The sequence below is a fragment of the Bombina bombina genome, chromosome 9 (assembly GCF_027579735.1).
Source record: "Bombina bombina isolate aBomBom1 chromosome 9, aBomBom1.pri, whole genome shotgun sequence".
NCBI classification, from domain to species: Eukaryota; Metazoa; Chordata; class Amphibia; order Anura; family Bombinatoridae; genus Bombina; species Bombina bombina.
This window is the reverse complement of record NC_069507.1, coordinates 52756154-52900332: the sequence shown is the minus strand read 5'-3', so window position 1 is coordinate 52900332 and position 144179 is coordinate 52756154. Positions and strand designations below refer to the sequence as shown.

General features: G+C 37.5%; 3 protein-coding genes across 4 annotated transcripts in view; all 3 read left to right on the top strand.

Moving 5' to 3' along the window:
- Positions 1 to 13004: 13004 nt before the first annotated feature.
- On the top strand, positions 13005 to 15468 carry LOC128639514 (homeobox protein Mix.1). Its single transcript, XM_053691656.1, has 3 exons — positions 13005 to 13089; positions 13898 to 14082; positions 14867 to 15468. The coding sequence occupies exons 1-3, from the start codon at positions 13029 to 13031 to the stop codon at positions 15425 to 15427; spliced, it is 807 nt and encodes a 268-aa protein (XP_053547631.1). The 5' UTR covers positions 13005 to 13028; the 3' UTR covers positions 15428 to 15468.
- Positions 15469 to 25849: 10381 nt separating this feature from the next.
- BMS1 (BMS1 ribosome biogenesis factor) lies at positions 25850 to 74344 on the top strand. 2 transcript variants are annotated; one of them, XM_053692095.1, is made up of 23 exons: positions 25850 to 25963; positions 27626 to 27841; positions 29620 to 29810; positions 30412 to 30491; positions 32505 to 32693; positions 33163 to 33305; positions 34825 to 34946; positions 36132 to 36328; positions 37252 to 37391; positions 39662 to 40377; positions 40482 to 40580; positions 47564 to 47721; positions 48683 to 48764; positions 50171 to 50247; positions 50355 to 50531; positions 51006 to 51194; positions 52161 to 52341; positions 57140 to 57198; positions 58816 to 58938; positions 59561 to 59708; positions 59999 to 60174; positions 62398 to 62559; positions 71353 to 74344. In XM_053692095.1, the coding sequence occupies exons 2-23, from the start codon at positions 27669 to 27671 to the stop codon at positions 71575 to 71577; spliced, it is 3807 nt and encodes a 1268-aa protein (XP_053548070.1). In that variant the 5' UTR covers positions 25850 to 25963; positions 27626 to 27668; the 3' UTR covers positions 71578 to 74344. The 2 variants fall into 2 exon arrangements, with proteins under 2 accessions (XP_053548070.1, XP_053548069.1); XM_053692094.1 differs by having other exon boundaries at positions 25939 to 26063.
- Positions 74345 to 127853: 53509 nt separating this feature from the next.
- Positions 127854 to 144179, top strand: part of LOC128640395 (heparan-alpha-glucosaminide N-acetyltransferase-like) — a 623176-nt gene continuing 606850 nt past the window's right edge. The window contains exons 1-3 of the mRNA XM_053692886.1: positions 127854 to 127860; positions 127969 to 128063; positions 131650 to 131786. Of these exons, the coding sequence (XP_053548861.1) occupies positions 127854 to 127860; positions 127969 to 128063; positions 131650 to 131786 (239 nt within the window). The remainder of the gene's footprint in view (positions 127861 to 127968; positions 128064 to 131649; positions 131787 to 144179) is intronic.

Sequence of the window (144179 nt, the reverse complement as noted above, 5' to 3'; positions counted from 1 at the left end):
CGGAGTCAGCCACTGATCCACCTGTGCGTTCAGGGTGGACAGGAGTGCTGGTCCGGTGTGACTCTCTGCTTTCAGGCAAGTCAACCCCAATATGGCGTGACACTGCCGTATCCGGGATGTGGAATAGTACCTGGGGAGCTGGGGGGGGGTGCCGTTGATGTGGAGCCAGATGCAGCAGCAGAAGAGGACTCAGCTGAGGAGGTTATGGAAGAGGATGCAGTAGGAGGAGTAGAGGAGGTGGCAGCAGGCCTGCCTACAAGTCATGGCGGTGTCACCAACTCCTCTGCAGAGCCACGCATTCCATGCTTGGCAGCCATCAGCAGGTTTATCCAATGCGCAGTGTAGGTGATATACCTGCCCTGACCATGCTTTGCATACCAGGTATCAGTGGTCAGATGGACCCTTGAACCAACACTATGTGCCAGACATGCCATTACTTCCTTTTGCACAATCGAGTACAGGTTGGGGATTGCCTTTTGTGCAAAGAAATTTCAGCCGGGTACCTTCCACTGCGGTGTCCCAATAGCTACAAATTTTTTGAACACCTCAGACTCCACCAGCTTGTATGGTAAAAGCTGGCGGGCTAAGAGTTCAGACAAGCCAGCTGTCAGATGCCGGGCAAGGGGGTGACTTTGTGACATTGGCTTCTTACGCTGAAACATGTCCTTGACAGACACCTGACTGTGGGCAGGAACTGTTCAAGGCAAGACACGGAGTGGTGGATGGTTGAGAGGGGGCAAGGAGGACAGCAGTGGTTGACGTGGCTGAAGATGCTGGACGAGGAGGAGGATGGCGGTTTTGAGTTTGTGTGCTGCTTGTACTCATGTGTTGATCCCATAGGCGTTTGTGATGTGCGATCATGTGCCCTCGCAAAGCAGTTGTACCTAGGTGGGTGTTGGACTTCCCACGACTCAGTTTCTTTTGGCACAGGTTGCAAATGGCATCGCTGTTGTCAGAGGCAGACACACACAAAAAATGCCACACTGCTGAGCTCTGCAATGACGGCATTCTGGTGGTGGCAACAGCATGCGTTGATTGGCGTGCTGTCTGGCTGACCCCGGGTGCCGATGTATGCTGTCTGACTGTGCCACTAGTTCCTTGCGACGACCTCCCCCTGCTTCCAACTCGTCTCCTCCTCTCTGTCTCCCCATCTGAACTTTCCCCCTCTCCTTCTTCTCTTCTAGTGGGCACCCACGGATGCATCGTTATCATCAACCACTTCACTTGTATCTGACAACTCAGCAAAGGAAGCAGCAGCGGGTACAACATCATCATCATCACACCGTACGTCCATGTGTGTAATGCTGCCTGACTGAGACATATCCTTGTTATCTACATCCTCTGGCAATAATGGTTGCGCATCACTATCACTCATTTCTTGCAACTGATGTGTAAATAACTCCTCTGACAGATCAAGTGAAGCGGCTGTGGTGCTAGTGTTGGTGGTGATGGCAGGCGGGCGAGTGGTAACTTGAGAGGTGCCCGAAGATAAGCTGGAGGAGAATGGTGCGTCAAGGTTCCGAGCGGAAGCTGTAGAAGATTGGGTGTCCTGTGTTAGCCAGTCAACTATATCCTCAGAACTGTTCGAGTTCGGGGTACGTGACCTCTGAACACTGGGCATTATTCTAGGGCCAAAGGGAATCACAGCACCACAACCACGATGGCCCCTGCGGGGTGGCCTGCCTCTGCCTGTCATTTTTTTTTCGATTAGTGGTACTATGCGTGCAAGCTACTGTGACAACAGATATGAGTGGAACTGTGCACTGGCAGAAATTGGCAGAGTAGACACTGTAGGCCTGACACACACACTTGCAGACAACTAACTGCTATTCAATCTATTACAGTCAAAAAAATTTTTTTTTTTAAATGTACACTACTGTTACACCAGATATGAGTTTCACTGGGGTGACACTGTGCCCTGGCAGACAGGCACTGAAACGCACACGTGTGAAGGAAACTGATTACTATTATTTCACAGTCAAAAAAGTGTTTTTTTTTTTTAAATGTACACTACTGTTACACCAGATATGAGTTGCACTGGGGTGACACTGTGCCCTGGCAGGCAGGCACTGAAACGCACATGTGTGAAGGAAACTGGCTGCTATTATTTCACAGTCAAAAAAGTGTTGTTTTTTTTTAAATGTACACTACTGTTACACCAGATATGAGTTGCACTGGGGTGACACTGTGCCCTGGCAGGCAGGCACTGAAACGCACACGTGTGAAGGAAACTGACTGCTATTATTTCACAGTCAAAAAAGTGTTGTTTTTTTTAAATGTACACTACTGTTACACCAGATATGAGTTGCACTGGTGTGACACTGTGCCCTGGCGGGCCCTGAAATGCACACGTGTGAAGGAAACTGGCTGCTATTATTTCACAGTCAAAAAAGTGTTGTTGTTTTTTTTAAATGTACACTACTGTTACACCAGATATGAGTTGCACTGGGGTGACACTGTGCCCTGGCAGGCCCTGAAATGCACACGTGTGAAGGAAACTGGCTGCTATTATTTCACAGTCAAAAAAGTGTTGTTGTTTTTTAAATGTACACTACTGTTACACCAGATATGAGTTGCACTGGTGTGACACTGTGCCCTGGCAGGCCCTGAAATGCACACGTGTGAAGGAAACTGGCTGCTATTATTTCACAGTCAAAAAAGTGTTGTTTTTTTTTAAATGTACACTACTGTTACACCAGATATGAGTTGCACTGGGGTGACACTGTGCCCTGGCAGGCAGGCAGGCACTGAAACGCACACGTGTGAAGGAAACTGACTGCTATTATTTCACAGTCAAAAAAGTGTTGTTTTTTTAAATGTACACTACTGTTACACCAGATATGAGTGGTGGCACTGGACAAGTGGGCACAGTATACGCTGTGAGCCTGACACACATGCTGGCAGGCAGGCAACTGCAATTAGATTACACAGAAAAAAAAAAAAAAAAGCAAACTGATGTTCTAGCCCTAAAAAGGGGTGTTTGGGGTGCTGTCCTTACAGCAGAGATCAGATGAGTCCTTCAGGACTGTAGTGGACACTGAATACACTAGCCTAGATCTCGATTTCCCTATTAAATCAGCAGCAGCTACACTGTCCCTCCTCTCACTAAGAATGCAGCTTCCAAATGAATCTAAAATGGATACTGTCCAGGAGGTAGGAGGGTCATCACTAAATACCAATAGAACAAAACAAATTTGATGATAAAAGTACAATGGACAGTTGTTTAAAATCGCATGCCCTATCTGAATCATGAAAGTTTAAATTTGACTAGACTGTATATATATATATATATATATATATATATATATATATATATATATATATATATATATATATATATATATATATATATATATATATATATATATATATATATATATAGCTGTGTAGACATAGCCCAGTGGGATGTAGGACAGATAAGTAATAAAATATAAATTTTCCATTGTTCTTAACCTAGGTAGGCTCATATGCTAATTTCTAAGGTCTTGAATGCTGCCTCTTATCTCAGTGCATTTTGACAGTTTTTCACAGCTAGACAGTGCTAGTTCAAGTGTGCTACATAACATTATGCTCACTCCCATGGAGTTATTTATGAGTCAGCACTGAGTGGCTAAAATGCAAGTCTGTCAAAAGAACTGAAATAAGGGGCAGTCTGCAGAGGCTTAGATACAAGGTAATCAAGGAGATAAAAAGTATATTATTATAACTGTGTTGGTTGTGCAAAACTGGGGAATGGGTAATAAATGGATTATCTATCTTTTTAAACAATGAAAATCATGTAATAGACTGTCCCTTTAAGTATAAAACTTTCAGCTTAGGTAGGGATACCTAAAACCAGCTATTTCAAATGCTGAAATAAAGATAAAAGCAATATTTGTAAACAATTTAATACACTCAGTCAGGTAAAATGGATCATTGAAAACATTTTTAAGATTTGTGATAAAAAATATAAATGAATAGAAGTCTATGAAGAACGGCCAGTAGAGGGAGCTAAACACAGCACACTGAAGTTTTCTTCTGCCTCTGTGGAAATAAATTGCTGTTTTAATTTTCACCTAGTGTGCAACATGCATACAGTATATCATGTTACTATAATACCTCTGTCATTATCAGTTCTTCCCATTTGAAGTCATTAAAATGTAGTGAAAAGGGGACATTTGTTTAAATAGGAAACGCTCTAGCTGGGTATTATTTATAATTATGTAGGTTATTTTAACATTTGTTATTTGTTAGTGAAACAAATGCTAAAAGTAGTCGTTGTCTGTGGCATTCTGCTCATCTTACGGCCAGATTTATCAGAACAAAAGTGCAAATTTGGGTGTTGCACTTTTATTTTAATAAATACGGTGCCAAAATGAGACATTTTCAGCATTTGTTTCACTAATGAATAATAAACGCAGATATGATACACATATCTAGTTGTTTATTGTTACACTAGAAGAAAACGCAGTGATGTATTCAAGTCTTTTACTCCAAGGGGTAGATTTATTATAGTGTGAGCAGACGTGATACGATGTAGCATATCATGTCCGCTGCACATTGATAAATGCCGACATCATACGCTGTCGGCATTTATCATTGCACAAGCAGTTCACCAGAACTGCTTGTGCAATACCGCACCCTGCAGATTTGCGGCCACCGCTAGCAGGGGGTGTCAAGCAACCAGATCGTATTCGAACGGGTTGATTTCTGTCCGCCACCTCAGAGCAGGCGGACAAGTTATGGAGCAGCGGTCTTTAGACCGCTGCTTCATAACTTCTGTTTCCGGCAAGATGGAAAGAGCGCCGGAAACAAGGGGCATTAAGCCCCATTCGGAGCTTGATAATTCGGCCCCCAAGTCTCTACCTTTAAGTCTCAAGTGGAGTCTCAAGTCCTCGCAAGATACTTTCAAGTCAAGTCTCAAGTCTGCGAGCCAAATTTAACAGAGAAAAGGAGGTGGTTGTGGTGGGAAAACGAGGTAGTGGTGGGGTGTGTATGTGGGGGAGAATTATTAAAATCAAAGCTGGTATGGCAAATGTAAAGTACCACTTCTGTAATGTGACCAGTAGGTAAAAAGCAGTGAGATGGAAGCATTACTCAAAGAAGAAGAAAAAAGTTTTCCGTTCTGTAATGTTTTTTGGATGAATGCATTTTTTTATACAGGACCAAGTCCAGCAAGTCAGTCACTAGAAATATACAAGTCAGTGCGTCATTTATTGCGAGTCCAAGTCAAGTTATTGAAGCAACTTGAGTTTGAGCCAATCGAGTCGAGTCTACATCCCTTATGAAATGGTGTCACAATCTGGCAGTAACGTGTAGTGGTGGCATAAATATGTTAGGATTCAAATCTCCCTTATTTTTAAACCGATGCTCAGTGAAGGGGTTAGTTAGGTTATAGACCTTGGGAAGGAGATTTACATAGTAGTAGAAAAGTTTAGTACCCAGGTGAAAGTAGATGTTTCATGGTAAGCTAACTAAAAGCCCTTAAGTGAATATAACATTTAAAATTAAAATTTCAAGGTTCAGAAAGAACGTGCAATTAAAGGGACAGTCTACTCCAGAATTTGTTTAAAAAAATAGATTATCCCTTTATTACCCATTTCCCAGTTTTGCATAACCAACACAGTTACATTAACATACTTTTTACCTCAGTGATTACCTTGTACCTAAGCCTCTGCAGACTGTCCCCTTATTTCAGTTCTTTTGACAAACTTGCATTTTAGCCAATCAGTGCTGACTCATAAATAACTCCACAGAAGTAAGCAATGCTATCTATATGGCACACATGAACTAGTGCTGCATAGCTGTGAAAAACTGTCAAAATGCATTGATATAAGAGGCGCCCTTCAAGGGCTTAGACATTAGCATATGAGCCTACCTAGGTTTAGCTTTCAACAAAGAATACCAAGAGAACAAAGCAAATTTTATGCTACAAGTAAATTGGGAAGTTGTTTAAAATGACATGCCCTATCTAAGTCATGAAAGTTTAATTTTGACTAGACTATCCCTTTAAATAAAAATCTAGCTTACTTCTATCCTCACATTGAATATGTTCTCTTAAGAACCTTTGATGAAAAGCATATCTAAATAAACTGCCATGCAGCTTCTCAAATAATGTGCATGCTCCTAAGCCTGTGTTATGTCAGACTAGCGAATTAATCTGACTAGTGAACGGTAATGACGTTCTGTCCGCTGTCTGATAAAAAAATCCATACTGCGAATGCGCTGCTCATCTCATAGCATTCCAAATGGAACTACGTCACAGCCCATCAGAATAGTGAACGGCCGCGCACACTGGTAACATTTCTATTTCTATTTGTAAATATAACAGTAAACACACTACATGCTAACAGCTGTCACTTGTACAATTGGCATTGTGTGGTACAGATTAGTACACACTCTGTCCTGCATTGTTTTGTACCTATATAAAAACTTTCTACCTTTTGTAGAAGTCTTTCAAGATAGATATGTCCAATGCTTGTGGAGACCAGACAGTTGTGTTCAAAGAGGGACAAAAACTGCAGACTTCTACAAAAGGTACAAAACAATGCAGGACAGCGTGTGTACTAATCTGTACCACGCAATGCCAATTGTACATGTGACAGCTGTTAACAAACAGTGTGTGTACTGTTATATTTACAAACAATTAGAAATTAGAAATGTTGCAAGTGTGCGCAGCCGTTCCGTTCACTATTCTGATGGGCTGTGACGTAGTTGCATTTGGAATGCTATAAGATGAGCAGCGCATGTCTGATGAATTCGCTACAAAACCTGCTTAAGTTTTCTTTTCAACAAAGGATTAATATTTTATTGCATTCTCTGTCTCAGCCAATCATAAAAGCTTCATTTTGACTTTACTGTTAATTTAAAGTAAACACCTTGTAATCACAGGACATTTCTGTTGTAGAATAACATCTCATCAAAGTCTAAACATTTTTAAAACAGATTAACATCTTTTTTATATGCAAGAGCCAATCCTGGTTTGAGTCTGCAGACAACAAAGCTAGTCAGGGTCATAAGTTTAGTATAAAGTTAATTGTTTTGCAGCTGTTCAAGACAGTTAAGAACAGATGTGTAGCAAGGTTAGCATTGATAAGTCAGCAGGGAGCATTTCAAGTTCTGAGAATTAGAGAATCCTCAATTTTTGAGTACAATGTCCATTTAAAGGGACATGTTTATGATTATTTTTTTGCATATAAAAGGGGGTCATTTTAAATGTATTCCAGTTTTTTGAGAAATGGAAATGTACTTTTGCTTAAAGGGACACTGTACCCAATTTTTTTTCTTTCGTGATTCAGATAGAGCATGCAATTTTATGCAACTTTCTAATTTACTCCTATTATCAATTTTTCTGCGTTCACTTGCTATCTTTATTTGAAAAAGAAGTCATCTAAGCTGCTTTTTTGGTTTAGTACTCTGGACAGCACTTTTTTATTGGTGGATGAATTTATCCACCAATCAGCAAGAATAACCCAGGTTATTCACCAAAAATGGGCCGGCATCTAAACTTACATTCTTGCATTTCAAATAAAGATACCAAGAGAATGAAGAAAATGTTATAATAGGAGTAAATTAGAAAATTGCTTAAAATGGTAAGCTCTATCTGAATCACAAAAGAAAAAATTTGGGTTCAGTGTCCCTTTAAGGATCGTGTCACCAGAGCTGCAGGAGTTGTCCTCATTTGCTAATCAGAATGAGTTGTGCACAAACATGTATTTCCCTTTAGTTTAAAAATACGTTTAAAAATTTACTAATTTCTAAATGCAAGTAAATATTTTTCCTCTCTTTAAATATGATAGCATATTATAAGTTTAATGGTTTATTTTAAGTTTGGTCCATATGCATTATAGCCTTTCCACCTCGGCCATGTATTTCTGGACAACTAAATAGTGCTGTCCAGGTTCACTATTCTTGCGCTGTCCAGAGGCGCAATGCATGTTGCCCTCTGCACACCCTGCAACATGTGTAACTCATAAGTGTCCAGAAAAACATGGTGGAGATGGCCAAATTTGACCAATGCTTTATATTATCAAGTAGTGACAACAATGTGACAAGATGCCACATGCTAACAAATGTCCAGTAGAAATGTTTATGTATATGTGTGTGTGTATATATATATATATATATATATATATATATATATACAGGTGGCCCTCGATTTACAACGGTTCAATTTGCACCGTTTCAGAATAACAACCTTTTTTTCCAGTCATGTGACTGCTATTGAAAAGCATTGAGAAGCAGTGCATTGATTAAAAAAGCCAGTAGGTGGAGCTGTGGAGCTGTCTGCTTGTGTTGCAGAAATTATATGCAAGCCAAGCAAGCTGAAATTAATCAGTTTAACCTGACCTGAGCTATTGAGCAAATTTCAACGGAACAAGATCTTCCCGTCTATAAATCAGTCCAGATTGGAATGCATAGAAAGAACTGTTTGCAGAAAAAAAAGTCTGTGTTGTGTGATTATTTTATTAGGTTTATAATGCTGTTTAGCAAATGTTTTTGTTCATTTAACTTAGTTTAATTATATATTCTGTGTTGTGTGATTATTTTATTAGGTTTATAATGTTGTTTAGCATTTAAAGTCTTCATTTCAAAGCTTTAAAAATAATGTATTAGGTGTTACTTATGACAATTTTGAGAGGGGCCTGGAACCTATCTCCCTCACTTCCCATTGACTTAAATTATAAACTTGGTTTCAATTTACAACGGTTTCGATTTACAACCATTCCTTCTAGAACCTAACCCTGGCATAAACTGAGGGCTACCTGTATGTATATATATATATATATATATATATATATATATATATACATACATACATACATAAATACATGGATGGAAAAATATCACTACAGTTTACTAATCAGGGGTTAAAAGTTGCTTGCCCCGGAGGAAAAAAGTTACTAGTCCACTCAATATTGGATAGTCAAATTTTTAACTCATGTATATATATATATATATATATATATATATATATATATATATATATATATATATATGTATGTGTGTGTTTTAAAAACCAGGAAATATGTCTGGTAATTAATTAATACTTCACACTGTAGTGTCTATTTTAGATAGGAAGGCCAGGGATTCAGCCCTTTGTTTTTGGGGTGCTGAGAACTTAAATACCCCCTGTAGTTTCCAAGGCTTATTTGCAAGACATTATCTGTATATCACGTGATGATAAAGGATTCTGGACCAGACTAAGACAGAAAAAGAACTACTGTTTCAAGCAAATTACAAGAATATATTTATTTTTAATTAACTTTTCCAGTTAATGACTTGTTTTGTCCAGCCCTAAGGACTGGATTGCAAAAGATTATCTAATCAGTAAATAAATTACATTTATGAGCAATTCATTTAAATTAAACCTTATATGGGGTTAGTATGTGTGTTGCTGTAAATACATTTTTGTTTTTGGAAAGTGGTATGATTAGCTATTCAATGCTAATAATTAACTCATGAAGACTGTGGTACAAAGTACTGATTGAAATAACTATTGTGTTTGTTAAAAGCTTGGACTTCAAAATGCTGCAGATAGCTAGGTTGAAGAATTAGCTTTTTGGTTTCTTTTAGAGAGTGTGAGACAAGCACAACATTTACACAAAAGCAAGAGGTGTTTACTGCCTGTTTAAATATGATTGTAGCTTGTCATTTCTTTGTAATGTTATCCACAAAAGTGCAAAACTGCAACAACTCGTTACTGACTCTTTTAAAGTCTGTGAAATGTCTGACCTTGGAGGAAATCCTAGCTATATTCTAAGGGAAAGTAAGTTGGATGGACATTGTTTATTACTGACTCACACGCTCAGGTTGGTTCATGTTGGATTTGTCAGAAAATCAGTCATCTTGCTACAGCGGGTACAGAATCCACAATGCACCAACTTGTAACCAATTTTTCAAATCCAGACAACTTTTTAAAGTCACACACTCTTCACCTAATGACATGCAATAACAGCGGTATCAAGCTACATGTGTGATGATACTTTACAGATACAGGTATCAATTGTTATTAGGTCAGTTTGGCCAGTGAGAGACAATTAAAAACAATTATCAAATTGTAAACATAATATGCCAATGTAATACCGTTATTGAATTAAATAATATTAATAGAATTAGATTTAAAATAGTATAAAATGAAACTATAAATACAATTAATTGGACACAAAGGGCAATAATAAAGAATTGTAATGTGCATGAGCAATTTATTATTTCACTATTGCTTTCAGAAAAAAAATATATATATATATAAAGAAACTTGCACTCTCTGGTCTTTTTGAAACAATCTTTTACTGTGAAAAGTAACGTTTCGGGGACAAAGTATCCATCTTTTACTGTCAAAAGTGACGTTTTGGGGACAAAGTATCCCCTTCCTCAGGGAATACTTTGTCCCCGAAACGTCACTTTTCACAGTAAAATATTGTTTCAAAAAGACCAGAGAGTGCAAGTTTCTTGTTTGCTGTACTTTTACCACACTATCAACCTGGCAGCTGTTTGACTAAGTGAGAGTGCTCTCCTTTGCTACTATATATATATATATATAAATATAAAAGTGGTAGTAGGTCCAGTATGAGTATGCACAAAGGCAATTTCAAGCCTATATGTGAGTGCACGTCCGCCTGAGGGTCCTACAACTCCTCAAATATGTACATCCAAAGGAACAACGATGGAGTCAGCACTGTTACTTCAGTAAAATAAAATCTTTATTGTGACATAGAAGAACAGCAACGTTTCGTGTCCCACAGACCCTTAGTCAAGCATCACTAAGGGTGTGTGGGACCCGAAACGTTGCTGTTCTTCTATGTCACAATAAAGATTTTGTTTTATTGAAGAAACAGGGCTGATGCAATCTTTGTTCTTTTGGATATATATATAATATATATATATATATATATACCCCATCTCAAAGGAGTTAAACACATAGTTAAAAGACATGAAAGTCAAAATAAAATTTCATGGTTCAGGCAGATGCAGTTTTAAAGGGCTTTTCACAGTTTACTTATATTATCAAATTTGCATCACTCTCTTTGTATTCTTTGCTGAAAAGCATAATTAGGCACTACTGGGAGCTAGCTGAGCACATCAGGTGAGTCAATGATAAGAGGCATATATGTGCAGCTACCAATCAGCAGTAGTGCATTGCTGCCCCTGAGCCTACCTAGGTATGTTTTTTTTTTTTTTTTTTTTTAAACAAAGGACACTAAGAGTATACATATAATGATCCATAGGTAGTTTTTCAGCATAAACTACTTCAAGGGACATTAAACATTTGATATTGTAATATAAAATCTATAATTATGTAGTTAAAAAATGCAACATATTTTCATTATGTATTTTGTCAATTTTGTTGTAATATAAAATAGCTATTTTCTAAATTCCATTTAATGTGCATCATGTTGGAACCTAGGTTTTCTCTTATCCATCACTGTTGTCTCCATCAGGACAGATACAAAACAGGCAATAAAAGAGAGTGTGCAAACAAGTCTGTGTGGAAACCCTTTTAGATAGTTACTTTAACAATCTTACATTCTACACAGCTTTTTTTTTTTTTTTTTTTTTTTTTTAAACACTCCTATATTACCTGTTTCATATCTGCCCCTAATTGTCCTCAGCAAAAGGGATAAATAAGAGGAAAACCTAGGTTTCATCATGGCGGCCCCATTATTTTATTGAAACTAAATCTTAACACTTCTATCTTCAATATTTTAACAACTATTTGTTACACATTACACATTTTTCTCAGGCTAATCTCTGCTTTGAATATATCATATATGTCTATCGTATTTACTGTTTAAAGTCTGTTTAACCCCTTTTGTGATGGAATAATAGTGTTCACATCTTAATACACTATAGATACATAAATACATGCATATATACATAAATACATACATACATATATATATATATATATATATACATGCATATATATATATACATACATATATGCATACATACATACACACATACATATATATATATATATATATATACATATATGCATACATACACACATACATATATATATATATATATATATATATATATATATATATATATATATACACACACATACATAATTACATACATAAATACATGCATATATACATAAATACATACATACATATATATATATATACATACAAATATACATACATATATATATATATATATATATATATATATATACATACATATATCCATACATACATACACACATACATATATATATATATATATATATATATATATATATATATATATATATATATATATATATATATATATATACACACATACATAATTACATACATAAATACATGCATATATACATAAATACATACATACATACATATATATATATATATATATATATATATATATATATATATATATATATATATATATATATATATATATATACACACATATATAATTACATACATAAATACATGCATACATATATAATTTTGTCTGGTCTCTTACAAGTATTGTATCATTGTTTTACTTATATCAATTGCACCCCTTGATAGCACTACAAAATATGTTGGCGCTTTATAAATAAAGAATAATACATATATATAGTTTCAACAGAGTACACCCAGAGAAATGAGTATATTTGATAACAGAAGTAAATTTGTGTTTACATTGTACCCTCTGTCTGATTCATAATAGTTTAATGACTTCTATATCCCTTTAAACCATGCTCGTTACAAAGGAAATACATAGCTAAAACATAAAATCACATATTTTTCTTTCTGATTTCTGTTCTGTAAGACATGTTGATGTGTATTCGGAAGCTAATGACTGCAGCAAGGTGTGAAGTTTGCGTTTTAGAAGTCTCTCATCTTGTGTATTGAGTCATTCAGGACAAAGGAGAGCACTAGGAGATTGATGGAGCTGTCACATAGGCACATCTACCCAAACTCAAATCTCAACCAGCACCTGAGTAATGGACTCATTTCATTTTAGGTGTAATACATTTACATATTGGGGGCTGAATGTATAAAAGTGGATGTGGTCTTCTTTATCCCATTCTGTGGGAGACAATCATGGAGCTAACTTCTGGTTACAGTGTGGAGAGCAAGGAGATGGACAGAAACACATTTAAAGGTAAATATTCTGTTTATTGCTACTGAAGTGCTTTATCACCTTATTGGATGCAGTTATGCAACTCTGCTAGTCATAGGGTAAATGTTAAATGGAAGGGCATTTCTTTAAAGTTGTAACAATTTGTACAGTGGTTTTGTGAGCCTGAAATGCAATTCATAACACTATTGTGATCCAGGGTTTTTTGTTATATTTTATAAGGATTTGTGATTGATGCTAATTTGAACGTAAACATATCCTTTGCTAGACTTTTATTACCTAAGATATTTTTTGTTTCCTTTTTATGTATTAACATTAAATGTCTGTTGACACTACATACCTGTATTGTAAGTTCATTTGTGCAAAACAATGAATGTATTATTCATAATGCCCCAGTATTTCTATTGTAATCAGTAATGTATTTGGAAAATAAGATATTAGTATACATTCTGATTCTGTACATGATACATTGCCAACCTCTTTGCAAGAATGAGATCAATAGTTGCGCACACACACATATATATATATAGCATGATGCAGGTAATTACAAAATCTCTCTCTCTATGATTTCAGTGATGCTTAAACCCAGTGAGTGCATCTTTTCTGTGGATTTTATAAATATATATATATATATATATATATATATATATATATATATATATATATATATATATATATATATTCCACAAAAAGATGCACTCACTGGGTTTAAGCATCACTGAAATCCTTTAATATGACATTTTGGGGCGTTCTTTAACAGTGGATATATAAATATATAAAAATAAATAACATGATGCATATTAATAACAAAATGTCTGTTTCATTTTTACAGACAGTGAATGTTATCAGACAAAAAACAATATCACCAGCTCAGGGAAGGTTCGGAGGAAACGCACAGTCTATAATCAAGCCAATTTAGACATACTGCTTAAGACATTTGATAAAAACCCATATCCAGGCATCACAATAAGAGAAAAACTGTCCCAGCTTACAGGCTTACACGAGTCCCGGATCCAGGTGTGTATGATGCTATATCAATGAAAAACACATTTAGTGTAACTGAGGAAACATAGTTCTAAACTATTATTTTTTGAAAGGGATGTAAAGAGATGAGATAGCTTTCAAGCAGATAAATAAAATATTAAATAATGAATGGGGCATGCAAAAGACAATACTGAGGGAAATGTATCCATTATACTTCATGGTAAATAAAGTGAATAGACAAAATAGATGGGTTTATAAATCCTTATTTAAAGGAACATGGTAAATAAACATAATTAAAGCATATTACTTTTGCATTGCTTAAACACATAGCTACAACCCCACATGGGGTGCACAGCACATTGCAGCTACTGCAGCAGGATATAGCTGGTGTTTGGTGGTTATGTGCGTATGCAGATTCTGATTGGTTAACCAGTTGTGTCCTGCTCAGAAGCTGTAGTGTGTGCACTAAGAACATACTCTAACATTTAGTTTTTTTTTTTTGCTACCAAGAAACTTTAAGATCAAACTTTGCATTTCTGTAAAACTGTCACCCAGTCAGAAGCTATTACTATGTTACAATTGAAATAACAGAAGCTAGAAAGCCTATTCTAATGGGACAGCTCAGTTATGAGTCTCATCATTTGACAAACAGAGATGATTGTGAAACATTTGTTCAAAGTTAAGTGTGTAATTTCAATTTCTTTGTTTATTCTGCTATCTGGAAAAAAAACTTGGCAACACAAGACTGTGAGGTAACTTCTGTGAGATTTTTTTTCGTATTCACTAAAGATAAATAAATTATTATATTGTCTCCAAGGTCTGGTTTCAAAACAGAAGAGCCCGGAAGAGCAAAAAGCAGAAGGAGGAGGAAGAAAAAAAGTGTAACAACAAGGAAAACCTCCATCTTGTTTGTACTCCACAAACCAACCATACAGCACAGAGTACCAAGAAGTTCTACAGTATGGGACATTGTGAGCTCAGTTATAAAAGTTGCCCAGGTCTATTGTACTCTGATGTACATTTTTGCACAACCAGTGCCATGAGTTCCCGGCTAATTCAGGGCCGACCAAGCCCATTCCAAGCAGCCAATGTGGTACCATCAACAGGTCCAGAGAGGTCTTGCAACATCAGCTCACAAGAATATTCCTTTGCCCAGCCTGTGCCCCACCACCATCATATGCCCATTACAAGTTACTTAGGTCCAAATAACTCTGCCTACAGCCAAAACTACCATAAGCCAATGGAGTCTTCCCATAGCCTGATGCAAGAGTGCTCATTGGAGCAGATGTTGGATGAGTTACAGCCCTGTTGGATGGATGTAGATAACAATTACACTGGAGATAATGAGGACTTGTTTCATTTTCTACAACTGCAATAGCTATGATGTATTGGACTACTGTACTTTACCCTGCCCCATAGTATTAGCACAGCCTTTAAACCTCTGTTACTCTTGTATATTGTACATTTTTAAAATGATTTTAAATACGTTTTTATTATGTTTTGCACTAGAAGATATTACAAATAAATTTTTTTATTGTGAATATTTTGCCAATAAAATGTTACTTTTTGATAAAATTTTTACAGTTTCAGTCATTTTATAGAATTAATTACATTGTGAATGTGAAGCACATTTAGATATACATTTATTATAAATCTTATACTTAATAGTGTAGTTTTAACGAAGCGTCATTTTTTTTATATGCCTAATATACATCCACAATTAAGGAGTACATTAAAAATCCTCATATAAAATAACAAAACTGGGATTTGTTTGCACACAAAAAAAGCATGGTTTTCTATTCCAGTGGCATACCCCTTGAAATACTTTTGTTTATTTTAACTCCTTTGCTGTGGCCAATTAGATATAATAAAAAAGCTCTGACTCTGATTAATAATTGGGTACCAATTGTGAAAGATCAGGTAAAATGAATAATTAATGTACATTCCAAAATATTTTTAATGCATATAATATAATTTTATGTGAAATTAAATGTTAATTTTAAAGTGAGCCACCATTTAATATTTTTTTTAAACAAACTTTGTTGCTATATGTGACTGTATGTGAATAACAAAACAAAAACAACATGATGAAAAACAGAGGCTGAGAGCATCACCAGACATATGATGTGGGTAGCAGAGACAGGAAAATGCATAGCTGATGTGGATTAGTAATGTCAAGGTGTGATGAATGCAACAGAGGTATTAACATCTTAAAAAAAGATTAAATAGATCTTTAAATGTTCATACAACTCAAAATTACACAGAAATGCATTTTAGTTTAGAAAGTATTTCTGCAAAGCACAGAAATGTGAATTAGTAAAAGTGATTCTAGTAAAGTTATCACTATTTCAGTTTCTACTGCATGGAGCATATGTACATATGACACGTGCACTTACATTTAAACACTGTGCTCAGAGACTCTTGTACATCAATCATTTTTTAGAGACTCAGAGACATAAGACAGTATTAATAATCTATTTGAAGCAAAGATAAGCTTGAGAACCATATGCAGATGTACCATATTATATTACGTGTTTAAATGTTGTATATTAAAGGGACAGTCTACACCAGAATTGTTATTGTTTAAAAGGATAGATAATGCCGTTACTACCCATTCCACAACCAACATTGATATATTAAAGTGACAGTTAAGTCAAAAAAACTTGCATGATTCAGATAGAGCATGCAATTTTAAACAACTTTCCAATTTAGTTCTGTAATCAAATTTGCTTCATTCTCTTGGTGTCTTTTATTTAAGAGTAAAACTAGGTAGGCTCAGGAGTGACTGTGCACGTGTATTTAGTACTTTATGGCAGCAGTGTTTTGCAACATTATTTGTAGCTTTGTTATACAATGTTGCAAAACAGTGCTGCTATAAAGTACTAAAGACATGTGCACACTCCTGAGCCTACATAGTTTTACTCTTAGATAAAAGATACCAAGAGAACAAAGCAAATTTGATAACAGAAGTAAATTGGAAAGTTGTTTAAAATGGCATGCTCCATCTGAGTCAGGAAAGTTTCATTTTAACTTTACTGTCCCTTTAATATACTTTATAACATTTAATCCTCTAAATTTCTGCCTGTTTCTAAGCCACTAAAGACAGCCTCTTAACACATGCTTTTCTATTTGCTTTTCACAACAGGGGACTGCTAGTTCATGTGGTCCATATAGATAACATTGTGCTAACGCCCGTGAGTTGTGGCAGACACTGCACTAATTGGATAAAATGCAAGTCAATAGATAATAAATAAAAAGTCATGTGATCAGGGGGCTGCCAGAAAAGGCTTAGATACAAGGTAATCACACAGGTAAAAAGTATATTAAAGGGACAGTAAACCTTAAAAATAATGTTATATAATTCTGCACATAGTGCAGAATTATATAACATTATATTAGCTAAACTTTATAAAACATAATGTACCCTTTTAATTTTTTTAAAAAAACACTGTTTTACAGACCCGCTCTCTGTACTCTACTGAGCGGGTCTGTTATATTCACACAGAGCAGGAGCGAGCTGCACTTAGTCTTACGGCGCGGTCGGGCCAGGCTGTGACTATACAGTTGGCCCGATGCGCTGTGTGAATATAACAGACCCGCTCAGCAGAGTACAGAGAGCGGGTCTGTAAAACAGCGTTTTTTTAAAAAAATTAAAAGGGTACATTAGGTTTTATAAAGTTTGGCTAATATAATGTTATATAATTCTGCACTATGTGCAGAATTATATAACATTATTTTTAAAGTTTACTGACACTTTAATACAACTGTGTTGGTTATGCAAAACTGGAGAATGGGTAATAAAGGAATTATCTATCTTTTTAAACAATACCATTTTTGGAGTAGACTGTACCTTTAAGTGTTGATTCTGCAAAAACTAATGAGTGCTGCAATCTTGTTGTAACCAAGTTCTCCTTTGGTTTAAAGGACATTGTGGTCAACTTCTGCCTCACTGAGGAACCTTTAAAAGAGACAAAACTGAATTTTACTCACCAAATTTAAAGGAACATTAGAAAATAATTTCAAAATGGATTTCAAAATGTAATTCAGTTCTTGTTTTTTCCTGTTTCCTGTTCCTGAAACAACATAAAACTCAAACATCTTTTGCATGAAAACAATGTTACATTAAAGGGACAGTCAACCCAAAATGGCTTCTAATCATACCTATAGAGTTTAAAACGATTAATATTTTTAAATGTAGCCCAATTTTCAACAATATTGCGTTAGCATGTAAAAAGACTTACTATGTTTGTTTCTGTTGTTCAAAAATGTCCGCCTGCTCCCTCCCCTGTTGCGTCACAAGTCTTTGCTCGCATTCACTTTTCTATTCTACACTCTCCCGGCGTCTGCGCATGCGCAATGCGCCGATTTTCGTCAAGGGGGTACTTTTATAACCAGAACAGAAAGTAACCGCTCAGTACAGAGCATACACAAATGCCGGGAGCGTGTAGAATAGAAAAGTGAAGGCGAGCAAAGACTTGTGACGCAACAGGGGAGGGGCAGGCAGACATTTTTGAACAACAGAAACAAACATAGTAAGTATTTTTACATGCTAACGCAATATTGTTGAAAATTGGGCTACATTTAAAAATATTAATCGTTTTAAACTCTATAGGTATGATTTAGAAGCCATTTTGGGTTGACTGTCCCTTTAAAGCTGTTTATATTGTTTTTGAAATGAAAAGCAATGGTATTTTCTTAACACTGATCTATGGGATATCTCAATGGCTAAGATGGTCAATTCCTGTACTTCCATTAGGTGACAGTGACACAACCAGAAGCATACAGCTTTAATACATATTAAAACATTCTCTTTTATATGCAATGAATGAAAATATTTTAATCTCATTTAATTTTACACTACTGCATTAACTTGCAGCAATCATCTCAATTAGCATTAAAGGGACATTCCAGTCAAAATATATAAATATATATCCCTTTAATGATAGCTGTTTTATTTTAAATTACAAGGCATTGTCTTTAGATGTCTGTGTGTCACAGTATTATCAACAAATATGGAGAAGGAGTCCATAGTTGAACAGCCAAAAACCCCCCACAATATTATGGCTGTGAAATCTCTTTCCACAATCTTGTGGCTGTAAAGAATCAGATGGCAACCTCGTTAACGCTAAGATTTTATGTGTTTAGAATCTATATTATATGTAGGGTTGTCAGGTGTCAGTATTCAACTGGACAGTCCAGTATTTTAATAGGCAGTGCAGAAAAATAATCACAAAAATACTGGACACTTAAATGTAGGGTGACCATATTGCTTTTTTAAAAAGGGACACATATGAAAAATACATATGTCAGGGTTCTTATACAAAACATTTCTTTAAACAGCTCTAATAGCGGCCCTGACATATGTATTTTTCATATGTGTCCCTTTTTAAAGCGACAATATGGTCACCCTATTTAAATGTCTGGTTTTAATAAATTCTCTGAGAGTTAGCTAAATATAAAAGGCATCCTAAGCCTCAATGTATTGCAAATATGGAGCAGAAAGAAGCGAGAGGGGGGGGGGGGGTGAGGGGTCAAATCACTTTTGTTTACGTGTGTTACTTTAATCCGAAGAAGTAAAATAATTTATTTGTATGTTACTGGCAGCCGAGGGATCAAATGACTGCTGTGTTGTGATAAATATGCATGGAGGGATCAAGAGTGGAGAGGTAGAGCTTTTGGGGGGCATTGTTTGACCCCCACATACCATCTTGCCCAGTTACAGACAGATTAACCAGTATTTTTGAGGATCACAGCTGGCAACATGATTTATACATAGAAATTCAGTCTCTATGTAGATAGTATTTATACCATGTACATGTGTCTTCATTATAAAAAACATTGATTCTATATTAGTAGTAACACGTTTCACTTCTGGTTACAACTAGTGACAATTCTAGCTCTCTTTTTCCTATAATCTTACTTTTGATAAAGTTAGCATTTTACATTAACATCTGCACAATTTGTAACCACCTAATTTTGATTAAATTAGACAGGGAGGCATCCAGCATTAAATTCACCAAATTGGTCTTTGACAGGATGGTGATGTCTTAACTTAATTTCAAGCACATCTTGTCTACACTTTTGTTCAACTACACAACCTTGGAGACTGATACAGCTTCACCAGATATACTTGCCCGGGCATGTTTAAAAGCATTATAGTGATGTGCTCTTAACACAGACCCTCTTGTTTCTGCCACCCTGTAACTCCAAAGAAAGGAATTCACTAATATACTTTCTAAAGCATTACACTTCACTAAAACTACAAAATGTACATATTGGTACATAAAAAAATTAGATATAACCATCTGGGAACAGACTTCCTATGCCCTAAATATACAAATGTGTTCTATTATTATTATCCACCCCCCACACTGTATATAACTAATAAAGGAAACATATGTGTTACTTAGAACTTAATCCAGTTTTAGTTGTTTGTTAGATGAAGGAAAGTATATGCTGAATATTTAATAGCCCAGACATCTGTAATGAGATAGTAGTCAGTGAGTCTCATTGCAAGCTGGTTGTAGGCTTGTACAAACATGCCCTTCATATACCTAAAACCACAGTCAATTTATTAGGAAAGGTACAAAGGAGTAAAGAATTGTTTCTTATATCAGTGATATTTAAAGCTGTATTTATGGAAACCTGGAGCTCCTTTTTGGGGTGTATGATTCCTAAGGAATTGTTTAAAGGGGAAATAATATTGTTGCAGTGTAAGAGGTCATTTTAAAACACATAGGGGTCGAGCTTAATCCTTTAGAATCTAATGATTTTCCACAGACAAGTTATTTGAAAAGTTTTGTGATTGAGTGCATGCTTTTTTTAAACTTAATTGAAGAAAAATGTAAACATCTTGATTTTCTGATTATAGAAGTATGTGGAGTTTTTCTAATAAACTAGTAATCAATCTGTTAAAACGGATTCCTGTCTGGTTCAATTAGAGCTTTTTCCCCCCTACTCACCAGATGTATTTTAAATGGGCATAATACCCAAATTGTTTTCTTTCATGGTAGAGCATGCAATTTTATACAACTTTCTAATTTACTTCTATTATCATTGTTCTTCGTTCTCTTTGTATCTTTTGTCGAAAAGCAGGGAGGGATGATCAGGAACGGGCACTATATGGCAGCAGTTTTGAAAGAACGTTATCCATTTGCAAGAGCACTAGATGGTAGCTCTATTTCCTACCATATAGTGCTCCAGACATCTACCTATGTATCTCTTCAACAAAGAAAACCATGGGAACAAAACAAATTTTATAGTACAATTACATTGAAATTTTTTTTTATTATTATTGGATGCTCTGTTTGAATAACAAACTAAAATGTTAGGGTATTATATCCCTTTAATAAGCTTAAAGGGACACTGTAACCAAAAATTTTCTTTCGTGATTCAGATTGAGCATGTAATTTTAAGCAACTTTCTAATATACTCCTATTTTCAATTTTTCTTCGTTCTCTTGCTATCATTATTTGAAAAAGAAGGCATCTAAGCTTTTTTCGGTTTCAGTACTCTGGACAGCACTTTTTTATTGGTGGATGAATTTATCCACCAATCAGCAAGGACAACCCAGGTTGTTCACCAAAAATGGGCCGGCATCTAAACTTACATTCTTGCATTTCAAATAAAGATACCAAGAGAATGAAGACAATTTGATAATAGGAGTAAATTAGAAAGTTGCTTAAAATGTCATGCTCAATCTGAATCACGAAAGAAAAATTTTGGTTACAGTGTCCCTTTAAACTTATTGTTAGTTAGGCTAATGCAAAAACAACATGTCCCAACATTAGAGTACGTACTTTATTTGCATAACAATGATCATTAAAGGGATATTATACAGCTCTTGCTTTCAAGTAAAAAATATACTTGTCGTTTGCTGCCCAGAAAAGCCAAAAAGCAAATTCTGTAACTTAGATTTTCAAAACATTGCAAAATTGCATTAAGCAGCTATATGATTAATGGCAATTTAAAAACCTTGGTTACAGTAACGGCCTCTCTATGGAGTGCGGCCAAGCACTAACATTTACCCAAAAACATGGTGTTTAAAGTCCCTAAAGGACCTTGCATTACCTCAGCATTTTTTTTAAAAACTATAAAAAGTTTTCTATTGTGGCATTAGTTTGGGTAATGCTATCTAGTACTTTTAACTGTGTTATTGTATAATTAGGGTCAGGGCCAGCCTTAGCATTAGCAGCCTTAGCATTAGCAGGGCTCCAAGCAAAACAAATCCATGGTATCCGATCCCTCAGATCAGATGCCTTATTCCCCTCCATCTGTATGGGCCACCCCTGTCCCAACATTCAGTGTGTACTATAAAAAGAATAACACTATATATTACACCTAGGGTTTCCAAACTTTCCAGCTGTCCTTAAAAAAAAAAAAAAAAATACTGGACAGCCAGCAGATAACCAAAGGAGGGTTATGTAGCATGGTATGTCTTGTTGCAGAACAAAGGCACTTTATGGGTTACATGTACAAGGACGGTAACTTTAGTTAGAGAAAAATTCACATATATATGGTAAATATACACATGTACAGTGGCTATGTGTGTGTGTTTATATATATAAATATATACCAAATTTTCTAGGGGGTAGTAATTTTTTATATATCATTTACATACACATTTTATATATATATATATATATATATATTGAATATATTTTGTCAATCATTTGCTGTCACTTGCAACTTCACAATATATACCTCATGTTGAAGGGTCACCCTTGCTGGCTCCCAAATCTGGCAGGCTGTAAATCTATCCATTTAAGAATCCCCACTCACAGGCTCAGCACTCCAAATCCCTTGCAAGTTTTCTAAGCAGACACAGCACCCGCGCTAGACTAGAGCATCACGTGACTGTCATGATGTCACTCGCATCCAGCAATGTCAGAAGAGGAATGGCTACGCTTCCCTGTCACTCACATGGATTGGACCCAGGCTGAGAAGAAGAGCGCTGTGCGACACAGCTTTGAGTCCCAGCAACTAAAAATACCGGATATTTGAATGTCCGTTTTTAAAGAAAAAAGAAATTACTGGACAGAAAAAAGTAAATACCGGACGGTCCGGTCAATTACCGGACACCAGGCAACCCTAATTACACTGTCTAATACCATAAACACTTCTTCATAAACTAAATACAGGATAAACATTGCACCTTGTCATACTCTCACCCCTGATGAAAATGTGGGGCACCTTAAAGCGTGTGTCCTGGGGCAGGTTCACCTCCTACCCTTCTCAAAGGGCAGGCCTGATTAGGAGAAATGACTAGATATATGCATTTCGGATTTGGACAAATGCAGAAAATAAAAAAAATGTCAGAATTATTTGCATTTGTTTCAAGATGAAAAACAAATGGCAGCTGCTGATTGGTGGCTGCACATATATGCCTCTTGTCATTGGCTTACCAATGTGTTCAACTAGCTCCCAGTTGTGCATTGCTGCTCCTTCAACAAATGATACTAATAGAATGAATAAAAATTGTTAATAGAAGTAAATTGCAAAGATAAAAATGTATGCTCTATCTGAATCATGAAAGAAAAATGTTGGGTTCCATGCCCCTTTAACTTTATTTAAATTTAAAGGGACATAAAACCTAAAAAAATGTAACCAGATTTACAATTAATCATTTAAAACATTAGGATGCTTAATTTAATGTAATTAACTATTTTAATGTCTATTGCTCAAAAAATTCCTTTTTAGTTTTATTATTTGCACTCCCTCCATTTGGCTCATTATGCAAAGCCAACTAGGGATAGCTCTACATATAGCCCTCGGGAGCGCGCACCGCCATGTTTACTCCCATGTCTAATCACAGCGAGCTAGATTGTGCCATTCATATACATGTAGCGAGGTACTGTATGTATGTATATGCATTTGAATGGCATGATCAGACTTGCTGTGATAAGACAGTGAGTCTGTGATGTACTACTTGAAAAAACTGCTGATGGCTTCGCTTACAAGGTAAGTAGAGTATTAGCTGCCAAATTAGGTATTTATTAAAGCATATTCAAGCAAAAGGCTATCTTTATGTTACTTAATTCTGCAGTTACACAATTCTTTAATGTTAACTTTATTTTACAATTTGATACAGTTTGTTACAAGAAAATCATCTTCATTCACAGTCTAGCTGAAAACATTCAACAACTTTCTGCAAATCTGTGCATTCTATTTCTCTTTTAATGCAGTGGGGATAAAGACATTAAGCTGTCATATACATCAATAATAAATACCAGGGTACATATTAAATGTTAGATATTAAACACTAAATAAATGTTAGATAGAATTATACAATCACAGAAACGATTAGTCTGAGAATAACATGTAGATGTAGTTTTTTTTTAAAGTATCATTAGTTGTCAAATTGTGACAAAATAAGTGTAAAGTTAGTGTCTATAAAACAATGGGAGCTGCCATGTTGTATCTTAGGTTACTTTCTCTGCTGTGGCCAATTAGGGGCAGTTATAAATAGGTCACTAGAGTGTGCAGCCAATGGCTGTGTGGGATACAACAGTGTTCTGCACTTCCATTTTGTAACAGGAACTGAAATGCTCACAATTTCAGAATGGAATTACAGGAAAAGGTGACAAAATAAATAATGAACGTATATTGTAGAGGTTATATATATATATATATACAGAGGTTGGTGCACTCGTACTAACAGGTGTCCAGGTGCCAGGGTGCTGAATGCAGGTAGAGATATAGGTATTAGAAGACCACACTCACTGGGCTTAAAGGGACACTGAACCCAATTTTTTTTCTTTTGTGATTCAGATAGAGCATGACATTTTAAGCATTTTTCTAATTTACTACTATTATAAAATGTTCTTCATTCTCTTGCTATCTTTATTTGAAATGCAAGAATGTAAGTTTAGATGCCGGCCTATTTTTGGTGAACAACCTGGGTTGTTCTTGCTGATTGGTGGATAAATTCATCCACCAATAAAAAAGTGCTATCCAGAGTTCTGAACCCCAAAAAAGCTTAGATGCCTTCTTTTTCAAATAAAGATAGCAAGAGAACGAAGAAAAATTGATAATAGGAGTAAATTAGAAAATTGCTTAAAATTGCATGCTCTATCTGAATCACAAAATAAAAAAATTGGGTGCAGTGTTCCTTTAAGGAATAGCAATAGTAGCTTTTATTTATGTGACGTTTCGGTGACAGCTCCCCTTCGCCGTAGCAGAGTTTCCGACTCTGGTGCTAACGACAGCTAAGAGCCGTCGCTAGCACTCTCCCACCTTGAGGGAGATCTGAGGGCTCCTACCCGGCAATCGTGCCTGTATAGTAGCAGGCATCGCCGGGGCTTCACGTTTTGCGTGGTGACATCACTGAGCAACTTTATTAACAAAATGACAATGTTAAGTATAGGAAAAGGGGGCATGCTGCTTAGAAGCCAGCTACAGACCCCAAGACACACCATTGGAAAAGTAATAATAAAAAAATACCCTTAAAACAGCTTAGCACCCAGGTGGGAAAGTGCTTAGTACTCAAAGGATTAAGCTTGTACGTGTAAATAATAATGGAGAAAAAATGTTCTAAGGGAGCCTGTGAAACTGTAATAAAAAAAAAAAAAAAAAAAAAAAAAGACTAATTCAGCTGGTGCTACTGCGCATGTCTAAATTTAATACTCTAAGAAAAACATTTACAAAGTTATAGACGCACTAATGATGACCCTCAATGATTGACAATGGTTTTGTCCCGCCCATACTAATCTCTAGTCTCGTGATCTCAATTGTGTATCACTTGAATGCGCTCCTTCTTCTTTACCCTTACTCAAAGGTTCCATAGCTGCGGTGTTCCTTTACGGTGTTATCTAAACACAAACACACTTCCGGCGGAAGTGATAACCATGTGGATGCAGTGAATGGTGGAAGCTTGTATAGTGTGGATCGGAGACATTTGCCGGGATTAGAGGGTGTACGTGTCAATTTGCTATAACTCTAAATATAACTATTTATGGTATATTGCATATCGGTGGATAAATAATTGTCTGGTGCTGTGAACGGATTATTTGGAAGTATGTCTCAAACCCCCGTTGACATTACTTAGATGGCTGTTGATGTTTTCTCTGTTGACGTTCAGATCAGATAGTGCTTGAAAAGGGAAACATTTGCTGTCACCTATGTGGCATGTGAATAGCAGCAACCACACGTTGTAAAGGCATTTTTAAATTGAAATATGAAACTCCTACGTGTGCAGGACCTGCTGGTAGGCTAATGGCACATAAATGACTGTGTAAACACATATTTATAGCCAACTAGTATATTCAGACCCAGAGTGGCTTAATACATTTGGTGAGCCAATGATAAGGGGCATATATGTGCATAGTCACCAAGCACCAGTTAGCTCTTAGTAGCATTACTGCTCCTTAGGCTACTTAGCTTTGTGTTATAACAGAGGATACCAAGATAATTCAATCTTTCTGCTAATATAAGAGAATTAAAAAGTGTCTTAAAATTGCATGCACTATCTGAACTGTGAAAGTCTGTGTTTCATGTCTCTTTACTGCTGACTGACTTTCATGATTCAGATAGAGCAGGCAATTTTAAGCAACTTTCTAATTTACTCCTATTATAAATATTTCTTAATTCTCTTGCTATCTTTATTTGAAAAAGCAGGGTTCTAAGCTAAGAAGCCAGCCCATTTTTGGTTCAGGACACTGTTTAGCGCTTGCTGATTGGTGGGTACATTTATCCACCAATCAGCAAGGGCAACCCAGGTGCCGAACCAAAAATGGGCCGTCTCCTTAACTTAGATTCCTGCTTTTTCAAATAAAGATAGCAAAAGAACTTAGAAAAATTGATAAGAGTAAATTAGAAAGTTGCTTAAAATTGCTGCTCTATCTAAATCATGAAAGAAACAAATTGGGTTTATTATCCCTTTAACTGATAGGAGCTGAAAGATGAATCTCTTTGGCAAAGAACCAAAGCACATAGTCAAATCGCAGAAATTGATACATAAAATAATATACAATACAATGTGTTTAACAGCTTGAACATTATTTTTTTTTAATCTGTATGAATATTATGATAGCAAGATATATTTTTGAAATAAAATGTAAACTGATGGCAATATGGTATCTTTGGAGAAGTGCGATAATGGGATTTTTTCTTTTAATTTTTGATTACTAATTAGTCACATACCCATGTTTGTGAGCATTCAAGCAGTGCACTGTCAGCCTGTTTTTGAGAGTAACCTATCATTTTAGTCTTTGTTACGTACCTTTCAATATGCAATAATCTATTGCAAACACATGCAAAATTGTTTTGCTTCTTTGCACATATTCATCTTTTAGAACGCATTGGTATTGATCACTAATATGTATTTTTTGAGGTCATTCCATCATTGATTTGTCAAGAAACTTATCTGTCACTACAATCTTTGCTCTTTCATACAGATGGCCCAGATAAGGGGCACTAAATTTAATTGTTCTAACCAATTTGGGAATGTATTGTTTTATTTATGAATCCGACTATAAGCATATTGTTAGATATATGATCTGGTATAACACAAAGATCAGAATCACTGAAAATAATTAGTATTATGATATATAACCCTGAAATGCTTGTTTGCTATCAGACTGTTGCTGTGACCTGAACACACATACTGCTCCTTGATAATCATGGAGGAAAAAGAGCAGAAGAAACACAGAAAGAAAAACAGTGGGCCAAAAGCGAACAGGAAACTAAACAAACAGAAGGATGGTGGAGCTGGCACAGAAGAAGATGCAAGGAAAAGAAATCCTAAAGCATTTGCAGTGCAATCTGCAGTGCGAATGGCAAGGAACTTCCACAGGTGAGAACTTTTATATAAATCTGCAGAACAGAACTGTGGTTTAGCTGAACTGCAATAAACTCGATAGCAGCTATTTTATAGAAACCTCATCACTGTAGTTATAAGCCCAAGAATGAATTAAGTTGTGCTAAATAAAAAGATGTAAGGATAAGAAATATTGAGCCAAAAATGTGTTGTCAATTTTAAGGAATTGCCAATCTATAGTTAAAGGACCATAATAGTTTAAAAATGACATACTCCAATTTGTGTACTTCTACTGTGTGTTTAAAGGGCCATTATAGTCAATAAATGACCTGTTCTAATCTGTTAGCGCATGTCATTTTAAGACTATCAACCCTAGAATACTGTGTGTTTAACACCCCACAAAGGGGGTTAAACACATTAGAAATACCACTCCGGACTTGCAGAGCACTGCTGGTCCTGAGCTTAAAACACAGCTGATCCAATCAGCAGGGCTAGTTCCACATCTGAGTAGTGCGACTAGCGCTGTTAATTGGATCAGCATCGATTTACGCTCGGCCAGCAGTTCTCTGCGAGACCCAAATGGTATTTTTACTATGTGTTTAACCCCTTTATGGGGTTAAGCACATAGAAGTCTAGGGTCAATAGCTTTAAAATTACGTTCCCTAATGGATTAGAGCATGTCAAGCATGTCATTTTTAACTATTGTGGCCCATTAAGGTGCTTTGTCTGATATTTCAAGGCATCTCTAGAACGTTTCTGTGTAAATATATTTAACACTTGTATGATGTAATCTAGCAAAACCCATATTGTAACGCATAATACAGACAAATTGTTTTACAAATTAGGGTTAGAAACAATGTATAAGTATTGTATTAATGTTGTCAAAGTTGTTATTTAAAGTTAACAAGTCCAAATGTTTATGATTTAGATAGAACATGCAGTTTTAAGACCCTTTCCAATTTACTTACAGTATAAAATTTTGCACATTCTTTTTATATACACATACTAATTTATGATTGGCTGATGTCTGTCACATGGTACAGGGGGACGGAAAATGGGAGAAAAAACTAATTTGTCAGAAAAAAAATCTACTGCTTATTTAAAATTCATAGTAAGTGTCATTGCATTGTCTTTTTTACTATGCACTTGTTAAAGGGACATTCAACACTTAGTGTAACAGGTTTTAATATTGTAAATTAAGAAACGGAGGTCCGCCTACACTATACCCCTCCTCCCTTGCCGCCTTGCTTCTGTCCTAATCAGCGGCGCTAACTACTCTAATACCCGGTCAATATGGATGCCGAACTCCCCCCACTATTACGTAGCTGCCTTCTTCTTAAACTGATAAGCAAATCAGAATCCAGTCCTCGGACTGAAATTGCATACATACATACATACATACATACATACATACATACATACATACATACATATAGAAAATTTGCTTGGATATGTTACATGAAGTTTAGATTTTGGTCAGAGAGTGTAGTAAAAGTGCAGTTAATTCAATTTACCCTCCCCCTGTATTATGTCACAGCCATTAGCCAATCACAAAATTCTCACACTTTTGTACATGCTTAGTAGGAGCAGCTGAAGCCTCAGAGTGCATATAAAAAGAATAATAATAATGGAAGTATATTGGAAACTTTAGTTAAATTGTATCCTTTATCTGATTTGTAAAACTTTAATTTTGACTTTAGTGTCAAGACCATAACTTTTCTTTTGATGCCCTGTAATCTAGAGGGATGTCAATGTATTTTTAAGTCAGATTTAGGATGGAAGAGTCCATTTAATGATAATAATGTTCTCATTAGGACGCAGGATCTAAAGACCAAGAAACATCACATCCCAGTGGTAGATCGCACTCCCTTGGAGCCACCTCCTGTAGTAGTAGTTGTTGTGGGACCACCTAAGGTTGGAAAAAGCACCCTTATTCGCTGCCTGATTAAAAATTTCACTAAGCAGAAACTAAGTGAGATTCGGGGTCCTGTGACTATTGTATCAGGTAAGAGTTTATAAATTTACATTTACATCCAAAACATTTAAAACATGGTAGCTCTGCATTATTATTCTTGTTACAATCACAATTTTTAAAAGGTATTTTACAGTAAAAGGAGGCAAATAATTATGTATTGTAGTGTTTTATTTTCCTTAATTAAATGTGTAATCTTTATTTTAAAATATGTATTTTTTAAAAACAAGATTTAAAGGACATTTAATTATTTTTCTAAAGTCTCCTCGCTTTAATATTAAACTTTATGTAATTGGAAGCTAATTAATTTTTTTTGCTGCAAATACAACTAGTGATGTGCATTCGTAATTCATCCGTAAATAAATGGGGAAGATGGCGACCGCCAACGGCATTCGGCTCTTTTTTTGCAGCCGGATTTCTTCTTGTGTAAGTACAACACACTGTTTGTACAAATCCAGATCTTAGTGTGTTGCATTTTCACAAAAATAAATCAGTCTCCGAAAAGAGCAGAATTCTGTATGCAGCCGCCATCTTCCCTATTTTGTTTGCGGCCGAAAAGTACAAATGCACTTTCCTAAATACAACTATATGTGTGTTCATTTTTTTTTTTTTTTCTTCTCTCAAAACTTTCCAGGAAAAAAACGCCGTTTGACCATAATAGAATGTGGCAGTGACATTAACACCATGATAGACTTAGCAAAGGTTGCAGATTTGGTAAGAATGTTTTCTTACATGTCTGACTGCTTCACAAATATATAACTATCTGTTTGTATATATATTTTTTTTCTTAAATCCTGTTGATTGCTAACATGGTAAGAAGGCATAGTTTCTATAAATAACTAAATATTACAATGGTGGTATTTTGGAAATAGAGTGTAAAAGAGACAAGATAATGGCTTTGTTGTGTGTGCAATAGTTTAAGATATATCCACATAAAATATTTATATGAGAGCAGCAAGTAAAGTCTAAAGGGACATTATAAGCAATATAATTTGTTTAGAGCATGCAGTTTTGGCACTATTGATGCTCAGACTCTCTGTTTAACCTACACTAAGGTGTTAAACACATTACTAAAGTCCTGCTTGGGAGCTGCGGATACCTGCTGGTCCTGAGCAGGAATCCGCCTATGAGCTGCTTGGCAGTGGCAGTCACATGACACTTGCCAATCATCAGCTGTGTTCAGCTCCCCAGCTGTTTAACCCATTTTGTGTGTGCTCTACAAATAGGGCATGCAATTTTTACAATTTTAATGTTCCAAATAATTACTATCGGTTTTTTTTGAACTAGATAAAAATAAAATAAAAATAAATAGTAATACAAATATATGGATATGTCCATATATATTTCTCCAAATGGTCTTCTCAATTCTATAACTGTTTCCAACATCTCTAAATAGAGGAAGCAGAAAAAGACAAATATAGCGTAGTATGTTCTTATTTTCATTAAAGTAGATTTTTAGCCAAATTCTTACTCGCATGAGTCAGAGCAAACTGTTCTCTAAATTGCCAACAATTTGTTTGATTTCAGGCTCACACACTGCCCACTCCACTCAATCCTTCTTATCTGGGAAAGATCTACTTGGGAGTGTAGTGGTATTGATATTTTTTATTAAATGTATAACATTTTATATTAAAACATTCTTTATATAATATAAAACAGTGATGCTAGTATGACTACCATCCAGTTACTATCTATACACAGAGGGGCACAGCGAGTTTATATAACTACTGCAACGGTAACCATCTATACACAGAGGGGCACAGCGAGTTTATATAAACGACCGCAACGGTAACCATCTATACACAGAGGGGCACAGCGAGTTTATATAAACGACCGCAACGGTAACCATCTATACACAGAGGGGCACAGTGAGTTTATAGAACTACCGCAACGGTAACCATCTATACACAGAGGGGCACAGCGAGTTTATAGAACTACCGCAACGGTAACCATCTATACACAGAGGGGCACAGCGAGTTTATATAACTACTGCAACGGTAACCATCTATACACAGAGGGGCACAGCGAGTTTATAGAACTACCGCAACGGTAACCATCTATACACAGAGGGGCACAGCGAGTTTATAGAACTACCGCAACGGTAACCATCTATACACATAGGGGCACAGCGAGTTTATATAACTACTGCAACGGTAACCATCTATACACAGAGGGGCACAGCGAGTTTATATAACTACTGCAACGGTAACCATCTATACACAGAGGGGCACAGCGAGTTTATATAACTACTGCAACGGTAACCATCCTATACACAGAGGGGCACAGCGAGTTTATAGAACTACCGCAACGGTAACCATCTATACACAGAGGGGCACAGCGAGTTTATATAACTACTGCAACGGTAACCATCTATACACAGAGGGGCACAGCGAGTTTATATAACTACTGCAACGGTAACCATCTATACACAGAGGGGCACAGCGAGTTTATAGAACTACTGCAACGGTAACCATCTATACACAGAGGGGCACAGCAAGTTTATATAACTACTGCAACGGTAACCATCTATACACAGAGGGGCACAGCGAGTTTATATAACTACTGCAACGGTAACCATCTATACACAGAGGGGCACAGCGAGTTTATATAACTACTGCAACGGTAACCATCTATACACAGAGGGGCACAGCTCTAGAATTGTGGTTGTAGCATTGCAATGCACAAGAATTGATGCGTATGTCACCACCATTCTATCCTTTCTCCCAGGTGCTGATGCTGATTGACGCAAGTTTTGGGTTTGAGATGGAAACTTTCGAGTTTCTGAACATCTGTCAGGTGCACGGCTTCCCTAAGATAATGGGCGTCCTCACTCACCTGGACTCCTTCAAGAACAACAAGCAGTTGCGCAAAGTCAAGAAGAAGCTGAAGCATCGATTTTGGACTGAGGTTTACCAGGTAATTAGTAGCAGTTTGCTGTTAATGTCATATTGTTTTATTCCTGTGTTATAACCTATTTGACAGTATCTAGTTTAGATTATAGAGCTACCAAAGTCAAAATTAAACTTTTATGAGTCAGAGCAAGCAATTTTAAACCACTCTCCAATTGACTTTTATGATCATATGTACTTTGTTCTTTAGTTGTTCTTTGTTGAAGAGCATATCTTGATGGGCTCATGAACATGAGAACACCCTGCCCTCTAGTCCTCAACAATAAATAGCATTGTTAAAGAAATTGTTACAAACATTGCATGTGCACTCTACTGAACCCATCTAAATATGCTCTTCAACAAAGAATAGCAAGAAAACTGAATTAACTGATAATAGATGTCAGTTGGAAAGTTGTTTTAAAATTGCATGCTCTATCTGAATCATGAAAGTGACATTTTTGATTTTATGTCATTTTTCTCCCTCTTTTTTTCCATAGGGAGCCAAACTTTTCTACTTGTCTGGAATGGTCTATGCAGAGTATCAGAAACAAGAGATACGGAATTTGGGAAGGTTTATCTCTGTTATGAAGTTCCGACCCCTAGTCTGGCAGACGTCTCATCCCTATGTCCTGGCAGACAGGTGATGCTTGAACCTCTACTACTTAAAGGGGCATTAATCTACAAATCTATTTCACCATAAAATGTTAAAGGGACAGTCTACTTGTATTGTTTAAAAAGATAAAGCCTTTACTACCTATTCTCCAGGTTTGCAAAACCAACATTGCTATATTAATATATTTAATAACCTCTGTTTCTAAGCCCCAACAGGCTGCCCCTTTATCTCGGTGCTTTTTAAATCTTGCACATAAGCTAGACGGTGCTAGTTCAGGTGTGTCATAGATAACAACATTGTGCTTACTGCAGCAGAGAATGAAAATGGTTACGCACGAACCAGCACTTTAGTGAATTAGATACAAGTTATCACAGAGGTAAAAAACATATTAATTTAACTATGTTGGTTATGCAAAACTGGGGAATTGGGTAATTAAGGGATTATCTATCTTTTTAAACAATAACAATTTTCAAGTAGACGGTCGCTTTTAAATAATGGATAGAAAAAAAAAATCAATCTTTTCCATTGCCCCTAGAGTGGCTGGAGTGCATCCTTGTAGGATACAGAACAATTACCTGCAACATGCTGCACAGAGATTGCTTGATAATTTATATATGTCCCTATTTTGCCACAGCAAATAAAATAGGAAAAACATTTTCAAGAAGCAAACTGATGCAAGTTTTTTGCTAACAGAAGTTCAGCTTGAAATACATAAAGGGACAGTCAACACCAAAATTATTGTTGTTTAAAAAGATGGATAACGACTTTACGACCTATTCCCCAGTTTTACCCAACATTGTTAAAATAATATACTTCATAACCAGTGTTCCCTCTAAGGCCAGTTTTGTGTGCGGCCCAGCAGTGAAACAGTTAATAAGAGAACCATACCTTCCAGTCTGCATTGTGAAATGTTTGCTAATTGAAGGGTGTGGTTACTTGATTAACTGTTTCACTGCTGGGTCACACACAAAACTGGTCTTAGAGGGAACAGTGTTCATAACATTTAAACCTAAATGTCTGCCTATTTCTAAGCCGCTGCAGGCAGCCTCTTATCACATGCTCTTTATTAAACAAGTGTAACTGCATAGCAAGAGTAGTTTGGGGAAAAGGCTATAGAGTGTATATCTAATCAGCTTGGCTAATGAGCTCATTCACTGATTGAGCTATTTATTTGTAGCATGTTGCAGTGCTAGTGAAATGAATCATACTAAAGTATACTGTATGCACTTTAGTCTTGAAGTTGAATTGTGGCTTTAAATGTCCCTTTTAAAATAGCTTATTTTCTTTTCATTAAAATATTGTCATGATTTTACAAGTGACCAAAAGCTAAGCTATGTTTTAACTGTTATATTTTATTTGTATAAGTCAGGGGTAAGCCATTGGAAGCCCAAAGTTGCATTTGGCCCCCAGAGGTTTCTCATGAAACTTCCCCCACATATCCTCTGAGATAGCTAAGAAAATATAATTAATAACCCCAGGTTACCCATTTAAGGCTCAGCATCTCCTTATGTAAACATATTCATTGTATTTTTTTTGCCATTTTTAGAATGGAAGACCTGACAAATCCAGAAACTATCCGACTGGATCCTAAGTGTGATCGGAAGGTGTCTTTATATGGGTATCTGCGAGGCGCTTACCTGAAAAATAAGAGCGAGGTTCACATAGCAGGTGATAACTCCTACTGGGCGCACTTAAAGGGACACTGAACCCACATTTTTTTCTTTTATAATTCAGAAAGAGCATGCAACTTTCTAATTTACTCCTATTATCAATTTTCTTCGTTCTCTTGCTATCATTATTTGAAAAAGAAGGCATCTAAGCTTTTTTTTGATTTCAGTACTCTGGACAGCACTTTTTTATTGGTGGATGAATTTATCCACCAATCAGCAAGGACAACCCAGGTTGTTCACCAAAAATGGGCCGGCATCTAAACTTACATTTTTGCATTTCAAATAAAGATACCAAGAGAAGGAAGAAAATTTGATAATAGGAGTAAATTAGAAAGTTGCTTAAAATTTCATGCTCAATCTGAATCACGAAAGAAATTTTTTGGGTACAGTGTCCCTTTAAAGTGAAGGTTAAGTTATAGCCTTCATATTTCATTATTAAACTTCTATGCATATTAATTATCTAGTCGCTATATTTTTTTATTTTTATTATTTTATACAGTCTATTTTGCTTACCGTTCCCTTCTATTCTCCTCCCATTAGTTGTTTCCTGGTTTTTGATCCAGTGACGTATAGAGCGGTCCCACCCGCTCTATACGTGTCTAGCAGGCTCGTGCACGGTGACTATTCAAAACTGCGCATGCGTCATTCGTCCGCAATATAGTGTGACGTTTCTAGCACAAATTAAGTAACAAGATCTAGTGTGGGGTAAATCATTTAATGCCATTAAAGAAGCCGATTGTATAGCTGATTGTATACTGTTGCAGCTTGTCGTGGAACTGCAGTTACCTAACAGTGCTTAAATAATATTTTCAGTGCGCATGCGCGAAACGGGGCCACGCTCGCTTTCCCGATGTAAACAGAGAATACTGGCGCATGCGCATATTGTCACAGGAACTGCTGACGTCAATTGACGGCGTCAATTGGCTAGCAAAAAAACGTGGTCAGACTTTAACAACAAAAAAAAAAACGGGGTTGATTTACTGATAGCGAAATTACAAACAAAGAATTTATATATCTAAGGAACGATTTAGAAGTAAAAGTATTGATGAATGAAACTGCCATTTATTTTTTTAGATAAACACAACATTTCATTAGAGCTGATCAAAGTTAACCTTCACTTTAAGTTTGTGTTTCAGTGGAAAATAGCCTATCTGACTTTACTGATGGTTTTGTTTTTTTGCAGGTGTGGGGGATTTTGCCCTGAGTGAAGTCAGCTTTCTGTCTGACCCTTGCCCCCTACCTGACCATCAGAAGAAGCGATCCCTGAACGAAAAGGAGAAGACGATTTATGCCCCACTCTCGGGTGTAGGTGGAGTGGTATATGATAAAGATGCCGTTTACATTGATCTAGCGCCCCATCAAGTCCAGCAGGAGCAGCAGGTAAAGCGTGTTTTGTGGTACAGCATTACGATATTACAGATATATACATTTTGTATAATCTAGGCACATCATCAATCAACACATTACACATGGCTTTAAACTTAATGCATAAATACGATTGTAAACCACAACATGCAGCCATTGAAGTTGTTACTAAAGTTGCTGCAGTGATCACTTTCTGAATTCTCAAACATTTTGACAAAGAAATTAGTGACAATTCTTAAATAAAGTTTGTAGTAAATTGTTATATGCTTAAAGGGTCATAACCTTTTTTTTTATAAATAGTTTATCATGCATGTGAAAGAGAACCAGTTAGACACTGTGTTAGCAAGTAAAATGTTAAATTAGAGCAGTTTTTATTTTTATTTTAAAACTAACTGCATGTTTATTAAAAAATCATACTTGGAGGCATTAAACTCAAATTTTAATGGACTGTTAAATTATGCTTTATTTTTTTAAAAAATGTGATGCACGTTCATTCATTTTGCTGCAGAATGCAGGTCTCTGACATTTCTACATGCTTTATAGTGATTGGTTCATATGTGTTGGAGCTTCTTTTATATTTGCCTCTAATTGGTCACAGCAAATCAAGTAAGATAAACAGTCAAGAAGCTTTTCAAGGGGTGTGTCCTGTTCCTATCAAACAATGCATAGTTTACAATGAAATGATATTTATTTTGCATGTAGATTTTTTTGTAATGGTTTGAATTATTTTTTATGCATAAATACAAATAAAAATGTCAGTTTTATCTCCCTTTTTAAAGAACAATTTTTTTTTTTTTTAACAAACAACTTAAATAAAAAAAAAAAAAAAAGAAACAAACTGTAAAACACTTTTTTTAAATTCAAAGAAAAAATAAATTTGTTTTGTATCCTCTTAATAAAAGCTCTAATAACTAATTTATTTTATTTTCTATTTACAGAGAGCCAAGAAACCCTCTCATGAGCTCGTACAAAGCCTCATTTCTACCAATGTCACCATTGATTCAAAGATGTCTTCCAGCAAAATGTCATTGTTTACAGACTCCAAACCTTTGGGCATCTCAGATGTGGAAAAGAAAGAGTAAGAAATTATTTCAAATGTATATTAAACATCAAGATTTTGTATTGTACATGTAAAGGGACAGCAATTAAACATATTTACACAAAAAAAATCCATTAAAGCTATTTAAACTGAAAGTAACAGGAAATGTGCATATTATTTGCTCAGTAGTTTATTAGGGCACCACCCACAGCTCTGTTGGGGACAGTGACACATGTCCATGATCATGAAAATAAACTGGTTTTATTCAGCATGTGAACATTAAAAAAAAATGTGTAATATAGTTCAGTACTCTTTTTTTTTTTTTTTTTTTTTGGTGGGTAAATTTATGTGAAAGTTGTTTTGAACTGGTCTCCAATCAACACTTTAGCCACAAAAAAGTGTCATAGGGCTAGAGCGCTGATTTGATGAACAGTTCAAACCGTTTTAGTACTTACAATAAAACGGATTAATCTATAACCTAAAGTAATGTTAAACTTTACACTTTTTATTATCATATCCGGAATGGAAACAATATTTTATATGGAGTCTAATTCATCAGTTATAGCAAAGATGCACTATAACTTACTTTTTAATCTAGCTGTGCCATTCTAATACCCGCACTCTGCCCGCCCACTCTAAAAGTAATTTTTTTGCAAGCCAAAGGTTTGAACTGTTCGCCAAATCGGCGTTCTAGCCCTATGGCACTTTTTTTTGTAGCTAGAGCACTGATTTGGCGAATAATTATTTATAAATATATGTATAGCATAAGGACACTGTGGCCCACAGACATGCATGTGACATCATTTATACTGAGATTGCCCTGACGGAGCATAATGTATGTGGTGTTTCTACACATGCTCAGGAGCAGTTGAGGAACAGCACAAGGCATGTCCCTCCCTCTAACTCTGTAGTATTGTATCATAATAAAAAGAAAATGTCTAATATATGTTGCAGCATTTTCATTATTGCGCTAATTCCTGGCTTTAACTATGGGGTTGATCACAATGAGTTTTCTACATTTACCATTCAAATCTATATGGATTTTTGTAAATAAATCATTTAAAAATGTTTTTTTAAAGGATTGTTATTGACTCCTATGTGCTTAACCCCTGCAAGAGATGAAACGCATTTAAAATCAGCTCAGAAGGTAGAATGCACTACTGGGAGCTTAACACAGCTGGTCAGCCAATGACGAGCAGCATATGTGTGTAGCCACCAATCACCAGCTAGCTCCCAGTAGTGCATTGCTGCTACTGAACCTACCTAGGTATGCTTTTCAGCAAAGGATGCCAAGGGAGCATGGTGCATTTGATAAAAAGTAGTAAATTGAAAAGTCTCTTAAAACTACAGGCTCTCTGAATCATGAAAAAATTAAATTTTGACTTTCATGTTCCTTTAATATAAAGTATATAGTATTAAACTATCAGTAATAGGAATAAAACGGGTATATTAAGTGCTTATACACAGATAAGCTAACAGGAAGAGAGGTTTGTAAAAGTTGTACAGGTACAACCCCTTTATATAAACTGCTCGGAATATTTGTAAAATGGTGCAGTTTGGAGAGGGTATTTGGGACCAAGTGTAAACAACAATATCTTATGTCATTTAGGCTATATTTACATATCCTTATACAGCTTATAATGTAGCCTAGATGACGTTTTATAATTTTGTATACATAGTACCCTCACACAAAACCAAACCAAATATGCAGGCAGAAGATTGTGGCTTACTGGTGGGAAAAATTGCATTTTGTAAATTTATATATTATGAAAGTTTGGAATGTGGGGATTTTGTTCCTGTACTATGTAGTGAGACCATTTTATTTTAGATTTTCTGCTTTCAGAACTTTTTTGTTTTCTATGGAAATCGGACAAATTTGCTTGTTCATTCCAGTAAGTTTTCTGCAACTGAAAAGACTATATTTGTTTTATATATATATATATATATATATATATATTTTTTTTTAGAGGATTTTCCAGTGCTGAATAAAAGTCACATTTGCTTTCATATCTATTGGGATGTGTCCCTGCCCGCCAAAAGACCAGTGGAAATTTTCCTTACGCAATTGGGTCTCTAGTATTTTACATGTATTAGAACATGTTTAATTGCTGCACTTTATATGTATGATAGAAAATTATTTTTGTGATTAATATCTTTTTAATTTCTAATGAAGTAGATCAGAAAAAAGTTTTATTCAATATTTTTTTTCTGTCCTCCCCACCAGTTGCCCTTTTCTATTACGCTTTTCACTCTTACCCCATTTCCACTTCTGCTTTTGGCCTAATCTTACATTGTATTTACTGTTTTAGCTTTGTAATGCCTACAGAGGAAAAGGTCATTGACCCTAAGACTGGAAGAGTGAGACGCAAGGCGGTCTTCAACCAAGATCAGGGAATTGATGGTGAGTCTGGAGAGGATGATGACAGTGATGATGAAACTGATGATGATGTTGAGGATGCAGAAGAAGAGGATGATGATGATGACGAGGATGATAATGAAAATGACTCAGAAGAGGAGCTTAGACAAAATAGCAAAGAAAGTGAAGAGCAACATCTAGCCCCAAAGGCTTCTAAGCGACCAAAGATAGAGGAGACCAAATCTGCTTCAAAACCGGAGTTGCCAGCTTTTGCAGACAGTGATGATGACTTGGAACATGAGGATGATGAAGCAAAGGATGTTATTGATGAGGAAGCTGCTGATGATGATGATGAGGAAGCTGATGAGGAGGAGACATCCGACAGTGATGAGGAGGCAGATTTGAAACCAGAGCCATCAGCACCAAGGCAAGTCACTGGTAGGAAAACAACTCCAGCCCTTGACTCCGGGAACTGTACAGGGGAGGATGGGACTTCATCTGATTCTGCAGAAGATATGGACGAAAACGGGGAAGATTCTGCTGATAAGCAGAAGGCTGAGGATCAGGGAGATGGGGATACAACCGAAGAGGAGGATGGAGATGAGGAAGATTTGCTGAAGGAAGATGAGGATTTTGATGAAGGTGATGACCTCTCTGCTGACACAGTGGGTAAGTTATTCCTTAGGGACATCATGTGCCAGCGCTCCTGAGCTGTAATCCAAATTCATATTTCTGGTTTGTGTTAATAACCTCATATGGTGGTTCTTTCTCAGGTGCCTTGAAATGGAAAGAGGACCTGAAAAAGAAGGCAGCAGAGACCTTTTTCCGACAACAGTCTACCCCTAACCTCCGTAAGCTGGTATATGGCACAGGTGTGTACAGTGTGGCAGAGGTTGCTTACAACTTGATTTTCATTATAGACCATTGTTATGAAAAAAAAAACTAAGGTAAAGCACATTGGGCATTCAGAATCTGAATTTACAACAAAACATTTAAACTCGATAGTTTTTTTTTAAAATTCAAAACGTAGTCCCCTTTAGGTTTATTTTGTATTTGCAGACTCATACTATTGTAATGTAGCATTGTACAAAAACTTTCATGATTCAGTTAGAGCTTGCAGTTTTAAACAACTTTACAATGTACTTCTACTGTCAAATTTGTTTTATTCTCCTTGTATCCTTTAAGAGTAAACCTAGGTAGGTTGATCGGAGCCCAGAAGCATGGACGTTTCTTTAGCAGTCTATGGCAGCAGTGTTTGTAACTATGTATCACATTGCTATAAACAATTTTGCAAGCACTGCAGTCAGATGGCTAAAGTTACGTGCACGCTCCTGAGCTCACTTAGGATTACTCTTTAAGAAAGAATATGAAGAAAACGAAGCAAAATGTATCTGTCCAATACATTTAGGTTTTATTTTGACTTTACTGTCCCTTTTTATTGTGTTTTCAATGACTTGTTTATACCAGCAGTAGAGTATAAAATGTATGGGAAATTGTTAATTTAGTTTATTTTGTATATGAAATAGCTGTTTTTGTTCTTTGAAACCACAACCTGTGAAAATGGGCTGATCATGCAGGACATCAGACCTCCATATCTTACCTCTGTATATCACAGCCAAATACTTAAGTAAAGACAATTTTATTTTTTATTTGTTTTCTCTATCTCCTATCTTCTCTGGGAGTGTAATTTTTTCAGATGGCTATGTTTACATATCTTAACTATAGCCAATACGTTAGTATTGACAATTTTAGTATATTTGGGGGTATCACAGGCAAAAACAGTCAACAGTGCCAAAATAAAGGTAAAGGAACACTTTGTAAGCAATTTAATTTATCCGGCAGGTAAAATTGGTCATTGGGAACACATTAAAAGGGAGAAAATGTTACAGTACACTGTCCCTGTCCTTGTAATGTAAAATAATAATCTGTGGTTCCTGAGGCCATTCTAAGGCAAAGGGACTATATTTTGTAAAATAACTATTGCCAGTAATATAAATGTTTGTTTTTTATTGCAGCAACTGGTGGTTGTTAGGCCTGAATGCAATATTTTTGCTGCACCTCTTTATACTTAAAATCTCTGCCTTTGATATTGGGGGCATGATATTGCTGTCCGATACTAGACAGATTTAATACAGATATTTGTATGTCAATATTAAGTTTTGTGCCATAACGGTGTCATTGTTTTCTTTCATGTAATTAGCAAGAGTCCATGAGCTAGTGACGTATGGGATATACATTCCTACCAGGAGGGGCAAAGTTTCCCAAACCTCAAAATGCCTATAAATACACCCCTCACCACACCCACAATTCAGTTTTACAAACTTTGCCTCCTATGGAGGTGGTGAAGTAAGTTTGTGCTAGATTCTACGTTGATATGCGCTCCGCAGCAATTTGGAGCCCGGTTTTCCTCTCAGCGTGCAGTGAATGTCAGAGGGATGTGAGGAGAGTATTGCCTATTTTGAATACAGTGATCTCCTTCTACGGGGTCTATTTCATAGGTTCTCTGTTATCGGTCGTAGAGATTCATCTCTTACCTCCCTTTTCAGATCAACGATATACTCTTTTATATATATACCATTACCTCGGTTGATTTTCGTTTCAGTACTGGTTTGGCTTTCTACAAACATGTAGATGAGTGTCCTGGGGTAAGTAAATCTTATTTTCTGTGACACTCTAAGCTATGGTTGGGCACTTTGTTTATAAAGTTCTAAATATATGTATTCAAACATTTATTTGCCTTTACTCAGGATGTTCAACATTCCTTATTTTCAGACAGTCAGTTTCATATTTGGGATAATGCTTTGAATCATTCATTTTTTCTTACCTTAAAAAACTTGACTCTTTTTTCCCTGTGGGCTGTTAGGCTCGCGGGGGCTGAAAATGCTTCATTTTATTGCGTCATTCTTGGCGCGGACTTTTTTGGCGCAAAAAATCTTTTCTGTTTCCGGCGTCATACGTGTCGCCGGAAGTTGCGTCATTTTTTGACGTCTTTTTTGCGCCAAAAATGTCGGCGTTCCGGATGTGGCGTCATTTTTGGCGCCAAAAAGCTTTTAGGCGCCAAATAATGTGGGCGTCTTATTTGGCGCTAAAAAATATGGGCGTCGCTTTTGTCTCCACATTATTTCAGTCTCATTTTTTCTTTGCTTCTGGTTGCTAGAAGCTTGTTTATTGGCATTTTTTCCCATTCCTGAAACTGTCATTTAAGGAATTTGATCAATTTTGCTTTATATGTTGTTTTTTCTCTTACATATTGCAAGATGTCTCGCGTTGCATCCGAGTCAGAAGATACTTCAGGAAAATCGCTGTCTAGTGCTGGAACTACCAAAGCTAAGTGTATCTGCTGTAAACTTTTGGTAGCTATTCCTCCGGCTGTTGTTTGTATTAATTGTCATGACAAACTTGTTAATGCAGATAATATTTCCTTTAGTAATGTACCATTGCCTGTTGCAGTTCCTTCAACATCTAAGGTGCAGAATGTTCCTGATAACATAAGAGATTTTGTTTCTGAATCCATCAAGAAGGCTATGTCTGTTATTTCTCCTTCTAGTATACATAAAAAATCTTTTAAAACTTCTCTCTCTACAGATGAATTTTTAAATGAACATCATCATTCTGATTCTGATGACTCTTCTGGTTCAGAGGATTCTGTCTCAGAGATTGATGCTGATAAATCTTCATATTTATTTAAAATGGAATTTATTAGTTCTTTACTTAAAGAAGTATTAATTGCTAAACGTACTACTATTCCTACGTCAGATGGTACTTCGTTTAAGGATCCTTTAGATAGGAAAATTGAATCCTTTCTAAGAAAAGCTTATCTGTGTTCAGGTAATCTTCTTAGACCTGCTATATCATTGGCTGATGTTGCTGCAGCTTCAACTTTTTGGTTGGAAACTTTAGCGCAACAAGTAACAGATCATGATTCTCATAATATTATTATTCTTCTTCAACATGCTAATAATTTTATGTGATGCCATTTTTGATATTATCAGAGTTGATGTCAGGTTTATGTCTCTAGCTATTTTAGCTAGAAGAGCTTTATGGCTTAAAACTTGGAATGCTGATATGGCTTCTAAATCAACTCTACTTTCCATTTCTTTCCAGGGTAACAAATTATTTGGTTCTCAGTTGGATTCTATTATTTCAACTGTTACTGGTGGGAAAGGAACTTTTTTACCACAGGATAGAAAATCTAAGGGTAAAAACAGGGCTAATAATCGTTTTCGTTCCTTTCGTTTCAACAAAGAACAAAAGCCTGATCCTTCATCCTCAGGAGCAGTTTCAGTTTGGAAACCATCTCCAGTCTGGAATAAATCCAAGCCTTCTAGAAAGGCAAAGCCAGCTTCTAAGTCCACATGAAGGTGCGGCCCTCATTCCAGCTCAGCTGGTAGGGGGCAGGTTACGTTTTTTCTAAGAAATTTGGATCAATTCTGTTCACAATCTTTGGATTCAGAACATTGTTTCAGAAGGGTACAGAATTGGTTTCAAGATGAGACCTCCTGCAAAGAGATTTTTTCTTTCCCGTGTCCCAGTAAATCCAGTGAAAGCTCAAGCATTTCTGAATTGTGTTTCAGATCTAGAGTTGGCTGGAGTAATTATGCCAGTTCCAGTTCTGGAACAGGGGATGGGGTTTTATTCAAATCTCTTCATTGTACCAAAGAAGGAGAATTCCTTCAGACCAGTTCTGGATCTAAAAATATTGAATCGTTATGTAAGGATACCAACGTTCAAAATGGTAACTGTAAGGACTATCTTGCCTTTTGTTCAGCAAGGGCATTATATGTCCACAATAGATTTACAGGATGCATATCTGCATATTCCGATTCATCCAGATCATTATCAGTTCCTGAGATTCTCTTTTCTGGACAAGCATTACCAGTTTGTGGCTCTGCCGTTTGGCCTAGCTACAGCTCCAAGAATTTTTACAAAGGTTCTCGGTGCCCTTCTGTCTGTAATCAGAGAACAGGGTATTGTGGTATTTCCTTATTTGGACGATATCTTGGTACTTGCTCAGTCTTTACATTTAGCAGAATCTCATACGAATCGACTTGTGTTGTTTCTTCAAGATCATGGTTGGAGGATCAATTCACCAAAAAGTTCATTAATTCCTCAGACAAGGGTAACCTTTCTGGGTTTCCAGATAGATTCAGTGTCCATGACTCTGTCTTTAACAGACAAGAGACGTCTAAAATTGATTTCAGCTTGTCGAAACCTTCAGTCACAATCATTCCCTTCGGTAGCCTTATGCATGGAAATTCTAGGTCTTATGACTGCTGCATCGGACGCGATCCCCTTTGCTCGTTTTCACATGCGACCTCTTCAGCTCTGTATGCTGAATCAATGGTGCAAGGATTACACAAAGATATCTCAATATCTTTAAAACCGATTGTACGACACTCTCTAACGTGGTGGACAGATCACCATCGTTTAATTCAGGGGGCTTCTTTTGTGCTTCCGACCTGGACTGTAATTTCAACAGATGCAAGTCTCACAGGTTGGGGAGCTGTGTGGGGATCTCTGACGGCACAAGGAGTTTGGGAATCTCAGGAGGTGAGATTACCGATCAATATTTTGGAACTCCGTGCAATTTTCAGAGCTCTTCAGTCTTGGCCTCTTCTAAAGAGAGAATCGTTCATTTGTTTTCAGACAGACAATGTCACAACTGTGGCATACATCAATCATCAAGGAGGGACTCACAGTCCTCTGGCTATGAAAGAAGTATCTCGAATTTTGGTTTGGGCGGAATCCAGCTCCTGTCTAATCTCTGCGGTTCATATCCCAGGTATAGACAATTGGGAAGCGGATTATCTCAGTCGCCAAACGTTGCATCCGGGCGAATGGTCTCTTCACCCAGAGGTATTTCTTCAGATTGTTCAAATGTGGGAGCTTCCAGAGATAGATCTGATGGCGTCTCATCTAAACAAGAAACTTCCCAGGTATCTGTCCAGATCCCGGGATCCTCAGGCGGAAGCAGTGGATGCATTATCACTTCCTTGGAAGTATCATCCTGCCTATATCTTTCCGCCTCTAGTTCTTCTTCCAAGAGTAATCTCCAAGATTCTGAAGGAATGCTCGTTTGTTCTGCTGGTAGCTCCGGCATGGCCTCACAGGTTTTGGTATGCGGATCTTGTCCGGATGGCCTCTTGCCAACCGTGGACTCTTCCGCTACGACCAGACCTTCTGTCGCAAGGTCCTTTTTTTCCATCAGGATCTCAAATCCTTAAATTTAAAGGTATGGAGATTGAACGCTTGATTCTTGGTCAAAGAGGTTTCTCTGACTCTGTGATTAATACTATGTTACAGGCTCGTAAATCTGTATCCAGAGAGATATATTATAGAGTCTGGAAGACTTATATTTCTTGGTGTCTTTCTCATCATTTTTCTTGGCATTCTTTTAGAATTCCGAGAATTTTACAGTTTCTTCAGGATGGTTTAGATAAAGGTTTATCCGCAAGTTCTTTGAAAGGACAAATCTCTGCTCTTTCTGTTCTTTTTCACAGAAAGATTGCTAATCTTCCTGATATTCATTGTTTTGTACAAGCTTTGGTTCGTATAAAACCTGTCATTAAGTCAATTTCTCCTCCTTGGAGTTTGAATTTGGTTCTGGGGGCTCTTCAAGCTCCTCCGTTTGAACCTATGCATTCTTTGGACGTTAAATTACTTTCTTGGAAAGTTTTGTTCCTTTTGGCAATCTCTTCTGCCAGAAGAGTTTCTGAATTATCTGCTCTTTCTTGTGAGTCTCCTTTTCTGATTTTTCATCAGGATAAGGCGGTGTTGCGAACTTCTTTTGAATTTTTACCTAAAGTTGTGAATTCCAACAACATTAGTAGAAAAATTGTGGTTCCTTCATTATGTCCTAATCCTAAGAATTCTAAGGAGAAATCGTTGCATTCTTTGGATGTTGTTAGAGCCTTAAAATATTATGTTGAAGCTACTAAGTCTTTCCGAAAGACTTCTAGTTTATTTGTTATCTTTTCCGGTTCTAGAAAAGGCCAGAAAGCTTCTGCCATTTCTTTGGCATCTTGGTTGAAATCTTTAATTCACCTTGCCTATGTTGAGTCGGGTAAAACTCCGCCTCAAAGGATTACAGCTCATTCTACTAGGTCAGTTTCTACTTCCTGGGCGTTTAGGAATGAGGCTTCGGTTGATCAGATTTGCAAAGCAGCAACTTGTTCCTCTTTGCATACTTTTACTAAATTCTACCATTTTGATGTATTTTCTTCTTCTGAAGCAGTTTTTGGTAGAAAAGTACTTCAGGCAGCGGTTTCAGTTTGAATCTTCTGCTTATGTTTTTCATTAAACTTTATTTTGGGTGTGGATTATTTTCAGCAGGAATTGGCTGTCTTTATTTTATCCCTCCCTCTCTAGTGACTCTTACGTGGAAAGATCCACATCTTGGGTAATCATTATCCCATACGTCACTAGCTCATGGACTCTTGCTAATTACATGAAAGAAAACATAATTTATGTAAGAACTTACCTGATAAATTCATTTCTTTCATATTAGCAAGAGTCCATGAGGCCCGCCCTTTTTTTGTGGTGGTTATGATTTTTTTTGTATAAAGCACAATTATTCCAATTCCTTATTTTATATGCTTTCGCACTTTTTTCTTATCACCCCACTTCTTGGCTATTCGTTAAACTGAATTGTGGGTGTGGTGAGGGGTGTATTTATAGGCATTTTGAGGTTTGGGAAACTTTGCCCCTCCTGGTAGGAATGTATATCCCATACGTCACTAGCTCATGGACTCTTGCTAATATGAAAGAAATGAATTTATCAGGTAAGTTCTTACATAAATTATGTTTTTTGAGTCTCTGTGTGAACTGTTTTTTCATGGAACTGTGTTACTTACAGTGGCTGAAGAGGAGGAAGATAAATCTGAAGAAGCGTCAGAAGAACTTGGTGGTTTGTTTCATGTGAACCTTCCAGACAAGGAGTCCAAAAGGGCAGCTAATGCATTGGATTGCTCCAAATTTGTAGCTGAAAATCCCCAGGACTGGGATGTGGAAGAGGTATATGTGTGTTACATAAAAACATTTACTGACTGCAAATACAAGATGAATTGGATAAGCTATTGTTCTCTGTGTTGTTAATGAGAGTTATAGGAGCTGTGAATAGGAAGGGTTCACAACCAGGCTCATCTACATAACACAACTCGGGCTTGCCATGACTTATGGTTTAATTAAACGTGCTGCAAAATACTGTATTCCTCTAGCTCTGGTTACATGTATGTTTTAAAACTTTGGGGCAATCAGGTTTTTAGCACAAAAATAGCAATTCAAATTGTATGTATGTGTGTGTGTGTGTGTGTGTGTGTGTATATATATATATATATATATATATATATATATATATATATTTGTGTGTGTATATATACCTGCTACTTTACAATTTAAGATTATGTTCTGATTTTGCAATTTGTGTAAAAACTGTGTTCAGCTTCCACTACATAAGTCCCTTAACATGCTTGAATGGTTGTACCATATCACCTCCCTCCATTCTCTCTTGTAACACATAAATAATAAAGGGACATAAAACCCCTAATGTTTCTTTTATGATTTAAAAATAGCTTACAATTTTGAACAACTTATTGACTTCTATTATCAAATTCTTTTCATTCTCTTGGTATTTTTTGTTGAAAAGCAGGGACATAAGCTTAGTAACGTACGTGTCTTGAGCACTATATGGCAGCAATTTTGCAAGAAAGCTATTCATTTGCAAGGGCACTATTTGGCAGCACTATTCCCTGCCATGTAGTGCTACAGACACCTACCTAAGTTTCTTTTCAGCAAAGAATATCATGAGAACAAAGCAAATTTAATAAAGTAAATTGGAAACTTTTTTTTAAAATTGTGTGGTTTCATATCCCTTTAAGGTCATGCATTTTTTTTTTTCCTTGTAAGTTTTACTTTTGAGACTGGACCATGTTAGTAGCCATGATTCACTGCATCTCATTTGTGGTTTCCTTGACAGGTGATGAGCTGCATTCGTGATTGCTTTGTCACTGGAAATTGGGAAGCGGACAAGGATGCAGAGAAACTTCTGCAGGAAGATGGTAAGAGTTTCGCACTGAGGAGTGTAAAGTATATTTAGTAAACCTAATAATGCATCAATGCTGGTAACTGGATTTAATTCAAAGTCCAAATCTTTATTTTCACTACTGTAAAAGCTGTTTCATGCGAAGTGCAATTCTAGTGGGGGGACAGACCCATAATCTGTATCACTTCCTCAAAGATTGTTCAGTAAATTGTAGAGTCTTTATCAGTAAATATGCCAGATGTCCTCGTGTGGCTTTGCAGTTTAGGAAAACCGATATCCCTACGCTAAAAACGTTGTAGAAAGACCATAGTGCATAGACCCCTGGTTATGCTTTCTGTGCCACACCCAGCAACATATCATCACCCACTTGGCTCTTAAAATGACATTGTAGTCAAATTATTTTTTGTTAAATGTCCCCTTTTAGCTAAAACAGTGCTTTTTTTTTTTTTTTTTTTTTTTTTTTTCCTTTTTGTGAAAAATGCATTTTTCTGTACCGTTATTTTTTTTTTTTCCCTCTTTTAAACCAGGCTTGCAGAGGCTTGTTCCTATCCACCAATACAGCTGAGGGAGTTGTCCTTATTTGCCAATTAGCATTTGTAGGACGTGCACAACTGACACAGCTGTATTAGTTTTATATTTACATTGTATTAGGAATGCCCTGCCATGGGTCTTTATGAATTTATCTTATAGTTTAGCAGTTACCCCAATACTGAGCATTACAGGATTTTAATTTAAATTACTTAAAGCGACATTCCGGTCAAAATTTAAATGCACATAGATGAATTACATCTTTGAATAGAAACATATTTGAAATATACATGTATTGGCAAAAATTCTTCTAGTAAAAGTTATGACTGTTTTAGTGCTGGTGCACGGTGCATACTTAAATACACATTTGAAAGCGCTGTAGCTTTTATTAGAAGCATTTTTGCTAATACATGTGTGTTACAAAAATGCTTCTATTCAAAACTGAAATGCATCCATGTGGATTCCAACTTTGTCTGGAATGTCCCTTTAAAAATGTATTTATCATAAATTATTTCAAGCAAAAAAAAGTTTTTTTTCCATGCTACTCATTCTTTTTGTTACCTGAAGGCACTTTTATCACTGGAGTGCCCGCAAAAGAAATCTTAGTTCTATTTATGAAATGAAGAGAGACATATTTATTTAATTCTACACATACAGTCCCAATGAAAGTGATGCTACATACTTCAATTGTTCCAACACATAAATGAGATAATCAGTAAAAGTCTCTTTCTCTCTCTATCATCTCTATCTCTCTACTATCCCTATCTGTTTAAAAGGATATTTATTGATCAAAAATCTTCATGTGATCAGTTATTTTGCTAGAGATCTGTGTCGTTTTTAGACATTGACCATGATAAGGCAAGACAACACAACTTTTATGCTTTATGTCCACAGAGGAGGTTTATGGGGATTTTGAAGATTTGGAAACGGGAAAGGTTCACAAAGGAAAACCTGAATCCCAGGAGGAGGAGGTATTACTACCCTAAAACCGCATTACATGTTTGTCTATAAACAATAGCTCCTGAAGGGTTTACTGTGTAGCGCTCTAAGCATTAGCTACGTATTGTTAATTCTGCAGATGGAGAGTGAAGGTGAGGAAGAACAAACCGTTGTCAAAACAGAGGAAGATCAAAAGAAGAAGCGTCTGGAGAAGAAGCGGAAACTAAAGGAGAGATTTGACTTACAATATGATGACGGGGAGACTGATGCTACGTATTTTGATGACTTGAAGGAAGAGATGCAAAAGCAGGCTGAGGTTGGCATTGGCTGCTACATTTATCTCTAATTCCTCTGTATTTGTTATGGTTTGGCTGAGGCGTGAACCCTTTGCCCCCTGTGCAATGACTGGTTGTACCATGAAGGCTAATTTGAATTTGTATTCAGAGAAGGAATTGCCTTGTGTTAGGGCTGGGCTGGTTTGTTAGCCATATTATGTATTCTGGGTATTTTACAGTTACCAAAGAACTTGTGCATCAGTCATGACCCGCTGTCCTAAAGTAAAACTAATACCTGCCTTTTTAGGGTTTCCTTAGGATAGGAAAATTGATATACAGTAGTGTTTTTTTTTTTTGTATATGGGACAACTTGGCGGCACTATACAAATAAATGATAATAATAATAACAACTGTGCTACAGCGATTCCATCTTGATTTCCAGCTTAGTGAGTGCATCTGACATTTTCCTTGAATGTTTGTATGAATCTGTTTTTTATTTTTTCCCCACTTCTAAGCTGAACCGAGCTGAGTTTGAAGACCAAGAGGATGATGTCCGTGTGCAGTTTGAAGGTTTCCGGCCTGGCATGTACCTCCGCATTGAGATTGAAAGTGTCCCATGCGAGTTTGTGGTGAACTTTGACCCACATTATCCTATGATTCTCGGAGGACTTGGCAATGGAGAGGGGAATGTTGGATACATCCAGGTAAAAAAATAAATAAAAGTAAATATAACTAACTGGGCTGTGGTTCAGAATTCCAACAGTATAGACCCATACAGTGTCACAGAGAAAGCTGTGACATAAATAATGTGGTCAGTATCACAACCAACTAAACCATCTATGATCTATAGTGGACTGGAGAGAATCGTTCAACTGGGGAAGGATAGTGCTCAGTAGCCCTCCTAATGCGATTGTACCGACCTAGGGCATAGCCTCTTTTTGTCATAATATGCCATACACAAGAGAACTTTCCTGTAGCATATCAGTCTGACCCCATCCATAAGGACTGATGATCTATGACAGCAGGCTGTGGGTGTTTCAGAAGAAATTAAAAATGAACTAAAATATAGTTATGCAATGAAATAATCTTTATTAATTATACATGATAATTAAAGTAACTTAAGATGTAAAAACAAGTATGTTAGCAATAAAATGTATTATGTTAAAACGGGTACTTTTGTTATAACAGCTTGTGTATAATGATAGAAAGACTGCATCGTGGTAGCTTTTATCATATGAGACTAGTTAAACATTGACTGGGTTTAACATTGTCCCAGATGTTTTGTTTTTTATAGAATGCAAACTTTTGTATTACAATAAGTTATATAAATGAGAATCCGGATTAGGGAGACAAACAAGGAAGTGAGATAGAACAACGGCTGCTGAGACTGGTAGGGGAAGGAGAATAAAGATGAGATGTGTTGTGGCCCATTTAGGGACAGATATGAGTTCCTACAGTGATCTAGAAATACCTGTTTAGCATCCACGTGATTCTGATTCATGATTATATTTATTTAAAAAAAGTAATACTGCAAAGGCATTTTTTTACTACACAAGGCTAACTATTTTTGTATGGTTAATTTTGAGCTAAACATACCTTTTAATTGATAAATCATTATATTGATAAAGTAGGCATGCTTACATATAAATATACATGGAACCTTCCCGTAGATGCGTCTGAAGAAGCATCGCTGGCACAAGAGGATACTGAAGACTAGAGATCCTTTGATTTTCTCCCTGGGCTGGAGACGTTTCCAAACCATCCCCCTGTATTACATTGAGGACCACAATGGGCGACACAGGCTCCTAAAGTACACCCCGGAGCACATGCACTGTGGCGCTACCATATGGGGTAAGGGTCTTAGATACTGCGGGTTTAACGCATCTTTCTTAAAATACAGCAAAACATCCTGATTAATGGAAACTTGTTACTATTTTCTTTAACAATGAAGTAGGAGTTTATAAAACAAAATGGAGATTACCTTGAGATACAGCTTTTATTTGTGATAAAAACACAAAAAATAAAATGAGTTCAGATAGAACTTCACCACACTGAGTTATGCATATAAGGAAGTGGGAACTAGACGTTAAAATTATTTTCACATGACAAATATTAAAGGGACTGTGTACACTGATTTTTTTTTTGTGTTAAGAAATTCTACAGTCCTAACACATATGTTTCATCCTGATAACAAATGATAAAATATAAAATATTTCTCAGTATTTTAAACCATTTAAGCCAGTTGCATTCCCCCTGCTTACCAGAATTGAACGTTCGTCTCCCAGCTCCATGTTCACTCTCCCATTCAGCTGCGTGTCGCTTGTGTTGATTAATGCTCTACTCACGCTCCAGGGGAGGGGCAATGACATCACTGCTAGTGTAAAGAGCTGTGCCAGGCTGAATATAAGCCGTGCACAGCTGTTTGATTCAGAACTTCTTTACCTGTACTTTGGCAGCATCGTGTCACTGTAAGGGGGGGGGGGGGGCAGCACAGAACTGACAGGATTGTGTGACACACAAGGGAACAGACAAAGCACTGCCATTTGGCTTCATTATGTTCACAATCTACATTTTAATTTTATATTGTGCTTTCTGTGATCCAGATCTGGAGAATACCTTAATAGGCACTAGGGATAGACCAATTATCGGAGCGGATGATTATTAGGGCCAATATTTGGAATTTCTGAAATATTCGGTATCCGCCAGAAACTTACCGATTTATGCAGCAAATCAAAAGAAATTTAGCTCTGTGTACTTCAGGGAAACAATGTAGTTTTAAGTGACACAAATCATCTATAGCACATATAAGCTGGACATAGCATCTAATAATAAATAGCACTGATAACAGAGTCCAAGCCCAGGTGTTCCTGGGAGCTCAGTTACCAACTACCATACCCCTAATGGCAGGCCTGTAGATAGACTTGCATAAAGAAACTTATATGATTTGTGAAATGGAAAATGTGATCTTTTAAGTGGCACTTAAAGCTACATAGTTTCCCTGAAGTACACAGAGCTAAATTACTTTTGATTTGCTCATAGGGGTCAGCAATACATAAAATCAATCTGCTTTCTAATTGCTGTCAGAAATAGAACATTATTTAATGCATTCTGATAAATTTTACACATTTGAAAAACATTTCACTAAAACTGCTATATTTGACGATTTTTTTTATTTAAATATTTTATTTTCCTCTTTGATGGGCATAGAAAAAAATAATTAAAAAAATGATAGTTCAGGCACATCAATTAAATGTCCACAACAACAAACCTTGAGTAAAAAGCTATGCAGAATAGGAGACTATTATCACTATTCTCTAGCATTGGATAACAATGCTCCGACCATTAGGTGATGCTGTTACACATGTATAAAACTGTCCATAAGTGACATAATAAACTTATAGTCCACTCCTCAGTACCAGGGAAGGTATTTGCAATCCAGTAAATATATTAGCTTATTTAAAAATTAAAGCAAATAAATAAACCTAGCACTGATATTCCAGCATGTCATTTATTTCCCTGTCAAGTGGCAGTATATATATATATATATATATATATATATATATATATATATATATATATATATATATATATATATATATATATATATATATTTAAGTAGAATGTTACCATTCAGTGTCAGTGAGTGGAAACAGGCGTTACTCAAGTAAATGCGCTAGTCAGAGGTATGAAAATCTCATAGAGCAGCTATGAAGGTACAAATATTGTATGATAGACTAAGTCTATACAATATAGGAAAAATAGGAGTCAAAGGGTAAACAGCGCTTATGGAGATTCTTAAAAACTGAATAATATTAAAATCTCGGCAGTGTTGGTGGGTAAAGAAAACAAAAAAAAAAAAAAAAAAAAAAGGGAAGAGAAGTATATGAATATACGTATATATATTAGAGTCTTTGATAGGATATTGGAATCCTAGTGTAATGAAGGCGTAATAGATACCCTTACCAAAAGTTACCTCAATCCTATGAGGTAAGTTTGCCGCATTGGAGGATGTATCTAGTGGTTGAATGAATCCTGGATGTTCTGGTCTGTATAAAATCGCTGCCTCTTGGAGTAGAATGGGATGTGGGTCCCCTTTGTGCTGGTTTCTTTAGGAAACTTCCTGTATTTATTGCCTCTTGGAGCTTGGTTTTCTTGTCTTGGTATGAACTTTAGGATGTCAGAGCAGGTGACGTGGTTACAGGGTACTTATTTCTTTTTTCTTTTCTTATTTTTTCTTCATTTTCCTTAGAGTTGTGTCAGCAGATACAAAACTCACGTCTGTGGTACACAAAGATATTTCCTTCCTTCCTAGTACTGTGTGCATAAAATATTTCCAAGCACGCCACTCACAAATTTCCCTTTTCCGACTCCGAAAAGGGAAATTTGTGAGTGGCGTGCTTGGAAATATTTTATGCACACAGTACTAGGAAGGAAGGAAATATCTTTGTGTACCACAGACGTGAGTTTTGTATCTGCTGACACAACTCTAAGGAAAATGAAGAAAAAATAAGAAAAGAAAAAAGAAATAAGTACCCTGTAACCACGTCACCTGCTCTGACATCCTAAAGTTCATACCAAGACAAGAAAACCAAGCTCCAAGAGGCAATAAATACAGGAAGTTTCCTAAAGAAACCAGCACAAAGGGGACCCACATCCCATTCTACTCCAAGAGGCAGCGATTTTATACAGACCAGAACATCCAGGATTCATTCAACCACTAGATACATCCTCCAATGCGGCAAACTTACCTCATAGGATTGAGGTAACTTTTGGTAAGGGTATCTATTACGCCTTCATTACACTAGGATTCCAATATCCTATCAAAGACTCTAATATATATACGTATATTCATATACTTCTCTTCCCTTTTTTTTTTTTTTTTTTTTTTGTTTTCTTTACCCACCAACACTGCCGAGATTTTAATATTATTCAGTTTTTAAGAATCTCCATAAGCGCTGTTTACCCTTTGACTCCCATATATATATATATATATATATATATATATATATATATATATATATATATATATATATATATATATATATATATATATATATATATATATATTCTTTACTTTTAACCCTCATCTGTAAAGTGTACCAAGTGAACGTGTTTTTAGTGAAGTGGTAACAATATATGAAAAAAACATGCTGAAATTTATGGTTTCTGCACTATAATGTTTTTCTACTTAACTGGGAGTATTTAAGAAGTCATGTAGTGTCTAGCTTTGCAGTAGTGACTTAAATTAAATTTTATATCGGTGTGCAGTTTAAAAGGTATTTACACAATTTTTATATGTTTTGGGAAGCCATTTAATAAGTTAATTTTCAAGCACTTTATTTTTCCCAGTTGTTTACTTTTAATGTTTAAAATTTTAATAAGCATGTGAGTTTATACCAGATTAGTGTAGAAATTGTGTTGATTTTTCAAAACTTTAAATGTACAGAATATCAGCCCCTGTTATCAGTTATCGGCCTGAAAGATGGCCAATAATTGGTATCGGCCCTGAAAAAACGATATTGGTCTATCGGCACCATCAAGGAGCCAAGTATGTGATTGTGGGCACACTCTTAGAGGACTGGCACCTGCTCTTGTCATTAGTGTGCATTGCTCTTTTTATATGTAGGTGTCTCCTGGAGTTTAGCCTATTGAGTTTGATTGGAGGGGGGGCATGTCAGCATAGGATCTTTGCACAGCCCTTTTATGTGGATGTCCAAGTAATACACACCCAAAACATTGGCGCGAAATACTTTTATGTAAGATTATTATTATTACTATTTTATTATTTTCTGCAGAGCTCTGCTTGTATCAAGTCAGCAGCGATAGTCCCGCAACTCAGATCTATAACCAGCGCTGCTGATTGGATCAGCGGCTGTTTCTTCTCAGGACCAGCAATGCTCTGTGGCTGCCAATCTCTGTTTCTACTGTGTTTTTAACCCCTTTGTTAAACACAAACTAGTGCAGAGCCTAGAGTCTTAAAATGACATGCTGTAAAGAATTAGAACATGTAATTATGGTTAAGTATAATGCATGTTTGTGTACATCTGATTCCTAAGCGTCACTTTCAACCCTGAAAAGGCTAATTTTTTACACTAGCGCTGAAATCTAATTCACAGCTATATTTTTTTAGAAAGGAAATTTATTTTACAAGATCAATAATAAAAGGCATGATCAGTAATTAAATATAAGTTAAAGGAACATTAAAATAAAATGATTTAAAGCATACAATTTTAAACAACTTTTCAGTGAAATATTTATTTGGTTTCAATCTCTTGGTATTCTTTGTTTAAAGACATACCTAGGTATGCTCAGGAGCAACAATGTACTACTGAGAGCTAGTTGCTAGTTGGTGACTGCACATGTATGCCTCTTGTCATTGGCTCACCCAATGTTTTCAGCTAGCTCCCAGTAGTGCATTGCTGCTCCTTCAACAAAGGATAGCGAGAGAATGAAGCAAATAATTGTTTAAAATTGTATGTTCTATCTGAATCATGAGAAAAATGTTGGGGTTTTATTCACCTCTAAGAAAATTCTAAAATGTAAGAATAAATATTTTAATTTTTAAATTGGATAATATCTTCTGTTGCAATAGGAATTTATAGCATAAAATCGCCATGTACCTTGTTAAATAATTGCGTTTTATTTTCAGGTCCCATAACCCCTCAAGGAACCGGCTTCTTGGCAGTCCAGTCTGTCAGCACTACTACTGTGAGTAATGTGTTACATGTATTAGGGCCAAACAGAAAGTCATCCGTGTGATTAGTCTGTGTGTCTTTAAAGTGATTGTAAAGTTAAATGACTTAAAGCCCAGCATTTAAAAATACTCTTAGAAACATGGGCACTTTACAATTACACCTTTGTGTTACTGTAAACCTACCGTCTATCCTCCGCCCGCATCTCCTTCAGTATCTAGCAGATCGATGACGTTTCCGGTCTGATTGGAGGAAGCCGGAATCGTCATCGATATGCTAAATACTGAAGGAGATGCGGGCGGAGGATCGGCGGTTAGTTTACAGAAACAAAAAGGTAAGTATTTTGAAAAAGAAGCTTAATTGTAAAGTTTAATGACTTAAAGTGCCCATGTTTTAGAGTATTTTTAAATACTGGGCTTTAAGTTATTCAACTTTACAATCACTTTAATGACTAATTCATCACAGGATTATTCTACCCTTGTGCTGCTTTTGTTTATAAAGATGAAAGGGCAACTTATTCACCACATGTAGATCATTTTATATCTAATATCCATCATTCATTTATTATGACAGTAGGAATCTTTGTTTCTCGTCTTTTTATATGTCTCTGAAAAATAATACTCGCCCCTGAACCATCTCAGTGTTCTCCACAGAATCATTTCAAAGCCAGGTGGCAATATGAAGTAGCCCGGTGGGGCCGTTTAATACGATGCAATATTATAACATTTTCTGTCACTTATAAATGTTACTTAAAGTGATGGTAAATCCTAGTGTTTGTGAAACGCGGGGATTTACCAGTGTTACAAATAAAGGGGACTTTCAGTCATGAAGTATAAAAAACTTCATGCTCAAAGTACCTTTATTTGCCTGCGAGTTTATGCACTTTCATTCATTAAACTTTACAAAGACACTTATTTTGGTAAACATAACGTCGATCCTCAGCCTGCAGCTTCTGCTTTCTTTAGCAGATTGATGATGTATCTGGCTTCCTCCAGTCGTCGTGTGCCCCCTTTGGCCTCTAACTTGTGAGGCAAGCAACGATTGGAGGAAGCCGGATCGTCATCGATATGCTAATGAAAGCAGGAGCTGTGGGTGGAGGATTGGCATTATGTTTACCATAACACAAAGGTAAGTGTTTAAAAAAAATAAGCGTCTTTTTGTAAAGTTTAATGAATGCAAGTGCCCCTCTTTTTAAATTTTATTTTTAGATACTGGGCACTCATTCATTAAACTTTACAATCACTTTAATGACAAAAACACTAGGATTTACCATCACTTTAAGCTATCCAAAGCACAAACAAATTGCATAATTTAAAGTAAACTGATTTAAATAATAATTTTGAGCAACAAACATTGAAAACGTTTAATATTAGCTTAATATTGGCTTAAAGTTTAGCTGGGGCATCCTCTAAAAAAGTCTCTGGGGGCACACTACTTTGCATTTTATAGTGCACTTCCTTGTATTTAGGTGGCAGTCATAATTATAAATCTTTTCATCATTTGTTTCAGCAAATGTTTTTTTGTTTCTTTTACTCATTAAATCTTTGTCTCATATATTTACTCATGTGCTTAATTTAATATGTAGCAGTATATTACATTGAGTCATTTGTGTTACATTTGTACATTTCTGTAGGCTGACTTCAGAATAGCTGCAACTGGTGTTGTGCTAGACCTGGACAAATCCATCACTGTGGTAAAGAAGTTAAAGCTGATTGGATATCCTTGTAAGATCTACAAGAACACAGCCTTTATCAAGGTACAGAGATCATCAGCTGATAATACGTTATCTCTGTAAGATGAAAATCTGTACTTATTATACCGACTTAATATACTGATTGAGTAACTAAGATACTTGTCTAGGAAGGGGCTATTATGTACATTTATTTTCAACACACAGCACATGCACACATATTTGTATATTAGACATGTACAAGATGTATGTGTATTATGTATATCTATGCATGTGTACGTATTATATTTTAGGTTTTATTCTATTAATATATTATATGATATAATCCCAGGGAGCGACACATTTTATACAAAATGTAATAGCCAGCTGCACTTACTTTTTTCTTTCTGAGCCAGACGAGTGTTTTTGTGCATCGATATATTTGTACAATTAGTAGCCAGAGTAAAAATTGTGAATTACTTATAAACCTTACCTTGTATGTACTACTTTCAGACCTTGTAATAAAATTTGTATTGTTCAGGATTTTTTTCAAACCTGGTATCTTTTTAAAGTATGACCTATGAGATTTTACTGTATGATACCACTGATTAGGGTTAAACTTTGTATTCTGGTCTGTAGTTATGTGAGGGTCTCCTCCATCATCTCTTATCATATCCACTTTGCAATCTCATCTTCTGTGTCCTCTTAGGGGATGTTCAACTCAGCACTTGAAGTGGCCAAGTTTGAAGGAGCCTCTGTGCGCACAGTGAGTGGAATTCGGGGGCAGATTAAGAAGGCCCTGCGAACACCAGTAGGGGCGTTTAGGGGCACCTTTGAAGACAAGCTGCTAATGAGTGGTAGGTTGCCCGGCTGCTTTAGACAGCACAATAAACCTCTTAGGAGCTGTATCTTGTTTTTTTTAATATATATAATCTTGTCTTTTTCTCCTCCTCTCTTTCCCCCTCTCTTTGTCTCACTCTGTCACTTTTCTCTCTCGCATTCTTTCTTTTTCTGCCTCTCTTCTCTCTCACCCATACATTGTTATGGTTGTTGGTGTTGGTTAGTATTTGTTGTATAATACAAATGTTTTCTTTAAAAATACAGCCTTATAATACACCCATGTTGCATCCTTTGTATGTGATTGCAGATATAGTTTTCATGCGCACCTGGTTCCCAGTCACTGTGCCCACTTTCTATAACCCAGTCACCTCCCTATTAAAGCCAGTGGGGCAGAAAGATAGCTGGACTGGCTTGAAAACTGTAGGCCAGCTGCGACATGACCTGGGGATCCGAAACAAGCCGCAGAAGGATTCTCTGTACAAGGTATATATGTGAATCTGCTGCTAATATGATTCTTATCAGTCATTATCATTGTTTTTTGTTTATGATTAACTTAGATCTATTCTGAATGAGATGATAAATATGGTGCTGCACATATTAAATACAGTTGAGATTAAAGGGACACTCGGGTTAAATTAAATTTTCATGATCCAGATACAACATGTAATTTTAAACAACTTTCCAATTTACTTCTATTAAAAAAAAATGTGCACAGTCTTTTATATTTACAATTTTTGAATCACCAGATCCTACTGAGCATGTGCAAGAATTCACAGACTATACGTATATGCATTTGTGATTGGCTGATTGCTATCACATGGTACAAGGGGAGTGGAAATATACATAACTTTGAAATTTGTTATAAAAAAATCTACTACTCATTTGAAGTTCAGACTAAGTGCTATTGCATTGTCTTGTTATCTTGCATTTGTTGATTATGCAAATCTAATGTTTGTCTTTTGTTGGTATATTCACTTTATATATCAGCTATTAAGTGTTTGCATTCTAAAAGATCTGCACACAAAATAAATGTTTTAAAAGCATTTACAAGTGGCATTTTGTGAGCAAAATTTGCATTATTTTGCAGCTCTGGGACATCTTGAGTGTCTTTGCTTTGGCCAGTTAGGTTTTGCTAACAAAATGACACTTAGCTCCTCCAGATGACGCAGAGTGGGGGAGGTTTGGCTGTTGAAAACATTTGCAGCAAGCATTGTGTTACTGTTTTAATAAAGATTTAACATTTTGCTGATATGCTAATTTATTGTAAGACTACAGAAAAGCCTTGTAATAGCAAAGTGTTTCTTGTACCTTTAAGTGTAACCATCATAATTGGTCTTGCTTTTATATATAAATGACATGCTTAAAGGGACATTGTTCTGTATTTTTTTTCCCTTTAATGTGTTTCCAATGACTGGTTATACCAGCTGCAGAGTATAAGTAATTGTTTCTTTATTTTTGTATATGAAATATCTGTTTTTGTTACTTGAAAGTGATGTAGCATAACTGTAAAAAGCTGACAGGAGAATATCACCTGATCATCTCTATGTAAAAAAAGGAAGATATTTAACCTCACAATTTCCTCTTAGCGCATCAGAGTAAATGCTGTGTAAAAAGTTATACTCAGCTGCTCCCAGCTGCAGGTAAAAAAAAAAGAGGAAGAAATGAACAGCAGCCAATCGGCATCAACAGTGCTGAGGTCATGAACTCTTTTACTGTGATCTCATGAGATTTCACTTAACTTTCATGAGATTTCATAGTAAACTTCCTTAAACTGAATAGGGAAATAACATGAGTGTGCATGAAACTCGCTCCCTTGCCTGACATACTGATTTGCTGCTTAAAGTCTTTTACAATGGGATTTGGGACATTTTGAGGTAAAATATCTTTCTTTTTTACATAGAGATGTTCAGGTGATATTTTCGAGTCAGTTTTTTTACAGCTATGCTGCATCACTTTCAAGTGTTTCCATATTTGGGTATCATGGCCCTCTAAGTATAGAAACTATCAGTATAGATAGGGACACCACAGGAAAAATCAGCTACTTCAAATGCCGAAATAAATACATTACCTATTTGTAAACAATTTTAATACACTCCAACAGGTAAAATGTTTAATTGGAAACAAATTAAAGGGAAGCAAAATTTGTGGTACACTGTCTCTTTAAAGGACCATTATGGTGATTGCATCTCTAATCTATTAGAGCATGTAATTTAAAGACTATCGACCCTACACTGTGTGTTTAACTCCCGCAAAGGGGTTAACGCATAGTAGAAATACTTATAAGGACTTGCAGAGCACTGCTGGCCCTTAGCATAAAATGCCACTGGTCCAATCAGCAGTATTAGTTGCACAACCTAGCTGTGTACCTAGCGCTGCTGAATGGATCAGTGACATTTTCTGCTGTAGTCCTGAGCTGTATTTCTACTGTGTGGTTAACCTTTTTGTGGGTTTAAAACAAAGTAGTGTAGGGTCAATCGTCATTAAGTTACATTCTCTAATGGATTAGAGCATATGTCATTTTTTGACTATAATAGCCCTTTTAGTTCATCTTTCACATTTTTATGTTTGAAAAGAACAGTGTGGGGAAATGTTGAGGAATCAGAACTACATATGTATTGTTGTAAATGGACTGTTTGCATGGTGACAAGTACTTTCTTACTGCTTTGGCTGCTGTAGAATTGACTTTCTCCCTCTTTCCCGTTCCAGCCAATCGTAAGACAAGTGAGACATTTCAACCCACTCCACGTCCCCAAAGATCTGCAGAAAGCCTTGCCATTTAAGAGCAAGCAAAAAGTAATGGAAAAGAAGGGCAAATTGTCCCGGGACAAAATTCGTCCGGCTGTGATCCGTGAGCCTCACGAAAAAAAGGTAGTTATCATCAACCTATGTGTTACCTTTGAGTTCAAAGTCTCTTATGTTGGCTTCTCTAACAATGCAATTTGATTATTTAAACAAACCTTTGTTACTAATTTATGTTGAAGTGATAGGAACTATTTATATTTAAGGTGGAATATCTGCGTATTGTACATTTTGTCTCTGGGTTTAAAATGACTACTGGTTTTGTTTTAGGTTAGTCTTATTCTGAGTCTATATATTTTTCTTTGATTTTTAATTATTTAAAAAAATTATGTACATTTCCGCTTTAACTTTAAATAGGGTATATATTTAAATGTTTCAAATAATGTCAATAAGTCCCAGATATGGATGAATCTGTTTTGAAGGACCTGATCATTTCTAAGCAATGTTCTATAACTTATCATACTTGTTGCTACGGATACTATTTTATTTTTAAACAAAGGTATCCCCCATGAACTGTAAATTATCGCTACAGCTAAAGGGGCCTGTATTAAAGGGACACTCAGGTCAAATTAAATTAAAACAACTTTCCAATTTACTTCCATTAAAAAAAATGTGCACATTCTTTTATATTTACACTTTTTGAGTCACCAGCTCCTACTGAGCATGTGCAAGAATTAACTGACTATACGTATATGCATTTGTGATTGGCTGATTGCTATCACATGGTACAGGGGGAGTGGAAATATACATAACTTTGAAATTTGTTAGAAAAAAATCTACTATTCATTTGAAATTCAGAGTAAATGCTATTGTATTGTCTTGTTATCTTGCGTTTGTTGATTATGCAAATCTACTGTGTTTAATGGTCCTTTAATACAGTTAAATGGACATATTACATATTAAAGAGCAGCAACATATTTATTTTTTGTTAAAAGGGTTAAGTAAAAGCTGTTTCAATTCAAGGTGAAGCTGAAAGAAGTGTATGCTTATTCACAACAGAACCTATTTGGTACTCTACTGCTTACTGGCTGACAGGGACAACTCCCACAGCAAAAAAAAAACAAAAAACAAAAAAAACTTTATTCAGAACTTCCAAAAACTTACATGTTGGGCAGTGTCATGGTGACATGTAAATCTCATTACTTTTTATTAAGCAAGTTTATAAGACTTACTAACAAATATAGTGCAATATCCTTTTAAGTAGAGTTCTAAAAACCCAGCATATTATAATTGTCAAATTCTTTACCACTGGGTAAATGAGTAGGGGGTTACACACTCTGATTCATAGTGATAAAGAAATATAACAGATATATAAAACTGATTCTTCCCAAAAGCAAATACAAGAGGAGACAAGCCGTGCTCCATAGGATTTACATTCAAACGGTAAACAAATAGTTTATCACTCACTTATGAGATGATAAAAAAAGTTAACCAGTAAAACCCAGATCTCCTAATCATTGATATGGAACACATTTAGACAAAGGTATGTAAAGAACCGGAAGCACTATATGTTTGTTTTTCACCTTTGTGCGCATATGATAAACACGCTACATTCTCAAGCAGTATATGAGATATTGTATAAATGATCCTGTTTGCACTTTGAACAAAATAAATGCTGTTGAACAGTATATGAATATTTACATCCAACCAAATTACGGCGCATTTCATTGAGTATCACCATATGGAAAAGAAGTTATACCTGCACCTGAATAAGATTAAAACAATATAAAAAATAAACAGGTATACTTGCCTACCACTCCTCCCCAGTCATGGGCGTGCTGTCTTGTCACAGTGCGCCCAGTCACACCATTGAACTAAATGTAGTGTGCTCCTGTGATGGGTAAAGCAGCCTACATCTGCAGGAGTGCGCTACATTTAGTTCAGTGCTGGGAACGGACGAGCTGTGATTACACAGTGCACCCGGGAGGCACTTTTGAGAATTTTTTTTAGAAGAGGTTGGATCAGAGCGGAAGGTAAATATACCTTTGTGGGGGTTAAAAATTCTTTCACATCGATTAACTCATGGGGGCGGAGCCTGGCCACGCAGGTGAATGGCCGCTTGTGTGTGAAGCTCCGGCACCGGGACTACTCCTTTTGTGCACTAACTAAGGGTTACAGACCTCGACCAAAGATTTTTTTCATGCAAATTGTGGACAAGGATATGCCCAGCAAAGGTGGAGGTGACCGAAAGATCCGACATGGGCACTTGAGCAGATCCGTCACAACGCTAAAAGTCGTCACCGATACCTAAGGGCATCGCCATCTGGTAAGAACTGACACACTGACTACACCGGGACAATAAGCGCTGCTAAAGCCCAAACACCAGGCATACTAATTCTGACGGCCGTCAAACCTTGCGGCAGCTGCTTACTAAAACCGACAAAATTAAAGTTTCGCCGCCATTACGGCCTAGCTAAAAGGTGATACTGAAGTATTTGGAGCGGAGGCAGGCTCACTCACAATGGAGCGTTCAAGCCTCTTAATAACTGAAACAAGTCCCCCTACACTGAACAATGTTTAGAGAAGGCACCCCATAATCCGGTCACAAGACGATGTAGAAAAACTAAACAGATTTGGGAAATAACTTTGAGGAGAGAGGCCTTGTTTTTATCACTGCCCCCAAGCAGGGCACCTTTCATAAATTTTTGGATATAAAGGAACAGAGAAGATTGAGTCAGTAACGCAAACAGTGAATTAATTTTTATTGTGTTGTAATCCTCTCCCACGTGCATACAATTTGCAGAGGCCTCACTACAAATTCAACATGACATCTAAAGCTAAAAATAAAGCTGACAAAGCGGCCAAATCGCACTCACAGCTTACTTCTTCAGTGAGCAATTTTTTCCAATGCCCTACAAATAATCAAAAAGAGGGAGACACACACAGCCAAGATTCACCAAGTATAGAAACCTCTGCGAATTCAGCCACAGACATCTCATGGTCTTATGCCACGCAGATTAAAGCAGACATAGCTAACCTACCCACCAAAGCTGACTTTGATGCTCTTAAGGACTTAATAACAAAAGATCTAGCAAACATGAAGCAGAATTTAAATGAAATGGGGCAGAGAATTGAATATGTAGAAGAAACACAAGAGACTATGAATACTTTATTTGATGGCGTAACCACACAGGTTAATATACATCATGCTCAGATGGAGACCTTGCAAGATAAGATAGAGGAGCTGGACAATAGGGGGCGCCGTAATAACCTGAGGATCAGGGGCGTCCCTGAAACCGTTTCACATTTAGATATCCCTAATTATCTACAGGGTCTGTTTAAACTTCTCTTGGATGATCAATCAATTCCTGACATAGAACTGGACAGAGCGCATAGGGCCCTCAGACCGCCCCCACCTCCAAACGCCCCGCCACGAGATATAATCCTAAGATTCCTACGCTACGCAGAAAAAGAAAAGATTTGGCAGGCAGCCCGTACCACCCCTACTATCCAATATGTGGACCATAAGCTACAAATTTTTATGGACCTTAGCCCAGCTACTATACAAAGAAGGAGAGAAGTAAGGTTTATTACTAAAGTGTTGCAGGAGCAACGAATACGATACCGCTGGGGCTATCCGTTCAGTTTAATTGTGACTCACGAGGGGCGTACAATTATCTATAAAACAGAAGAGGATCTACCTGCCCTAGCAGAAGATTTGAAACTCTCTTTTCGACGGCCGCATCCTTCAGATGTAGGGAAGGAAGAAACCAGACAACGCATACAGCCTAACCAAGACTCAATTCAGAGGTGGACCAAAGTACCACCAAAAAGAAGGAAGGCAAAAGATCTAGAACAACCATCAAGCCCTGAAGTGGAAGTGGACTCTTAAATTCTCAGCTCTGGTGAACTGACCAAGTAATGGGTGAGATCAATCTAATTTACTCTTCCTTTTTTCCTTTACTAAAAGATTATAAACATTCCCAGAAGTTATGGAGCGTTCATTATAATAGACAATGACTTTCCCGGGCCATGGCTTTAGTCGTAGCTCCAAATTGACATTCACCTCCCAGGTGCCCGTTGGAAGAACAATTACACTACTATGCCTACTTAGTGAGCATAGACAGCTCACCCAATGAACCTCCCATTATGGACAACAGTCTTGTGACCATGTTTAATGTTTAAAGTTTAAAAATTAACGTTAATATTTATGTTTACACTTTTCTGCCTTTTTTTCACATACCCTTAGGTTGAAAGAAATTCAGAAATTTACATGTTTAAGGAGTGGTCCTGGACACACTCCCCATCTATATTATGGCCCTGAGAGATGGTTCTCTCAAAGGGACAAAGATTTTGTTTACTGTTTATTGTTATTTATTTTTATGCTTAAATTTTAGTTTTAATCTTATAATCAAATGTCATAGAGTGAATCAACTGCAATACAAATATAGCTGCACAAGGGATAAGATGATAGTTGAATGGAACTGGGAATATATACAATGCTGCACACATGTACCTCTTTCTGGGAATGTCATACCATCACTTAAGAAGCCACCACTTAGCATAGTCACTTTTAAAACCTTGAGAATGGGTGGAGGAAGGGAAACTAGTTAAAATGTTATGCATAAAGAGCAATCTCCACTTCCTTACAACTAACACAAAGGGACTTAACAGCCAGTACAAAAGAAATATAGCACTGAAAGACCTCAAACAGAAAAAGGGAGAGGTGATCTTTTTACAAGAGACACATTTTATTAGAGGTAGGGAACCCAGGACCTTTACATATAAATTTGGAGACTCATATTACGCCTCGAACACTGCCAAAACAAATGGGGTTGCCATCCTAATAAAGAGGGGTATCCCATTCACACTGACTAGGAAAATCGCGAACAAACAGGGGCGATATCTCATTTTAATAGGGAAACTTTTTAACTCAGTGGTCACCCTGGTGAATGTTTATGCCCCAAATTTAAAACAAGATAACTTTTTTAAACATTTATCTAATCTGTTATTGCAACTAGCTAAGGGGGCGGTGGTCATGGGGGGGGATTTTAATATTACAATGAACCCCAAACTAGATAACTCTAACCATACCTCTTCTACTCCTCACCGGGTGATTAACTCTGTTAAAGTACAACTGAAAGATCTTGCCCTACATGATGCCTGGAGGGTACTTTATCCCGATAGGAAAGAATATACTTTTTTCTCCAATCCACATCAAAGACACTCACGCATTGACTACATAATGGTAGATGTCACCAACCTAGCTAGAGTCACACGATTAAGAATACTACCAAATTCATGGTCTGACCATTCTATAGTTAGCTGCGAGTTTAACTGGCCACATATCCCCTGCAGACAACACTCATGGAGATTGGAGGAAAGCATACTGGGTGACCCAACCATTATCCAACGCTTAGAAAAATCAATAACGGAATATTTTACTATTAACACGACCGCGACCCCCAAGACAGACATCAGAATGGTATGGGAGGCACACAAGACTGTAATAAGGGGGGAGATAATTAGTATTCAATCCCACCAAACCAAACAGACAAATAGGGCCATCAACGAGTTATTACAGAAAAACATAGAGAATCAGACTCTACAGATTTAGATCTGCAGCAGAAAATAACTGAATGTAGGGAGGCAGTTAATTCACTTATGGGAAAGGAATGCAAGAGACAGACATTTAGATTGCGACAAAAATACTATGAAGGAGATAACAAATGTGGCCCAATTCTAGCCAGGAAATTAAAAAGAAAAATAAATAGGAGTTACATCCTGACACTTAAAAATATCCACAATAAGGAAGTATACACCTCAGACAAAATAGCTGAAGCCTTTAGGACATATTACGAACGTTTATACAACTTGGAAAGCTTACATACTGATAGCCCTGACCATGAAAGGTATATTCAGAACTATCTAAGAAATATCCCTTTACCTCAGCTAACGCTAGACCAGAATAACACTCTTAAAGCCCCTATAACCCCTGTAGAGATAAAGGAAGTTATTTCCCAACTCCCATCAAATAAAGCCCCAGGTCCCGATGGATTTACTAACAACTATTTTAAAAAATATAGAAATATTCTGATCCCACACATGGTGTCCCTGTTCAATGATATAACAGAGGAGGTCCCATTTCCACAGCTTAATTTAGAAGCATATATTACGGTGCTCCCGAAACCGGGCAAACCACCAGATAGGCCAGAGAACTTCCGCCCAATTTCGCTGTTAAACACTGACTTGAAAATATATTCAAAGATATTGGCTAACAGATTAGGGTTAGTCCTACCGTCCATCATAAGTAACGATCAGGTGGGTTTTATACAGGCCCGAGAGGCAAAAGATAACACAGTACGGGCAATCCATCTTGTCAACTATGTACAAAGTAACAAAATACCAACAGTGGTGGTCTCCACTGACGCGGAGAAAGCTTTCGACCGCGTCAGTTAGCTTTTTCTTAGGAGGATTCTCCAGAAATTTGGTATATGCGATAGTTTTATTTCAAAAATAATGGCCCTGTATACCTCTCCAACAGCTAAAGTTAGGGTGAATGGCATATTCTCAGGGAAACTAGACATCTCCAATGGAACGAGGCAGGGATGCCCTTTGTCGCCCCTACTGTTCGCGTGCGTAGTAGAAGCATTGGCAGCTAAGATAAGGCTAAATAGGGACATCCTAGGCATCACAATAGCAGATAGGGAACATAAGACTTTACTATTCGCAGATGATGTGCTGTTTTTCCTAACCTCCCCAGCCGAGACTATTTCCCATTTGTTGGAAGAGTTGGATAGCTTCCATTTGGCATCCAACTTTTTGATTAATAAAAACAAATCTGAAATGCTACCCATTCAGTGTGAAGGACATACACTGGAACGGATTAGGGGGTTATGCCCGTTCCGAATCCAGAGAAATAGCCTAAAATACCTAGGGATAATGCTAGCCCCCTCTGAAAAGGAGATGTTTGCACTTAACTACAAAACCCTACAAAGGACCCTCATTGCAGACATGTCTTCATGGCGCTCCCAACACATAACGTGGCTAGGTAGAATCCAGGCCACAAAGATGAATGTTCTGCCTCGGATACTATATATACTCCAGACAGTACCAATTACTATCCCTTCTAATTTCTTAGATACCCTACAGAAAGTAATATTCGATTATATTTGGGACAGAAGAAAAGCTAGAATAAATAAAAAAATTATGTGCATGCACGTCAGGGATGGCGGCTTGGGAGTTCCTAACTTGACGAAATATAGACAGGCTGTCTTCTTGCAAAGAGTGATAGACTGGTATACAAATTACGAACACAAGGCATGGGTGAGGCTGGAACATGATATCACAGAACAGAGACACCTGGGGGCATTATGTTGGCAGAGACGGGCGACCTTTCCAGATAAAATCACACAAAATACACTTATTCTAGAAACGATGAAAGTGTGGGATAGGATCCTGATTGAATATCCACACATCTCATCCAGGTTCTCTCCCTTGACTCCGCTTACCGATAATATAGACTTCCCCCCCGGGGATGGGCCTCCTCAGACAAGCCCCTGACACAGAAAATAATAGAGTAATCATGATGGTGCATTTAGGGAACGAACAGCATCTATATACTAGCCCTGAACTGATGGAGTCAGGCCTCATGGCATTCAGTAATTGGTTTGTCTTGAGACAGTGCCACTCTTATATTTATAAACATAAAGATAGGAATAACTTTCTACGCACACTAACCCCGTTTGAGGCCCTATGCAACTCTAAGGCTCCCGTTAGAAGAGCTCTCTCATTAACCTATGCCCTTCTACAGTCCACAACAAATAGCCCATATTATATTGATAGTTGGGAGAAAGAACTGGGGATCGACTTGACCGACACAGACAGAACACTAATATTCTCGACAGTGACTAGAATTTCTGCATCCAGCAGATTGATTGAGATGAATTTAAAAATAATTCAGAGATGGTACCTTACCCCTGCCAGACTTCATAAACTATTCCCCACTCGTAGCGATAGATGTTGGAGATGCGGAGTACATTTAGGTACTATGTCCCATATATGGTGGACATGTCCACTAATAGTGGGAATATGGAGAGAAGTAGCATGTGAGATGTCGGTTATGTTGGGTATTTCTCTGCCTGTGGACCCCCTACTGTGGCTCTTTAATATCATCCCACGCAAGATTTCAAAAGATAGAAGGAATTTACTTTTTATTGGTAGCAATAGTCTCAAAAAATTAATGGTAAAAAATTGGAAAAGCAGAATAGTACCAGATATAACACAATGGCTACACATTTTTAATCAAATTCTTGAGCTAGAGGAGTACTCCTATTTGACTAACAAGAACATAGACTCATATGCCCAAATGAAAGTGATATGGGAGGACTATGTGAACTCCAGATCCCAGGTTCCACAGTAAGAAGTTTCTCACGCAGTTTCACGACGAAATTAATCACTCAGACATTGTTATTTTTCATTTTACTATATGTTTGTTTGTTTGTTTAAAGCTTTAAACTCTAACTGACAGCATTATTCTTTGTCAACAGTCAGTATACACTGTACTTGATACCATCAATGTGATTTCTTTCTCTAACGTAATGTAACATGTACTGTCTGTACAAACTCTACTAATTTCTTAATAAAGCTGTTTCAAAAAAAAATAAAAAAAAAATTCTTTCACATCTGTTTCATTATTTAAGGTGTCCCTAGGATGTTACTTAATTCTGCACATATTGTAAAATTATGTGATATTTTTTATGTTTACTGTGCTTCTAAGGTACATTTGTGTGCGCAAAGATAAAAAAAACAACCTTATAGTGCTTCTGAGGTTTTGTATATGTTTTTCCAGTGAGTTTACGATGCACAAGTTGATTCTTTAATGGACTTCACTAACAATCTAAATATTGTATCTTTCATTAGATATCTGCACTTTTGGTTGCCCTGGGTACAGTGAACAACTACAAAAAAACCAAGGCCAAGATGGCGCACAAGCAGCAGCACAGCGCCTTCCTACAGGAAAAGCAGAAAGAAGAGATGGAAAAGATAAAGAGACAGAAAGATGCCAGGAAGAAGCTTTTCCGGGCAATTGGACAGAAGGAGAAGAAAAGACAAAAGTCAAGTTTAAAAGGCAGAGAGGAACAATGATTACGTTTCTGTTAATGGACGGACATCAGGCTGATTTTAAAGATTGCGCTGTGCTGCAAAGCCGACACGGTCTAAAAACCAGTGCACACACTTTCTACTCAACCCTCCTTTTTATTGCAGAAGTCCGAAGATTTGTAACAAACCAAGACACAGACTTTAGTTTTAATTCCAATCACCAATGAATTTAAATAATCTAATGGCTAGAAACGACTATTATAAACTGTTATACTACATCTAAAGAGAAACGCCCATTGCCCTGTAATACCGTTAATGTTTGTTTTTGTACTGTTTGACATATTTGTAGTTAGGGACTTTTTTTTTTTATACAGTTTTTTTTTTTCTTACTCAGGTAAGTTAACATGAACTGATGGATAATGTGAGATCTTTTACAGCTCTTGGCTTTTGCAGTGGGAAATACATTTTTTGTACAGTCTGTAATGTATAGAAAAAAGTCTTTTAAGTGTTTTATTAAAAAGGGGTATAGTATTACTGCGCGAATGTTCAGCAATAATCGTCGTTATCGTGTTGCTCCAGTATCGCAGCATCAGAAACTGTACCGACTTCTCTCATGCAGGCGCAGGTTAGCAGAGCTGATCACGTTTAGCACCAATAACTGTACAAATGCAGACGGTCAATTAAAATGTCTAGAATACTTCAATCACAAGGTCCAAACCAGCATTACAGGCATTTACAGATTGTGTGGACTCTGTAAAACAAGTTAAGACCCCTTTTTAATTCAGCTGCTGGATTTGTAGAGTTATCAAAATTCGGTGTATGAACTCTATCAAAATGCCTAAAAAATAACTTTTTAGATTTTTTTTTTATTTTTAATTAAAAAATAAACAATTAATGGGACATTTAAACACCTGTTTAAAGGGACAGTCAACACCAGAATTATTGTTGTTTAAAAATATAGATAATCCCTTTATTACCCATTCCCCAGTTTTGCATAACCAACAGTTATATTAATATACTTTTTACTTCTGTGACTAACTGGTATCTAAGCATCTTCTGACCGCCCCTAATCACATGACTTTTAGTTATCTATTGACTTGCATTTTAGCCAATTAGTGCAGTGTCTGCCACTAGCCATGGGCGTGATTACAATGTTATCTATATGGCCTACATGAGCTAGCTCTCCCCTGCTGTTAAAAGCTAATAAAAAAGAGGCGGCCTTCAAGGGCTTAAACATTATCATATGAGCCTTCCTAGGTTTACTTTCAACTAGAATACCAAGAGAACAAAGCAACATGGTTGATAAAAGTAAATTGGAAAGTTGTTTAAAATTACATGCCCTATTTGAAAAATTAAAGTTTTTTTTGGACTTGACTGTCCCTTTAAGTTTTCTGTAAAAGAATGTGTTTGTTCCACACTCACTGGAAAGGTTCTGCAAATGATGCATCTTGCCTAAATCAGCTATTAGATTTGGGGCATTTGTAGGTACATCATTTGCTTTTTAGCTTCTTTATAGGGAGAGTGAGATGCAATTTTTGTCCTTTTAGAACAAACCCAACCTACAAAACCAGAAATACAACAAACAAATATCTAAAATATCTATAAATGGACAGTTAGGTTCTTCATTTTGAAGTGAATTGCAATTGATAAATAAGAGGGACATTAAGAATCTTCTTATAAAATGTTTAAAGAAAGTAAAACATTGCAATATACATTATTTATTTTGCCTGTTTTGTTGTAAAATACCTCTGAAAGATTGTTCTTGTTTTATTCCCTCCAGAGACTGACGTGTCTCCATCATACATAAAGTGACACCGTACTCTAAAAATGTGTTTCCTCTTAATGTGTTCTATGTCTAAGACATGATGTAGATTTATTTTTGTATTTGAAATAGCCAATTTTGGTTTTTGAAGCCACAGACAATTTTAAGAGCATGCTCATTTAAATGGGCTTAGCCTTCCAGGAACATCAAACCTCATCAACTCTGTCTCTCTCTCTGTAATCACAATTATACTTAAAGGGACAGTAAACATGTTGTAATTACAAGACATTTCTGTTGTGTTGCTATAGAATAACATATCAGCCAAGTCAATAGCCAAACCCCACCCACCCCATTTGTCTTATTTGGAGGAGAATATCTGGGCTTTAGTCCACATACAAGACGACTAGACACTGTTGTACAGTTGGTATAGAATAGATTGTTTTGCAGTTATCTGTGAAAACTAACTAGGGAGAGATATCTAGCAGGATTAGTCTTGAGAAGTCAGCAGGGAGCATTTTAATTTCCAAGAATTAGAAATTGCTCAGAAGATATATATATATGCATAATTATTTTATATTCAAATCTCAAGGTGTTTACTGTCCCTTTAACCATTGAAATTTAACAAATTCTTCAGTGCTGTCCATGGGTACAAAGATAAAAGTAGAACGGTGGTACAGTACAATGTAAAAACACCAGAAAAAATTTAAACAAATACAGGGGGAATTGGGGGCCCTGTTCCCGTGGGAACTTACAATTTAGATGGGTAGGAGGGTGAGAAACAGGAGGTGTGGGGGCTGCAAAGGGGAGAATGTTAGTGCAGAGTTAGATGAGGGCAGCTATTAGGTAAGTGGAATTCCATTTGTTACTGATTTGGGTGATAAGCTTCCCTAAACAAAAAGGTCTATAGATAGTGTGATGAGAGTGGGAAGTGACGTCACCGGATGGGGGCGTGGTTTAGGGCCGTTATTGTTTATGTTGCAGTTACCAAGTTAGATGTGTTGTGCAAGCTGTATACTTCTATGCTCTGCAATAAAATAGCGTTGTACTTTCTATGCGGTGTCCTGCATCTCATGACATGGTGTCAGAAGTACTTGCCTGCGCTTCTGTTTCCTGATTAATGACGATGTCGAAGTTTACCCCACCTGAGCCTTTTGATTTCTCTCAGTCTGCAGCTTGGCCCACATGGCGTCAGCGGTTTCAACGCTTTAGGATTGCTTCCAAGCTGGACAAGGGGAGTGGTGAAGTACAAGTTAATTCTCCTTTATACTCTATGGGGAAAGATGTGGAGCCAGTGTTCAATGCCTTTACTTTCCAAGAAGGGGAAGAATTTGACTTTGAAATAGTTATGAACAAACTCGGTGCTCACTTTGTGCCCACAAAAATGTGATTCATGAGAGGGCCTGTTTTCACAAACGTGCTCAGCGTGTGGGAGACTCTGTGGGGTTATTTGTGCGCAGCCTGTATGAACTAGCTGAATTCTGTGAGTTTGGTGTTGGCAAAGAGGAGCAAATCAGAGACAGAATAGTCATAGGAATTGCAGATTCTGAAGTCTCGCTGAAGCTACAGTTAGAGGCGGATTTAACATTGGATGGGGCTATTAGGATTGCCCACCAGAGTGAACTGGTGAAAAAAGCAAAGTGCTGATCTGAGGTCCGAGAGTATTGCGGATGAAGTGCAGCAGTTCAGGAGAGCTGCTAGTGAAAGGCACAGTGTGTGCGGTAGACCAAGGGCAACAGATAGGCCCAGAAGCGGATGGGCGCAGCAGGCTCGCTGCACGCGGTGTAACCGTACCCATGATCAGAGTGTCATATGCCCTGCTAAAGACAAAAAATTTTGAGAATGTAATCGAATGGGCCATTTTAAAGTGGCGTGTAAAACTGAATACATTAAGGAGATGCAGGTGGATAGTGACCAGGAGGGTCAAGAAGTGTCCTTTGTAGGGTCTGTTGTTGAACGGTCTGGTTCAGATGAAGATTGGCGGGTTACTCTTTCTGTAATGGGAGCCAAGTTTGCCTTTAAGATTGACACAGGAGCAGACATCACTGTTATGTCCCTTGCAGCATTCATAAAGCTGCCTCGACAGCCTCAGCTGGCGAAAGTTACAACAAAAGTTCATAGTCCTGGTGGCCGCATCAATTGTGCGGGGAAATTTCTTGCCAGCTGCGAGTACAAACAGAGGAAATTCACCATGTGGGTACATGTGATTAGAGGTCAGTGTGTTAACAACCTATTGAGCAGAAAAGCAGCCTGTGGTTTGGGCCTGGTCGCCAGAGTGAATGAGATTTCAGAAGACATATTTGGTGAATTTGGCCTACTGAATTGCAACCCAGTCCGAATATCACTTAAAGGTGTCACAGTCCCATACAGCATTACCACTCCTCGTAGAATTCTGTTCCCGCTCATTCTTCAAGTGGAGAAAGAACTTCTGCATATGAAGAATATGGGAGTCATTGAAGTGGTTGTTGAAGCAACTGACTGGTGTGCCCCCATTGTGCCTTTTGCAAAGAAAAACGGGAAGGTACGCATCTGTGTAGACTTGAAAAGGCTGAATGAGGCGGTAAAGAGAGTGCCGCAAACTGACTACCTTCATTACACCGGTAGGTCGGTTTTGCTTCTGCAGACTCTCCTTCGGGATATCCTCTGCTCCTGAAATCTTTCAAAGAGAGATGAGTTCTCTCCTAAGGGACCACAAGGGCACGGCAGTCGTCATGGAAGACATTTTTGTGTATGGGTCTACGTTGGAAGAACATGATCAGCCATTAAGCTGTGTGCTGCAGACCATTAGAGAGTCTGGGCTTAAATTAAATAAGGAGAAATGTCATTTTAGGAAGGCTGAGTTATGTTACTTTGGGCATATTATCATTGGGGATGGCATCAAGCCGGACCCTGATAAAATCCTTGCTATTGAACAGATGAAAAGTCCTTCTGATGTACATGAGCTGAGACAAATATTGGGCCTTGTGAATTATGTGGGCAGGTTCCTTCCAGATTTATCCACAATACTACACCCTATCACAGAGTTGTTAAAGAAAGATGTTGCCTGGGTCTGGGGACCTTCACAGGAAGAATCTTTTGGGCAGGTCAAGTCCCTGTTAGGGTCTGCCCCAGTGTTGGGGTTCTACGACCTTTCTAAAAAGACTGTGGTTAGTGCTGATACGAGCAGTTATGGGTTAGGGGCTGCCCTCCTGCAGTTTAACAAACAAACTACAGCCCATCGCCTACTGTTCCTGTACACTAACGGCTGCTGAGTCGAAATATGCCCAAATTGAGAGAGTGCCTGGCTGCAGTTTTGACCTTTTGAGTGCTTCCAGCGTTATTTAGTGGGTTTAGAGAAATTTAATCTGGAGACTGACCATAAACTGCTAGTCCCTCTAATCAATTTCTATGATATTGACAAAACACACCTAAGATGCCAGAGACTTCTGATGAGGCTGCTCAGGTTCAACGTTCAGGCAGTGCATGTGCCGGGGAAACAACTGGTAGTGGCAGATACACTTTCCAGGCTCCCTCTGGCTGCTGCTGCAGAATCTTCGACGGAATCAGACGTGAAAGTGTATGTAGATTCAGTTCTGGCATTTAAATCCATTTCGTCAAGGAAGCTAGAGCAAATAAGAAAGGAGACATATTTAGATACTGACCTTAAAGAAGTTATTAAGTACATAAAAAAAGGTTGGCCTAAAAGCCGGGCAGCCTGGATGTCTTTAAGTTCTTACCAGTCAGAAAGGTCGCAGCTCACGGAGCTGGATGGGTTGGTGCTGTTCCAGGACCGCATTGTTATTCCTGTTAGCATGCAGCAGGAGATGTTGAGCAGGATTCATGATGGCTACTTGGGTATTACAAAGTGCAGAGAAAGGGCAGCTACGGCAGTATGGTGGCCTGGGATCAGTTTCGACTTCGCAAGCCATGTGCCAAATGTGACTTTTGCCGGGAACACAGCCTACTCAGAGAAGGGAGCCCTTGATTTCTACTCTGCTGCCTGCAGGCCGGTGGCAGAAAATAGCTGCTGATTTGTGCTAACTGCATGGGAAATAGTACCTAGTCATGATTGACTACTATTCCAGGTATTTGAAGATTGCACCCTTGAATTAGATCACAAGTCAAACCGTTATCACTCCTCTCAAGAGCTTGTTCGCCCGGTGGACCATGCCAATGGAGTTAGTGAGTGATAACGGAATGCAGTTTGCTTCCACGGAGTTCAGTTCTATGTCCAGTCCACGTTACCCGCAGGCCAATGGAATGGCTGAAAGGGCAATTCAAACAACGAAGTTCATTTGGAAGCAATCTGAGCCATATCTAGCCCTCTTGGCCTATAGGGCGACTCCCATTCAAGCGACGGGTTTTAGCCCGGCACAGCTGATGCTAGGACGTCAGATTCGCACCACTTTACCCTCTGTTGGTGTCTTCCAGCCAACTAGCTCTGTTCCTCGGGACGAGGTCCTTAGGAGGGATGAAGACTGTTCCTCGGGACGAGGTCCTTAGGAGGGATGAAGAGGCTAAAAGAGGCTATCGATTCTTCTATGACAGGAAACACTCTGTGAGGCCCTTGCAGGAGCTGAATGTGGGGCAAAGTGTAAGAGTTAAACTGGATGATGAGAAGAAATGGAAGATGCCTATAACGGTAATTGGACACTCTCCAGAACCAAGGTCCTTTGTAGTCCTTACTGATGGACAGTCACACATTGAAATTGAAAACATCTTCAGCCAGTACCTGAGAGTTTGGGAGTGGATGCCTCAGTACCACTGCCGGTGGGATCCCCTGTTTTAAGAGGGGTGCCTTCCCCTCAGCAAGATCACAGCGGGGATACTTCTTTGCTTCCAGCAGACTCTCAATCACCTTCTTCTGTATCAGAGGACAGTTCATGTAACATGACATTAAGTGGAAGGGTGGTGAAACTTCCAGCCCGATATCGGGATTAGCACTATTTAGAGCAGTGACTAGACGTATGGGCAGAATAATCCCATGGTCACTGTGGACTAGGGTAGTCTACCCCGATGTTCAAGTCAGGATTGTATTTCATGTTGTGTGTGTGTGTGTGTATGTGTATGTATGTATATGTATATATGTGTGTGTATGTATATATATATATATATATATATATATATATATATATTCTCTTTAACTTATTTGTTGTATACTAAACAAAACTATTTCTGTATGCTTCTTGTAAACCTTGTTATTTGATGAATTCAAAAAGAAAAAAATTTATGCTTTGTCCTTTTGAAAAGGGGGAAGAATTGATGAGAGTGGGAAGTGACGTCACCGGATGGGGGCGTGGTTTAGGGCCGTTATTGTTTGTCGCAGTTACCAAGTTAGATGTGTTGTACAAGCTGTATACTTCTGTGCTCTGCAATAAAATAGCGTTGTACCTTCTATGCTGTGTCCTGCATCTCATGACAGATAGCATTAAAAGAAGGAGAGGTTAGGGGAAAGTCTGACGGTTCGAGGAAGTACGTGCCAGAGGATTGGTGCCGCAAGAGAGAAGTCCTGCAGTCTAGCATGAGAGGAAGTGATGGTAGAGGATGCAAGGAGGAGGTCTTTGTTGTATCTTAGGGGGCGTTTGGACTATATTTGTTGATGAGTGAGGACATGTGGGGGGCAGGGCTGGTGAGGGCTTTGTAGGTCAGGGTGAGAATTTTGAATTCAAATCTGCTGTGAAGGGATTCACAGAGGTGCAGCAGAATCAGAGCGTTGGGAGAAGTGGATTAGCCTGGCAGAGGCATTTAGGATGGATTGGAGGGGGGAGAGGGGGGGAGAGAGGAAGGCCAGATAGTAGGTTGTTACAGTAGTCAATTTGGGAAATTACCATGGAGTGGATTAGCTGTTTGGTAGTTTCAGCGCTTAGAAACGGACGAATTTTGGAGATATTGCGTAGGTGGTTGTGGCAGGATGAAGAGGGCAATAGGATGTGGGGTATGAAGGAGAAATTGTAGTTAAGTGTAACTCAGAGGCAGTGGACTTGGGGTGATGGGGAAATAGTGGTGCCACTGCCAACAGTGATAGAAATCTTAGAAACCGGAGGGGAATTAGGAGCTCAGTCTTGGACATGTTAATTTTTAGGTGGTGAGAGACCATCCAGGAAGAAATACTAGATAAGCAGTCGCTGATGAGGACAGAAGGAGAGAGGTAAGGGGTGGATTGGTAGATCTGAGTATTATCAGCATAGAGGTGATATTTTAAGCCATAGCTATTGATAAGTTTACCCAGTGAAGAAGTATAAATAGAGAAGAGTAGAGGACCCAGAACAGAGCCTTTGTGGTACTCCAACAGACAGAGGCAATGGAGAGGAGTCGCTGCCAGCAAATGAGAGTGTAAAGGACCTATTAGAGAGATAAGAGTTTATCCAGGAGAGGGCTTAGAGTCTACTATAGTAACAAGATAGTAGGTAAAGTAGTACTAATGGTAAGTACCTATAGGTGCCAAATATTTTTATAATCAACAAGTACCTGTTAGGGGAGCAATATAGCACTTAAGGAGACTCGTAGATAAATGAGTTACAAAGTCTGTAACAAAAAAAGAGTGCTTTACCCCTGCAATTATTTAGGAAAAAGTCTCACTGAATAATACAGGAACGATTTTTAACCATTCATACTTTATCTTTATTGGTTTATCTATTCAATCATACATGTTTAAAAACACTTAAACTCTCTAGATATCAATATACTGTATAGCATAGAAGTGTGAATAATACTTCTGAGAATCATGTATCTATATGTGAAACATTGTACTTGGTTTGTATAATATCAAGCAGTCAGATACAAACATCTTTTGTAGCCGGCTATTAATAAATTCAGAAATAATGCTGTAACAAGAGGACCTGTTAATATGTGGAATGTCAGGTTTTGAGGTTAAAGCTATCTAGCTAATACTCTTTCTGTAATTCTAAAGTCCTTGCTTGCACAGTCAACTTTAACACAGCTGTTCAGTGTAATAGATTCTGCCTGCTTAAAATCTCTAGATATTAATATTTAGTATAGGTGTGTGAATAACACCTCTGGGAATCATGTGTCTAGATATGAAACATTGTACTTGTTTTGTATAATATCAAGCAGTCAGATATAAACAATATCTTTTATAGCCGGCTATTAATAAATTCAGAAATAATGCTGTAACAAGAGGACCTGTTAATATGTGGGATGTCAGATTGTGAGGTTTAAACTATCTAGCTAATATTCTACACACACAGTAGAGAACAATGGCGCTAACCCTTTCTGGAAATGTTAATAATATTATTATTTCTTCAATACCTCACTAGTTTAAAAGTACCACATTAAACATACATAAAAAACCAACACATATACAGAATAATAAAATAGAAAACAATGTTATTGTCTCCTTTTGTTAAAAACGAACTAACCCAAATATGCAAACATATGCGACAATAAGAAATGTATATTACCACCTCCGGATGGAATCAACTGTATCCCACTTGAGAACTCTGCTGCTTATTTTGCCAAATGTATCCTTCGTACCACTTGCAGTAGGGCAGGAACTTTCACTCTAAAAGAAAAAAGCGCAAACAGGACTCAAGTGCAATTAAACACACAGTGACAACCGCGCTCAAAGAATCACACTTACAATGTTTATTAGAAATAAAAGCACTTAAACAATCAAACAGCAGCTAACGGTTAAAGTTGTAAAGACTCCTGGTACTCAGCTGCTCCAAAGGCGCTTCCCACTTTGTGTATAATAAGTTCCACACATCCACCGGAACTTTGATTGCAGGAAAAGACTTATTGCTCCAACTACGGAAGCCCTGTGTAACCAAAACAAGGCAAGCGTATCCTTCCTAGAAAGCTTGAGACTACGGATCCTCTAAACAGTCACAAGTCCTCAAAAATTACCCCAACGCGTTTCATCTGCTAACGTGCAGACTTCCTCAAGGAGAATAGTAAATGATGTGATGCCGGATTTCCCAGAGTCTCTTGAATAAAAACCCTCCATTATTTTTCTATTGGTTGTTCCCAAGATCGTAAAAACTGCCACTGGGTCCTAAATGCCCAAAATCTAAATAACAAACTAGACAACATAATATTATACAAATATATATCAAGTCCCTAATGAATGTGCCTATCTCATATAACAATTAGATAATTAATCAGACCATAGTATATGTCACGCTTAAAATTTAAATACATATACAAATAATTAATTAATTAAAACTCATTACTTTTTCATAAAAATATACTAGTTCATTTAAATATATAAGTTAAATAAGGATGTTTAACACATTTTACATACTTTTTCTCCCCCAAAAAAACAGGAGTAAGAATATCACTCATTGTTGTAATGTGTTTCAAACAACATATTGCTATCAAAACTATGAATGGAGTATAAATAAAATATTATTTGATAAAAAATATATAGTAGGAGGTAGAGGAAGAATTTCATAAGATTTCAAAAGGTAGGAAGTTACTTAATACACACATAAAAATCCATAAAAATTTATAATTTAAATTTTTTAAAAAATTTTAAGAATTGGAAATGGACCCCAAAAAAACTTAAAACAACTCTAAAAATCTACATAAAAGCAGCTATATCAATGTCTATATTTAATCCTTTTGGCTGTAAACTTTTCAATTTTTGGATCCAAAAAGTCTCCTGCTTTCTAAGACTAATCAATCTATTGCTACAGCTACTTGGTATCCAGTCTATGGCCTGTATTTTTAGAGACCTAGCATCCCCCCCATGAAATTCTGCAAAATGTAGGGGTACACAATGTTTGTCACTTTTCTCTTTTATGTTATATAAATGTTCTGAAAACCTACGTCTGATTTTCCTTTTTGTACGTCCTATGTAAATTTTATCACAGCCACAAGACAGAAGATATACCACATATGTGGTATCACAGGTACATCTACTTTTAATGTCAAAACATCTCAAACCCTCACTATCTTTAAATTTAGTTTCCTTATTAATATGTTTACACATGCTACACACCTTCTTGCCACACTTGTATGTACCCGGTTTCAAACTCAGCCAATTACTTCTTATTGATCTGTTGCTTTCTATTTTCCTCAACTTACTTGGTGCCAGAAGGTTTTTGAGATTCTTTCCCTTTTTAAAAGTAAAAACTGGTGTTTCTGTTAAAGTCGGTGCAAGGACAGGGTCAGTCTTTAGAACTCCCCAATGTTTTTTAATTACATTTTTAATGATTTGATTTCCCTCGTTGTAGGAGGTAATGAATCTCAACGTATCATTATTGCCAGTGTCTAACTCCTTATTTCTAGGTTTTAGTATAGACTCCCTATCTATTTTATAAGCTCTATCGTAAGCCTGTTCTATTGTTTTTAAGTTATACCCTTTCTCCAGAAACTTAGAGGACATATTCTTTGCTTCTTCCTCAAAAGTATTTATATGAGTACAGTTTCTCCTCAGTCTCAAAAACTGTCCATAAGGTACATTCTCCTTCCATCTATTAAGGTGTGCACTCTTGTTATCAATATAGCTGTTCCTATCTGTTTGTTTTCTAAAATTGGTAACTGCTGTTTTAGAAGTGTCATCAATATATAAACATAGGTCCAGAAACTCAATTTTTGACCTAGAATGCTTCCCAGTAAAACTCAAATTAAAATCATTATTGTTAATATATTGTAGAAAACTACTAACAGAAGAGTCATCTCCATCCCATAGAATGATTACGTCATCTATATAACGATGGTATTTAATAATATTATCTTTAAACGGATTATTGTTCCAAATCTTTTCACTTTCGAACCTATGCATATAAATATTCGCATACGATGGGGCAAACGTAGTCCCCATCGCCGTTCCTTTTACCTGCCTATAGAAAACATCTTCAAATACAAAATAATTGTGCTCCAAAATAAATTTTGTGCATCTAAGTATAAAATGTAATTGTTCAAACTGAAAGTTCCAGTTCATTAATTCCACCTCTAAGGCCCTCAGTCCCTTTTCATGTGGTATTGAGGTGTAAAGGGCTGACACATCGCAGGTTACCCAGCAATAGCTTTCCTTCCATTCTAAACCCTCAAATAAATTAATGGCCTGCGTGGTGTCCTTAATGTATGATCTTGTATCTTTAACGATGGGTTGCAAGTAAAAATCAATGTATTTTGAGACCTTATCACTCAGGGAATTAATCCCTGAGATTATGGGTCTTCCTGGTGGCTTCTGTATATTCTTATGTACCTTTGGCAGGTGATAGAATAATGGGACCCTCGGTTCATTTTCCTGTAAATATCTAAACTCATCGTTATTGAGGATTCCTTCAGTTTTTGCTGTTGCCAAAATTCTATTGAATTCTAATTGATATTCCTTCGTTGGATTCCCCTTAATAATACAATAAGTATCTGTATCTTTTAACAAATTATAAGCTTCTGCTAGGTAATCCTCCCTCTTTTGTATGACAATCCCACCCCCCTTGTCAGCAGCCCTAAACACAATATTTTTATTATCCATTAATTTCTTTAAAGAATTTCTCTCTTGGGATGTCAGATTGTCATTATATTTATTGATCATATTATTTCTCTTTTTATGGAATAGATCAAAAATTTCTTCCATCACTAATTTCGTAAAAACTGGGATTTGATCCCCCTGTACACTTACTGGATAAAATGTAGATGGTCTTTTAAAATTACTATGACGTATTTTTGACTCTTCCTCATGTACTGAAATATTAAAAAGTTCCTCAATATTATTAAAACTGTCACTAAAGTCCTCAGCCCTAACACCTAAATCTTCTAAGGATTTTAAAATAGTTAAAGTTTCAATGTCTTTTCCTTCTAAATAATCCTTATTGGCATATGTTTTTGAGCTAGCTTCCTTCTTGTTATGAAACCTTTTTAGAACTAATTTTCTCACAAATTTTTGAATATCAATAAAAACCTCAAAATCATTTGGTAATGTTTTAGGTGAAAAATTCAAACCTTTACTTAAAAGTCTAATATCATTAGTGTCAAGCTCTAGATTGGCTAGATTAAAAATTTCTAATTCCTGTCTTCCTCTCGTCTCTGCCTTCTGTTTGGCTGTTGCGACTCTGACTCCTCCTCTCTTTCCTCTCCTTGTTCTAGAGTTCTTTTGTTCAATCTCTGTCTGGTTTCCCAAGTTCCCTGATGTATGAGTCTCGGATCCTGTTCTAATCTGTGATTGTGTGGTGTTGGTCCCTTCCCTAAAAAATATTCCCTATTACTATTACCATCCTCCTGTCTATGACTACCTCTCCAGTCATTATTATCTGTTCTATAATTGTTATGGTTATCTGATTTCGGTTTTGCCCCTAAAGTTGACCAACTAGATTCATTTTGAAACTGGTTTAAAACTTCAAATCTATTTGATGTACTAGTCATAGGACTATAGGGTTTTGGCTCTCTCAAATGCTCTCTCCTGTTAGAATTATATGATCCAATTTTTCCTTCCCTTCTGTCCTTGGCTTGTCCCCAATCACCTTGGTTTGTATAGTTTTGTTTAGGGTTCCCCCCAAAGTTTTGTTTGTTAGTATTGTCATTATAACTTCTCCCAAAACTCCCATTTCTCTGGTCAAATCTGTTATGGTTATTACTATCATTATAACTCCTGTTTGTATTAGACCTCTGATTATAGGGATAAGAACCATTTTTATAGTTAGAACCTTCATTTATGTTAATATTATCTTCATATTGAGAATAGGTATTAGTTTGATTATTTCCACCCCCTTGTCTTGAAAAATTACCCTGCAAGGGGGTGGAAATAATCAAACTAATACCTATTCTCAATATGAAGATAATATTAACATAAATGAAGGTTCTAACTATAAAAATGGTTCTTATCCCTATAATCAGAGGTCTAATACAAACAGGAGTTATAATGATAGTAATAACTATAACAGATTTGACCAGAGAAATGGGAGTTTTGGGAGAAGTTATAATGACAATACTAACAAACAAAACTTTGGGGGGAACCCTAAACAAAACTATACAAACCAAGGTGATTGGGGACAAGCCAAGGACAGAAGGGAAGGAAAAATTGGATCATATAATTCTAACAGGAGAGAGCATTTGAGAGAGCCAAAACCCTATAGTCCTATGACTAGTACATCAAATAGATTTGAAGTTTTAAACCAGTTTCAAAATGAATCTAGTTGGTCAACTTTAGGGGCAAAACCGAAATCAGATAACCATAATAATTATAGAACAGATAATAATGACTGGAGAGGTAGTCATAGACAGGAGGATGGTAATAGTAATAGGGAATATTTTTTAGGGAAGGGACCAACACCACACAATCACAGATTAGAACAGGATCCGAGACTCATACATCAGGGAACTTGGGAAACCAGACAGAGATTGAACAAAAGAACTCTAGAACAAGGAGAGGAAAGAGAGGAGGAGTCAGAGTCGCAACAGCCAAACAGAAGGCAGAGACGAGAGGAAGACAGGAATTAGAAATTTTTAATCTAGCCAATCTAGAGCTTGACACTAATGATATTAGACTTTTAAGTAAAGGTTTGAATTTTTCGCCTAAAACATTACCAAATGATTTTGAGGTTTTTATTGATATTCAAAAATTTGTGAGAAAATTAGTTCTAAAAAGGTTTCATAACAAGAAGGAAGCTAGCTCAAAAACATATGCCAATAAGGATTATTTAGAAGGAAAAGACATTGAAACTTTAACTATTTTAAAATCCTTAGAAGATTTAGGTGTTAGGGCTGAGGACTTTAGTGACAGTTTTAATAATATTGAGGAACTTTTTAATATTTCAGTACATGAGGAAGAGTCAAAAATACGTCATAGTAATTTTAAAAGACCATCTACATTTTATCCAGTAAGTGTACAGGGGGATCAAATCCCAGTTTTTACGAAATTAGTGATGGAAGAAATTTTTGATCTATTCCATAAAAAGAGAAATAATATGATCAATAAATATAATGACAATCTGACATCCCAAGAGAGAAATTCTTTAAAGAAATTAATGGATAATAAAAATATTGTGTTTAGGGCTGCTGACAAGGGGGGTGGGATTGTCATACAAAAGAGGGAGGATTACCTAGCAGAAGCTTATAATTTGTTAAAAGATACAGATACTTATTGTATTATTAAGGGGAATCCAACGAAGGAATATCAATTAGAATTCAATAGAATTTTGGCAACAGCAAAAACTGAAGGAATCCTCAATAACGATGAGTTTAGATATTTACAGGAAAATGAACCGAGGGTCCCATTATTCTATCACCTGCCAAAGGTACATAAGAATATACAGAAGCCACCAGGAAGACCCATAATCTCAGGGATTAATTCCCTGAGTGATAAGGTCTCAAAATACATTGATTTTTACTTGCAACCCATCGTTAAAGATACAAGATCATACATTAAGGACACCACGCAGGCCATTAATTTATTTGAGGGTTTAGAATGGAAGGAAAGCTATTGCTGGGTAACCTGCGATGTGTCAGCCCTTTACACCTCAATACCACATGAAAAGGGACTGAGGGCCTTAGAGGTGGAATTAATGAACTGGAACTTTCAGTTTGAACAATTACATTTTATACTTAGATGCACAAAATTTATTTTGGAGCACAATTATTTTGTATTTGAAGATGTTTTCTATAGGCAGGTAAAAGGAACGGCGATGGGGACTACGTTTGCCCCATCGTATGCGAATATTTATATGCATAGGTTCGAAAGTGAAAAGATTTGGAACAATAATCCGTTTAAAGATAATATTATTAAATACCATCGTTATATAGATGACGTAATCATTCTATGGGATGGAGATGACTCTTCTGTTAGTAGTTTTCTACAATATATTAACAATAATGATTTTAATTTGAGTTTTACTGGGAAGCATTCTAGGTCAAAAATTGAGTTTCTGGACCTATGTTTATATATTGATGACACTTCTAAAACAGCAGTTACCAATTTTAGAAAACAAACAGATAGGAACAGCTATATTGATAACAAGAGTGCACACCTTAATAGATGGAAGGAGAATGTACCTTATGGACAGTTTTTGAGACTGAGGAGAAACTGTACTCATATAAATACTTTTGAGGAAGAAGCAAAGAATATGTCCTCTAAGTTTCTGGAGAAAGGGTATAACTTAAAAACAATAGAACAGGCTTACGATAGAGCTTATAAAATAGATAGGGAGTCTATACTAAAACCTAGAAATAAGGAGTTAGACACTGGCAATAATGATACGTTGAGATTCATTACCTCCTACAACGAGGGAAATCAAATCATTAAAAATGTAATTAAAAAACATTGGGGAGTTCTAAAGACTGACCCTGTCCTTGCACCGACTTTAACAGAAACACCAGTTTTTACTTTTAAAAAGGGAAAGAATCTCAAAAACCTTCTGGCACCAAGTAAGTTGAGGAAAATAGAAAGCAACAGATCAATAAGAAGTAATTGGCTGAGTTTGAAACCGGGTACATACAAGTGTGGCAAGAAGGTGTGTAGCATGTGTAAACATATTAATAAGGAAACTAAATTTAAAGATAGTGAGGGTTTGAGATGTTTTGACATTAAAAGTAGATGTACCTGTGATACCACATATGTGGTATATCTTCTGTCTTGTGGCTGTGATAAAATTTACATAGGACGTACAAAAAGGAAAATCAGACGTAGGTTTTCAGAACATTTATATAACATAAAAGAGAAAAGTGACAAACATTGTGTACCCCTACATTTTGCAGAATTTCATGGGGGGGATGCTAGGTCTCTAAAAATACAGGCCATAGACTGGATACCAAGTAGCTGTAGCAATAGATTGATTAGTCTTAGGAAGCAGGAGACTTTTTGGATCCAAAAATTGAAAAGTTTACAGCCAAAAGGATTAAATATAGACATTGATATAGCTGCTTTTATGTAGATTTTTAGAGTTGTTTTAAGTTTTTTTGGGGTCCATTTCCAATTCTTAAAATTTTTAAAAAAATTTAAATTATAAATTTTTATGGATTTTTATGTGTGTATTAAGTAACTTCCTACCTTTTGAAATCTTATGAAATTCTTCCTCTACCTCCTACTATATATTTTTTATCAAATAATATTTTATTTATACTCCATTCATAGTTTTGATAGCAATATGTTGTTTGAAACACATTACAACAATGAGTGATATTCTTACTCCTGTTTTTTTGGGGGAGAAAAAGCATGTAAAATGTGTTAAACATCCTTATTTAACTTATATATTTAAATGAACTAGTATATTTTTATGAAAAAGTAATGAGTTTTAATTAATTAATTATTTGTATATGTATTTAAATTTTAAGCGTGACATATACTATGGTCTGATTAATTATCTAATTGTTATATGAGATAGGCACATTCATTAGGGACTTGATATATATTTGTATAATATTATGTTGTCTAGTTTGTTATTTAGATTTTGGGCATTTAGGACCCAGTGGCAGTTTTTTTTTTTTTCAAAGACTTTTTTATTAAGAATCCATGATACAATGAAATCAACATAAGATAATGCAATAATAACATTTGCAAAGTGAATCTTGCATAAAGAAATACATATTAATTACCATGCGTCATAGACTCTTGTTTTAACTTTTTCCATAAAATAATACAAAAACAACAATAACAAAATATGGATGTCACAATGCTTATCTCTTTCTTGTATAAGTATCTACCCAAAAAAAAAAAAAAGAAAAAATTCTTACTCATTGGTTGCGCTTATTTCTGGACATGGTCTACTCCTTGACCGGCCAGAAGGCCTTACTACCATGTCGAGCAGGTTAGGTTGGGGTTCAATGGATTTAATATAATTTTCCCATGTTAATTGTAATTCTATAAATTGCTCTCTTTTATCAAGTAAGAAGGAGCCATATTCTTCTAAATCTATCAAATCTGAGACTTTATTGCGCCACATTGCCAGCGAAGGAATCTCTGATGATCTCCAGTTTTGTGCTATCAGGACTTTCAAGCTATTTGTCATTATTTTTAGCAGAGGTTTGAAGTGTGGTCGGGGTAACTTAAATGATTTATTTAATAACCATACGAGGGGGTCTAATGGGATACTGACTTGAAAAATATGTTCTATTTCTATTATAATTGTTCTCCATAATGAATTTATCTGGGAGCACCACCACCACATATGACTCATGCCACTACCAACATGTCCACATCTCCAGCAACGATTACTGGTCTGTGAAAAGAGCCTATGGAGTCTCTTAGGGGTCAAATACCAACCATGTAATATTTTGTAATTAAGCTCTTTAATGGCTGCAGATATTGAAATTGACTTGGTGTTATGGAAGATATTTGTCGCTGTCTGAGGTGTGATGATGACTCCGAGTTCCCTCTCCCACATCTCTATAGAGCGTGGTAGATTGCCTGGTGGTAGTTGGGTAATAATGCCATTAATATATGTAAGACTATGCTTAACTGGCGGTGTTGAGGTGAATAATTTCTCAATGTTGGACAGTGGACGGAGCATGTTTAGATGTTGTTGATGTGTTGTAATATAGTGGTGTACCCTCCTGTACGTGAACCAGTTATTGGCCCATTTATGGCCTGCTTCAGTTAGTTGCCTTTGGGGTAGTAACTGGTCGTTAGCAGTTAGAGTCAGAAGTTGAACGTCAGAGTCATGATATTGTATCTCTAAATCCCCAGTCAAAGTGAGCAGGGAGAACTCAGAATTGTGGACAAGTGATGTCAAGGGGCCTGGGCAGGAGGAGACATATGGGTTCGTCCTGTTGGTCGATTCCCAGGTTCTCAGTGTTTCTTGTGTAATTGGGTTATTAATTTGATTAAGGAGTACCCGAAATCCCGGGTTCCAACACACAGAAGGAAGATTAATACTGGGATTAAGTGCTGCTTCCAGTGAGACCCATCGTTTGTGGTCTCTATGGATCCTCCAATCAAGGATTCTTTGAAGAAATATGGACCTACGATACGAATCAATGTCCGGAACTCCCAGGCCCCCTTGGTGTGTGGGTCGGGACATTGTGGTTTTATTGATCCTGGGGGGGCGTCTATTCCAAATGAACGAGCTAAACAGCTGCTGCATCTGTGGTATATATGTGCTAGGGAGTTGTATAGGGAGGGTCTGCATAATGTAGAGCAGTCTGGGAAAGATATTCATTTTAATTGTGTTTATTCTCCCTAACCAGGACAGGCGTTTCCTAGTCCAGGAGGAAAGATCTCGTATCAGGTCAGTTTTAATGTTTAGATAATTCAGTTTATGTAGTAGATCAGGGTTGTCTGTTAGGTGAATCCCTAGGTATTTTAATGAATCCTTGTTCCATTTAAATGGACAAGTTTTAGTGATCAGGTCTTCCGTATGGGAGTCAATGGCCACTCCTAGCATCTCAGACTTATTTTGATTAATTTTATAATTAGAGAGGTTATGAAAAGTCTCTAATTCCTTAAGGAGATGAGGGATTGATTCTACTGGGGACGACAAAGTAAATAAAATATCGTCTGCGAAAAGTGACAATTTGTATTCTTCACCCCCCACCCTCAAACCCTGGATATTGGTATTGGATCGAATTTTGGTAGCTAATGTTTCTATGAGACAAGTGAAAAGCAAGGGAGACAATGGGCAACCTTGTCTGGTACCATTTGTAATCTGAAAGGGGGGTGATAAGACTCCATTGAGGGCAATCCTGGCACTGGGGTTGTTGTATAACGCAAAGATCTTATTTAATATTTCCTCACCAAAGCCGAAGGCTCGTAGAGTAGCTTCTAGGAAAGGCCATCCGACTCTGTCGAAGGCCTTTTCCGCGTCAGTAGAGATCCAAATTGAGGGAATACAATTTGTCTTGGCATGCCATAGCAGGTGCAGGTTACGCACTGTGTTATCTCTAGCTTCTCGGTATGGTACAAAGCCAACCTGATCGCGGTTTATAATGGTGGGTAATATTAAGTTGAGTCTATTGGCGATGATTTTAGCAAAAATCTTTGTATCTGAGTTCAGAAGAGAAATCGGTCTGTAATTAGAGATAGATAAAGGGGATTTATTTGGTTTTGGAATTAGTGTAACATTGGCTTGTAAAGCCAAAGGGGGAAAGGCCTTGTCTTGTTCTATACTTTGGAAGTATGACAGAAGATGTGGGATCAGAATATCTCTAAAGGTTGTGTAGTAAGTGTTACAAAATCCGTCCGGGCCTGGGGATTTACCTGTTTTTAAGGATTTTATGGCTAGTTTAATCTCTTCGACCGATATGGGGGCATCTAAATTAGTTCTCTGTTCATTGTTAAGTTGGGGTAGGTGTAGTTGAGATAAGTAACCTTGGATGGCCGCCTGTGTCGGAGGCTGGGTGTTCGCGGACAGGTTATACAATGATTGATAGTAAAGCCTAAAGCAGTCTGCTATGTCTTTTGAGGAGTGCCGGTCCTTCCCTTTCTCGTCTTTGATGTGTAAGATATATCTGCTAAGGGTTTTCTTTCTGAGTTGCCTGGCCAGGAGCCTGCCTTGTTTGTTAGCGCCTTCAAAATAAGTTTTTTTAAGAAATAGAGCGTTGCGTTTAGCCTCGTTCCCTAAGTAACAGTTAAGCTGAAGACGTTTATGCTCTAAACTATCTAAGAGTGAACGGTCTTTTGGAAATGATTTGTGTATTTCTTGGAGTTTGTTTAAGTCAGTAAGTAGTGATGTCAAGTAATGTTGTTGTTGTTTAGATTTGGCTGCTTTAAGGGCAATGATTTCGCCCCGAAGAACGCACTTGTGGGCGTTCCAGATGTGCTGCTGGCTCACATCTGGGGTATTATTTATCTCGAAGTAGTCTTCGATGGCCTTGGTTAGGTGAATCCGTATCAATGGGTCCTTTAAAAGGGATTCATCTAATCTCCAAGATCGTGATTGTCTGACATCTATAGGGAGGCTAAACCTGCAGCTGACCATGGCATGGTCAGACCATGTTATGGGGTGTATCTCTGAGTGGCTCGCATGTGCTAAATTATTCACATCTGTTAATATATAGTCTATTCTGGAATAGTTTTGGTGTGGGTGTGAATAAAAGGTGAAATCCTTTTCATGTGGGTGATGGATTCTCCAGACATCGTGTATAGCCAATGTGGTTAATTTAGACCTAATTACTTTCAGGGTCTTGGCGGGGATGGCTGATTTGCCTGCCGAGCAATCTAATATTGGATCTAGGGCAATGTTGAGGTCCCCTCCGACTATCAAGTTTCCTTTTGGTGATTCTAAAAGTTTATTACAGAGCTGGTGATAGAATTTAGTGGCTTCTAGATTGGGTGCATATATGTTGGCTAAAGTTAGAGGCTTACTGTTCAGTATCCCATAAATAATCAGATATCTTCCCTGTTTGTCCTTATCTATAGAGGTTACCTGGAAGGGAAAATTTTTATTAATCATTGTACATACCCCGTTGTGTTTTGAGTTATTGGAAGAGAAGTAGGCTGTCCCAAATTTCTTAAAGGAAGCTCTGGGCTCCCGGCCCTTTTTAAAGTGGGTCTCCTGTAGCATAACAATATCACATTTAAGTCTCTTGTAATCTTTAAAAGCTATTGTTCTCTTTTGTGGGATATTGAGCCCTTTCACATTATGGGAAAGTATTTTAAAGTGAGACTTATCCATCAACAATGAAAAATTTCTGCATATATAACATTACAAAGAGTAAGCGCAGTTCAGTTTTGTACCTCAGGGTAGGATTGGATTTCAACCAACATGGAGCAAGAGACATCGCATAAACAATATATGTAAACATTTGAAAGTAAAATACACATAAACAATAAACTAATCCAAAATAAAGTGTATTTCTAGAACTATACACCTTGGTTAGGGAATAATTGGTGTTGCATTTTGCTCTGAAATTATTACTTTATAGCATGTAGGATTGTCATGTGGGGACCTGTGGGGAGGGGAAGGGAATGGGACGAGAGTAGAGAGGGGGGGGATATAGGGAGGGATGGAGGAGAAGAAATAGAGAGGGGAGGAAAGGAAAGGTGAAGACAGTGAGATGCAATATCACAACCTCATTAATGTCTAATAATAGCAGTATCCAGATTTAGTACCGAGAACATTACACATTATCCATGAGAGGAGGCTGTGGGTGAGAGGACAAAAAGCAGGTAACAGCATGTAACAGTGTCATTACAGTAAAAAAAAAAAAAAAAAAAAAAAAAAAAAAACAAAGAAAAATTTCAGAGACAAATTCAAAATTATTTTGGTTACATTTAAGGCCTTACCCCACTACCAACGACCAGGAACAGTCCAGGTAGATGTATGTCAGGGAAGATTCCCGGATACATTCAATTATTACTGATAGTAGGGGATATGAGGTTAGATAATTATTACCAGTTAGCAAAGTCATTAAGTGTCCTGAGAACTTGTCGAGTTTGGGGAGACATTGTCCATCTTCCTTCTCTTGAATTGGACTTTGTTCCATTGGGAGCGCTGCTCTTTGGGTGGGTCTTTATTTTTGTCCATGTGTCTTGTGGAAGTCTCAAGGACATCTTCGTCTGGAGGTTCAATGTTAATGTTCAGTTTCTTGGACACGTCGTCTAGGTCTTGGAAAGTTCTATAGATAATTTGTGAACCATTATGATTGATAATCAAACTGAATGGGAATCCCCATCGATATCTAATGTTATGGTCTTGCAGGGCTTTAGTAAGAAACCTGACTTCTCTTCTCCTCTGTATGGTTTGAGGGCAAAGGTCCTGAAAGATTAGTAATGTGTGATCTTTGAAATTTATTGATCTTCTGGATCTTGCTGCTTGCCAGACATCCTCTTTGGTAGTATATCTCAAAAACCTAAGAATCACATCTCTTGGTGGAGCAGGGGGTTTAGATGGAGGTCTCAGCGCTCTATGAATTCGTTCAATTTCATCATTGAGTAGTGGGGGTGATCTGGGGTTTAGAAAGTGGAACAGATCTGTAACATAAGATTTCAATTGTTCTGATGAGATCTCCTCAGGAATTCCCCTGATCCTGAGATTATTCCTCCTCCCACGATTATCGAGGTCTTCAAGTTTTTCTTGTAAATTATGGATCATTGAATCCTGTATGGAGAGTTGTTGGGAGTTGGTACTGACCATGGAGTTGAGGGCCTCCTGACCTTCCTCCATGTAATCAAGCCTGGAGCTCATGTCATTCAAGTCCTTTTTTAGATCTCTCATTTCGCCTTTAATAAAGGTTTTCAATGACTCGAAGTCTGATTTGGAAGGAAGGCCCGCAATTTGTGATGGTAAAGACAATAGTGATTTGTATTGCGTAGGGGTATATTCTGTCTGCATCTCTGTAGAAAGTTGGTCTTGTGAAATAGAGAGTTCTGCTGGGCTAGGATCTGATGATTGAAAAAATGTAGACACTGAAGGCGTGGTTGCTGCCATTTTGCTGCCTTTATCTGCCTTAGGTCCTTTGCGCTGTGACATTCTTTCCCTCTTGAAATATTCCAAATAGGGCTTTTAAAGTTTAGTGCACCCCAAAAAGGAATTGTTTAAGAAAGTTCTATTTAGGTCAGTAATGGGCCTGAACCATGTAGGTCTGATTTATCTCTGTGTGGCCTCTGTCATGTAGCAAGTACAGCAGCTTATAATAAGTATAAGGTGTGATGACCACTGCAGTTATAATGCTTAGTTGGTTATAGTTGTAGAGGTTAATAGTTAGTTTAGAAAGCTGTGCATGGAGCGTCAGGCTGTCATAGAATTGCCCCCTGCGTGCATCCCAACAGGAGCAGTCCACGTAAACAAAAAGAAGGGGAGAGAGATTAAGTTTTGGTCTCAATTGGGCCCAGGTCCAGCAAAGTCGATGCCCCTCTGTATAAGGATATATGACTCTGTTTTGTAAAGTGTCAGGGTCTATCAGATCTCTGTGTAACAGGCAGAGTTGTTAAACTAAAAGGCTACACACAGGGTATTTGCGGTATCGTTATCTTAACTCCCTTTATAGTAAGGTAGATGAGTACGTTACCCGTGGTCTGAGTAGATTTGTGATCGGAGCCCTCCTTGCAGCTGCCGGCCCGGAGCGTTTTCTGAGAGGTCGGTGCGCCACGTGGTTGCGGCGTGTTTTTATGTAAGCGGGAGCCTGTGTCCCCCGGGAGGCGATTCGTGCTAGCCCTCGGGTTCTGGCTGTCTGTGTTGGAGATTGGAGCCAAATGTGAGTGCTCCGTGGGTTGTGTCGGATGGCGGCTGGAGGGAGCATTGGAGGCCACGGGCAGATATTAAGCCGGTCCAAGATGGCGACCGGGCTGTCTTGACACTCTGACGCTCGCTGTGTTCAGATGAAGAGGAAAGGTGAGGGAGGATAAGTTGAAGGGTCAGGATAATCCCCTGGATAGTAGGAGTCGTTAGTGGTACATTTAGGTGTCAAAGCAGGTCCCCATCATATCAGCTCCTATTATATGAGCAGCAACAGCTCCGGAGCTTCACAGAAAAGCAGCCATGTCCCAGCAAGGCTTGGCTCCGCCCCTCCCAGTGGCAGTTTTTACGATCTTGGGAACAACCAATAGAAAAATAATGGAGGGTTTTTATTCAAGAGACTCTGGGAAATCCGGCATCACATCATTTACTATTCTCCTTGAGGAAGTCTGCACGTTAGCAGATGAAACGCGTTGGGGTAATTTTTGAGGACTTGTGACTGTTTAGAGGATCCGTAGTCTCAAGCTTTCTAGGAAGGATACGCTTGCCTTGTTTTGGTTACACAGGGCTTCCGTAGTTGGAGCAATAAGTCTTTTCCTGCAATCAAAGTTCCGGTGGATGTGTGGAACTTATTATACACAAAGTGGGAAGCGCCTTTGGAGCAGCTGAGTACCAGGAGTCTTTACAACTTTAACCGTTAGCTGCTGTTTGATTGTTTAAGTGCTTTTATTTCTAATAAACATTGTAAGTGTGATTCTTTGAGCGCGGTTGTCACTGTGTGTTTAATTGCACTTGAGTCCTGTTTGCGCTTTTTTCTTTTAGAGTGAAACTAGCTAATATTCTATCTGTAATTATAAAGTCCTTGCTTGCACAGTTAACTTTAGCATAGCTGCTCAATGTAGTAGATTCTGTCTGCTTGAACTCTCTTGATATCAATATATAGCATTGGTATGTGAATAATACTTCTGAGAGTCATGTATCTAGATATGAAACATTGTACTTTGTATAATATCAAGCAGTCAGATGTAAACAATATCTATCTGTAATTATAAAATCTGTTACAAGCAGTTAGATATAAACAATATATTTTATAGCCGGCTATTAATAAATTAAAAAAGAATGCTGTAACAAGAGGACCTGTTAATATGTGGGATGTCAGATTGTGAGATTAAAGCTAATAAACTAGTACTCTAACTGTAATTATAAAGTCTTTGCTTGCACAGTTAACTTTAGCACAGCAATTCAGTGTAATAGATTCTCTCTGCTTAAGCCCCTTCTATAGCGGGGGGCTAGATTAACGTTTAACTGACTTGTTTCACTAGCATAGACCGAAACAGGTAAGTCTAAAGGCACTAGAATTAATTACTTTTATGCCTCTTCCTCAAACTATATCCTTCCCAGATAGTGGAAAAATGGCTATACAATATACAAGGTGAGGAAGAGACGCTAAAATAAGCACTAGAAGTTAAAAACTATAGATGCTAATTTTAGATATGCGAGGTATACTACACCTTTAAGTGGGATATTGCAAACAGCGTGGGTAATAATTAAGTGCAGAGTATTGTTCTTAATCAATAATAGAGTATACAGACGAAGATTATAAAAATATAAAAAAGACAATTTTTAATAACTGAGGATATTATCCCATATAAAATGACAAAATTAAAAATAGTGTTGCAACACTCAAAATTGAGACCAAAGATACATCAACTTTCACAATGTGGTTATAAATTGAGATAATCCTAAGGAAGAACGGTAAAAGTTTAACGGACACAAAAGTCTAATTTGTCCACAAAGTTCTATTCACTTTACCCTCTGCATATTAAGATACTATCATATGCAATACGCTATATAGGATACGTTTTGGCAATACGCTATATAGGATACATTTTGGCAATACGCTATATAGGATACGTTTTGGCAATACGCTATATAGGATACGTTTTGGCAATACGCTATATAGGATACGTTTTGGCAATACGCTATATAGGATACGTTTTGGCAATACGCTATATAGGATACATTTTGGCATACACAGAGAAGAAACACAGTTATAATTTAAGAGCTGCACATAAACACAGTTATAATTTAAAGAACTTTGTGGACAAATTAGACTTTTGTATCCGTTGAACTTTTACCGTTTTTATTTTTTGTATCTTTGGTCAAATCTGTTTTTTAAGGATTTTCTCAAGTCTCTCTCAATTTTTAGTGTTGCAACACTTTTTAATTTTGTCATTTTATATGGGATAATATCCTCAGTTATTAAAAAATGTCTTTTTTATAATCTTCGTCTGTATGCTCTATTATTGATTAAGAACAATACTCTGCACTTAATTATTACCCACACTGTTTGCAATATCCCACTTAAAGGTGTAGTACTACTCGCATATCTAAAATTAGCATCTATAGTTTTTAACTGCTAGTGCTTATTTTAGCGCCTCTTCCTCACCTTGTATATTGTTTCATTAACATAGCACAATGTCTGATCTCAGAATATAACACACATTTACAAGCTATTGGCAATCAACGGTTATCATAGAGAGTAAGCGGTTAAAAAATGAGAGTATGAACTCTCTGAAGCCAGACCCCTGACATGCGTTTCGCTCACACTTCCACAGAGGGGTTGGAGGAGGGAATGGTCAAAGCTGTCAAAGGCAGCAGGGTTTGCTCAGATCATAAGCTAATTTACATCTGCCCTTAAAGGGGCGTTAGACTACTGAGCAGAACTACAGTAGCAGGGTTATTAATCACCTTGCTATTGCTTTCCCTCCTGTACCTGCAGCAGCTTTCTTTAAAGCCGCTCACTTATTTTAACCGATTAGAAGCCAGTTGGTAAAGCTCTGCATCCTTCTACTGAACGCCAACCTTGTACGCTCGTATTGTTGTATCTTGTAACACAAGCAATGTACAGCTCTTGCTCTGCATTGTGCAGCTTACCTGAAGTGCATGATATAGCTGGTCTTGAAGATGACAATGTGCATTGTTTCTGTCATAGGCATTTTCGCAGATCCCACTCAGCAAGATATTTGACAAGCGCTGATTGGCTGTTACATGCACAGTTAATTTGCTGGCAGCAGATGGCGCTTCACCATAATTCCCCCATCTCCACTATCTTTTTTGCCTCTGACTGAGGTTCACTTTGAGTAGATGCCAGAGGATATAGGATTGTCGCAGAGCCCCGTTGATCCTCTGGCATTCACTCCAAGTGAATTTCGGGGAATTACGTTTACAAGGAGGGCTTAGCCGCTCTTGAACCAAATGAACAAAATTCCAAGGACTTGGGCACATTGGTTCTGTCTCTCAAGTAGCAGGTGAAATAAACACAATTTTCAGGGTTATTTTACAGCAAACACCAGCAAAATAAATAAATAAACTATATTACGATTTTGTTATAGCTTCGTGAATTTGACATTTTGTGGGGAATATAATTATGAGTTTAATGTCCATTTACTGAATATTTTTACAAAAGAATAAAAAGCTACAAGTAATCATCTGCTCCGATATAAAACATGCAAACAGATCATGAGCCAGGAATATGCTGCTACTAAACAGTACGTTTTGTTTATAACGGGCCCTAATCTAATTCTTAGCGCGGCTGGACTTCGCCCAGTGATTATCAGTTGGCATCCTTATGTTGTGCTTGGCTATAAATTGTCAGTTAGTTGTGACCAGTTGTAGAAAGGGCAAAGCTCGGTCTGGCGATGGGACACTCTGCAGGCTTCCTGCTTGTAGCTCTGGTAGCGTCTGTACATACCTTAACCACAGGTAAGGTCAAGGTGTTTATTGCTGGGAAAAAATATAGGGAATCAGGCAATTAGTGAATATACCAATAAAAGTTATTCAAAGGGACAGGAAACAGCTTTTTCTTTCATGAGTCAGATAGAACATACAATTTTAAACAACTTTCCAATTTACTTCTATTATCAATTTTGCTTTATTCTCTTTGTATCCTTTATTGAAGGATCAGCAATGCATTACTGCGAGCTAGCTAAACACATCATTAAGCCAGTGGTAAGAGGTATATATGTGCAGCCACCAATCAGCAGCAAGTGCCCAGCTCCTGAGATTTTCAACAAAGAATAACAAGAGCAAAGTCAATTAGATCAAAGAAGTAAATTGGAAGTTGTTTAAAATGTTATGTTCTATCTGAATCATGAAATAAATGTTTTGGGTTTCATGTCCCTTTAAGCGTTAGACTAACGTTTACCTAATTCCTGGAGATATTTAATTTTTGTCAGTGGACATACGGATGAACATTGAGTATTTAAAACTACACTAGACACCTTCAGATTGTCATCTAAAATGTTAAACTATGCAGAATATACCAACTTTGCAATATATATTCATTATTTATTTTGCCCCCTTTCTTGTTAAGATTGGAAAATTGTGGATTTTCAATTTCTCAACACTAGAAGGTGTAAGATTCTCAAAGATCTCATTGTACACTTAAAGGGACGTAAAACCCATTTTTTTCTTTCATGATTTAGATAGAACATAACATTTTAAACAACTTTCTAATTTACTTCTATTATCATATTTTCTTCATTTTCTTGTTATCCTTATTTGAAAAGCAGAAATGTATGCTCAGGAGTGTGCACGTGTCTGCAGCACTATATAGCAGCAGTTTTGCAACATGTTATACATTAGCAGTAGCAGTAGATGGCAGCACTATTTCCTGTCCTGTAGTGCTTCAGGCATGTGCACGCTACCTACCTAGGTATCTCTTTAACAAAGAATAACATGATAATTAAACATTTTTGATAATAGAAGTAAATTGGAAACTTTTTAAAAATTGTATTCTCTATCTGAATAATGAAAGAAATTTTTTTAGTTTAATGTCCCTTTAAAGGAATATAGTAACATAGTAGATGAGGTTGAAAAAAAGACAAAAGTCCATCAAATTCAACCTATACAAATCTTAATATAATATATAATTAATCCCACAAAAAAATTGACCCATTTAACACAATCAATCATATCTCTGAATTCTGTTTCTAGCCAGAAATGTATCTAAACCATTTTTAAATGTATCTAAGGTATTGGCATTTACTAACTCCTCAGGTAATGAGTTCCACAATTTTATTGCTCTTACAGTGAAAAAACATTTACGTTGCAGGAGATTAAATCTCTTTCCCCCCAACCTTAAAGGGACACTAAACCCAAAACTTTGCTTTCATGATTCAAGTAGAAAAAACTATTTTAAACAACATTATTATTATTATTATTATACTTTATTTATGAAGCTCCAACATATTCCGCAGCGCTGTCCATGGATACAATTCATTTAAATAAAACAATACAAGACTTGTAAAAGACAGGACAAAATTTACAAACACATACAGGAGGGATTGAGGGCCCTATTTCCGTGGGAACTTACAATCTAGCAGGGTAGGAGGTTGAGAAACAGGAGGTGAGGACTGCAAGATTTGAAAAGATGTTAATACAGAGTTAGATGAGGGAAATATTGTGTAAGGGAAGTTAATTTATTGAGTTGGGTGGTAGGCTTTCCAATTAACTTATATTATCTAATTTCTTCATTCTTTAGATATCCTTTGTTGAAGAAATAGCAATGCATATGGGTGAGCCAATCACACGAGGCATCTATGTGCAGCAACCAATCAGCAGCTACTGAGCCTATCTAGATATGCTTTTCAGCAAAGTATATCAAGAGATTAAAGCAAAATAGATAATAGAAGTACATTAGAAAGTTGTTTAAAATTGCATGCTCTTTCTAAATCATGAAAGAAAAATTTGGATTTCATGTCCCTTTAAATTGTGACCTCTTGTCACAAACAATTTTCTTGGAATAAATAGAGCTTCTGAGATCTCTGTATATTAGCCCTGAATATATTTATATAAAGTGATTATGTCACCTCTCAAGCGCCTTTTTTCTAGAGAAAACAGACCCAGTTTGGCTAACCTCTCCTCATAGCTTAAATTCTCCATTCCCCTTATTAGCTTTGTGGCCCTTCTTTGAACTTTTTCTAAGTCTGCAATGTCTTTTTTTGAGATTGGTCCCCAGAACTGTACTCCATACTCAAGGTGAGGTCTTAACAGGGATTTATATAGTGACAGAATTATGCTTTGCTCCCTTGCATCAATGCCTTCTTTTAATACATGCTAGTGTCTTTAAAGTCAGTGTAGCCTTCTCCGGAGCATCCTCTGCCCCGTTACCACTTTCTGTTGGGGTACCTCAAGGCTCTGTCCTTGGTCCCCTTCTCTTTTCAATCTACACGTCATCACTAGGTTCCTTAATAAAGTCCCATGGGTTTCAATACCATTTGTATGCCGATGACACCCAAATCTACCTCTCTGCACCAGACCTACCTCCTTCCTTACTAACCCGTGTCACTAACTGTCTTTCTCACGTCATCTTGGATGTCCTCTCACTACCTTAAGCTAAATCTCTCCAAAACTGAACTCCTTATTTTTCCCCTTCTTCCAATGTCTCCACCCCCAAAATTTCTATAACTGTTGATAATTCCATCATTACCCCTACCCCGCACGCCCGATGTCTTGGGGTCACACTTGACTCAGATCTTTCCTTCACTCCTCACATCCAGTCCTTGGCTAAAGCCTGCCGCTTCCACCTTAAAAACATTGCTAAAATTAGACATTTCCTTACACAAGATACAACCAAGATTTTAATCCACTCTCTCATCCTTTCCCACTAGACTACTGCAACTCCGTCCTCTCTGGTCTACCTAGCTGCCGCATAGCTCCTTTACAATCCATTATGAATGCCTCTGCCAGGCTCATCTTCCTTACTCGTCGCTCTTCATCTGCTGCACCTCTCTGCCAATCCCATCACTGGCTTCCTCTTGCCTGTAGGATTAAACATAAAATCCTCACCCTGACATATAAAGCTCTCAACTGGGCTGCTCCCCCCTACATCTCAGAACTTGTCTCTAGATACTCTCCCTCCCGTCCCCTTCGATCAGCTCAGGATCTCCTCCTCTCTTGTTACTTCCTCACATTCCCGTTTACAGGACTTCTCCAGACTGGCCCCCATCTTGTGGAATTCCATGCCTCGCTCCATAAGACTCTCCCCTAGTTTTAACAGCTTCAAGCACTCCCTAAAAACTCTACTATTCAGGGATGCATACAACCAACACTAACCTTTCCTAACTCCATTGCTTTCCCCTGAACCCCTTAGAATGTAAGCCTATGGGCCCAGCTGTTTACAGATCGCTTCATAAGAGCCGATTACAACAGTGAAACTCTCGGCAGGGCCCTCTACCCACTTGACCCCTACAAAAGCTATCCTGTACACCGACTATGTTTACAGCGCTGCGGAATCTGTTGGCGCTCTACAAATACCTGATAATAATAATAAAAATAATTACCTTTGTCCAATATGAGTATGATGATCTGTTTACTACTACTCGTTGCTCCCTGTCTTTTATCTAGTTATTTATCCATGAGCTAACATTTTCAACTATTCCCAGTCCCTTAATTTTGTATATTAATCTCTCATGTCACACTGTAGCAAACGCCGTATCTATATTTTTACTTCCTCAAAGAATCTAATTAGAATAGTTTGACATGATCTATTTCTCATAAAACCATGCTGATTTGAACTCATATTCTTGTTTACACGAATCTACTCATCTATATAATCCCTTATAATCCCTTCAAGTATCTTCCCCACTATTGATGTCAGACTAACTGGTTTATCGCTTCCCAGATCAGCCCTGCTTTACACCAGTCCTGGGGTACTATGCGTCTTGAAATGTTATGAATAGAAATTTGTCTATAACAGTGCTTAGTTCCTGTAAAACCCTTGGGTGTATTCTATCTGGGTGTATAAAACCCAAAAAAATTATTTCATGATTCAGATAAAACATTCAATTCTAAACAACTTTCCAAGTAACTTCTATTATCAAGTTTTCTTGTTATCCTTTATTGGAAAGCAGGAAGGTAAATTCAGGAGCGTGCACGTGTCTGCAGCACTTTATGGCAGCAGTTTTGCGAAAATGTTATACATTAGCAAGTGCACTAGATGGCAGAACTATTTTCTGTCATGTGTTCCAGACATGTGCGTGCTACCTTTCTAGATATATCTTCAACAAAGAATAACAAGAGAACAATGAACATTTGATAAAAGAATTAAAATGGAAATTTTTTAAAAATTGTATTCTCTATCAGAATAATGAAAGAAAAGTTTTGGGTTTCATTTCCCTTTAAAGGAACAGTAAAGCCAACATTAAATGTTCATGATTTTGCAATTAATTTAAGCAACGTTCCAATTTACTTCTATTATCTAACTTGCTTAGTTGCCTCAGTATCTTTCTTTTTTCTTTTTTTTTTTAAAGCATACCTAGGTATGCTCGGGGGGGGGTGTGTGGCAAAGCACTGCCGGGAGCTAGCTGGTGATTGGTGGCTGCACAAGTATGCCTCTTGTCCTGTGATCAACTAATATGTTCAGCTTTGCAGGTGTTAAGGACATTGTTATATGCAAACAATAGTGCGATAATAAAATACTCTCACACATTACAGCATTTTCATTTTGAAATTTTATGTCCCTTTAACTTTTTTTCATGAAAAAAAATCCACGTTTAAAAGGTGATTTGTTATAAGCATGACTGAAATTTTTTGAAGCTTAACTCTCCCTCTTTATTTTTGCTTTTGTTGAGTCTCAAGTTCAGCTCATTCTGAAATGTACCAGGCATCTGTTAGGGCATTAAGTCAGTGTGTCCCAAACAGTGATGTCTCTAGAAATGATATACAGGGCGGTCAGTTCTGGGATGTCTACCTGTGCTTTATGGGCAACAGGTGCAGCATTGGGCAGACCATGAGTGAGGCCTGAATGATGTGGGTGTTGCCTGGCATGTTATTGGCACAACTGGGCAGCATGGTGGTGGAAAAACAAAGGATTATTACAGTTGCGGGGGCACTTGGGGGCAAGTCATTATGTTAAGGGGGGGCTAGTGGCCCCCTGGTGATGCCATTGGACCCAATTGAATCTAGCCATGGAAAACTTTTTTGGGGTTTCTTGCTTTATTTCTAAGAAGGCCGGCTCAACACATTGTGTTGCCTGGGTCCAAGAATGAAATGATGCTCCCCTAACAAACTAAGCCTTACCATTATTATTGGTCTCAAAGATTATAGTTCATTAGATTGAAATTACACATAAGAGCATGTTGATACCTAGCTGCTGGACCCCATATGAGACAAATTTTTATTAAAAACCCCCCACTATGAGCCAGAATATGCTCTCACTATGTGCCACCTTTCTCAAATGCTACCTTTGTCCAACCTGATCCATTTACAGAGCTTGCAAACCATTCCTATATTGTTAGATTGTCATAGGTGGTCCCTCGTGTGCAGCTCAGGGCAAATGTTTGAAACTGGGAATTGCCTGGCTGTGCCAATGGCCTGCTCTGACTCCACCCACAGATGAGCTGACCACACCCACAGCACAACCATAACTCTTACCCTCACACAAAGTGTGCCACAGTCTACAAGTTCCCTTCACCTCCCAGTCTACACATTCACACACTTTACAATTGTAGATGGAGCTGTATGAGATATTTAGTAGTGTTCTAAGTCTCATTAAATGCTAAGCATCATTAGAGAAATATCTCATACAAACTGTATGCTGTAGTTAATTGCAATCCATTGATTAAGAATACACTGCACACCTCACCGCCATCCTCGGTTGAAAAAGAATATGTACATATCCTATACTGCTAGGAGCTAGCTGGTGGATTTACATCTTGTCATTGGTTCACCTGATGTGTTCAGCTGGCCTCATAGTGCATTGCTGCTCTGGAGTGACTTTAAAGGGACAGTCTAGTCAAAATTAAACTTTCATGATTCAGATAGGGCGTGCAATTTTAAACAACTTTAATCATAAAATGTGTTAATTTTAAGCCCTTGAAGGCCGCCTCTTATTTAAATGCATTTGACATTTTTTCACAACTAGAGGGGTTAGTTCATGTCATGTGTGCCATATAGATAACAATGTGCTGACTCCTTATGAGTCAGCACTGATTGGCTAAAATGGATGTCTGTAAAAAGAACTGAAATAAGGGGGCAGTCTGCAGAGGATTAGGTACAAGGTAATCACAGAGGTAAAAAGTATATTAATATCACCGTGTTTGTTATGCAAAACTGGGGAATAGGTAATATAAAGAGTTTATCTTTTTAAACAATGAACATTCTGGAGTAGACTGTCCCTTTAACCATGTGTCTGACCCATTTGCACTGGTTAAACACATTAAATGTTTTATTATTGAACTATAACTAAAATAGAGCATTTTCTTTTTGCACGTATGTAGGATTATCTATGGTTAAATAAAACATTGTTTAAGTAACACAGTCACAATAAAATGAACAGGGGACTGATTACTGCTATGGGAACAATATTCTAGTGTTTGTGACCATAGGGAGCAATATATTGGGGATTTAAAGTCCTATGATCTTTGTAGTCTGGGCCCGAGAGGTGCTTAGTATTTCCATAAATAGATTTGACAACACTGTTGCCAGTGATCTTGATTAATTACAGCTTACATTAGTGTTGACAAGTTTGTAATAACGGAACACTGAAGTCAATTTGTTTAGGCATCAGTGATTAATCCTTAAACAAGCTACATACACACAGAAAAAATAATTTTGATAAGACATGGAAGTCCAGGGACACACCACTTTAAAAGCCTGGTGAAATTTACTGGTCACCTTTGCTGGGGCTAATCAGATGCTGCTACAAGGTAAAAGTAGGAAATTATGTGTAGCATTGTTCTATGCACAGACAATTTCAGACTGATGCCAGGAAGCATCCAGTCTTCAGTCCCTCTTGAAGGAAGGGGTTAATGTACAGATTTAAAGGTATATTACAACAATAGCAGGCCAAATACATAATCCGTGTACAGTACACTGATTTATTTTATTATGTTCAATTAAACAGTTATAGGTATTTAAAGGGAAAGTGTACTGTGATTGTTGTGCTCTACTGTAAATGTTTTCCCAATAATTGGGGGTCTATTAAAATGTTTACAAATAGCTCATTAACCATTATTTTGACATTTGAAATACATTTTGTTGCCTGTTGTATCTCCAACTATAATGAAAATGGCAGTACTGGTTATAGAAAAGTTATGTAAACAGGAACTTTGCTGAAGAAATCACACTCCCAGTGGGCAGGGCAGAGAAAATAAAATGTTCATTTATAGGTCTTTGTGTATAAAGTGAGATATAAAATAAGAGGGTATTTGAGTATATAGAGAGAGATAATATAGGGATGCTGCTCTCCCTGAAAGCTCAACCCATTTAATTAGGTTGTGGTTTAAATGAACACAAACCACCTTTTTGAACACAAAAATAAACCTAAAGGAGCAATATCCAATACGATGTAAACTGTATCTAGCTCACATGCGTGGTAGATTTCTTTTCTGACAAATTTCAAATTAACTTTCATTTTATTTTCCAGTCCATCATGTGACAGCCATTAGCCAATCACAAAATGGATATACGTAAAGCCAAAGGTTTTAGGCAGTTGTGAAAACTGCTTTAAAGTAAGAGTGATTTCCAAACTTGAAATGGTAATAGTTTATTTGTTATCAATTAAAAAAATTGCAAAGTGAGTGAACAGAAGGAAATCTAAATCAAATCAATATTTTGGGTGACCACCCATTGCCTTCAAAATAAAATCAATTATTGTAGGTATATGTGCGCGTGATAGTTTTTAAGAAACTCGGCAGGTAGGTTGTTCCAAATATTTTGGAGAAATAACCACAGTTTGTCTATGGATTTAGGCAGCCTCAGTTGATTCTGTCTTCATATAATCCCAGAGAGACTCAATCATTTTGAGCATAGAGCTCTGTTGGGGAGATACCTCACTTCCAGGACTCCTTGTTCGTCTTTACACTGAAGAACGTTCTTAATGACTGGCTGCTTGTTTAGGGTCATTTTCATACTGCAAAACAAATTTGGGTCCAGTCAGATGCCTCCCTGATGGCATTTCATGATAGATAAGTATCTGCCTCTACTTCTGAACCATGAGGAGACCATTTATTCTGTCCAAATCCCCAACTCCATTTAAAAAAATGCAGCCCCAAACTTGCAAGGAACCTCCACTATGTTTCACTGTTGCCTCTAGACACTCATTCTTATTCCACTATGCAGCCCTTCGGTGAACAAATTGCCTTCAGCTACACCAACATATTTAAAATGTTGACTCATCAGTCCAGATCAGCTGTTGCCTTTTTCTGCCCCCCCGTTCATGTGTTTTCATGTATAGTTGAGTCACTTGGCATTGTTTCCATGTCATAGATATAGCTATTTGCCTGCAAGTCTTACATGAAGACCACTTCTGACCAGACTTCTCCAAACAGTAGATGGGTGTACCAGGGTCCCACTGGTTTCTGCCAATTGTCAGATGATGGCACTGCTGGACATCTTCTGACTGAGATGGTAAGTAATCATGATATGTCCTTCATCTTCTGCAGTTTCCTTGGCCGACCACTGCATCTTCAGTCCTCAACACTGCCTGTTTCTGTGTGCTTGTTCAGAAGAGCTTGGACAGCACATCTGGAAGCCCCTGTCTGCTTAGAGATTTCTACCTGGGAAAGACCTTGTGTCTTGTTGCTGTGATCAGTCTGGCCACAGTGTATGACTTTTGATATTAAACTGTCCTCAGCAACATCACCTTGTTAGCAGAGTTTTCCTGTTCCTCACCCAGTTTTATTCTCCTTCACAACTGTTTCTGTTTCAGTTAAAGGGACAGTCAACACTGAAAATAATATTACCTAAACAATTTTATTGCCCCCATATGAAACAAAGCGTATCACTGCTTCACAATTCAGACTTTTGTGTGACTTATCCTGCAATCCAAAGTGTATTCTGACCATTTAAAATGACCGTGAATCTCCTCCCTTTCATTTCTTCTCCAATCTTAGGATTTGATCACAGCCAATCAAATCCGTCTCCACGGTAAAATTAATGTGAATGCGGCCGCAGATTGCACATGCGCGTCCGATGATTGCGCATACGCCTTTTCTCCATAGCCAATTTCTTTACCCGGAACCTTTTTAAAAAAAATATTAATTCTAGTTTTATAGAGCACTGTGCAGAGCGGGAAGTACTACAATATAAAGCATTGCGCTTCCTAAAAGTTTCCCCTGCACTTCTGCTTTCAAGCTGTGAGTATAGCGATAATGCGCATGCGCATTTAACAGCGACCGGCATAGTGACATCACTCTCAATATCGTGCACGGACTCAAGACAATTTTTTTTTTTTTATTTGAATGAAGGAAGAGGGGGGAGGAGTTTGGAGGCCATTTGTATTTAAAAAAAAAGAAAAAACGACTGTGAAAAGTTTGATCAATAACACATAAGGATGGGTAAGCATAGCAGGCTGCATTGAGATTGAAATTATACATTAATTTATAATTGATTCTATGGTTATTAGTGTTGACTGTCCCTTTAATAATTGTGTTTTAACCTAAATATTATACTTATAATCATTAGCACCTGTTTGGGATAATTGTTTGATCATGTACCAAAATTACTGACTTTGCAAAAGTGAACCTAGAAGAATTTATTTTGAAGGCAATGGCCCATATTTATCAAGCTCCGTACGGAGCTTAAAAGGCCGTGTTTCTGGCGAGTCTTCAGACTCGCCAGAAACACAAATTATGAAGCAGCGGTCTAAAGACCGCTGCTCCATAACCCTGTCCGCCTGCATTGAGCAGGCGGACAGGAATCGCCGGAAATCAACCCGATCGAATATGATCAGGGCTGATTGACACCTCCCTGCTGGCGTCCGATTGGCCGTGAGTCAGCAGGGGGCGGCGTTGCACCAGCAGCTCTTGTGAGCTGCTGGTGCGATGTTAAATGCGGAGAGCGTATCGCATTTAGCGAGGTCTTGCGGACCTGATCCGCACTGTTGGACCAGGTCCGCAAGACCTATGATAAACAGGGGCCAATGGGTGGTCACCCCAATTATTGATATAATTCAGATTTTTTTTGTTTACTCACTTTGCATTTTGTTAATAGGCAAAAATAAATTAATAATATTTCTATTTTTGAACAAATTCTTCATTTTTTACCTTTTTTTCTTTTACAGCTGCCTAATACTTTTGCACAGTACTCTACATGCTGTGAATGATTGCACATGCTCATTAGTAGCCAGAAGTGTGCTTATAAAAAGATTGTGCATAATTAAGATAATAGAAGTACATTGGAAAATTGTTTAACATTGTAGACTTTATCTGAATTATGTAAATTTCACTTTGGCTTTAGTGTTCCTTTAAGTTACTGAAATTTTCAGTATAGATGGGGATGAAACAGGCAAAATCTGCTATTTCAAATGACAAAATAAAACGTAAAGTAGCTGTTTATAAACAATTTTATACATTAAAGGGACAGTCAACACCAGCATTTTTGTTGTTTTAAAAGATAGATAATCCCATAATTACCCATTCCCCAGTTTTGCATAACCAATACAGTTATAATTATGCATGTTTTACCTCTGTAATTAGCTTGTATATAAGCCTCTGCAGACTTCCCCCTTATTTCAGTTCTTTTGACAGACTTGCATTTTAGCCAAATAGTGCTCACTCCTCGGTAAGTTCACGTGCATGAGCTCAATGTTATCTATATGAAACACATGAACTAACACCCTCTAGTGGTGAAAAACTGCATTTAGATTAGAGTTGGCCTTCAAGGTCTAAGAAATTAGCATATGAACCTCCTAGGTTTAGCTTTAAACTAAGAATACCAAGAGAACAAAGCAAAATTGGTAATAAAAGGAAAATTACATGCCCTATTTGAATCATGAAAGTTTTTTTTGTTTGGACTTGACTGTCCCTTTAAAATAGATAATTGGGAGCACTTTAAAGGAGAGAAACAAATTATAATACACCATCCACAGGGCCGGTGCAAGGATTTTTGTCTACACAGGCGAAGGTGAATTTTGATTCCCTCCCCACGCCCCCATCAGGACACCAACCCCCCCCCCCAACAATATTAAATCAAAATTAAATAATATTTAACAAACATAAGGACTAGTGAGGCTAGCGAGACTGGAAACGCTTGTGGGAGCCTAACAAAAACCATACCGCACTTGCGCTGCAGTTAGCACAACACTTGTAATTAATTTATATTTTCAAATGTGCTTCGCTCTCTTGGTAACCCTTGTAGAAAATGAATACGCACATATCCTACACTAGTGGGAGTTAGCTGCTGATTGGTGCCTGCACACGTTTGTCCCTCTTGATTGGCTAACTAGATGTGTTCAGCTAGATGTCAGTAGTGCAAAGCTGTTCCTTCAGCAAAGGATAACAAGAGAATAAAGCAAAATTGACAATAGAAGTAAATTGGAAAGTTTTTTTAAAATGATATGTTCTATCTGTATTGTGAAGGAAAATTTTGGCGTTTCCTGTCCCTTTAAGCTGCCCTAGGGTTCTTGACATTTTCTGTTTACTTGTGAAGTGAAAAGAACTTTAGGTACCATTTGGATGGAAAACATAATAAATTTGATGGTTTGCATCAATTAGTGCCTTCAAATTCATCATCCTCTTGCTGTTTTTTGCATTCAACTTGGCGCAATCACACTCAAGATCTATATTTAGATATTCAATTGGTTGACAGCTTGATAAAAAGGCCCCATATAGGGGGGTAGTTATCAAGCCGTCTACTTTTCTGCCTTCGCCGGCCCAATACGCCCGCCTAAGCTCGCCTACCTTCGCCGCCGCGGACCTTGAATACGTTCGCCTAAGTTATCAAATAAAGCTGTCAAAAAGCCGCGGGGCGATGAGCAGCGGACTGTGAGAGTTATCACTCATCCGATCTCGCTGCTCTTCGGCTTTTTCCCAGCTTTATTGCTAGCCTGTCACTAAGCACCCACACTAACTACACTGTTCTATCCCTATACCGGCGCCCCCGGAGCCTCCCGCAACTAAATAAAGTTACTAACCCCTAAACCGCTGCTCCTAGACCCTGCCGCAAGTCTTATAAATGTATTAACCCCTAAACCGCCGCTCCTAGACCAACTCTGATAAATGTATTAACCCCTAAACTGCCGCTCCCGGACACCGCTGCCACCTACATTATACCTAGTAACCCCTATCCTGCCCCCCCTACACCATCGCCCTCTATAATAAAATTATTAACCCCTATCCTGCTGATCCCGCACCTCGCCGCAACTAAATAAATAGTTTAACCCCTAAACCGCCGCTCCCTGAACCCGCCGCAACCTATATTAAACCTATTAACCCCTATCCTGCCCCCCCTACACCATCGTCACCTATAATAAATTTATTAACCCCTATCCTGCCCCCCACTACACCGCCGCCACTGTAATAAAATTATTAACCCCTAAACCTAAGTCTAACCCTAACCCTAACGCCCCCCTAACTTAAATATTAATTAAATAAATCTAAATAATATTTCTATTATTAACTAAATTAATCCTATTTAAAACTAAATACTTACCTTTAAAATAAACCCTAATATAGCTACAATATAAATAATAATTATATTGTAGCTATTTTAGGATTTATTTTTATTTTACAGGCAAATTTCAATTTATTTTAACTAGGTACAATAGCTATTAAATAGTTATTAACTATTTAATAGCTTACCTAGCTAAAATAAACTGAAATTTACCTGTAAAATAAATCCTAACCTAAGTTATAATTACACCTAACACTACACTATACTTTAATAAATTATTCCTATTTAAAACTAAATACTTACCTGTAAAATAAACCCTAAGATAGCTACAATATAAATAATAATTATATTGTAGCTATTTTAGGATTTATATTTATTTTACAGGTAACTTTGTATTTATTTTAGCTAGGTAGAATAGTTATTAAATAGTTATTAACTATTTAATAACTACCTAGCTAAAAGAAATACAAAATTACCTGTAAAATAAATCCTAACCTAAGTTACAATTAAACCTAATACTACACTATCATTAAATTAATTAAATAAACTACCTACAAATAACTACAATTAAATACAATTACATAAACTAACTAAAGTACAAAAAATAAAAAAAAGCTAAGTTACAAACATTTTAAAAATATTACAACAATTTTAAGCTAATTACACCTAATCTAAGCCCCCTAATAAAATAACAAACCCCCCCAAAATAAAAAAATGCCCTACCCTATTCTAAATTAAATAAAGTTCAAAGCTCTTTTACCTTACCAGCCCTTAAAAGGGCCATTTGTGGGGGCATGCCCCAAAAAGTTCAGCTCTTTTGCCTGTAAAAGAAAAATACAACCCCCTGTTCCGATCAGCCAATAGAATGCGAGCTCAATCTGATTGGCTGATTCCATCAGCCAATCAGATTTTTCCTACCTTAATTCCGATTGGCTGATAGAATCCTATCAGCCAATCGGAATTGAGGGGACGCCATCTTGGATGACGTCCCTTAAAGGAGCCTTCATTCGTTGTAGTCCGTCGGTGAAGAAGGAGGTTCCGCGTCGGCGGGAGGAAGATTCAAGACCCGGCTTGGAAGATGACATCGCCCGGATAGAAGACCTCTTCAGCGCCTCTTTGAAGATGACATTGCCCGGATCGAAGACTTCTTCATCGCCGCCTGGATGATGACTTCATCGGATGGAAGATTTCTTCAGCGCCGCTTGGAGGATTAACTTCTTCCGCTCCGGATGTCCACTTCGGTTCCATCGCTGCTCGGCTGAGTGAAGACGACTAAAGGTAGGATGATCTTCAGGGGATTAGTGTTAGGTTTTTGTAAGGGGGGTTTGGGTTAGATTAGGGGTATGTGGGTGGTGGGTTTTAATGTTGGGGGGGGGTTGTATTTTTCTTTTACAGGCAAAAGAGCTGAACTTTTTGGGGCATGCCCCCACAAATGGCCCTTTTAAGGGCTGGTAAGGTAAAAGAGCTTTGAACTTTATTTAATTTAGAATAGGGTAGGGCATTTTTTTATTTTGGGGGGGTTTGTTATTTTATTAGGGGGCTTAGATTAGGTGTAATTAGCTTAAAATTGTTGTAATATTTTTAAAATGTTTGTAACTTATTTTTTTATTTTTTGTAACTTAGCTTTTTTTATTTTTTGTACTTTAGTTAGTTTATGTAATTGTATTTAATTGTAGTTATTTGTAGGTAGTTTATTTAATTAATTTAATGATAGTGTAGTATTAGGTTTAATTGTAACTTAGGTTAGGATTTATTTTACAGGTAATTTTGTATTTCTTTTAGCTAGGTAGTTATTAAATAGTTAATAACTATTTAATAACTATTCTACCTAGCTAAAATAAATACAAAGTTACCTGTAAAATAAATATAAATCCTAAGATAGCTACAATATAATTATTATTTATATTGTAGCTATCTTAGGGTTTATTTTACAGGTAAGTATTTAGTTTTAAATAGGAATAATTTATTAAAGTATAGTGTAGTGTTAGGTGTAATTATAACTTAGGTTAGGATTTATTTTACAGGTAAATTTCAGTTTATTTTAGCTAGGTAAGCTATTAAATAGTTAATAACTATTTAATAGCTATTGTACCTAGTTAAAATAAATTGAAAGTTGCCTGTAAAATAAAAATAAATCCTAAGATAGCTAGAATATAATTATTATTTATATTGTAGCTATATTAGGGTTTATTTTAAAGGTAAGTATTTAGTTTTAAATAGGATTAATTTAGTTAATAATAAAAATATTATTTAGATTTATTTAATTAATATTTAAGTTAGGGGGGCGTTAGGGTTAGACTTAGGTTTAGGGGTTAATAATTTTATTACAGTGGCGGCGGCGTAGTGGGGGGCAGGATAGGGGTTAATAAATTTATTATAGGTGGCGACGGTGTAGGGGGGGCAGATTAGGGGTTAATAAATTTATTATAGGTGGCGACTTTGTAGGGGGGGCAAATTAGGGGTTAATAAATTTATTATAGGTGGCGACGGTGTAGGGGGGGCAGGATAGGGGTTAATACATTTAATATAGGTTGCGGCGGGTTCAGGGAGCGGCGGTTTAGGGGTTAATACATTTATTATAGTTGCGGTGGGCTCCGGGAGCGGCGGTTTAGGGGTTAATATGTATAGAGTAGCTTGCGGTGGGCTCCGGGAGTGGCGGTTTAGGGGGTAATAACTTTATTTAGTTGCGGCGGTGTAGGGGGGCAGATTAGTGGTGTTTAGACTCGGGGTACATGTTAGGGTGTTAGGTGCAGACAGCTCCCATAGGAATGAATGGGATGTCTGTCAGCAGCGAACTTGTACTTTCGCTATGGTCAGACTCCCATTGATTCCTATGGGATCCGCCGCCTCCAGGGGTGGCGGTTTGAAAACCAGGTACGCTGGGCCGTAAAAGTGCCGAGCGTACCTGCTAGTCATTTTATAACTAGCAAAAGTAGTGAGATTGTGCCGCACTTGTGTGCGGAACATCTGGAGTGACGTAAGAATCAATCTGTGTTGGACTGAGTCCGGCGGATCGAAGCTTACGTCACTAAATTCTACTTTAGCCGGTCTCGAGTCTTTGATAACTAAGGCGAATCAGCCTCGCCACAAATACGCTGCGGATTTCCAGCGTATTTGAGGTTGACGGCTTGATAACTAGGCCCCATAGTGTTTTGCCATCTGTAGGCATGGGGAAATATTTATCTAAAATATTTGATTTTTTTTATTTACTTAGGTTATTTTTTTAATTCTGTTTCTTTGTAATACCTTATTAATAATTTAAAAAAACACTAACTTTTCTGTGTCCAATTTAAATATATGACATTTTGGAAAAGATTACAGCTTTTAATAGAATAAAACAGCTATTTCTCTCACATTCTTGTGACCACACATGAAGCAGGAGATTATATACAACTGGGTTAGTACAATGTAGTCCATCCGGAGACAGCAAACAGAAGCCCTCCTAATCCTGCTTATTTCCCTATCCCACCAGTTTTATAAAGTTTTTGATTGAATGCGCCTGCTTTTCTCTTGTTATAATTGGATCATGGATGACTAATGCCTCCTATAGATCGCTAACTCTTCTCTTTTCATGTGGTGCCCGCAATTACACTGCAGAGCTGCCGTTAGCCCTGCCTGGCCGGCCCGCCCTGGCTGTATCACAGACAGTCCACCACTCCAGACTCACAGTTGTCACCTCCACCGAGTCCTCACTCACAACACAACTGAATTTTTTCAATGTCACACCACCCACAAGCACTGTGCTGCACCGACTGCATATTTCTGCCCTGCTCAGCTGCCCTCAGAGACCCCCTCCGTGCCAGTGTGCCATCATTCCTACCTCACTGTCCCTCTTCAGTACTTCGACTCGTCTGCGGTCTGGCCGTCTCCTCACGTGGCTCATTTAATTTTCCTAGAGTGTTGCTGCAGAGGAGTCGACTCTCAGTCACGTGGAGCCAGGCATACCTTCCCGATTCCCGCATGATTTCCCTCTCAGTCACAGTAGGCTTAGGCAGGCCAGGCAGTGCCGGTGTTCTAAAAGAAGTTGTCTACCGTGTAGGAATATACGACCTATGTCACTTCAGGTGACGTGAATCAGCTGCTGGAGGTTTGTGGCCGTCACTGCACATGCGCAAGAGGTTCAACCTCCTCCAATCAGTTGTATAAGCCAACTTATTTGATAACAACGGGTCGGGGGGGGGTTGTGCTTATGGGATTTACAGGGGGTGCTGATGGGGCTTACGTAAGTTACACAGGGGGTGCTTGTGGGGGTTACATTGGGTGCAGATGGGGCTTATTTAGGTTCATAAGCACCCACTGTAACCCCCATAAACACCCCCTGTGTAACTTATGTAAGCCCCATCAACACCCCCTATAAAACCCAATAGGCACAACCCCCCCAGGCATGGCAAGTCGGCGGTGTGCAATGGAAAAATTTGGTGAATGGACGTGGGCAAATCAAACGGACCGAACAGATAATACATAGGAGAAAAGCGTTACTGCATTATCTGATTGGTCCGTGAAGTCAGTGGCTGTGCAAGCAATAGGGTCTTGTCTGATGAGTGAAGAGTAGGGCCGTGTGTGCACGTGTGGCACGGCCCATAGAATCCCGCGACCTGTTATCAAAAAAGTCGGCTTAAACAGCTGTTTGGAGGAGGTTGGGCCTCTTGCGCATGCGTAGTGAGCACCACAAACCTACAACAGCTGATTACACGTCACCGGAAGTGACGTGGTACACACATTCCTATGGTAGACAACTTCTTTGAGAAAACCGGCAGCACAGCTGTGCAACTTCAAGTAAGCTCCACCTCCACTGTCACCACACACGCACCCACATTTCCATAGGCTATAGTAAATAGTAATAGCCGGCCCGGCCCATGATCGATGATCATCAATCATCATCTCTAAGCCAGCCAATTAAGCCATTGATTTAGCCAAGCCAATGCCATCATCATCATGTAGGTCAGGTCTGTAGGAGGAAGTAAGTCGTACTGTTGCAGTCACTCTAGCCGTTAATAAAATGAATACTATTATGATTTATAACATTACATTTTTAAGTCCCACTTGTCTAGGCGTCCCTCACTGTCTGTCACATCACGCTTCAGGGCGGCAGATCATGATCCACCTTGGCAGTTGGCACCGCTCTTGGCACCCCCCTGCTGGGGGTGTCCTAAGGCAGCTGCCTATGCTGCCTTAAACAAGCGCCGGCCCTGACCATCCATTTAATGTGTTTCTAAAATGTATGTAAAATTGAGCTCTGATTTTATTTTTGTTTATGAAAGAGCTATTTTTTGCTAGTTGAAACCACACTCAATTAAATAGACTGAGCTTGCATGGAGAACAAACATCCTAATCTTATCTCACTGTATAACCACAAAAACATTTTTATCTCTGTAATACAGAGCCTAATGACCTAAAACCTTATACACTCTATGATTTAAGCAGTCTTATTAGTACTACAAGATCCCTCAAAGAATTTTAGAAAAGCTAATTTTATCTTAATAACTGTTAATGTAGCTATGCAGAGGTCAGGAAGTGAAGGAGAGACACATCATTGTAACATAATGCTCATAATGTACCCATTACTGTTCTATTGACAATTACTGTACAGGTGGTGGTTTCAACAGGCATAGCCGCTATTTTCAATGGCAAAATAAAGGTAAAGGAAGTATTTCTAAAGTATTTAATACACTCCAGTAAGTAAAATGGATCACTAGGAATAGTACACTGTACCTTTAATGGTGAAGAGCCACACCATATGGTGCTGCAGAAAATACACAAATGAAAGAGCAAATGGACTGTTGTCATTTTATTACATTATTTCCTGCCACCATATTCCATAGTGCTGAGTATATCATCATGGGGGTATACAATAGATTAGCTCTTTGGCTAAATAAATTGATACAGGATAAGGGACCTGCTGACAACAATCTACAATCCAGCGAGACAAAGGCTGTTTGGGTTGCTTGACTGGTTTTGTAGATTTGTAATTAGGATACACCAGTGACAAGCGGTAGCTGTTAGTTTCTATTGGCAGGAACATGGAACATTTATAGGACAGTGGGAAGCTTTTCTGCTTGGTGCGTTTTCAAAGTGCTCTTAAAGTTTTGGAAGTTGAGTGGATGATCTGACCGCAAGGCAGGGAGATCCATAGAGGAAGTGCAACAAAGGAGAATTATTGGAAACCAGAAAGGGAGGAGATGATAGTCGAGAAGATTTTATTTTGGTCACAGGGGAATAGAAGAGCGAGGTTTTGGGATATCTAAAGATGTATGTAAAAATAATACTAGGTGCTAGATTGTTTAGCTCTTAGTGGGTTTAAGAGATAAGAAAGTCAGAATTAAACTTTCCTGATTCAGATAGAGCATCTAATTTTAGGACAATTTTAAAATTACATCTATTATTAAATTTACTTTGTTCTTTGGTATCCTTTGTTGAAAATAATATGTACAGAGAAGGGACACAAAACTAATAGGGGAATGAGGAATTAAAGCTGTGAGGAGAGGTTAGCCAAATTGGGTCTGTTTTGAGAGGGGCCCATATAAAGAGATGACAGAAGCTCGGTTTATTCTAAGAAAATAGTTTGTGACAAGAGGCCACAATATAAGGCTGAAGGAAAGCGGATTCAATTTACAGCAACGTAAACGTTTTTTCACTGTAAGAGCAATTAAATAGTGGAACTCATTACCTAAGGAGGTAGTAAATATCAATACCTTAGATACATTTAAAATGGTTTAAATACATATCTGGCTAGAAACAAAATTTCTGGTATTAAATGGGTCACCTTTTTTAATGGGATTAATCTGAGATCAATTGGAACTTTTATTGTAAATAAATTAAGATCTGTATAGTTTGAACTCAATGGATTTCTGTCTTTTTTCAACCTCATCTTCTATGTTACATATGATACAAGTGTGTGAATTAATATTCTGGTGGTACAAAAGGGAAATCTAGAGATCTAACACAGATGAGTTCTGAAGGACTTGGGAAGTGCTTGGATATAGAGAGTAAAAAAAGAGTGCTGAGTGATATGTCACTCCAAGACAATGGACCTGAGTTTGAGTGGCATTTTACAGTCCTCCGCTACAAGTAAGAATTCTGTTTCTCCATGCAGTAAATGTACCAGTGTGAGACATACGATTTATTGATCAGATAAGACGATTTAGGGTTCAGATCAGAATAAAAAAAAGATATTAAATTAGTAGAAAATAAGGCAGATGAGACAGGTTGTGAGATGAGAGGAATCAGCAGGGATAGAAGCAAGGTGTCCGCACATGGACACTGGTGTCTGTGACTGGCCCTTGCAGTGTCCGCCGCCCATTTTGCTGTGGGGAGAGAGGAGTAGGACAGATGAATGCTGGCCCTGACTCCTCCTTGACACATGATGCGCCACGTTTTGCAGGGTTGTGGCCACTCCCACGTGATGCCGCTTAGTACCGGGAAAATGACTGAGTGAGACTGAGAGAGAGGGAAGATTCAAGAAGCAAGCTGCCACTGTGTCCTTGGAGCTTTATATGCAAAGGTAAAGCACTTTAAACAGCATCTGAGGTTTATTATAAGTACTATTTAATTAGAAAGAAAATATATACTAAGGTTGTGATTCACAACCTTAGTATATCTTTTCTTTCTGATTAAATAATAGGAAAGGGAGAATATGTAGTGTGAATAAAGTTAGTGGCTTGTCAAGAGACTGCTAGCAATATTGGGTGATAAGTTATGAAATAAATAAAGCCTGAGTGAAATACTGGATGTGTATCGTCTGCATCTGTATAATAACACCAACCACTATATAATGACACAGTAGTGACACTGGCACATGGGTATAGCCAGAGGAGGGCTGGTTATAGGATCAGTGGAATCTGCATCAGTATAATAACACCCAGCACTATACAAAGACACAGAAGTGACACTGGCACATGGGTATAGCCAGAGGAGGGCTGGTTATAGGATCAGTGGTATCTGCATCAGTATAATAACACCAAGCACTATATAATTATGTTTTTAATTTGAAATGTACCTTGGTGTCCTTCACTTTAGAAAATGTCTGCCACAGCCTTGGTTCATGCCTATCCCTGGGAATCAGATAATGAGATGTTTTATGGTTGAATTTAGTATCATAGTAACATAGTAGATAAGGTTGAAAAAAGACTGAAGTCCATCGAGTTCAACCTATACAAATCTAAAAAATACTTACAAAAAGCTCCAGTTAAGCTTAAATAACCCCATTAAAATGTGACCCATTTAATACTAGCAATCATATCCATGAATTTTTTTTATATACAGAAATTTATCCAGACTGTTTTTAAATGTATCTATGGTATTGGCATTCACTACCTCCTTTGGTAATGAGTTCCACAATTTTATTGCTCTTACAGTGAAAAAACGTTTCCGTTGCAGGAGATTAAATCTCCTTTCCTCCAACCTTAAATTATGACCTCTTGTCAGAACCAATTTTCTTGGAATAAAAAGAGCTTCTGCCATCTCTGTATATGGGCCTTGAATATATTTATATAAAGTAATCATGTCACCTCTCAAGCGCCTTTTTTCTAAAGAGAACAGACCCAGTTTGGCTAGCCTCTCCTCATAGGTTAATTTCTCCAATCCCCTTATTAGCTTTGTGGCCCTTCTCTGAACTTTTTCTAGTTCTGCAATATCTTTTTTAGCAATCGGTCCCCAGAACTGCACTCCAAACTCAAGGTGAGGTCTTACCAGGGCTTTATATAATGACAGAATTATGCTTTCCTCCCTTGAATCAATGCCTCTTTTAATACATGCTAGTATCTTATTAGCCTTTGAAGCCGCTGCTCTGCATTGTGCACTCATCTTTAGCTTGTTATCTATTACTACTCCCAAATCCCTTTCCTCCTGTGTTTGGCTAAGTCTTGTCCCATTTAAAAAATACATAGCCTGCTTATTTTTACTTCCAAAATGTAGAACCTTACATTTTTCCGTATTAAATCTCATTTTCCATTCACTTGCCCATAGTTCTAATTTTAGCAAATCCCTTTGCAAAGAGAGTTCATCCTGCTCTGACCTAATGACCTTACTTAACTTAGTATCATCTGCAAAAATAGAGATGTCGCTATTTAATCCTTGCTCCAAGTCATTTATAAAAATATTAAAAAGAACAGGGCCCAGTACTGATCCCTGGGGGACACCACTGATTACCTTTGTCCAATCTGAGTATGATCCATTTACTGCTACTCGTTGCTCCCTATCTTTTATCCAGTTATTTATCCATGAGCTAACATTTTCAGCTATTCCCAGTCCCTTAATTTTGTGCATTAATCTCTCATGTGGCACTGTATCAAATGCCTTTGCAAAATCTAAGTATATCACATCAACTGATTCCCCTTTATCTATATTTTTACTTACTTCCTCGTAGAATCTAATTAGATTAGTTTGACATGATCTATTTCTCCTAAAGCCATGCTGATTAGAACTCATAATCTTGTTTACACGAATATGCTCATCAATATAATCCCTTATAATCCCTTCAAATATCTTCCCCACTATTGATGTCAGACTAACTGGTCTATAGCTTCCTGGATCATCCCTGCTTCCCTTTTTGAAGAGTGGCACCACATCAGCTTTACGCCAATCCTGGGGTACCATGCCTGAGGATAATGAGTCTTGAAAAATTAAGAGTAGAGGTTTGTCTATAACAGTGCTAAGTTCACTTAACACCCTTGGGTGTATTCCATCTGGGCCTGGAGTTTTATTTACCTTAATATTTTTTAGTTTTTTCCTGATATCCTCTAAACAAAACCCAGTTAGTGGTATGGACTGGCATGTTCTATTCTGTTCCAAAGTATCATTCAATGGTTCCTCTCTTGTGTATACTGAAGAAAAAAACTGGTTTAGTACCTCAGCCTTTTCCCTGTCATTATTTATCATGCTACCCTCCACACATTTTAATGTACCTATATTATCCTTCTTAGATTTTTTGCTATTTATGTACTTAAAGAACCTTTTAGGGTTAGACTTAGAATCCTTGGCAATTAATTTTTCATTTTCAATTTTGGCTAATTTGATTGCTTTTTTGCATGCTTTGTTACATTCCTTATAAATATTGTATGCTGAGTCTGTACTATTTTCTTTTAATAATTTAAATGCCCTACGTTTTTTCCTAATTTCTTTTAACACATTTTTATTTAGCCATAACGGCTTATTTTTTTTATTTTTATAACCATATGGTATGTATTGATATGTATATTTATTTAACAAATTTTTAAATATTATCCATTTATCCTCTGTATTTTTATTAGAAAATACATTGTCCCAATTTATATTATTTAATGATTTCCTTAAATCGTTGAATTTTGCTTTCTTGAAATTAAAAGTCTTAGTTAAGCCTTTAAAACACTGCATATGAAAAGAAATTTCAAATGTGACCATGTTATGATCACTGTTACCCAAATGTTCTTTAACTTCTATGTTTGATATTATATCTGTATTGTTTGATAGCACTAAATCCAATATAGCTTTACTCCTAGTTGGCTCCTCTATTAATTGTGACAAGAAGTTATCCCTGAGAACATTTAAAAATCTATCCCCCTTAGCTGAATTACTAGTTTCATTGGCCCAGTTTATATCAGGGTAGTTAAAATCTCCCATAATTACAGCACTGTTATTAGCAGCCTTACCTATTTGGATAAGTAGTTGAGTTTCCTCCGGGTCACTAATGTTGGGAGGCTTGTAGCATGTTCCTAGTAATATTTTTTTAGTATTTTTCCCCCCCACTCTTTATTTCAACCCACAGGGTCTCTACATTGTCACTTGTATCATAAATATCTTCCCTTATTGTAGGTTTAAGGTCAGGTTTAATATACATGCAGATTCCTCCACCCCTTTTATTATTCCTGTCCCTCCTAAATAATGTATACCCCTCTAAGTTAACTGCCCAGTCATGTGAATCATCCCACCAAGTTTCAGTTATACTGATAACATCATAGTCCTCTTCTGCAACTAAGAGCGTCAGCTCCCCCATTTTACCTGTCATGCTTCTTGCATTTGTTGTCATACATTTAATTTTCATGTGCTTTCTGCTGCTACTTGGTGTACTTTCCTCTATACTTTCTAATGTGACATTTCTTAAGTCATCCCTTCCTTGAGATATTAATGGAGTGACATATTCAGACACTGATCTCTCTGTTCTATTTTGTTCAAATTGACCCTCCCCCCCTTTGCCTAGTTTAAAAGGTTCTCTAAACGTGCTACCATCCTTTCCCCCAACACACCTGCACCCATGTCATTCAGGTGCAATCCATCCTTACTGTACAATTTGTACCCTAGTGAAAAATCAGCCCAGTGTTCTAAAAAGTCAAACCCCTCATTTTTACACCATGTTTTTAGCCATGAATTAACAGACCTTAGCTCCTTCTGCCTTACTGAGTTAACACACGGCACTGGTAATATCTCAGAAAATATTACTTTGGATGTCCTTGCTTTAAGCTTGCTACCTAACTCCCTGAAGTCATTTTTTAGGACTCTCCATCTCCCACTGATTTCTTCATTAGTACCAATATGCACCATGACTGCAGGATCAGACCCGCATCCCTCTAACAATCTATCAATACGCTCCACAATATGCCTAACACGAGCCCCTGGAAGACAGCAAACTGTTCTATGTAAAGGGTCTGGATGACAAATTACCCTATCAACCTTCCTTATAATAGAGTCTCCTACCACCAACATCTGCCTCTGGCCCTGACTTGTATGCCCCTCTTCCATGACAGAAGGACTGCCCACCATAGTATGCTCCTCTTCCACAGCTAAAGGACTGTTCACTATACTAGGCAACACGGCCCTCTCTGACACTGCCACCCCTGAACTGATATCCCCAACATCTTCACTTAATCTTGCAAATCTATTGGGGTGTACCAGCTCAGAACTGGCCTGTCTCTTCCGCTTACTTCGCCCTCTAACTGTGACCCAGCTACATCCTGGAGTCTCCTCATCTGAATCCTCCCCATTCCCACTGCTGGAACCATTAACAACCAGCTCAGTCCTATCCATTTCCCTTTCAAGTGTCTGAATTTCATGTAGTGTTGCAATTCGTTCCTCCAGATCCCCAATACGAGTTTCTAAAGAGACAATATGCTCGCACTTGCCACAAACATATAATCCCAGAAGCGGCTGCTCCAGTGATGCAAACATGTGGCAAGCTGTACACTGAATGAGATTCTCACACATTCTTAATAAAAGGTTTAACTTAAAAGTATAAAATAAATATATTTCCCCTTGGTTACCCCAAAACCTTGTTTGCCTAACTACCTTGGTTAGCTAACTATTATACTTAAACAGACAATGTTACTTTAACAGAGATTCAATACAGCAAGCCTAAAAGAGCAAGCTCACAGAGTAAATGTGCTAAATTTATAGGCTTCCAAGGCCCAAACAGGTGAAAATAATCCCACCCCTAATTACCCACACAGACAGAAAAACAAAAAAAAAATGGAATGCTAGAAATAAAGTTATTTAGTTATTTCCTTTTTTTAAAATAAAAATGCAACCCTTGCAAAGCAAATAATTTAGAAAATAGCTTGGTTAACTATTATACTTAAACAGACAATGTTACTTTAACAGAGATTCAATACAGCAAGCCTAAAAGAGCAAGCTCACAGAGTAAATGTGCTAAATTTATAGGCTTCCAAGGCCCAAACAGGTGAAAATAATCCCACCCCTAATTACCCACACAGACAGAAAAACAAAAAAAAAATGGAATGCTAGAAATAAAGTTATTTAGTTATTTCCTTTTTTTAAAATAAAAATGCAACCCTTGCAAAGCAAATAATTTAGAAAATAGCTTGGTTAACTATTATACTTAAACAGACAATGTTACTTTAACAGAGATTCAATACAGCAAGCCTAAAAGAGCAAGCTCACAGAGTAAATGTGCTAAATTTATAGGCTTCCAAGGCCCAAACAGGTGAAAATAATCCCACCCCTAATTACCCACACAGACAGAAAAACAAAAAAAAAATGGAATGCTAGAAATAAAGTTATTTAGTTATTTCCTTTTTTTAAAATAAAAATGCAACCCTTGCAAAGCAAATAATTTAGAAAATAGCTTGGTTAACTATTATACTTAAACAGACAATGTTACTTTAACAGAGATTCAATACAGCAAGCCTAAAAGAGCAAGCTCACAGAGTAAATGTGCTAAATTTATAGGCTTCCAAGGCCCAAACAGGTGAAAATAATCCCACCCCTAATTACCCACACAGACAGAAAAACAAAAAAAAAATGGAATGCTAGAAATAAAGTTATTTAGTTATTTCCTTTTTTTAAAATAAAAATGCAACCCTTGCAAAGCAAATAATTTAGAAAATAGCTTGGTTAACTATTATACTTAAACAGACAATGTTACTTTAACAGAGATTCAATACAGCAAGCCTAAAAGAGCAAGCTCACAGAGTAAATGTGCTAAATTTATAGGCTTCCAAGGCCCAAACAGGTGAAAATAATCCCACCCCTAATTACCCACACAGACAGAAAAACAAAAAAAAAATGGAATGCTAGAAATAAAGTTATTTAGTTATTTCCTTTTTTTAAAATAAAAATGCAACCCTTGCAAAGCAAATAATTTAGAAAATAGCTTGGTTAACTATTATACTTAAACAGACAATGTTACTTTAACAGAGAATCAATACAGCAAGCCTAAAAGAGCAGGCTTACACTATATTCTTAGAACAGCTCCACTATAAGTATATTAGCAAACTGGAACAAGCTTAAATGCTAGAACTATACTGAACCCCAATGTCCTCAATTCTAAACCTCTCCATCTAGTCAGGTGCTGGTGAAAATCACTAATTACTTCCCTCTTCTCTTTCTAACTTTATATTATACATTTTCATAAAAGGACACAGTATACACCAATTTTCATGTAATAGACACTACTATACAGGGAGTGCAGAATTATTAGGCAAGTTGTATTTTTGAGGATTAATTTTATTATTGAACAACAACCATGTTCTCAATGAACCCAAAAAACTCATTAATATCAAAGCTGAATATTTTTCAAAGTAGTTTTTAGTTTGTTTTTAGTTTTAGCTATTTTAGGGGGATATCTGTGTGTGCAGGTGACTATTACTGTGCATAATTATTAGGCAACTTAACAAAAAACAAATATATACCCATTTCAATTATTTATTTTTACCAGTGAAACCAATATAACATCTCAACATTCACAAATATACATTTCTGACATTCAAAAACAAAACAAAAACAAATCAGTGACCAATATAGCCACCTTTCTTTGCAAGGACACTCAAAAGCCTGCCATCCATGGATTCTGTCAGTGTTTTGATCTGTTCGCCATCAACATTGCGTGCAGCAGCAACCACAGCCTCCCAGACACTGTTCAGAGAGGTGTACTGTTTTCCCTCCTTGTAAATCTCACATTTGATGATGGACCACAGGTTCTCAATGGGGTTCAGATCAGGTGAACAAGGAGGCCATGTCATTAGATTTTCTTCTTTTATACCCTTTCTTGCCAGCCACGCTGTGGAGTACTTGGACGCGTGTGATGGAGCATTGTCCTGCATGAAAATCTTGTTTTTCTTGAAGGATGCAGACTTCTTCCTGTACCACTGCTTGAAGAAGGTGTCTTCCAGAAACTGGCAGTAGGACTGGGAGTTGAGCTTGACTCCATCCTCAACCCGAAAAGGCCCCACAAGCTCATCTTTGATGATACCAGCCCAAACCAGTACTCCACCTCCACCTTGCTGGCATCTGAGTCGGACTGGAGCTCTCTGCCCTTTACCAATCCAGCCACGGGCCCATCCATCTGGCCCATCAAGACTCACTCTCATTTCATCAGTCTATAAAACCTTAGAAAAATCAGTCTTGAGATATTTCTTGGCCCAGTCTTGACGTTTCAGCTTGTGTGTCTTGTTCAGTGGTGGTCGTCTTTCAGCCTTTCTTACCTTGGCCATGTCTCTGAGTATTGCACACCTTGTGCTTTTGGGCACTCCAGTGATGTTGCAGCTCTGAAATATGGCCAAACTGGTGGCAAGTGGCATCTTGGCAGCTGCACGCTTGACTTTTCTCAGTTCATGGGCAGTTATTTTGCGCCTTGGTTTTTCCACACGCTTCTTGTGACCCTGTTGACTATTTTGAATGAAACGCTTGATTGTTCGATGATCACGCTTCAGAAGCTTTGCAATTTTAAGAGTGCTGCATCCCTCTGCAAGATATCTCACTATTTTTGACTTTTCTGAGCCTGTCAAGTCCTTCTTTTGACCCATTTTGCCAAAGGAAAGGAAGTTGACTAATAATTATGCATGATATAGGGTGTTGATGTCATTAGACCACACCCCTTCTCATTACAGAGATGCACATCACCTAATATGCTTAATTGGTAGTAGGCTTTCGAGCCTATACAGCTTGGAGTAAGACAACATGCATAAAGAGGATGATGTGGTCAAAATAATCATTTGCCTAATAATTCTGCACTCCCTGTAAAGAAGAATATGCACAAATACTGATCTCAAAATCTAGTATAAAACCTTTTAAAAACTTACTTAGAAGCTCCCAGTTTTGCACTGTTAATGAGGATAGACTGGGACACTCAGTGAAAGGGGCTGGGAAAACAGAAGACACTCCCCCCTCCCCCTTTCCCTACATATGAAAAGACGGATTATACAAACAGGAGCCATAGGAGTCTGTAGACATCAGTATACATCTAAAACTTAGAGGCTTGGTTAGGAGTCTGAAAATCAGCACAATGTTATTAAAAATAAGCAAAACTACTTACATGTTACAAAAACACTCACTGGTGGTCTTGTCTGTGTAATAGGTGTCAATTTCTATCAATTTAGCTGTACTTTTTCTTTTGAAGGTATAAGTGCAATACAGTATATTGTGATTACTTTATCTTTTTATTACTTATAATGTACTTAATATCTGTCCAAAGGACCTACTAACCCTCAATTTTATTATCACCTTGTTAGACTGTTTCACTATTGGGTATCCAACCTTATGGTAATTATGTTTGTAAGAATATATATATATATATATAGCATGTTTGCAATTGCACTGTTAATCTTTTACATTTATATACCATGTATTTACATGTCACTAAGATTACTTTCTCTATTCATTAGCATTATTTTGTAAAATTGTTTTAAAATAAAAAAAAAAGAAAAGAAAAAAAAGGTTTATGTTGTAGCCGTATGAGCAAATGATAAATGTACAGTATTGTAGAGGAACTACCTGTAGGATTTATCCATTAATTAAATTGTCTTGTGTGTTTTGCTTTGACATTAATCTAATGTACATTAATTATTTTCCTCTCACTCATAGTTAATGAATTGAAGTTTGATGAGGCTTTAATAACTGTGTCCAATCATCTCCCTGAACCTATAACCCTGCAATATGTATCAGATTATTGCTATCAGGTAAGCACCAGGTTGTTATTGTGCTGAGTACAACTATAAAATTCTAATTTTCAGACCTAACAACTTTCAAATTATTTTTTTACAGTGTGAATTAATTTGCATATCTGAGTGCCTTAAAGTGTGTGTAGTCCTTGTAAACATAAGAAGTAAAAAATAAATAAATATAATATAGGTATATAAGAACATTTTAAGCATAATCTGTTTAGCAAGTTTACTACTGAGAGTGTCTTTTTAAAAACGGGCTTCTTTGTTAAAGGGACATTAAAACTAAACAAATGCTGGATACACTGATGCATACAAAGAAAAGATAAGTCTAAGAATAACATGTAGATCTATTTTTTAAAGTTTCATTAGCTGTTTAAATATTGACAAAATAAGTGTAAAGTTTTTGTGTCTATAAAACAATGAGTACTGCCATGTTGTAACTTAGGTTACCTTCTCTGCTGTGGCCAATTAGGGACAGTAGGTCACTAGAGTGTGCAGCCAATGACTGTGTGGAATACAACAGTGTTCTGCACTTTCATTTATAACAGGAAATGAAAAGCTCACAATTTCAGAATGGAATTACAGGAAAAGGGGACAAAATAAATAATGACAGTATATTGCAGAGTTTTTTTATATACTGTATATATTATTTATCATTTTATATTACCATCTCAAATGGTTTAATGTGCCTTTAAGGTTTACAGGTGCCCAGTATTTTAGAAGTAAGAAAAGGTTAATGTACAATCATGGTATACATGCCTGAAGAGCAGATTCTTTAAAGGGACATGAAACCCCACATTTTTCTTTCTCTCAGATAGAGAATACAATTTTAAAAAGTTTCAAATTTACTTCTATTATCAAGTTTGCTTTGTTCTCATGTTATTCTTTGCTGAAGAGATATCTAGATAGGTAGCGTATAACATTGTTGCCAAACTGCTGCCATATAGTGCTGCAAACATGTTCTATCTGAACCATGAAAGAAAAAATGTGGGTTTTTATTGTTTCAAGGAGCGCTTGAAACTATTAAAACTAGGAAGAGTCTTGTGGAGTGAGGCAGAAAGTTCCACAAGATAGGGGGCATTCTGGAAAAATCCAGTAGATGGGAATGCAAGGCGGTAACAAGAGAGGAGGAAGTTGTGGGTAGATCGAAGGGGCAGGAGGGAGAGTACCTGATTGAAGGGGACGAGAGGGAGAGTATCTGATCGAAGGGGACGGGAGGGAGAGTATCTGATTGAAGGGGCCGGGAGGGAGAGTATCTGATTGAAGGGAACGGGAGGGAGAATATCTGATCAAAGGAGACGGGAGGGAGAGTATCTGATCAAAGGGGATGGGAGAGAGAGTATCTGAGCGAAGGGGACGGGAGGGAGAGTACCTGACCGAAGGGGACGGGAGGGAGAGTATCTGATCGAAGGGGATGGGAGAGAGAGTATCTGAGCGAAGGGGACGTGAGGGAGAGTACCTGACCGAAGGGGACGGGAGGGAGAGTATCTGATCGAAGGGGACGGGAAGGAGAATATCTGATCAAAGGGGATGGGAGGGAGAGTATCTAATCAAAGTGGTACGGGAGGGAGAGTATCTGATCAAAGGGGATGGGAGGGAGAGTATCTGAATCTGATCATAAGGGACGGGAGAGAGAGTATCTGAGCAAAAGGGGACGGGAGGGAGAGTACCTGATTGAAGGGGAGGGAGAGTATCTGATCGAAGGGGACAGGAAGGAGAATATCTGATCAAAGGGGATGGGAGGGAGAGTATCTGATCGAAGGGGACGGGAGGGAGAGTATCTGATCAAAGGAGATGGGAGGGAGAGTTTCTGATCGAAGGGGATGGAAGACAGAGTATCTGAGCGAAGCGGACGGGAAGGACAGTACCTGATCGAAGGGGACAGGAGGGAGAGTATATGATCAAAGGGGATGGGAGGGAGAGAATCTGGAGATGATGTCTGAGATATAGCGGGGATCGGTGTTATTGAGGGCCTTAAATGTCAAAGCCAGGATTCTGTTTTATTGTTGAGGCAAGAGGAAGCCAGTGAAGGGGTTGGCAGCGAGGTGCAGCAGATGAGGAGCGATGTGAAAAGAAGATTAGTTCAGCAAAGGCATTTATTATGGATTGTAAGGGAGCTAGATGGTAGCTAGGGAGACCAGAGAGGATGGAGATGCAATAGTAAAGGTTTCTTGTATTGTTTTCCTTTTTCTCATATAAACATATAATATTTATATGCAGAGAAAAATATAATTTTATTGGCAAAATGCGCATTTTTTATGATTCAGATAGAATATGTGATTTTAAACAGAATTCCTATTAATTTCTACTATCAAATTTGCTTCATTCTCTTGGTATCCTTTGTTGAAGGAGCAGCAATTCACTGCTGGGATCTAGTTGAACACATCTGGTGAACCAATGAAAAGAGGCATATATACGTGCAGCAACTAATCAGCAGCTATCTCTCAGTAATATGTTGCTGCTTCTGAGCCTACCTAGGTATGCTTTTCAACAAAGAATAGCAAGCTAATGAATGAAAATTAGATAATAGAAGTAAATTGCAAAGTGATTTAAGATCACATGTTCTGTCTGAATCATAAAAGAAAAAAATGGAAAATTGTGGTTTCATGTCCCTTTAAGTATGTTTACTTTGTCTCCTTTCTTGTGGCCAATTACAGAAATATACAATGGGGCTCCTGCACTGATCAAAAAGTTACTGTATAGAATGCTGCAGGGTCAGTTTTCTGAATTCTGCATGATGCACTCTAATTCCTCCAGGAGAGTGAAAAAATGTCAGTTCAGAATACAGTGATAAAAAACAGGGAAACCAGGCAAAAGAAATAATGGAACTATATTGCATTTTTTATACTATGTATTGTTAAAGGGATACTAAACCCACATTTTTTCTTTCATGATTCAGACAGAGCATGCAATTTTAAGCAATTGTCTAATTTACTGCCATTATCAAATTTTCTTTGTTCTCTTGCTATCTTTATTTGAAAAGAAAGAATCTAAGCTTAAGAGCTGGCCTATTTTTGGTTCAGCACATGGGGAGCACTTGCTGATTGGTGGCTAATTGTAGCCACCAATCGGAAATCGCTATCCAGGGTGCTGAACCACACATGGGTCGGCTTCTAAGTTTAGATTTCTGCTTTTTCAAATAAAGATAGCAAGAGAACAGAGAAAAATTGATAATAGGAGTAAATTAGAAAATTGCTTAAAATTTGAAAGAAAAAAATTGGGTTTAGTATCCATTTAAACATGCTATGGAGAATTGAGATTTGAGTATAATGTTCTGTTATCCATATTGTGACCTGGAAAATACACCCCAGATAGTGTGACACATCTGATAGCTCTGAACTTGTGTTAACACATTAAGAAACACATTGTTGAAAGTTGTGGGAAAAAACAGATAAACTAATAGGTATTCACATTCTACCCCCAAAAAATGACAGAAATATGTTGTTTGACTAAAATGTTAACGGAATCTATCTATATTATAATTTAAAAATACAGAATAATTAATATTATTATATAAAGGTTTAAACTGATATCGGATTTAAACATCTGTAATGTAAGGTTGTAATTTTTATAGAAATATATATTGTTTTCGTTTTAATAGTGTCTCCCAGAGTCGTTCTTGATGGTACCCATGGGTACCAGCAACCAAGGTGGGAATGCAAGTGCAGTTATCAGCACCAGATTCATTATAAAGTTTCAAGTATTGAGGGGGGCAGAGAGCTTGGACTTTGTGTGTGGGTAAGATATTCCCTATTGTGATAAGCATGTAGGACCTCTGTTGAGTTGAACTATTCATTTAAATGGATATAGCATCAAAAAATAACCTTGTTTTTTTTTCTTTAAGTGGTTTATTTGTTTGTCAGATTGTTTTGTGTTACTTTTCTGTTACCTACATAGGACTAGATTACAAGTTGAGCGCTAAATAAACAGCCATTACAAGTGGTTCCTTATTGCTACCATGAGTGTGGTTAATTTAAACAAATGTGCCCCAAATGTCCCCAAAATAAAGTGTGTAATGCATTTTATAAAATAAAATATGTATATATATTTTTAAAAACATTTTTAAACTGCATTAAGCAGTTTTTTTGGGATGTGAGGTGTTTTAAGCCTATACATTTATATTTAAAATCTGCTGCCATTCGCTGCGTGACTTAACCTCTGTGCTGCCAAGGTTCAAATGCCGTGTATCACAGCATGAGAACAAGGCTCCCATTGGAGCCTATGGAACTGTGTTCTCGTGAGCACATTGCAAAAGCGAGGTCGCATTGTGTTGAACCTAACTTGTAATACCAGAACACATTTGCGTGTGCTGGTATTACTAAGTCGAGCACAAATATTTCCCTCACAAATGCAATATTTTGCACTCCACTTGTAATCTGGCATTAAATGGCTAAACATGTAAACAAACTCTGGTTCAATTGCTAACCACAGAAAATATTTGCTGATCACCCAATCAACATTTATGCTTTTCTGTAGGTGGAACAGGAGCATGTTACGCTGTTAGTTTGTTTACATATTTGACTCTTTACACTTAAGGCTGTAGGAGGTAATCAAAAAGTTATTTATTAAAATTCAGAAGTTTATTTTCTGATAATGTCCTTTTAATACAGTGTACAGGAATGTACAATAAATAAACACATTTAAGTGTCAATTTAATGATGACACACTTTGCTATTGTGTTTACTTGCAAACTACAACTGGTTTGTTGTATTATGATTCAAGGTGAAAGTTTGTAAAAAGGTTTTACAAACTGCAATCAGGAGTGAACTGAACCTGCCCAGAACAACAGACTGCCCCTGAACAGCAAGACACACACCACACCCACATACCACACCACATACCCCACCCACATACCTCCCCCACATATCACTCACCACACACACATCCCACATACCACATACCCCACCCACATACCCCATATCCGCCCGCATACCACACCCACATACCACACACCACACCCACATGCCACATACCGCACCCACATACCACACCACACCCCGATACCAACCCCACATACCACACCCATATGCCACATACCATACCCACATACCACCAGAGATAGGCACGGACCAAGGCTGTGGCAGACATTTTCCAAAGTACAGATGTTAGTGAAGGACACCAAGGTACATTTCAAATTAAAAACATCAAAAAACACTCTCTTTACAGAGAGGGTAGAGGATACATGGTGGAATAGCCATGCAGCAGAAGTGGTAGAGACAGTGAAGTAGTTTAAACATGCATTGGATAGGCATAAGGTTATGCTAGATATAAGATAAGGCCAGGAACTAATGAAAGTATTCATAAATTTGGGCAGACTAGATAGGCCGAATGGTTTCTAACTGCCGACATATTCTATGTTTCTATAAGTCTGGATAGAAACACTTTGCTGTCAAATGGGCTGCACGTTGGACGCCCCTGGTCTAGTTCCACAAGTACAAATTAGTCATCTAATCAAACAAGTTTAAAATAACATTTATATAAAGATTGCTTGTGGTATTACCTTTTATTTTATTTTTGGTTATATTGAGAGTCTGCAACTCCTGACCAAACCCACCTACCTTGATGTTAATTGCATGATCATCATGGTTGGTTACTTACTTGGTTACGTAAGGTTTGTCAGAGTAGGCAGCGGTCTTCTACACACAGACACCAACACCATGCTTCCGCACAGATCAAGGAATTGGAACGGGTCACGACTCACGGTTAGTTGACTGCAGGCAACTTGCTTCTTCCCTCACTTTCCCGCTATTAAGCGTGGTGCCGCTTGCGTCGAGGAGGAGTGAGGACCAGAATTCATCTGTCCTACTCCTCCCTCCACTCCGCAAAATGGGTGGCGGATACTGCAAGGGCCAGTCAAGGACACCAGTGTCCATGTACGGACACCTTGCCTATCCCTGCATACCACACACCACATACCACACACCACTTTGTCTCTGTCCGTGAGCTGCTCAGTAACACACCCAGACCGCACTACCCCACTCTGACAGCCAAATGAACTATGTCCCTTTCCTATAAAAATAGCAGGAAGTACATGATAATGCAACTTCATTTTAAATTTATATTCTGCAGTTTGCACCAGAGGCTTCTTTAAGGGGGATTGTCACGAATACCTCAGGATTTAGCTGCTAAGGGGTTAATTCTGTTTAGTTTGTGAACTAAAAACAGTTGTTTGTTTTTCAAGAAGAATTGTGTCCTGTGCTTGTTTGTTTTTCTTTGAAGTGCCAGGAGCCTCATAAATGCTTTGTAGTATACACCGAATAGCGCTTTATGGCTCAAGCTATCAGCTTCAGAGATACAACACAGTGCTTCTTCCCCATATCCTGAGGAGGTCAATAAAAGGACATTGGTATAATGTATATACGTATTTAAAACTGTTATGACATTAAATGAAGGGAAATATGACAACTTATGTCATATTTGATATCAAACCGATTCTCCCAATGAAACTAAGAGATTCCCGGTATGTATATATGAAGATAGATTTACCTAGCAGAAATTATAATGGGTTCTATAATTTCAGGCAAATATTTATTGAAGGTCATAAAGACAGGGGGGTTTCTTAGCCCGCCCAGGAGGGTGTGGTCAGGCCACTTGATCTCTGGAAAATAGGTATAAGACTTTTGTTTTTACCTATAAGATTGTCATTCTTACAAGGGGAGCTGTTCTGCAGAGTAAGGACCCATTGCTTCATGCCAGTCCCCAGGCACAGATATTGAGACTAGTAAAGTATTAAATCTGTTTTTCTCCTTTTTTTATTTTAAAAACTGTTTGCTGTGTGTAATGGTATTTGTAACAACTTTTTATTAATAATGCATTGTGCATAATATTTTTGACATAATAAATAATTCCTTTATTAAGTGTTGGCCTTTGTCTAATAATTGAACCATGTTACTGAAAGAGACTGGAGTATTAGAACTGTATATTTTAGGTTATTTTCTGCTAAATTGTATTCTGAAAGATAATGTGTAAGTCTGGGTTTTTTCTTAGGATTTTCCCTTTAATAAATTATAAGTGGTGGCAGCTGAGATATTGTAGTTAGTTTAGTGTGGGTGGCATTAAAGGGGAGTTTTGGGCATTTCTTTTACGTCTAGTACAGACTGGAGAGTGTTGTTAACCCTTGCACCCACTGAACGAAATCACAAGCTTGTCTGGTGTGGCTAGATTGTGACATATTAGTGAGAGTAGAAGGTGTCTGATAACCCTTTCTGTGCCAAATAAGTGACTGGCGCAGGGTTGGATAACTCTGGTCGTCACAGGGATCATCCTTCTCACTGAGTGTTGAGATATATATATGTGTGTGTGTGTTTGTGTGTGTATTTTAGTGGTCTCTATAGTTTTGAATGTGCAAGATCCCCTATATATAGTAACTGAAAATTACTTTGTTCGGCACCTCAGATTTGGACTCAAGTGGAAAGCAGGTGTTTTGTATGACTAAGTCTTGATTTGGTTCCATGATGTTACAACATTTAGCTCAAAATTTAACCCATTCACTACTGGGACAGAGATAGCGTGCATGCACAGTGGCACTCTGATAGGCCCACACCTCCATACTTATGACATTCTGGGTGGTGATCAGTTCACAGCAAAAAGGCAGCAAAAATATATATTCAATTATGACCCTCCAGCAGAACCACCAAGGACTGGTACTGGGCCACGGCCTGGCTGTTGAGAAAACCTGGTCTACATTCATTAAACCTATATTCAGCACTATTGTATAGTCCTTTGGTAGTGGGCGGGACAGAATTTCACATATGTATATGTGTTTAATAGACAGATACATGATATCCTGTACAGCTAACAAGATCTGCAGGAAACACGTTAAAAAGGAATTTACAACTACAACATCTAGGAATGGCGTTTCGCAATTTGCACTTAAAATTTATGTTTTTATTTCATTCTCACATTTTATGATTAAGTTACAGTAATTTCATCTTCTTAAACAGGATTTCTATGAGCAATCATGGATGTACTCTCACTACCTCATGCAAAATCTCTCCAAAACTGAGCTCCTTATTTTCCCCCGCTCTTCCAAAATCTAACCCCCAATCTCTCTATAACTGTCGACAACTCCATCATTACCCCTACCCCGCATGCCCGATGTCTTGGGGTCATACTTGACTCAGATCTTTCTTTTACTCCTTACATTCAGTCCTTGGCTAAATCCTGCCTCTTCCACCTTAAAACATCTCTTAAATTAGACATTTCCTTGCACAACTAAGATTTTAATCCACTCTCTCATCCTTTCCCGCCTTGATTACCGCAACGCTGTCCTCTCTGGTCTCCCCAGCTACCGTCTAGCTCGTTTACAATCCATAATGAATGCCTCTGCCAGGCTCATCTTCCTTACACGTCGCTCTTCATCTACTGCACCTCTCTGCCAATCCCTTCACTTGCTTCCTCTTGCCTCCAAGATTAAACACAAAATTCTCACTCTGACATACAAAGCTCTCAATTGCACTGCTCCCCCTATATCTCAGACCTTTTCTCCAGATACTCTCCCTCCTGTCTGCTTCGCTCTACTCACAATCTCCTACTCTTCTCCTCTCTTGTTACCTCCTCACACACCCACTTACAGGACTTCTCCAGACTGGCTCCCATCTTGTGGAACTTTCTGCCTCGCTCCACAAGACTCTCCCCTAGTTTTGAAAACTTCAAGCACTCCCTAAAGACTCTACTGTTCACGGATGCATACAACCTACACTATCCTTTCTTTATACCATTTCCTCTCCTCCATTGCTATCCCCTTGAACCCCCTTAGCATGTAAGCCTAAGAACCATGCTAGATCACCTTCTTTAGAGCTGACTACATCAGTGTGACTCTTGGTAGGGCCCTCTATCCGTCTGATCCCTAAAAATGTTTCCTTGTATTCCGCCTATGTTAATAGCGCTGCGGAATCTGTTGGCGCTCTACAAATAACCGATAATAAATAATAATTTGTGATCAGGATAGTTTGCAATTATGTCTTGTTTATTGGTAACTGAAATCTTTTGCACAGGTTTTTACATTAAACAGAAGTGCCAAATATGATGTTTTGAAAAAAACGAAATTTCAAGTACCTAGAACCTCATGTTGCCATCTTCTCACAATAATAGAAAAGCATGTGCAAATTTGTGGCAAGTGATTGAATTGTGTATTTATATATAATTGTTATATGTCATTTTTCTTTGTTTTATTAGTATCAGCATCCAATTTCAATAGCGCATGTTCGCATTTAGTCGCTGCAGCTAAATCTGACAGGACAACTTCCTTGTCAGAATCTGCTACCACTCAGTGCATGTGCTGCTGATTTAAATAATCGCTTTCCACACATTCCTTTATAACATATATGATGTGCGATTATGTAATACAGAGCATGCGCAGTCAGAGGTAGCAGACTCTGACAAGGTAGCAAATGCTGATAGAACACTGACTTCCTCCAATCGTTGTGTGCTCCCCTTTTGCATCCAGCTTGTGGGGCATGCAACGATTGAAATAAGCCGGATTCGTCATCCAAATGCTAAAGAAAGTAGAAGATGTGGGCGGAGGATCAGTCTTATGTTTACCATAACGCAAAGGTAAGTATTTTAATAATTTGTCGTTCTGTCTTGTTTATTGGTAACTGAAATCTTTTGCACAGGTTTTTACATTAAACAGAAGTGCCAAATATGATGTTTTAAGAAAAACTCAATTTCAAGTATTTAGAACACCATGTTGCCATTTTCTCGCATTAATAAAAAAGCATGTGCAAAACTGCATAGTATATACATATATCCATCTTGTGATTGGCTATCGGCTGGCACATGGTACAGGAGGAAGGGATAATTGGATTAACTTCAAAATTTGCCAGAAAATATTCTACTGCTCATTTCAAATTCAATGTAAGTGCTATAGCTTCATCTTTTTATTGTTTATGTGTCTGTTATTCAATTTGACTGTATTTAGTGGTCCTTTAAAGAATAAACTATTAATGAAAAAAAAACTTATAACATATTAAAAGTTTGAAATAATTAATTGATTAAACAGCTAGAGCTCAATGATCTAATTTGATAGAATTTGCTACATGTCAGAATTTGCTACCTTTTCAGAATTTGCTACCTGTCAAAATTTGCTACCTTGTCAGAATTTGCAACCTGTCAGAATTTGCTACCTGTCAGAATTTGCTACCTGTGAGAACTTGCTACCTGTCAGAATTTGCTACTTGTAAGAGTTTCTTATCTTGTCAGAATTTGCTACCTGTCAGAATTTGCTACCTGTGAGAACTTGCTACCTGTCAGAATTTGCTACTTGTAAGAGTTTCTTATCTTGTCAGAATTTGCTACCTGTCAGAATTTGCAGCCTGTCAGTTTCTTACCTTGTCAGAATTTGCTACCTGTCAGAATTTGCAACCATCAGAATTTGCTACATGTCAGAGTTTCTTACCTTGTCAGAATTTGCTACCTGTCAGAATTTGCTACCTGTCTGTACACATGCTCTTTATTACGTAATCACACTCCATATATGTTGAAAAGGAATGTGTGGAAAGCGATTATTTATCCCCTTCACTGCCAGGAATAATAGATGTGTGGTGCGCAGTTGCAATCGGTGGCCTTCTAATTACCAAAAAGCAATGGCAAAGTCATATATATATGATATTTATGGACAAAGGGGATCCCAGAGAAACTTTTACAACCATTTGCACCATGATTGCACAAGCAGTATGTAAATAATTATAGTGAAAAACCCAAAGTTTATAAAAAAAAGTAATAATTTTTTTTTAATTTGATTGCATGAAATGGTGGCATGAAATATACTAAAATGGGCCTAGATCAATAGGCTGTTTACTTAAAAAATATATATAGTTTTTACATATGTTTAGAAGGGTAGGAAACCCAGAACTTCTAGACAAATCTTACGAAGGTCAATTGAAACAGGGGGACTAGCCTTACCAAATATCATTCTCTACTATAACGCAGCCAGACTCTCCCACCTGATGTGCTGGAATATCCAAGATAACACCCCCCTGTTGGTATGAGGTCAAGAGTGCATTCTTCCCATCAGGCTTGAAACTATCTGTCCTTCCCATGATCCCCTCACATCATAGGAGGGAACTTAGGTTAGCCCACAACATAATTCAGGATAATCGCAAGTTTTGGGACCTTGTGAGGCATGGTTTTGAGGTATTATTATTATCAGGTATTTGTAGAGCGCCAACAGATTCTGCAGCGCTATGAACATGGGTGGTATATAAAAATGATTACAGGGATCAAATGGGTGAATGGTCCTGCCGAGAGTTGCACTGTTGTAGTCGGCTCTTATGAAGGTGAACTACAAACAGCTGGGCTCATAGGCTTACATGCTATGGGGTTTTAGGGGATAGCAGTGGAGATAGGAAGGTTAGTGTACGTTGTAAGCGTCCCTGAATAGTAGAGTCTTCAGGGAGCAGTTGAAGATTTAAAAACTAGGGGAGATTCTTGGGAGCAAGGCAGAGAGTTCCATAAGATGGGAGCCAGTCTTGAGAAATCTTGTAGATGGAAATGTGAGGAGGTAACAAGAGAGGAGGAGAGTAGGAGATCATTAATGGAGCGAAGGGGATGGGAGGGAGAGTTTCTGGAGACAAGGTCTGAGATGTAAGGGGGAGCAATGCAATTGAGGGCTTTGTGTGTCAGAGTGAGAATTTTGTGTTTAAACCTGGAGGCAAGAGGAAGCCAGTGATGGGATTGGCAGAGAGGTGCAGCAGATGAAGAGCAACATGCAAGGAAGATGAGCCTGGCAGAAGCATTCATTATGGATTTTAAAGGAGCTAGGCGGCAGCTTGAGCGACCAGAGAGGATAAAGTTGCAGTAGTCAAGGCAGGAAAGGATGAGAGAGTGGATTAAAATATTTGTTGTGTCTTGTGTAAGGAAATGTCTAATTTTAGCAATGTTTTTAAGGTGGAAGCAGCAGGCTTTAGCTAAAGACTGAATGTGATGAGTAAAAGAAAGATCTTTGACCCCAAGACATCGGGCATGTGAGGTTGGGGTAATGATGGAGTTGTCAACAGTTATAGAGACATGGGGGGTGGAGATTTTTGAAGAAGGGGGGGAAATAAGGAGCTTAGTTTTGGAGAGATTTAGCTTGAGGTAGGGAGAGGACATCCAAGATGAGATATGAGAGAGACAGTTAGTGACACGGGTTAGCAAGGAAGGAGATTATTTTGGTTCAGAGAGGTAGATTTGGGTATCATCGGCATACAAATGATAATGAAACCCATGGGACTTTATTAAGGAACCTAGTGAGGACGTGTAGATTGAGAAGAGAAGGGTACCGAGGACAGAGCCTTGGGGTACCCCAACAGAAAGAGGTAACGGGGCAGAGGATACCCCAGAGAAGGCTACACTAAAGGTAAGGTTAGACAGATAGGAAGAGAACCAAGAGAGAGCTGTGTCACAGATGCCGAAGAATTGGAGGGTATAGAGCAAAAGAGGGTGGTCGACAGTATCAAAGGCTGCAGACAGATCAAGGAGGATAAGTAGAGAGAAGGTGTCTCCCCATAGATTAGGGTCTTGGTGAGGAGTTCTAGGAGCTCCTGTGTTTTTAGCCAGCCTTATGCTTTCCTCAAATTACTGTAGTCATTGCTACCTAATTATTTAGATACTTTAATTTAACAGTGTATGTTGCAAGGAATACTTTTCGGTTAGCGGTTTTGTCTAGCTCTGAGCATAATTAAAATACAAGATAAACCTTATTAAAACGCTAATAGATAGCATATTACAGTGAAAGGTTTGATTGTTATATTTGAGCTGTACCTAAACGGTCTTACTTTGATCTAAGCTAGATTATATATGCAAACCTTGCTAATAACGCCACTAGATGTCTTATGATATTGTAAGGTTTTATTATACTTGAATTCTATAAAAATGTTCTGAGAGACATAAGATACCAATTGTAACTTGCCAATATACTACTTAGTTGCAAGAGACTAAAAGGGGTTGTCATATCACAGCTTTATTAAAGCACAAATATATAATCTTTTTCAAGCTGTTAAACGTCAAGTAAGCAAATGTCAACATGAACAGTATTGTATGATGTATATACCATAACCCTGTTTATAGCTGAACTCATATATAAACAACATTATTATGGTGCATAAAGAACTTAATAAAAACTCAAAAATTACAAATTGAGAGTATCAATTCACAACTCTGTACATATAATGGTTAAAGGGACAGTCAACACTTGCGGTAACTAATGTTAGTATATTTGTTAGGTCTCTTCAGTGATTTAGACATAAATATATACTATTAAAGGGACAGTCAACACTTGCGGTAACATTATTTGATATTGAAAAAAAAAAAAAACGAAGATCCGCCTGCACTATACCCCTTCTGCCTTGCCGCCTTGCTTCTTGTGCTAATCACCGTCGATAACTTCTCTAATACCAGGTAAATATGGCAGCCGAACTCCGCCCACCATTACATAGCTACCTTCTTCTTCAAATGATCAGCAAATCAGAATCCAATCCTCTGTCAGAAATTGCACGCGCTTCGAGGCCTTTCATCTAAGTTGTCTCTTAAGATCATGGGGCTACCCTAAATCCAATTTAAGGGAACTAACGAATTGGGAACAGAAATGGACCTGAGGCCACGTAGTAAAAGGAGCTTTATCATATCACTATAGACTGTTCCTCATGCCCCATAGCCATCATAAAATTGCACAACATGTCTCCTGGGAAAGAGACTTTGATTTCACGGCGGACACTGATTCTTGGTATATGGAGATCCTGTTCACAAAATGGCTATTACACTGCGCCACTCTCTGGGAACTTCACTATAAAATATTAGTCAGATGGCACTTAGTTCCAGCCACTCTGCACAAGATTTTTAACAGCCATTCTCCCCTATACTAGCATGACTGCGGGCAAACAGATACTACTGCCCATGTTTGGTGGCATTGCCCCAAAATTCAGCCCATCTAGTCCAAATTATTTGTCATCCTTAACCAAATTCACATAGCAATCCCCGTCAGACCAGAAGATTGCCACCTTTATTTAGGCCTTCCAAATCTAACCCCTGCCTGTAAAATGCTCTTAATCTAACTCCTGATGGCCACTAAATTGGCAATTGCCAGAACCTGGAAGAGTAGAGACCCTCCAGCCTTTTGTCAGTTCATCTCCACAGTACAATATATTAAACATATGGAGTCCTAACCTTATAGGGCTCACAACAAAGTTGACTTCTACATAGAGACCTTGGATGCCCTGGACCGATGTATTCCCAGACTGAAGCTCCTAGGTATGACCCATCAGACCTTATCTCCTTGCTTTCCCCCTCCCCCTGGTGTTTTTTCCCCCTACCCTTCTGATATACACCATCTACCCAGTGAGCTGCTACGTGAGAGCCCCCACCACCACCCCACCCCCCAGACAGACAGTACAAAATCCAAAGGAAATAAAATAAAGTATTGTTGTAATTTTAATAAAAAATGTAAAAAAAACTGCTGGCTGCCACAGTATCATCATGCAGGGAGTGGGGCCCCCTTCAGATGCGGGGCCCTCGGACAAGGGCCGATTTGCCCGACTTGTCAGTCCGCCCCTGAACAGGGTAATCTATCACCCGTCACCACCGGTGTTCTGTATGTGAGAGCCCCCACCACCACCCCACCCCCCAGACAGACAGTACAAAATCCAAAGGAAATAAAATAAATTATTGTTGTAATTTTAATAAAAAATGTAAAAAAAACTGCTGGCTGCCACAGTATCATCATGCAGGGAGTGGGGCCCCCTTCAGATGTGGGGCCCTCGGACAAGGGCCGATTTGCCCGACTTGTCAGTCCGCCCCTGGATGCTAGTCCACAACTTTCCACCTCCTGCCTTATTTGATATCACGTATATTTGTCACCTAGCTAACTCCTATGATAACCACACATCTTGTATAGAAATTGAGGTCTAACATATCATTTACAGGAACCCGGCCCCTAGGTTAACATCTCTGCAATCAACATTTAGCCTGTACTACTTTTCATAAAAACTGACTCTGATTAATAGTACAATTTAAAACGTGGTGGCTTGTCTAATAGACAAGCCACCACATTTTTAATTGTACTATTCTTTGGTTAGCATTGTTCTCCGCCTAGGGCACCAATGATTTGTAGTAACCATGTGATTGTGTTACCTGTTCATGTATCTAATTATCTCAATAAAAATATATTTTGCAAAAAATATATTTGGTTTTAACAGGTAAATAAAAAAAACAAGGCTCTATTTCTGTTTAAATGGAGTGATAGAAAAAATGCTAATAATTCTCCGGTATTTTGGGCAAGTTTTTGTCTGAAAATCCCAGTAGTGAATGGGATTTACTGTCAATTTACAGTTGATAGCACAAGCTACATTTATTGGTTAAGATACAGAGATCGGGGTGAGTATAAACCAGGGGAAATATAAACCGGGAAAATATATAAATACACGGGTAACTATTAACTGGGGGTGAATATGTAAATACCTGGGTAACTATTGTGTGGGTGAATATATAAATACTGTGGTGAATATGTAAATACCCGGGTGAATATAAAACTGGGAAAACATATAAATACCTGGATAAATATATAAATACCCCTGGGTAAATACACAAATACACAGTTAAATATATAAATGTCCGAGTAGATATATAAATACCTGGGCGAATACTAAAATACCTGGGTACATATAAAAATGTTTGCGTAAATATATAAATACCCAAGTATTGGGAAGTGTCAGGTGGGAGGGTAATCTCTACACTAAAGTTAAAATTAACCTTTTAAGCTACCTAGTTAACCCCTTCACTGCCGGGGATAATAGAAGTGTGGTGCACAGCTGCAATTAGCAGACTTCTAATTACCAAAAACCAATGGCAAAGCCACATATGTCTGCTATTTTTGAACAAAGGGGATCCCAGAGAAACTTTTACAATTACAACCATTTGCGCCATAATTGCACAAGCAGTATGTAAATAATTATAGTGAGAAACCTAAAGTTTGTGAAAAAGTAATTTTTTTTTAATTTGATTGCATTTGACGGTGAAATGGTGGCATGAAATATACCAAAATGGGCCTAGATCAATGCATTGGGTTGTCTACTTAAAAAATATATATAGTTTTTACATATGTTTGGAAGGGTAAGAAATACAGAACCTCTAGACAAAGCTTACAAAGGTCAATTG

What these genes read in the sequence shown, in the direction of transcription:
- LOC128639514 (XM_053691656.1), top strand. Translation starts at nt 13,029, where the DNA reads ATGGAGCTAACTTCTGGTTACAGTGTGGAGAGCAAGGAGATGGACAGA. An exon ending in GGACAGAAACACATTTAAAG is followed by an intron (nt 13,090 to 13,897) that starts GTAAATATTCTG and finishes TCATTTTTACAG; the next exon opens with ACAGTGAATGTTATCAGACA. An exon ending in TACACGAGTCCCGGATCCAG is followed by an intron (nt 14,083 to 14,866) that starts GTGTGTATGATG and finishes ATTGTCTCCAAG; the next exon opens with GTCTGGTTTCAAAACAGAAG.
- BMS1 (XM_053692095.1), top strand. Translation starts at nt 27,669, where the DNA reads ATGGAGGAAAAAGAGCAGAAGAAACACAGAAAGAAAAACAGTGGGCCA. An exon ending in TAAGCTGGTATATGGCACAG is followed by an intron (nt 40,581 to 47,563) that starts GTGTGTACAGTG and finishes TGTTACTTACAG; the next exon opens with TGGCTGAAGAGGAGGAAGAT. An exon ending in GGAATGTTGGATACATCCAG is followed by an intron (nt 51,195 to 52,160) that starts GTAAAAAAATAA and finishes ACCTTCCCGTAG; the next exon opens with ATGCGTCTGAAGAAGCATCG.